Source organism: Anoplopoma fimbria, chromosome 2 (assembly GCF_027596085.1).
Source record: "Anoplopoma fimbria isolate UVic2021 breed Golden Eagle Sablefish chromosome 2, Afim_UVic_2022, whole genome shotgun sequence".
Taxonomy (NCBI): Eukaryota; Metazoa; Chordata; class Actinopteri; order Perciformes; family Anoplopomatidae; genus Anoplopoma; species Anoplopoma fimbria.
The window spans coordinates 27,610,879-27,755,057 of record NC_072450.1 but is presented as its reverse complement, the minus strand read 5'-3'; the positions used below and the strand labels follow the sequence as shown (position 1 = coordinate 27,755,057).

Genomic DNA, 144,179 nt, shown 5'->3' with positions numbered 1-144,179 from the left:
GGTAAAGAAATGAGATTACAAACATGGCACTTATAGGTCCTCCCTTTTAATGTTGACCTCTGATCTGATCAAATTACTAGGACAGGCTGAACCCTATTAAATGGCTGAATGGGTAGGCCTGGCAAATGCCTGAAGGAGTAGAAAACGTGGGCAGGGTAGGTCTGTTGATTCAAGATGGAGAGATGTAAAGGCTTCCTTGATAGGGAATTTCTTTGAGGTGTTAGAGGGAGATGAGATGTTGAAGGTGACCTTATTACCTTCAAGCGTTTCAGTCTAGGGGACAGTTCGCAGAACAAAAGATACTCTGCCACCCCATCCAACTGAAGGTAGGAACCAGCAGTGGAGATCATTGTCCTTTGGGTGCCGTCATCACAGATGCCGTAGATCTTTGTACCTTTGTAGCTTTGTACCTTTGTAGCTTAAGAGCACTCTAAGAACTTTGAGTGAACACTCAGCTTCGGCATCCAACCAGGTGGCAAAGTCAATAAGGTTATATGACTTTCCAGTCTGGGTGGATCTTGCACAGTCTGCATTATTGGCAACTTGGATGGCACTGATTTCACTTGATACCAAATGATGGGGTTGACCATAACACAGGACAGTTGAAGGACAGCGAGTGCAAAGGAGTAAGGATAGGGGCTATTGGCATGAGGGCGTGCAAGGTGACGGTCGGTATCCAGCTTCAGGTGGTCAAGCAATATATGATATTTTAACTGCTCTGGTTCCTCTGGATATAGGAGGTTATGGAGGGCCATTTTGAGCATGGCAAATTCCTGCGGGTCATCACGAATGAAATGAGTGAATGTCGGGCCTTTGTGGTGTGACCTGGAAGCAGTAGGGTGGTAAACAGGCAATGTGGTAGGTGACAACACTGTCCTAGCCAAGGATGCAAGGCTGTGAACAGATGTCAGCTGCAGCTGGTATGTGCTGTAGGGAACAGCACTAGCAGCATGTAGTGGAGGAAGAGGATGGAACCCAGTAGCAGCTTGTAGAGGTTGAGGAAGGAGAATACCAGTGGGAGCTTGAGTGTGCTGGGAAAGAGGGTCCGCACCAGTGCCTTCCTTGGAAGTTAGGGAATGGAAAGGACACCAGGAGTAGTTGGTACAGTTTGAGCTAGAGGATATCAGGCCCTCAGGCAAGGAGGCCGCAGCAGGTTGGAGGGGTCCACCACAGGACGCTGTGCTTCCGGTTCAGGTGCTGCAGGGCTGCAACAAAGGATATTATGGTAGCAGGAGGAAAGGGACGGCTTGGCGCTGAAGTTGGAAAAGATGTAGCAACAAGGCCAAATCTGGTTGTGGTAAGGAGTTGGACTGTGCTTGGGGGTTGGCCATACATGCACGAGGAAGGGGCGCTCCCATCAATCTTGATAATTGTCTAGCTTGGGTTTCTAGTATTGCGGTATGTGCACTGTAGGGTAAATAGTAAATGGATATAATCATACACTGATGGCAGGGGCTATCATGCAAGGTGCTACCTGACTATCAGGACTTACTAACATTCATACCCAATCACACACCGAAGGTACAGCCTACGGGAGCAATTGGGGTTGTGTGTCTTTCCCAAGGTCTCAACATGCACATGCTGAGGTGGCACAATGGAGGCAGCAGGATACCCTAGCTGAGGAGGGAAAGGGTTTGTCTAGGTGACAGAGTGGAATCCAGGGGTTTAGGGAGCTGAGGTTTCTGGTGTAGGCAGCATGGATCTAGCTGGCTCCATGTAGCATATAGGATTGCCTTCAAAATTCTCAACTCTAACTTATAGAGCTCCTCTGTTCATTGCTGTAAAACTGGACAGTAATGCTACAAACATTCCCATGAATTAAATAAGTATTTAATAGTCATTCATGTAAGTGAATGAGCAAATGGACTATGGACAAAATACGGAGAAGCTAGCTAACTTATCTTTGAAGATTTTGAAGACCCTACCAGATCCAGATATTTTACCTCCTTCACCAAACACCAGCCTTTGTTTGTGTGGTGCGCATGCGCAAAATGTGCTAATTTAAAACAAAAATTGATTTAGTAAGCCCTCTGCTGCAGCTTATTAGTTGAGAAGAGGGGAAATATTTTAACTGGACGGGCAGAGGAGAAGGTGAGAAGCGATGATATTGGATGATATTGGATGATATATGGCGCAATGTCAGCAGCCAAGGTGTTTTCAATGGCATTCTGGCACGGCTTTGGGTTTCATGCGTCACCAAATAAAAAGTAGATAAACGAACAGCAATAACTTCCTAAACTGTGTTGTCTCTTCTTTTTTAGCTTATGGAGACTTGTGAGATTCATACACAGGTGTGGACTCAATAAGACTAGATTGGCCTGTTCTCTTTTGTTGAAAATATTCATCTTGCCTTGATTGTCTGTTATATAATCGCTGATAGCTTTTTGGAATGCAGGCAGTGGGGTGACTGCCACTCATAGGCAGGGAACAAAGAGTGCAGTGACAGCCAAGAAGTTTGGTGACAGTGCATTTGAGAAAAGCCGACTGCTTGGAAAGAGCGAAATCTACCACTTCAGGACAGGACTAAAGGTACTTGTATCAATTAGACAATTCTTAAGGGAAGGGTGGGGTCCGCTGTCTTCTGTCTCGTGTCTCTGCTTAAATGGAGACAAAGTAATCCGAAGGTACTTGAGGAATTATTTTGTTTGGTAATAAAATAGAAACAAAACTTGAGCATGTGTTGAATTCAAATCAAACCATTGTAGATGGAACCTACTGTCATTGTCGTTGAGTTACCTTCTAAAAAAACATTGTGGAAGCATGGTAGCATGCCCACCTAGCATACATTAAGGCTGTTTATATGTACCAAGTTCAGAACGGCACTCGACTAACTAGCGAGCGCTACACCAACAAACATTTCCCAGCAAACTCTATTCAGAAACCAGGTAACCAGGTTTAAATAAATAAAGGTAGATGTTGCTAAGCATTAACAATTCGTACAATTTGACTTGAGAATTGACAGCAGCCACGCCCTCATTCGAGGTACCCGCAGTGTAAAAGCATTACGAAATAAGAACAATAAAAATCTAGATTTGTTCAGACATAGAATTAAGAGTCATATTAAACTGAATGGAGTTAAACAGGTACACGTCAAAGTGAAACCAAATCTATTCTGACAGTCATGAGTGACAGGTGACTGAATGGAGTTAAACAGGTACATGTAAAAGTCAAACCAAATCTATTCTGACAGTCATAGGTTGGCTATTCCTAGTTTTTCAACATTCCAGGAGAAACAAAAGCATACTTTGTAGTTGTTAACTACCACATCACTGTAGGATTTTATGTGATGATTCTGAGCAATAGCATCCACAGGGCTCTGTTCCTTTTTGCTGTCAATGTCATTAAAAGTGCATGGTGTGTATTGTAAACTATTTTTATTTGAGATTAGGTTTGGTAGATACTGAACCGTCCTATCTGTGTGACTACCCAGCTCAGAACATTCATTCTGTGCTGCAACTGTAGGGCAAAATGTATTCTAAAGGTACAACGATGGATCTTTCTTATTTTTTAGGATACACCAAAGTAGAGTTGACTGTCCTCTTTTCTATCATGCCATTGTCTCAAAGCAGGGGATGGCTCCACGAATGGATGATGTTGTGCGTCTGTGCTGCGAAATATCAGCTCACGATCAGATCAAGGTGGCAGTGAAAAACTCCGCCAAAGGAGCGATTAAGGTAACAGGAACTGCGGTTGTAGGCGGGATGCTCGGTGGACCTCCAGGGTTAGCTGTCGGTAAGAATAAATACTTGAACAAAATCTACAGTTTCTTTTTCTGACCATTATATTTCTGAATTAGACATTACAGCTGCCTGACCCAAGGGTCCAAATGCAGCCCACACTGACAGGGAGCTTTAAGATTCTCTGTGTCTCTACTAGGTGCAGCAGTAGGCGGTCTCTTGAGCTGGCTAACCAGCGGAGAGTTTAGGCCTCTGCCTCAGATCCTGATGGAGTTGCCTCCTGCCCAGCGACAGAAGCTCTACGATCAAGTTGCGAGCGTCTTAGACAAACTGGACTGGATGGACGCGGCCCAGCTCATCGCCCTTGTGATGGGCAACCCCACTCTCCAGCAGCAGGTTAAAGCCGCGTTGCTGAACTACGTCACAAAGGAACTCCAAGCAGAGGTACGGTAATTGGTAAAACTAGGCATCATGGATGTTTCACTTTGACGTCAGTGCCAAATGGAGCAGTTAGTCTCTGCTATCTTCAAAGAGTCTATCCTAAAAGCTGTGGTGAAATGTAACTCACTAAATTTTCTCAACTGCTGTACTTAAATACAATTTTAAGGTACTTGTACTTTACTTGAGTATTTCCATTTTAAGCCACTTTATACTTCTACTCCACAATTGTTCAGAGGCAGATATTGTTACTCCACTACATGTATTCTCAGGTACAAATTATTAATACAAATTTAAATCAACTAATAAATTACGGATATTATTATGGATTAAGCTACCCAGCGGTATATAAATTAATTGAAATTGGCGCCACCTTTACCAGCTGCAACAATAGTTACACATTGATCTATCGCAAGTTATTATCTAGTGGTATTAGAAATATCATTCTGAAAATAAAGATCTGCTTGAAGGAGAATTTAAGATATACTATAATGTCAGTAGTACTTCATTACTTTTACTTAAAAGATCTGAGTACTTCATTAACCACCGCCTAACAAGAAAGCAATCACTGTATAAAAAGCTATCTGTGTTACTCAATAATGAATAAATAGTGACATGAGCACAAATAATGTTTTGTACCAGAGAACGACTTCAACGTCATCCTTCCCTTTGATTTTTAAACGCTACTTGAGATATTGTACATGAAGAGTCGTTTATTGTGGATTTGAATGTAATCTCTTAATTCCCCCACTCTGTATCGAGTTGTTTTTTATTACGTTTTTGGGGGGTTTCAAATAAAATAAACCTTTGAAGCTATTGTGCTTTTGATTGATTATTTGCATATTTAAAGTTCTGAGTTTTGAAAAATACACACATATCCTCAAACTATCCAGCCCATATTAATGAAAATGAATTTAGATCCTGCCCCACACATGAACTAAACTACCATTTCTGTCAAAAGTTTTAGAGAAGGTTGTGGCCGACCAACTCACTGCTGCACAGGAGAGGAACATAGACTATGTTAAGATCCAGTTCAGTTTTCAGAAACAGCACTATACTGACACCAGTCTTCTGACGGTTCCTAATGATATCCTAATGTCTTCTTTTGTAGGTGATTGATTTGTGTTAGTACTTCTGGACCTCAGCTCTGCGTTTAACACTCTAGACCATCATATACTTGATTGGATGGGCTTATCTATCAACCGTTTTGATGTAGACTTTGTGTCTGATACCTCTCCACCGTCTTGTGGTGTCTCGCAGGGCTTGGTCCTGGGGCCCCTGCTGTTCTCTTTATATGTAATACCCATCGGATAGAACATGAAAAGATTTAATAAGTAATATAATTTGGATGTCCAACTCTACCTTTTGTTCAAACCTCGGGAGGCTTTTAGGTTATCTAGGGTGCTATACTGTCCTAACACTATTAGGGCCTGGACGACACCCATGTTAAGCAGCTAACTAGATCGTGTTTTTTCCCCCTTGAGAAATACCAGTAAACTGAGATCTGTATTTCCAACTGCTGAACAAGTGATGCAATCCAGAAAGCTGCCGCCAGACTACTCACTAGGTAAAACAGAGGGTCTCACCTTACCCCCATAATCAGATCTCTTCACTGGCTCTGTGTAGCATATAAGGATCCACTTAAAAACTCTCACTGTTACTTAGAGAGCTTTGCACGGTCAGACTCTTGCAAATGTGGTTGAACTACTTCGCCCTTATTCATCAGCAGGTTCTTTTAGGAGATACAAATTTACTGTGTGCTCCACACACCCTTCTTCAAACTGGTGGTGATCCCGCGGTGAGGCTGTTATACCGAAACTTCACACTGAATTTGTAAATTATAAAAAAACAAAACATTATTGTACTTTTCAAACATATGGTAAGTGTGGTCATTTCATCTTCTATGATTCCTTCCTTGTATGTTATAAAGCCATGGTTAGGCACTTTGTGACTTAAGTCAGTGAAAAGCGCAATTTGAATCCATTTTATTTACTCAAGCAAGAATCGCAGCAACAATGTAGCTTCACACAATTTCCGTACAAAATGGCAAATTCGATTTTTGTTTTTGAAGATCAAGAGTCCACCGTTTGTTTGAGCTTTCGAACAAATTAGAGCTAAAAAAGAACTACGATCTTGTTACGCATACTTCTCCCGAAGGTCAGTAGTGAACTTCCACAACCTGTTTGTCTTGAGCCCATAACTATCTTCTTAGCCTTATTAGTTTAAATAACTTTATCATGTCCTATTAAGTTTTATTGAGTCCTTGTAGTAAAAGTGTTATGTTGACTTTATATTTATTATATAGCTCTTTACTGCTGTTACTGTTCTGCATTATAAAAATACTCACTGTCAGCCGATGTTATGATTGTATGTCATGATTATGATTTATTAGATAAAAATATAATGGTATTTCATAATTTATATTTCCTAACTTGAAGTTCCAAGGAATTCAAAGTAGATTTATTTGTAATCACACTAGTATTGCACTATGGTATTTAAGAGTTTGTCATTGATGAACCATCCTTCTCGGGGCTGTATACCAATTTAGGGTCCACTTTAAGGCTTTTTAATAAAGACATAACCCTACCATTGTGATGCATAAGCTCCATCGCCGAGATGAGCCTGCGTCTCTCTTTCACCAGCAGAACAGTCCGCTTAGGATTTTTGGCTCGTACATGAATAGCCACACTCCGAAAATGACTTTTTCATGGTCATCTTCTTCCTCCATTTCATCCCCATCCGATCCGTCAATGAAATCCGCTGACGTAGGCTATTGTGACAATAATCTCTGCATGCAAAATTTGATAAAAATATTAAGAGAGACTATATAGCAGTTTCCATGCTTTAACAAGGAACAACTATGACAGTGATAAACCACTGTATATTGGACAGCTGTTACAAGCTCTGTTACAGTAAAATGACAGGGTGGCAAAGGCAGTGGAAAAAAAACTAATCTGAGGTATTATTTTAACAAATAATTATTTTGTTAGTGTCCAACTGCTGACACAAAACACTGCTGAAAAATAGAAATTACTCCCGAATAAAAGTATAACTATCTCAGTTTGTAGCTCTGATTTAAACAAAAATATTTATTAAATACTCTAAAATTAAAAAATATCTGCTGTCACCACTTCACTTTCCCTGTGGTGTTGGAGCAGAGCATAAAAGGAAACTGATGGAGCGATCTTTGAATATTCCAAAGCAGAAATCCCTGCAGTCAACTGTACACAAGTTTCAAGTACAATGTGGGATTTTGTGAGTTGACTTATATTGAACATATTGTATAATGATACAGTATAATTAATCACACTTTTTTCCATTAAAAAGCAAGATATATAGGATTTAATTTGTTTACAAAAGCCAGCTTTCAGATGTTGAAATGACATTACATTTTAATAGCAACAAGATATCCAGCCATCTGGCACAGAGACAGAAACACTTGTTTAAAAAAAGGCAAAAAAAACATCAGCATTGTGACAATTTGTAAAGTTAAAATAGTACAGCAACTGATAGTAAGCACTGAGTGTGTGCTGGATGTAGTACCTAGGACTTAGGTCTTAGTGTCATAGTTTAGGCACAAATATCTAGAGTGTAGTTTAGCATAATCTTGTGCTCCACTTAAACACCGCTTTGTGTGTAGCTTTGAGTCCAGTGGAGCTTTTAAGTGGAGGTGAGCAATAAAAGTGAAATGGCAGAGACCATGAGGCTGGTAAGTGGACTTGATTAAATGGACTTGATGTATTTTGGTGGCCCCTTTTGGAACCTGGTATAAAGCTTAGCACCAAACCATAACGAGAGATTAATGGACTAAAATATGAAAACAAGTCCCAGGTTATAAACAGGACTGCCTTTACACCTGCGTTAATGAGCAAGTTAAACAAGCTGTAAACACAAAACTGACATATCACCTCATAAAAATGTGTTAACCAACAGCAGCTTAGTTACACATAGAGCAAATACTGAGCAATGTTAGCTTTTTAACTGGAGTGGTGTTTCCAGCAACCTAGCAAATAAAAGTTCAATATATTGTTTGGTTTGTCCCAGCGAGGAACAGCTCAGTCTTAATCACTTTTCATTGTACTGTATCCACAACAGGCTAGAAAGTACATCAGTGCTTAGTATCGAGTGGTCATTTACAGTTAGACTTTGTTGTATTTACCGAGATATGAACTTTCAGCCCTTGAAATTCATAAAAATGCACTGCTGCATTTTCTTCTTGAAAACGAGCTGCTGAACAATAGAAAGGCACAGCGGGATGCTGGGGAAGTTGGTCTTCTTGAACACTCCTTGGCCTGACAGAAGTAAACAGATCATCTCATGACTCCCAAAAGGACAGAGTCAACTTTACTTTAAATGAATATTATATCATACAAGAGTCAAGACATAAACTGATAACTGGATATGGGCCCATAGGCATCGTCAAAACATGGTAAACATCACAGCAAAGCTTCTCAGGTCCAGATTAAAGTACCCTTAATTGTATTCTATCTATTCTTACGTTCTTCTTAATAAATTTCATCAATAGTTCAAACAAAAGCACTTTAAAGAATAGTTTAACGTTTTGGTACATAAACGTATTTGCTTTCTTGATAAGGGATTAATCCTGTGTGGCTCAATCCAATTAAAAAAAATCCACCAACCTGTCTATGACCCGTTTGTTGAATACGTACCCCAAAAAAAGCTGCTTATAAGAGACAAGGTACCGTTGTATAGGGTTTATAACTATTTCTAATTGTCGGACACAATGACTTCCTGGAGTCTTGCTGTCGCAGATAAACCGCTGCTTGTCATTTGTACACCGCTATAGAGGTGGTGGGAGGACGAGCCCGTCTTTATGTGAAGCATCAAACACGCAAACAAGCATTATGATAAAAGTACATTTTATAAAACACAAAATACACCATACATTATTGAAATGTAGAAATATTACCAATTTGGCAGTGTTTTGTGAATAAATGTGTTTAGGTGAAAGTATATATATTTATATATATATTTATATATGAAATATGACTCTTTACTGTTTGAAGGCTTGTTCTGTTGTTGACAGAGTAACAAAAGTTCAGAGAATGGTCTGGTTGAACCCATATTCATTCTGCTATAGTGAAAAAAAACACTCTCGCCCTCACAAATAGAAAGCGCAGATAGCGGGAGGGGAGGAGAATGCTACGTGAAGTACGTGGCCAATGGCTGGCTTATAGCAAAAGCCTGCATCAGGTAAATCAGACTATATTCTGGACACAGAATCAGAAATTCATATCGGTTTGCTACCTAGCGTTCTATATTGATATTCTTTGCCATTTAATCGGAAGGCCTGAATTCTATGTGTAAACTATGTGCAGTGTAGCTCAAAAATCCCACCACCAAAATTTGTAGCATCCAAATACTCTTTTTTTTGTTGCAAAGCTTAGCTTTTTCTCCTGAGATGACAGACATGTAAAATTAGTGAAATAAGTGAGTATTCTGACACTGAAGAAAAGATGATCTCGTCTAAATCTATCTGTGCGAGGTAAGTGAGGGAAAAAAATATATCTGGTAATCGATTTTCCAATTCTCATCTAAAGAAAAATCTGGAATCCTTTAAGTTTCAATAGGCCGCTGATCAATCATTGCATCTTCACTTAGTACATTCATGTTTTCTTCCAGGTGAGTTGTAATTTTACGCAAAATAAAGCTCATGTAGAGTAAAACGGGAATGCTTTTAGTCCTATTTAGAACCTGGGTTAGTGGTGCACTTAAGCCTCATGAGACCAAAAAGAGAATTATAACAACAAACACTTGCTGTCAAATATTTTTTTTCAAACACAGGAGAGAAAACTATTCAGATCAGACTAAGAAAATCGAAATCGATTAAGGAAGAAAATGTTTTTCTTCCTTAATTGTCTCCGTAGTTCTACTTATGTGATACTTTTTTTTCAAGTGCAAAATGGTCGAGAAGTTGAGGAAAGCTTCTCAGTTCTGTGCATCTTTTTTAAACACACAAAAGTGTGATAGAAAGGCTATCAGAACCACTGATTTTACTGTTGAGATCACTGATAAGCCTACAATGCTAGTGAGATTTTCAACAAACTCAATCTCATCAATGCTTCCAAACAAACTCTTCAAAATGTTTGGATGATAAAGGCAGTACCCGAGCAATAAAACACACCATTTCAAAACTGTGGAGCGGCGGAACACTGCAGAAAAGCATTCAGAGCCTTTTTTTCACCTTCCGCAACATCTCGGCTAAGGTGCTCAGTGTGAGTATACAAGGCAGGCTTAAAGCAGTGATATATATTAGTAAAGCTATGTGCGAAAAATACATTTCACTTCATTTACATGCGGAGTAAGTAAAATAAGAATAAAAAAAGAATTTACACTGTACAATACATCAATTCTATCTAAAGAGAGACTAGGAGAGTAAAAGGTGTAGAAATACTGGTGCTGCGTTGAGTCTAAAACTGGTCAGAGAGGAGGTCACACAGTCGCTGAGACACAGACTCCCTGCTGGTCCGGAGGGTGAGACGGTACATCTGAATAGGAAACAAACATACACAGTTACAAAAGCATTATGAAGGTTCAATACAAGGACGTGTCTGTGTACACGAGTCTCTTTACCTGTGCTTGTGTGTTGGGCTCCAGTCTGAGGAGGCAGCCCACCTGAGTGTTCTTAGTGTGAATGACTCCAGCTCCAACAAAGTTTGCAGGATTGGGATCAACCCCATCCAGCAGAGCGACACCAAAACCTAAAATCTACGAAATGAGTTACAAAAGTGAATAAAAATGGAAAAATGACATTATGATTATATATAAGACCTGCTGTTTCTAAAGCATAAAGTAGAGTATAAAAGTATAAATTGCGCTTAAAGTGCTAAAATAGTGAAACGTTTCATGTCAACTGAGCAAACCCCACCTGCTAATATGGGCTGCAGATATGGTTGAAGGTGTGAGGTAACAGTAGAAATACTGCATTCATGTTACAAAGTGATCTAGCAGTGATACGGGTAGATCACTAAGTACACTTTATCTTGTAACACCGGTGCTGTCTCAAGTTTATTAACCCATGGGAAAATTCCCTAACCATGGCATCTCTCATTCTGGCTGAGTTAGGGTGAGAAAGTAAATGATATAAAACTAGAGAATGTATTCGTCCCACTGTGTTTAAAAAAACTACAGTAGAGTGCAAAATAACTATAAAAAACTGTCAAAAACAACATCACCATTTTTCTGAAAAGTTGTTACAAATTCTGCATTATAAACCATGTAACCCTTCATGCAGATTTCCCTCAATGAATGAATGAAGCTAAGCAGCTTCCCTTAAAGTTTGTTTTTTTTACCTTGGCATTGGTAACGTCTGTGTCCATCGGGTGTCTGGCTTTGAAGATTGTCTGGACCTCTTGCTGAGGACTGAGGACACGGAAAAGAGAGAGAGAAGAGAATCGCTTAACTTAATCGCTTGACTTTTTTGTTTTAGTGCACATTACACGTGCATTACAGGGGCACTATTTTCTTACTACCGACCTACACCAGTCATGCTGCATCAGGCTTGCATCTACTCATGGACGAGAGGCTCGTGTTTATAGTTTAACGCTCGCAGAACTGAGCCAGCTAGCTGAAGTTACGGTTCATCCAAGGAGGAGGATGCCATTACTGTTTCCATCTCTTGCTGTCATCAGCACACCAAAACTATCCAAGATTGATAAATAGCACTAAAGTTAAGAGGAAAAATATGTGTTTTTGATTTTGGGGTGAACCACTTCTGACATACTGTATGACATAACGAACTAGAAGACCATTGAGCCATAAAACACTGAATATAAAGTGACTTTCAGATCATTGCTGGTCCAACGAATTTGATCAACATTTCAAACGATTAAAGAAATCTGCCTTTTTTTTCAAATTCTGATAGGAACAAGTAGACAGTGGTGCATTGATAATCTAAAGTGAGACTTACACTCCAAGCTGTTTCCAGCGCTGGAAGAAGTCTTGGGATGTCATCTCCGTGGGCTGAAAAAACTTGTTCAGCATCACGGGGAGCTTCACGGCAATGTTCTGAAGAGCTCCGCCGTATCTGTTGGCACACACATACGGTCGCAAATTAGCTCGTGGAACTAAACTGAACATGTGAAGCATAAAGTGTGCATCCAGACACCGACCTGAACTGGATGTCGAGCACCGGTGCGTCTGTGAAATCGGACACACACTCGATGTTGAGGATCTGCTGGAGCTGAGCCCCGCCTTCTACCGTGGGGTCGACCGCCTTGGTCTGGATATTCAGCTGTGGAGACGGTGGTCAAGGATTCCACAGAAACCTATATGACACTAGCATTCATCTCAGCCTACAGACAACAGCTTTTACTTTGTTGATTTAGTTGTTTAGTAAACTGCAGGGCTTTCCTGTGGGCTGGAAAAGGGACGATCAAGTCTGTGGCAAGAAGCTGCCAAGCAGTGTTAAGGATATGAGTCTTGAGAGCGTCACTACTGGTAACCGATGAGGAGAAGCTGAGGAACTGGCTGGAGGTCTTGTTGCCGAAGAACACGTACATGCGACCTGTGGGACGACACAAGGTAAACTATCTTTGAGCTCAATTCTTGAAGTGACCACATCTGACCAGCATCCCGGACATTTAAAGTAAGTTACATAAATACTAATCCCATTCTGCATTATATTATTTTCATTTCCAATATTAGCAGAAGTATCCTTTAACATTATCTTTGAAACTGATGAGGTCTGATGAGATTGCTCAAACACTAAATAATAAAGCTGCTCACCCAGGTTCTGCCTGTACTCAGACTTCAGTCCGATCTGCAGCAGCTGGTTCTCATAGATAACACCGTTATTCTTACAAACGAACCTGAAATTCACAAGCACACAATTACAAATTTACAAAAAAACCAAGACATTTTTAGCGCATCTCCTACAGTAGATGGCGGTTGGCACGAACCTAGTTTGGGAGAAACAGACAGGAGTACCAGCACAGGAGCAAAGCAATATACTGCTGAGGACGGGGCAGCAAAACTTATCTTAGACATCTAAAAAAAAAAAAATCAGCCTAACTGTATATTTAGAATGTTTCACGTGTTTACTTTGCTGTCAGACAGCCCTTTCCAATGGGGGATTGAAGTTGTTGTATCCATCTATGCTGCATATAAGCAGTTAGGAGAGCACATATACCAGCTTCAGTTTTCTCCAACAGGAAGGTAAAGCAGTGAAAACATTCTAAATGTAGTGTACACAACTGATATTGATTGTTTTAGGTGTCCACCGTCCTCAGCAGCACATTGCTTTGCTCCTAATGCTGCTAATCCTCTCTGTTCCTTAGTGTAATGTGGATTACACAAAACTATCTGTAACCAAACCATCACAATTTCATCAACTAAGCTCACAGTATGGTCCCACCTGGAAAAGTTTTCCTCAGACACGTCTAGGATTGCAGGGGTGGATATGTCGGACAAGACATCAACTAGCACGCTGGCTCCTGCTGAAGGGGTGGAGTTTAGATTTAGCAGGTCTGTGAAGGGGTGGGCGGAACCCTGGGAGGGAAACATCAAGAAAATATCCACTTTAACATACAGCATTTACATACAAAGCCCATCAACATCTGAACAGAGGTGTATAGTTCTTGATGTATATTAAATATGAGTCCAAAGTGCCAGGCTCAGTGCATTCCCAAAATATTCTTTATAATTCTCTGCTTTCTAAAGCTCGAAAGTTTAAGTTAAACTTAAGCTTGAATTCACTTTTTGTGTAATAAAATATGTACTATAAGGACATTACAGCTATTTTGTGTTTAGGCATTTCCCCATGTGGTTGGTTGACTGAGAGATGGCGTGGATAGTAGACGCACTGCCAACTTCTTTGAGGCGCTATTGGCTGAAAAACGTCATAAGGGATGTTAATCAGGGGTGTAGTTCTCCGGAAAAAAAACCCCAAGAAAACCTTAGGTATGAACCGAACCGTGGCTTGGGAGAATCGTTACATAATGTTGATAACTCTCACACAGTTGGCTATCTACCGCATATAAAACCGTCTGTCAAACATGTAAAACATTCAACGTTGTGCTGTGAAGTTTGTATTCGGCTAAAAGAGCTAGTCGATCAGCACTGTTTCAGCTCCTGCTGAGTGATGGGCAGAGTCAGCACAGTCATGTGTTGGTCCCACATTATGGAGATGAGAAGGTTTATAGGTGATGGCTAGAAGAGTAGTCCTGTGACCTCAGCCCTCTGTAGTTGTAAAATTTGACTTTAATGCAGTGTAACGTGCGGTGATTTTGTAGAAACCTAAATAAGATTTGTCAAAACGTTATAAAAGCAAGCAAACGAAAACCCAAACCTCTTCAGTGCTAGTTTGTGTAAAAAGCACACAGCAGATATAGAGAACACTGACGACTAACATAGTGTGGGATATACAAGAGAAAAAAGAGTCCGCCTGCCACTCCACTGATAATGAATAATCATGCAACTTATCACACAACGTGTCTTTTCTAGCTATCAATGTACCATGGTACCAGCAGATAACATGGTGGGACTAGAGGAGGCAGGGCGGGGTCTGTTGGTGGGGAGAAGGTCTGCCATCAGTGAAGGAGAAAACTGATGGAGAAAGAAAAGACAAGAAAGGAAGGACAGAGGGGGGAAGACAGGAAAGGAAGGAGAGAAGACAAGTAAAGATAAAGAACAAAGAAATGCTTAAAATAGAAGGAAATAAAGGTAAAGCAGTAATGAACAATACATACGCAGAATACAGCTTTAAGAATACTGTTGGTGTGATGCAGGCTCGTTTTAGTCGATCACATTCAGAAATCCTTAAACGTGCTAATTTTTGGGAGAAACTGGTGACATTTCTTTACTTTTTAGGATGGAACGTTTGCTGGGTGGGTTTAAAAAAATAAATAAAACTCTCCGGTGAAAAGCTCTACTAGCCAGATTTCACAGCTACCTATCACAGCTCCACTGCGGGGGTTTACCTTGTTTGTGCTTTCAGTGGTCTCGCTGTGCTCGGCGTTGCCGTTGACGCTCCACCGGGCATCATCGATGTCGGGCAGGTTGCCTGGGCCCTTCTTCCTCTTCAGCTTTGCCAGGATCGACGACTCTCTCTCTGGGAACGGAGGCATCTCTTCTAAGACTGTTGCCTGTGGAGACGGAGGTGGGGAGGGAGACAATACTGTAAAGCTTTAAAGACAGCCACTACACCACTGTAGAAATTGCAATGGTGATTCAAGGGTCTAGAGAAATCGCATAAAAATCTTTGCCATATGGCACCACACCATATGCTACAAAGAGTGGTTCTCTCAACTCACAAGTGTGACTTACAAGCCACTTATACGTTTTTAGAACTTGCTAAGTAGTACATCGCAGTGCAGCGGGTGCAGTATTAAGGATGTGCAGGGTGTAAATGTTTTTCTACTACCCTGTTGATGCTCTAAACAACGTGTCGCGTGACCCCGTCTGAGGGCAAAAATGTTTATGGCTGTTCCGAATGGCTGCAGTCGAAGGAAGGAAAAGCATGCCGGAGGAGGGGGAGACGCAAGAATGGCTCAAATGTCCTTGAGGGCATTTCAGGTTTCAGACACCTCGGTCGGTCAGAGCATACCTGTGCTTTTTGGGCATTTGTAAAAGGACTGCCAAGGAAATTGTAAAGAAAACAATAAACATTATTATCGGACGATGGATAAAAAGATTGATTGATGGGCTCTATAAAGGCCGATCAGTTGATATGTTGGGAAACAGCAGGGAGGCTCAAAATAATTTTTATCTCCAATCAGTATTTCAATCATAACAGACTAACCAATATGTCGGTGCTGGCGATGCAGCTGAGCCTCAGGTACTCGATGGCTCTCTGCTGAAGCTCCACGTCAGCGTTGCGGAGCTGGCTGTCTGAGCGCAGGACTTCTTGGATCGTGGCCTTGACTTCTGGAAACAAGTTGATGAACTTGATGTAGGCCGACAGCAGCAGAGCCCGAGTTGGCACAGAGCACAGGTGGAACTTGGAGTGGAGGAGGTCAAACTGGACCAGAGGGCTGAAGGAGAAGATGACACAAAACTGTGAAACCTCCAGACATTCAGATTCTGCTCCAGTCACAAAATGAAGTCAATATTTTCCTTGTATGCAGAGCTTCTTCTGCTCGTTTCCTGTGGTAAGCACAGCACCTAAAATACATATTTTATCACTTAAGGCTGGTCGTATCAAGCCATGCAGATGGTTTGGCTTCATAAAAACTACTTTCTACAGAAGATATAATCCTGGTGTAAACCTTGAAAACCAGGTCTCACAGTAACAGAGACAAGACACATTGCTATTGATTTGCTTAATGCTGTAAGCACCAAAAACGAAATTACATTAAAATATCTCAAAACCTGGAAAAGTTCAAACAAAACCATCTGCATGGTGGTATACCTCTTGCAGCTAGTAAGAATTCCTTTTTTTTTTGTAGATTTGCCGAACCAACCCTGAGCTGAAACATCAACTAAAGAAAAAATGATATAGTAATTATGATGATATGGATATTTCTATGTGGATGCTGTTTACCTGGAGCGTGAGTCACCAGCAATAAGGTTGCCAAACTCTCCCAGGATGTAACCCCCCACCTTGACCAGGTTCTCATGGCAGGCGGGAGCCTGCAGCGCCTACGAGTGTTGACAAAACATGACAGCATTAGGAATTTACACTGCTACCTACTGCAAGTACAGTTTAAAATGTGGAATAGGTGGTAACCAGGCCAACCAACATTGTCCATGTGGACCTTACATAGTCCAGGAAGTATAAAATCCCGAACCGGTTGCCCAATGGGAAGGCTCCTTGAGGATTTCTAAGTTTTATCGGTCTGAAGGTCTCTTGATTGCCACCAGTAAAAAAATTATGTTAGTCATCACTCTTTGGTTATTTTTACTCTTTAAAAGAAAATCAATGTAGTCAATCCACTACTATGGAGTATCTGCCAATACAGAGTCAGATTCAACACCTTATACATGTATGTTTATCAGGCTTTATCAGGTACACAGTGCACACTTTGTGCGAAGCAGGCTAATATTTGTAAAGCCATTTCCTGAACATCTCTGCACGAAGACAAAAATGCATCACATCTTGACTTCGATGGCTACCTGTCATATTCTATAATTACTCACTTATTCCTTGTGTGGTTCAAGTGTTTTTTTAAACAGAGCACCATGGGGCATTTGTGGCAGCTGGGGCATCCAGAGCAAACAAAGGATTGAAAATGGCCTTATTTAGCCAGACCCACACAGCTCAGGACATTCATAGTTCTTGCACTATAAAACAGGTTAGTCTGAGCATCCTGTGGAAGGGTTGGAAAATATAATTTCTGTTGTTAAATTTGCACCCAAAGGAGACGGCGGGGATGATGCTGCGGTTGGCTTGCCATATGGGACTGAACCCATTTATGGATCTCCACATAGTGTGAACAGTTGTAGCCCTTTCCCACTTAGCCCATATTTCCTCCTCTTGGGGCCTCATGGACACGATTGTAAAGAAAAGTGGCCTTTTAACACTGAGGAGCCAGATGAGTGTGCACACCGTGACGGCATAGATTTTCACCTCAAAGACGGTCTTGGCTGCGTAGCCTTGGACGTCATCTCGGTTTATGACGATCTGGATGACGCGGTACCACACCTCCTCGCTGACGTAGTCGCCGGCCATGCGGATGAGGTTGAGAATGGTGTCCACGTACCAGGTGTAGTCCACGGCGTATTTCTCTGCCAGGATCGCCACCTTGAGCACCTGAGGGAAGAAAACAAAAAGGCAACTGGCTGAGGGCGGGAGCCGCACACAGAGAGGGACTGAATGGTGAACAGGACTGCTCCGGTGACCCACTATCTCCTCTCTGATCGAGTAGTCGGCGTTCTCCAGGTAGCTCAGCATCTCTGCCACGATCTGCTTGGAGTTGCTGCGGTCGCACATGGCATAGAGCAGATCCACGGCCCGCTGGCGAACGCTCACATCTCGCTCCGTCTGGATGGAAAACACACATGAACAGAGTGTATGACAAATGTCTCTGGCAGACTTTCAAAAGTAGTTTTTTTTTAATGGAATGAGGGTGAGCTGGTGGTGCCACATTTCTACTGAGGAATACATCTACAGTACCAATGATACATCTGTATAAAGAAGGTGTATTTATGGGATTTATTAATTAATCAGCTTGGTCATAAGGTTAAAGAGAATTCCTGGAAACAATTACAAAAAGAAGTTTGAGTAACATCTCGGTTCATTAGTGTCACAGACAACCACATTGTGAAACTGTTAGGGCAGAGCGATCTGGGAAAATATTTTGGAAAACGGCTACGGTTGTAACGGCTTAAGATTTTCGCGGTACGATAACCATCTCAGAAAATTCGACAATTTCCTGGTATCTGATATTACACTAATATTTATATTATCATTATTATTATCATCAGTTACAATCACCCTTAACGCAGTGAGAACAGACTTGTAATTCTAAACAGAACTAAAGCTGCAACTTATCTTAGACACTATTTTAGTGCTAAAAGGCTCTATGAGTCCTTCATAGACCCAAACAAAAAAAACATTCAATATTTCTTTTCAGCAGCAAATTTCAATTGAGCGATCATAAAAAACATTGAAAAAGTGCATTACAATTCCAGTGGCACTTTTAAAACTCCATGGCTCCCCACTGATCAGATGTATGAAAACAACAACAACCAAGCAACCATCGGTTTTATCATTTTCACATTAACCTGCAAGAGTTCATCAAAAGGCCCAGCTAAAGGAGGACTCACCTTCAGAGCGTTGATCACGGTATCTATGTGCGTCTTCACTGCCTCGTGAGAGAACTCGGAGCTGGCCAGTGTGCACATGCTCTCCAAAGCCAGATAACGGAGATTGGTTTCCCTGTGCTGCAGAAACTGGCCCAGCTGGTTGCAGGCTCGTACCAACAGGGTGGGCTCACTGCAACAGGCAACACACAACGACTAGCTGCTGGGTCTGAATGCCAACACACATTTCAATTTCCCCCCCAAAAAACACCCAGTTTTAAAAAGGTAAAGCTTAGTGTTCTGCTCTCTGTGTTCTTAATGCAGTTTTACAGTCCAGTGTCGACAGAAGGACTCAAAACATAAAATGCAACATGTCAGATGCTAACACGGTTTGCTGAAAGCCCAACCAGTGACCCAACGTTGAAAAATCCCTGAATAATAATCAGAATTTCCTGCTTTTTTCTTGTTAAGAACACAGCTCTGCTATTCCTTGATATTCCGGCTTGTCTTGGTGAATGATGACCAACCTGTCGTAGTGGATGATGAGGGCGATGGCTTCAAACAGAACAGCGTTCTTCGCGTTGGAGTGCTGGACCTTCTTGGACTTGGGCGGTTCCTGGGCTTTGTTGAGGATGGTCTCCAGACACTCTGTCAGGCGGCTTCGCAGCGCCGCATCCTCTGCAACAACAAAGACCTTGTTCTCAACAACTCATAGCCTTGACTCGGTCTCATCACATAATAATGTCCACAAACTCTTAGTATGAAGGCGCCATTTTTTTTCAATAAATCGAATCACTCTATGTAATGACACATTACAAAGAGGGACATTACAGAGGTCAATGCCCATGTTGCTGGTTTTCTGCTGGATGCCTCACTAAACTCAGGCGATGTTTCCTCCCACCTCATTATCCAAAATAATTAGATAAACTGATATTTTTTATCTGAAAGCTCACGGCATTCTTTTTTTTTTTTCATTTGACTGTTTCTACTCAGGTACCATGTAGTGTCAACATAATGCAACTGTTTTCTACACTTGATGACAACCATTTCAAGCATTCTTGTTTCAGGGGTAGGAGGGAGGGGTACATACAGAGGCTCTTGTCCAAAGTGAAAAAGATACGCTGCATACACCTCTAACGCAGGCCTTACTTAATATGTATTTTGTTCATTCGACCTGTGCATGAACAGAAATGTAAAAAATTTTTGGGGAATCTTTAGTGAATTGGGGTGGATTTATCTTATCCATCTGCACAGTACTTCTGTCCAGCGTTAACGCCCAGTGAGCACGGGTGAAAAGCATTCCAAAATCAGCATTGAGAAAAAGGAGACTAAAAAATGAATAATAGATACCATCATGGATCATAGAAGTGCTCCAAAAAAATTGTGACAATGAGTTAAAGAGATGTTTCACAGATTTCCATCTATCCAAACCGTGGCTTTAAGTAGATCACACAACTGATGCTGGTGGCACAACTTTCTTATGCATGATAAAATACATTTTCCAAAATGTTAAATTATACCTTCAATTGCTCAGGAAAAATGTTATTAGTCTCATATTACTGGGAAACAATATAAATAAAACTGTATTTATGCACATGGACAGGACTGTACTGTACTGTACCGGGTGGAGTGTAGCACTGTAGCAGGCGCAGCAATTTGACGGACAACCATGGCGCGGCAACAAAGTAGTACGTATAGTCCTGTAGGTCGATGGACGCCGAAGTCACAATCTGGACAAGAAAGAACAACATAGCACATCAATGTATGTTGATATCAGATTTTCTCTTTCTGTGGGATGAAGTGTATTATGCAATGTAACAGAAAGACACCCACCCTACTGAGCCTGGCCACAGCCAGTGAGATGGATGTTTTGAAGTCCTCGGGGCTCTTCTGGGCTAGAGTGGTGATGAGGCTGGCGGCTGCTGTCACGACTCCCTAACAACAAACAGACACACCTTTATATAGAAATTACAGATCAACAGACACAGTATTTCATCACCCTGGGGAACTGTGTTTCCCGTTCGCAGAGATTAGAGAGAGTCAGACAAAAACAAACAAGACGCTGCCTCACAAATCCATACTCCATACTTGTACTATACAGTATTTACCACATACTAATTGTCATAGCTTGATGTTTTAGCAGTTAGTACCCTTATATCTTATACTAACAGGAAATTATATACTGCGTGTATGGTGTTTCCAGCTGTGAGCAACAGTATTTCTTTTGTGCATTGGATTGGGGGACAATAGTGTGGATCAACAGCACACTCAGAAAACGTATTAATTATGCATACGGTCTGCTTTGAGTATACTTTATTTATTCACATCCCTAGGGTGAATTCTAGGACTGTAACGGTTCATTCATTCGCACCAAACCGGTCATTCAGCGATGGAGAGAGACTTATGAAGAAGACAAAGACAGTGTGTAGGCTCAGCTGCACTGATGTACTCACCCAGATGTACTCATTGGGACTCAATTTCAAAGCATAAGAGATGCTATTTATGTTTAAGAGCATTTTAGCGTATTCAAATCTTTTGGGATTGTTTCAAATGTACCTTATTTTTATAATGAAATAGTTTACACACTCAAAACTGGCTTAGAATCAGTATGTAGTATGGAGTTGGGCCACAGGTATGTAAAGTCTTACCAGGTGCTGATCATTTAGCAGATGGACCACTCGTGCTGTCCATTCGCCCATGGGGACCAGGTCAGGGGACGTCCTGTTGAGCCGTAGCAGACACAGTGCTGCACTCTGCTTCACGCTGTCCATCGTGTCCCTGATAAAGGCGAGCACAAGACAACTTGATTCATCATAATCTAATACGAATGGTCACTGTCACAATTTCAAGTTATAATCGTTACGATTTCAGTCTAGTAATCTTCATCTTATCAACAGTCCTGGTGAGTCCAAAGTGTTTTAAATAGCGAGGTTTAAGCGAATACGCAAGTGTTTGGGAAGCACTGAGCATACAGGAGGATAAATGAGACTTGGATAATACTGCACTAGTTGTGTGGGAGTTTGATTTGATATTGGTCTGCTGTAAAATGCAGCCCCCCTCTAAAAACAAAGTTTTATGAAGAATTCAAAGTAACACAGGGTGAGTAATTGGTATTCAAATGATAATGATTTAAATCCCGCACAGAAATGGCAAACTGCACCCTCTTACAGAGAAAACCACAAAATACAAGAGACCAGTACAGAATATAAATACAGTGAATAGCTATAGACACATTTTTTTTGACAATAAACAGAAGTTTTGTTTGAAATAATGGAAATCTTAAACATCAGAACTTAAAGGGATAATTCAGATTTGTTTTAAAGTGGGGTTGTGGGAGGTACATATCCATAGTCAGTGTATTACCTGCTGTCTATAGTTGGCTTTGGTGAATTTGAACCCTTTAAAACACCAAACTGTTTTTGTCAAAGGAGTGTCTTGTGTCTTTGAAGATAGCAATAATAAATTAACGTTTATGTACAAACCCTGCCACCAAGATGCTGGGGATTTGAGAAGCAAAAGCCTCGGCCATTTCTCTGCTGCCCACATTAGCAATGCAGTGCAGGGCCAGGTTCATGAAGGTCGGGTTGCGGCTGGCCAGGTCATTCTTGATGCCGTTGTTGATCAGACGGATCAGGTCGCTGTTGGAGTTCACCAGCACGGAGATGAACAGGTAGCCCTAGAAAGTAAGAAATAGATTTTTAAAAGCGCAATTCCACCATATACAGGAGAAACAATACGTGCAGGGTTATTTGTATAGCCTTTAGTCCCCGCCCCTTTGCAAAAACATATTTGCATTACAACTTCAGACAATGGATGAACATGGGACAAACTTACAATTTGTTTCTCTGTGTACTTGTTGGAGCTGAGGAGGTTGACAGCCTCCATGTGTCCAAAGTCGATGTCATGGCCCAGAAGGAAGATAAAGAGCAGCTTGCAGACATACTTTTTTTTACTGTAGCCGTCTAGAGCCTTGTCTCCTATCCACACACAGGCAAATACACACACACACACACACACACACACACACACACACACACGCACAAACACACACAGAAATATGGATATGAATGTCTACATGAAGTTACAAACGCAGGGATTTCAATGGTCTGACATTGCAATATCAGTACAACGGGCATTCAGTCATTTTACACCAAAACAGTGAGTAATGGAAGAAAAGGCATGGGGGAATTTTCTATAATTTCTTATGGTCAAATAATCCATTTTAATCCATCTCATTTTAATTATACACCTCAGCTACTATTATTAGAATGTGAATACTATTAATGGCTGCTGCAGAGCCGCTGCCCGACACTCAACTCCTGTAACAGCCTACAACAGTCTCATGTTTAACCTGTAAGATATATTCTAATGCCTTTGTTTGTCATCTGTGATTTGAAAACATCCAAATTCGACTTGGTAAAATTGGAAAGCCTAATATTATTTGTGCTCATTTCTGACTGTACGCTCAGGGACCTCTTGTGATTGCGGGGATTCACACTTTTTGAAAAACCATATCTTGATGGCAACATGTTTTATTAACTGTTTTATACCATTTTTGAATGCTGTCTCTAACATAAGTTACAGTCAGAAAGTGAGGAACATCTGATGAAAATATATACATCAGCAAGCACCCAATAGTATGTACTGTTACTTGGGTCTGAAAAAAAGTCGGTGCATCTGAAAATCTATGTATAACTATCGCTCAGCAAATAACTGAAACGAGCACTGACTACAAAAGAGCGCATCTACTCATTTTGATTGGAGAACCAGCTGGCTGTTAGCAGCCGGTGAGCAGCAGAGTCCTGCGGTGTGTTTGGCCAACACAGCTAACAGCTAACAGGCTAATACAGCTAACAGAGCAAACAAGTAACGGAACTATACACACCGCAGGACTGATCAGAGGAAGAGTTGAACAATCAATATGAAGCATTACAGAGTCAACTGCAGTTTAGCTGCATGGAGCTGGTGCAGATAGCTGCATATATTAAAATCAGAGTGTATCTGTGCAAGTAAATAAATACATCTGATGTGTTTGCAGTTTTTTTTTATCATATCCTGGTTGCATGTCATCAGAGACTGTAGTAGCTGTAGATACTGTTGCTCTTTATAATGATATCAGACCCTGAACCACACTTAAACTGTTCAGCCCGAGGGCACTAAAACGCAGTAGTGACAGTTTCAGTAAAAGTGTCAGCATGTATGAAAGTATGTGCTTGATGGGATAGTCAAACAATATTTGGAACCCCTTTCCTCCAGAGCTTTCCAGCACTGGATCTGGTTTGGCCCAGGGATAATCAGTTTTACAGCTTTTTAGCACATAGGAAAAACAATCACTGCCAGAGTTACCGGGTCAAACCTTGGCATAATACGGGGGGCAGGAGAGGTTACATAGAGAATATGCTAGAATGAGCATAGGCCAGAATGAGTGGGCACCATGAGGCAGAGGAGGCAGCTTCATTCCGGAGCAAACTAATTATAGGCAGCGTGAAACAGGTGGCATGAGAAACAACAACCGAACGTTAAGGCAGACATAGACAGTGAGTTGCTTAAACATAAAAAGTGCAGACACAGCAAAAGTAAAAAAAAAGACTATGAAGCAACTTAAAAAGTGGCAAAGCCGATCTGGCTCTACTCATTTCTCCATTTTTGTGCCTCCTCTTCGCCTCGCTCCCATGGTGGGACTCTACAAATGCCTTCACCATTGCGCCTCAGAAGATTCTGTCCGAACTGCATTCATAAATAACATTTCACGTTGATATTACTTATGTCTTTATCTTGATCCAATTCAACTGCTATGATCGTGACCTGCCAGTCAAAAATGATTATACAAATAACAACAATCTCTTGCATTTAGCACTAATTTGTTGCATTTCACGTTGACATACAGACATGAGTGCAATGTTCTTGTCACACTATGCCACTTATGCTCATCTGACAGAGATCATAAAATACAGTGTTATAACTGTTTAACAATAAACAGCCGATGCAGCTGTGACACACGTCATATTTAACTGGTATTGCTTTAAAAGGAACGGCTCTGAGGGGAGGAAGGAAATCGAGGATGTACAAACTGGGAAGTGAGAAAGTCCTTCAGTCACAAGATGAGTTACCAAAGCAGATTAAACAGCAACTGGAAAAGGCAATAGTTTTTTTTACAATCAACAACAAAAAACACATCAGCTACAACGAAGCAGTCTTTGGATAGAAGAAGAACCAATAACCATCCATGTCGTACACTGAAGTTTAGCACCGTTTGTCGCGATTGTTCACCTACCTTTAAATTTGGAACGGATATTGGCCAGTTCTTTGTTTATCCTCTTTATCTCTGCCTCTTTACTTTTACCTGCAAACAGATCAAGATATTTTGCAAGTTAAGTATTGCTGTGATCACACATTATGAATATCATACTTCTTCCTTGTTTTTTTTGCTGCTTTGCTTCTTTTTGTCGAGCTGAGAGAAATAAACTTTACTTGCTGTGTTCATCATAATGAAAGAATGTGTCACTCAATATAATGTTACGGCTCTTTAATGTGGTTTTGTAGAGTGATGCAGGAATGAGTCCTTAAACCCTGAAAGGAGTCAGCCATTTTGCACTACCAGTTCCCTGGTCTGGAAGTCAATGGATTTTGAGGTTAGATGATTAGAGGATACTACTGAACGTCATCACGGCGACTGGTCCGCCCTTTGCTTGCGTTGGCGACGTAAAGTCACATGACCGTAATGTAGTCTGATAGTAGCCTAAATGTTAGCTTTTTCTTCTTGTGATTGCATTTACACTTGAAAAAAATCCTATGTGAAGTATATCCTGCGGAACAAAATGTGTAAGTATTATTAATGTTTGTTTGCCACAGAGTTTATTTTCTGGAAAAATCCCATTGTCTTTTTGTTGAGGTAACCAGGGCAATGCTAACTTCCTGATTGACCAAAAAAAAAAACTGTCATCCTTGCAGCACTCTATAAAGAACAGTGGAGCTCCATGATATACAGACATATGCACTACACTCAGTGGCCACTTTATAAAGGTACACCTTGCCAGCGCTGGTTAGGTAGGACACCCTGTTTTCTCCTAGAACAGCCTGAATTCTTGGTGCCATGGGTTTTAACAAGGCGCCGAAAACATTACTTAAGAGATTATGGTCCATGTTGACATGATAGCATCACACAGTTGCTCAAATGCACCAAAGCGTACACCAACTGTACCTTGCAATTATGAGATCAGTATCTCATTACTTTAAGATTTTTATCTCATAGTAAATAATACAAAAACTCTCATTACTACGAGATCTGCATGAGAATATTGTCTCAGAATTACGAGAAAAGGATCGCTATTATGAATGTAGGCGTGGGAACTGGGGTTATGGGTTTTTTTTTCCCATTCAGGAAAGGGAAAGATGTTTTTGGAAAAATGTTATCAACTATGTTTCGGTGTGGATTGATGTGAGCAGATCCAAAGAGTCTGTCCTCTACGAGAGTGAGCCTACATGCACCGACCTCTTCGGCACAGAGGCTGCATCAGCATCAAGTGATCGTTAACGCCTCTGGTGGCTCGGCTACACGCTGGAGCAGTTCTACTGGGATTGCATGGATGGAAACCGTTTTGTTTCGGCTGCTGACAGAAAAAACTTCTGCTCAAAACTGTGAAAGGATGACTGGTTACTGACAAGACAACAAGTGGATCGGTGCAGCACTAATCTTTGTGCTGTGACGGGACATGCCTGAGCAACACTGACGTACAAGTAATTCACACCAGTCAAAAGTTTGGACACACCTTCTCATTCAACTACTCTGAAGAATGTAAAATATAAAACATATTCTGGTTTGTTGAGCATTTGTTTGTTTACCACATAATTCCATATGTGTTCCTTCATAGTTTGGATGTCTTCAATATTGATATACAATGTAGAAAAAAATACAAATAAAGAAAACCATTGAATGAGAAGGTGTTTCTAAACTTTTGACTGGTACTGTGTGTCACTGACATCTTCTAAAAACATCAAACCAGGGAATGAATAAAAGGCAAATTGGTCCTATTTTCTCATTGTCCCTAAATCAGGTAAAGATGTCCTCATAACAAAAACAACATAGCTTGTATAGGGCCTAGATGTTAAAGTGCAGGCCTAATAACATGTGAACATGTGTTATCATGTGAACATGTGTTATCATATGAACATGTGAATCATGTGAACATGTGTTATCATGTGAACATGTGTTATCATATGAACATGTGAACATGTGTTATCATGTGAACATGTGTTATCACATGTGTTATCATATGAACATGTGAACATGTGTTATCATATGAACATGTGAACATGTTATCATGTGAACATGTGTTATCATGTGAACATGTGTTATCATATGAACATGTGATCATGTTATCATGTGTTATCATGTGAACATGTGTTATCATGTGAACATGTGAACATGTGTTATCATGTGAACATGTGTTATCATGTGTTATCATGTGAACATGTGTTATCATGTGAAATCATGCTTCATAGACACTCTGGGTGGAGGGACCTGTACCAGCACACTCTAATAAGTGCGTGTATCTGCTGTGCAGACTTCTGGACAGGAAACTAAAACGTCATGTTTATCTCCAGCTAGCCGCGCGCGGTCCACGCCCTTCCACATGACGTCAGCATCCGGGTGCTCGCGGCTAGCGTGGACTAGCTCGTGCAGGCTAGCCAGCGGAGCGGTGGTCTCGGGGTACCGGGTACCGGGTACCGGTGGTGAGTGGGCAACGGGCGAAGAACGCACCTTTGCTGACGTGTTCTCGTCGCCAAGCAACGTTTCACGAGCTGGCGCGGGCGCGTAACTAAGGCCAACCGCGAGCGAGCGAGCGAGCGTTCCGTGAAGGTGACAAACACTCACAGTTCCTGATGTCGGAGATGAACACGGCCAGGCCCCGCATCCCATCCCCTTTAGAAACCGCAGGCATGTCGTCCGCTGCCTCGTCAACGCCAAGCGTCCTCTCCTCTAATAAAACCGCTCCAAACCACACAGAGGGCTTTAGCTGCAGAGTGTGCGAGCTGTGTCCGACAGGGAGCCCCGGGGTGTGACGTAGACAGGAACCCGACGGGCTGCGTGCCGCTCCGCTCAGCGCGGCCCCTCCTCCGACCGGGCCCGGGGCCGCGTTCCAAACAGGTGGCGGCCAACGACCTTGTGCACATAAATAGTGGGACGTCTTTAAGGTGAAGAAGCAGACAAGGGCAACTGGGTACATTTGAACAATATTCAGAGTCGGATTATTGATCATCTGTGATTGAGATATCAGATGCTGCACCTTGAGATTGCGTTGTATTTTAAAGTGTGCTATAGACCACATGACAATAATAACATGACAATAAAAACCTGTGCAATACATTACACATTACACTGTGCAATAATAGTTAAAATAGTTGGGGGGTTTTTCTGTCTGTAAATATAATATTTCAGTTATTGTTGTTTTTTCTACTGTTTTCTTTTTTTATTGCTTATTTATAATACTTGTTTTATTTTTTATTTTTCATTTTTTATTTTTTTATCTTGTCTTCTTCTACTATGTCTCTTGTGTGCACTTTACTCTACGCTGCTGTAAGCCTGCAAATTTCCCCGCTGCGGGACTAATAAAGGATTATCTTATCTTATCTTATCTAAATAAAATCCATTATTATTATTATTATTATTATTATTAGATTCATCCAGAGGGTTGTCCAATTTTGGCTGCATCTGAATGGACGTTATAAACATTGTATTTTGTCATTTTTCTTGGATGAAGTGACTTCGAGGTCCCTTTATTGACACTTGAGACCCCCTTGAAAGCCTCAGCAGCAAAAAAAATAGATATTTTTGGGCTGCTGGACTATTTTTTGTCTGGAAAAATCTTTTTTTAAAAAGAATGTCACTTGCCAAAAAAAATGTGTTCTTTTAAAACTCATTATGTCCAGCATTATTCATAATTCAAATAGCAAAACACTCATTATTCAATAACATATTGTTCTGGTGTTTCCTCTTTTGGCTGAGTGTCCCCAGCGCCCTACCAGCGCTTTTCTGCCAGAGAAAAACCTTAACGTTATATGGACACTCAGCCTTTTAATGTAAATGAATACTATTGATATTACTGGTGGTCTTCTTTAACGTTGTCTAGTTTAGAAAACCTAACGTGACCTAGCACAGTCTGAGAAGCAGTGTGTGTGTGTGTGTGTGACAGACCTATGTGGTTTTCTCTTGAAATATAATATGTTTTTCTATTTCCAGCCTATGCTTGCTGTGACTACATTATCATAAACATGCTGTGCATAATGTGAAAAATGTTCAGTGTGTGTGTGCGCGGCCAAACTGACGGACAAAACATGATCTGTCAAAGACAAAGCTGCAATGATTCAAACCGGTCGCCACAGTAGAGCACAATGCCGCAAGGCATACTTAAAATTAGAAAGGGTTCATCCTCAATCCCTTTTTAATGATTCATGTCATGTTTCATGTGTAAAAAGGAAAATATATTTCTAGAGGCCACCCAGTCGGGCTTAAATCATCCTGAGATGGAGTATTCAGATCCTTTACTTAAGTAGAAGTTACAATGTCCTGCATTTTAATAAAAAACCTGTGTGGGAATGATTGGCATCATCTAATCTATAAGAATGCATCATCTTTTATATTTCATAAGCACATTTTATATGTTAAATAAAAGTGATTAGTAAATATTCCTTTCAAATTAATGTAGTGGACTGCAAGGTAAGATGTTTGCCTTTGATATGTTCTGAAGAGGGAGTAAAAAGCAGCATAAATTGGTTTAAAAAAACTCATGTTAAGTACAATTACTTCCAAATCTTACTGAAGTACCCTACTTAAGTAAATGTACTTAGTTACATTCCACCACTTGACACATGTCCATGTACTGTTTAAAACGTTCCACAGTGAATAAATGAGTCTCTGGATGATGTGATGGTGATGATAATGATTTGGTCTGTTAAAGAGAACTTTGAACAAATATATTGGACTTTTATTTGGAAATTACAGTTTGGGACCAACTCCTGAGGCAAGAGCTGAACTGCATGCATCGGCAATTTAGCAGCACCTAGTGGTGGAGAAGGACAACTACACCCAAAGCTAAGATAAAGAAAACCTCTTTTAGCAACCTTTTAAACTTGTTTCCTAAAACAGCTGGGAGGTTATTATCAACCGTTTTTTTCTTTATTTAGTAGTACATCAGTCTTTATTAGAAAAGACACATGCAGACGGTTTTACCAATGTTTTAATGCCACGAGAAGGCAGTCGACCATTCAAAGATATTTGAATGCAGTGAAGTGGGCAGAAGGATGCATGGTCAAGTCTGTGGGAGAATAAGTGATGCTGCTAGATGAGACACACAGCATACCTGCATCTGGTTCTAAGTGACTGTAAGTATTCTAGCTTGGTTACTGTGATACTGACTGTCTGTTCAGCAGAGTCCTCTTTGTTCTGCAGCTCCTGTAAAGCTTGATTTACTTGTTTTTCTTTCTGTCTATGGCCAAACAAACAAAGCAGATTTTCTAGCATACTTTATTGAACAGGGACAAATGTCCTCGGAGGCTACTAGTTAAAAACTTTAAGTGGTGTTCCTCCTTCCAAAATGTCGCTGTCACAAATGGGCGTTTGACGAAGGAAATCTGTGTCCTTTTCCAAGATGTTGTGACATCAACGGGGCCAAAGCTATCAGTATGGCATCACTGGCTTAAGCAGGGAAGAAATCCAGAGGGAAACAAGAAAATGATGTATTATAAAATACATTATTATATACTTATACACACAATTAGCTGAAACTAAACAGCAACGAGTAAGAAGTAGGTAATCAGAGCTTAACCTGTAATTTTAGCTGTGGTTATACATTTTGGTCGCCACCACTCCGGTACTTTGCCATCCCAGCATGCATTGTGCAAGACACAGGATCCAGCATGGATTGGTTACCGGGCTATCACAGAGACAACGATGCAGTGAGAGATTGCCAATAATCACTTGCTCTAAGCATGGTACAAATCCGAGTGTAACTTCAACCACAGTTGTTTATGTTCCCGGATTCTTATTCCCTTCCATTCACATCTTTGGGGAAATGAGGAGTTCTTCCCTCTCTGCCTTTATCTGAAGCTATGTCACTTTCTGACGACAGCAGCTCAGATGAACTGCAAAACGAGCATCTGCACTATACACAACTGTTAACCTGCATTCAGACTGTTTTACAGACGGGCCAGTCTCTGTTTGAGTTTCACACAAGGAGGAGCCTTCCTATTACATTACATTTACATTACAGTCATTTAGCAGACGCTTTTATCCAAAGCGACTTACAATAAGTGTATTCAACATAGGTATTCAAGAGAACTACTAGTCACCAGAAGTCATAAGTGCATCTCCTTTCTTAAACAAGCATCTAAAAGCATAAACCAGAGCAAAAGTATAGTGCAGAAGCAAATTACTACGAAAACAATAATTGCAAGAAACTAATATGAATACAATAAGTGCTACAAACTAATACGACTAGGATAAGTGCAATAAACGAATACGGATACAATAAGTGCTACGAGGAAGGCTCAGGGTAGTACTTCTTGAAGAGGTGAGTTTTCAGCCTGCGCCGAAAGATGGGCAGCGACTCTGCTGTCCTGACGTCAGTGGGGAGTTCATTCCACCACTGAGGGGCTGCTACATGGGTCATCCATGTGAATTACTTCTAAATCCACAATCACAGAGGGCCTGGGTTCTCTAATTGTGTAAACAGAGAGCAGATGGATTGCACTCTGATTGGTTTTCATTAAGCTTCTCAAAGGGAGCAGAGCTGCACCGGTGGTCAGATATACCTCTCAGGACAAAAAAAACTCCTGGCTGCAGATAACTTGCTACTATAGTGAACAAACCTCACCAGTGATTCTCTTCTCAGGGGGCTGCTGGAGGTCACATCCGGCTATAAACGTGTTTAAATACGCCAGGTCTCGTATGGAGGCCAAAATTAAAGAACCAGATGGAGACTTCTTGTCTCTTGCTGTAATTACAATTACTCATCATATAGATGGATAACTGCGTGGGCAAAGTGGGCATGTGTCAGGGCCCTAGAGTGAGGGGGGTTCCTCTAGGACCTTTTACATATATTTCTAACCACCTAGAGTCTAGGTGGTTAGAAATATATGTAAAAGGACTCAGTTTATATGGGAGTAGGCCTCAATAACAATGTGTGTATGAGCAATGCAAAGTAGCTGATTCAATCATTTTCTGAGTGGAAAATATGCCTCAACTGTGATTTCAACATGGAAAACATACTTGTTTGTCAGCCAAGCAAAATAAACAACTACAACTTGACCCACAAGCCTTCTTTGCTATGGCAACTTTGGCGCATGTACATGCTTTGGCCGGTAGCTTCAATGAATATTGCTACATTTTTGTCTTTATTTTTTGTTTTCTTTGTTTTTATCACTTATGGCCATGTGACAGAATAAGATAAGATACGATAAGATAAGATAATCCTTTATTAGTCCCGCAGCGGGGAAATTTGCAGGCTTACATACATTCATCAACACCTGAGAAGGAAGCGTGGGGGATTGATCATGCCCACGGTCGACCAGCCACAAACGCCACCAAACTGCCCCAGTGAGGAGAGGGAGGAGAGCGGAGATGGAAGCTAAACTAACCCAGCTAGGACCTAATGCTACTCCAATAGCCAGCCTGCTCCTGGCTGTGTGATGTCCGGTCCCAGAACAATAAGATGTATAAAAGCAGCAGGAGGTCGGTGACTATCGAGCCCACTTCTTCACAGAGACCTGACTCCATTGTTCATCCCGGATCAAGCTGCTCTTGACGGGCAGGACAGAGAGCAGGACTCCTGTGGGACTAGATGAGGTGGACTCTGTGTTTACATTATGATGCTTTGTGCTCAAACACAGTCAAAATTGATGGACAATGTGTTTTTTTCTCATGTTCAATTATTAATGTTAAGATGTCGGCCTTATTATCTGCCCCAGAGAATTGTTTTTGTTGTTGCCGTTTACATTCGTTGTGATGCAAATTCTAAAGATGCAATACAGGAATTTACTACAGTTTTTTGTTTTGTTTTGTCATCTGTTTATTGTGTTACAAATGAGCTATAACAAGATTTCGCTGTGCATCCCTGTGTTGCATAATGACAATATATGATCCTTGAATCCCTTGAATTCTTGAAGCATGGTCCAAGCACCCGACTCAACAAAAGGTCCGTCATCTCAGGGCCACCAGGAGGATGAGACCACCTCTGAATAAGACTTAGCTGGTCATTGTGTTCATTTGTTCGAAGTTTAGGTACTACCTAAAATATGTATTTATTAAGTTTTTTTTCCCATTCCCTGATTTGTTATTCACTATATACAGAAACTTCTGAACCAACCAGAGCATGATGTACGAGTGTATCTATTGTCTCCACACTAGGATATACAAAGTTATGTGCAGAAGGAGATTATGAAATAATATGACCAGGAATTACAAAAAAGTCACAAGTGTTGTGTGTTAAATAAAATGACGGAATAAGTACACATTTCTGAAAGTTGAGTAACAACAACAGCAGAATATTAAAAGGGTCCCTGTGGAGTGTTTGATGACTAGTAGCACTATGGAGCAGTTCTTTAATGAGTGAGTAGTAGGAACGAAATTGTAAACTACGAACTTTATTGTAAGGTCAGTCCATTTTGTAAAATCAAGGTATGAAAATCATAAAAAAAACGTTCCAGATTAAATCCTTAACGACTATGTGCAATTTTGTGTACCTGTTTATATGCATTACAGACTGAAGGTTAGGATTCAAATTCATAGAGGTTGATTTTTTTTTTGTTGTTGCAGAAACGGTCATAAAAGAAAGCAAAAGCGCAGAAAGAAGTTCTACTGTGTTTGTGCTAAACCCTCTAACTGGCATCGCCATAGGTTGAGCCAGTCCAGGCTCCACTTCAGCACACTGAGAACGATCTTTGCACTCACCGCCCATAAAGAGGTAGCAATCACACAGTATATATAACCCATCTACCTAACTTCAGTCACTCTCCCTGTTAATGATGTTTGCTGTGTCCCATGCTTCTGCTGTCACCGCAGGGAAGAATAAACTTAGCTTCATTCCTTTTAGTAATTCTGACCAAATAAGTACAAAAGTCAAAACAAACAATCAAGGATAAATACAATTTATTTCAGTTGGACTTTAAATGTAAAAAATAAGAGCATTCATAATGCATATTGTGACTATAGAGCGGTGCAGGGATATTTTTTTTAAGACCAACCCATAAATTAGTGACGTACTGGTTCCCTTGACAATAAGCCAGTGAGATACTTCCATTGGATTTTGGATCATTGAAGAAAATTTGCTGAATGCGAACGCCACGAGTAAAAAGCTAAAGTAAGTGAAACGAGCTACAGCACGGTGGCTTTATTTTACATCACCACCACTAAGGATGTTCACTGACGTTTAATATTATTAATAAAACCTTAAGCTTGTGTAAACCACAGACATCAGTTCAAGCATCTTCCCAAAAACCCATTAAGAAAACCCCTTGACTTCGAGATGATGATGAACCAGAGGTGCATATGTGCTGACTCATTTCAGCATCACTCTATTCAACAAGTAAATCTGTGTGGCCTACCTTCAGAAACCCACATTCATCGCGTGCGAGCAAATCACAAAGCCACATCCTCAGTCTTACCCATGTTCCCAACACTGCTGGGAATTATTTTTGCAAGCAAGCACATGGCTTTACTTGTCTCGTGAATGTTGGGAATCAACGCCCCATTTGATTTAAATTATAAAATGTAGTTTATCAGCAGGTCTGACGTGTGAAGGCAGTACATGACTGGGCCACAAACAAGATTCTCTTCAGTGAGAATGTCTGAGTCACTCATTAGTCCGTTTTTTTTTTTTCCAAAGGGGAGACCTCATTAATTTCACCCCTAATGTGGCGACTGATGGTGAGAGCTTGTAAACAAGTCATCCATTAAAGCTGTTACAGTTACCTTGGTTACAGTAAGTATATAAACAACTACTGATTCACCGATTGCAATTTTCTTGGCCCATTCCGATATACAATCTTTTAAAAGTCTGACTTAAAGAGTCCGATTTTCTTTCTACAAACTATTATTGACATAAAGGCTCAAGACTAACCGTTTCTTTACCGGAAGCGTCCCAAAAAATTATTTTAATTATTTTGAAAGTCTAATGGTTATTCTTTAATTTTGTTGTCTGTCATCTTCAGTAATTAATTACATAAAAACACAATTCAAATCATTAGGAAATACATTATTGAATTTTGATTTAAAAACTTACTTTGATTTAAAAAAAAAAAAATGCAATATCAGTTTTATTGAAGTGTTATAAGCTGCTTATAGCTAGTGTTAGGAAGTTAAACAGGTCATTATTCCCTCTCCAATATCTATTTGAAAATGACAATGCAACTATAAATGACAATGTGCAAGTAAGGTTCGGTCTCTCAGCCTTCCAGCCTGGTTCATCAAGAAATTATGCCACATATAGAAAAATAAATTGGGCCAATAACAACAATGTTTGGAACAACTGTCTAATAGGTTAGACAGTTATACTTTACACAGGGCCCATATGTTCCATCTGATGGTTTCAGGGGGGCTGGAGCTGATCCCATCTGTCACTGGGCGAAGGCAGGGTAAACCCTGGACAGGTCACCAGACTATCGCAGGGCCAACATATAGAGACGGAGAACCATCCATGCTCACATCCACTATTTAGAGTCTCCAGTTAACCTTAGCTGCATGTCTTTGGAATGTTGAAGGAAGCCGGAGAAACCCTAACAAAACGCTGACACAGGATTAACATGCAGACACCACCCAATCGTTTGTGAACTGCAGTTTTGAAGCATTGAGTTTGGCATTTAGGCCGTCGCCATCTTGGATTTTTGGAAAGTTACCATATTCAGGACTGTCGAGTGACGCCGTGGTATAAACGCCGTATATGGGTCTGGTAGCAACCTGTCAATCACATGTTAGCCTCGCCCAAAATCATTCCCTGCTTTATGGTCTATTTGACCCTACATGGGAGCATAATTTACTAAATGAACATCATGCTGTATTGAGGAAGTTTTGAAACTAGCGATTGAGACCATAAACTCATGTTTACAATGTTTACTGAGGGAATAAATCAAGTGAAAAGTAGAGTCATTTTCTCATTGACCTCTGTACAATCAACCTGAGGCTTCGCCCCCTGATGGCCATTTGAAAGAATGTTAGTTTCGGACACTTCGGCATTGGGTTCACTTTTTAGAACTGGAGGTGGCTGGCTTGGAGCCAGTAGCTTCATTGTGGTGTTCCTCTGCGGTGTATGTGTGCGTCAGGCCATGAGATGTGTCCGCCCCCAACTCAATAAAGACCTGTACTAATCTCCCTCCTGCTTAAATAAACTGATGCTCCATCTTTCCATGCACCCTCCCCTCAACTACAGCCTCATAAACACCACAGCATTTTGCTCTGTTTGACAGTGCAGCTGCCAACTCTACTGGAGCTGACCGCGAAAAGTCTTCTACTGCTGAGTGAGCCGTCTTACTTTTTGGAGAACTGTGATCCAGTTTCAAGATCAGCTGTAGCTTGTGCAGAATATACAAATTTACTGAGTAACAATTGCAGTTCTAGGACTGATCTAGAGACAGGCATGTACACCAAGAAGTCTGAAGAACACGGGCCATGCAGAGAAGGGTTGGTAAACCCTGCTTATGAGGGGAAGCAGCTCAACAATGAAGTAAGTTGTCCTGATATTACTTTTAATCAGATTTGACTTTGGGTATCTCCTGATTGGTTAGTTGACTACTAGAGCTGGTGAGTCTCTGTCCTGGCCCATCAGAACTGTCAAACTATTTATCATTGGTATAAGCTAAGTTAAAAAAAACATTATTTTAAGTCTGAACTGAAACTGAACTGAAAACAGAAATTAGGTCGCTGTGTTTTTTATGTTTTTTAATGTTGTGTTAATAGCTTTTGATTATTAAAAGGAAGAAAGAAGGTATTTGGGGAAATTAAGATCAACTTAATATCTGTGTTTGATTGACAGCCAGACATAGTTGCCGCTGTTACATCGTAGTGAAAGAGAGACGGATGAAAAAAAGTTGCTAGTGGTATTAGAGAGTTAGGACCACAGCAGCATCTAACTGGACTCAAATTTGCAAACCTCATTTGCAGGTATGTTCACATGCTGTTTGAAGTGTGGCAGCTGAGCACCTAGCTCTAAGGTATAGGACAACTCGTGTGTTTATGTTTGTCAAATAGTTAAAAAGGAGACTTGTCCAGGAGCAGGAGAGCTAATGTGTTGTTGTTGTTTAAATCTATTAAGATCTTTAAGATGTATGCCTCAAGACAATATGGCATACATCTACTATGACGATACCTAACATAATCCTTCAAATCACTGCAGTACTAGGGTGTTCATCATGAAACCACAAAATATAAAATTCTCTCTTTCTGCTTATGAATCTGTTTTTCTCATAGTGAGTTGCAGAGCAGATATGTATGCTGTAGCAGACAAAACTTGCTATTAAAAGATGCTATATACGAGATTCGGAGGACGACCATTGCCTCTTAATAGCTGTCAACATTGCGACTGGTGAGCCAGCGGCTTGCAGCTAACGGTGCTAACAGTGCAAACAAAAACGCCGACAGAGCTAGCAGTGTTTACCTGAAAGGAACCGGCGGTAGGGTACTATGCTTCTGCGACCATGCCGTCGGTAAGAGTGGCGTTATCAGCTGTAACCGCTGTATGAGAGCTGTGCATAGCGGCGGCCGTGAGCTCACCAGTGGTGCACGCTCATAAGCACAAACATGCACCAAAACGCAAGTTTGGCCAGGTCCAGCTATGTGTACCAAGCACTAAGACGCTTTAAATATCAAATAGATATTTAATGCTATATTAATGCTCTGTATCCTGTATATTGTACCATTAAATTAAGTTAGACTTTAAGTGGTCATATCAGCCATTTTTTTTCTGTGTTTATTCATTTCACTGAAACTTACAACAAAGCCAATCAAGACATAGTCATAGATTATATATACTGTATAAGAAGTGGACATAGTAACCATGAAGACAACTATAGGTTTGCTTACTAGGGTTTTGAAGTCTTGAGTTTGGCGTCTCGGCGTTTGGCCGTCACAATCTTGGTTTTCCGAAAACACAATACTCTGAAGAGTGTCCCATTGGACCGAACGACAATTTGTCCTACATCCTGTTATCCCCAAAGTTAACAAACCTCCATTGTTCCGTAGGCCCGATGCTACAAAAAAAGCACATGGCTAGTTATTATACAAAATTATGTTGCAGTGGCAATATTTGTTTTCCTACAACCATGGCAAAGACATGCACCGCCCTACTCTGCCTCTGTTTGGCTTACTAAGCTAAGTTGCTCAGTAAGCATTGAAGAATATGTTTTTCATTTTATTTTAGGCTGTAGGAAAATCACTGATTCACACATTATGTATATTTTCTTTGAGGTAACATTCAGTAAATTTGGTGAGAAGCAGGACAACAGGAGCATCTCCACTGGAAGGCCCACCAGCTCTGAGAAAGGTGTCGCAACCATAATATTCTCGCTGAAAAATGAAGTCGGTGGTCTCATCAAGGCACTTCGGCTTTTCCAGGTGGGTGTTTTATTTTAAAAGGTTTTGAAAACATGTGCTAGCTGTCAACTTAAATTGCTTAATCTTTTTTTGTTTAAATGATCTCATGCGGATGAGTTTGATCATGTGTGGGAGCTTTTCTCCACATATTAAGATCATCTTGCATGTTATGTATGTGCAGGAAAAACACGTCAACCTGATTCACATCGAGTCCCGCAAGTCAAAACGGAGAAATTCAGACTTTGAGATCTTCGTGGATTGTGACACTGACCATGAACAGCTCAAGGAGCTGACTCAGCTGCTAAGGACGCACACCGATGTTGTTGAGATTACTCCATTTGAGAACTACTCTCAACCCGATGACGGTAGGCCAACTGATTTACAACAAGACAATGTATCTTTTCATGCTTAAATAGCAGTAAATACCACAATCAAGGCCTGTCAATCACCAACATTAATGTTATCAGACGCAAGCAGATGTCTAATTGGACTGAATCTGATTTGTGTTACAGGTATTGCTGGTGTGCCCTGGTTCCCTAAGAAGATCTCTGATTTGGATCAGTCTGCGAACAGGGTTTTGATGTATGGCTCTGAATTAGACGCCGACCATCCGGTAAGTAGGACGGACATAGCCTTTACAGAACAGCTTGAATACTTTCTTTACTTTAATAATAAGGAAATTGTGAAAACTGAGATTATGAGTCATTTTGTTTTTCAGGGATTCAAAGACAACATGTACCGTAAAAGAAGAAAATATTTTGCTGATTTGGCTATGAGCTATAAACTGTGAGTTCCACTGTTTCTTTTTCTTTGACATATAAAATGGATTAAGGTGACATGTTTTAAAAATGTAAGGGTGAAACCCTTAAGAATGCGCCATCTCATCTTGGAGGGGCTAATAGACAATAGCAGTCGATAAAATATCAAAAACACACTTAAGCAAACCAAATCTAATATACATATATTTTATAAGCATCATCTGAACAAGACTAACAAGAAATAAAATGAATTAGCAAATGCAAGACCAAATAAAAAATGTCAAAAATATTTGGGTAAACAAGTAAGTCAGGATAATAAGAAGGCTAATGATAATGTGTGATTTTTGAAGGTTATTCCTGTCTGATGGAGCTTTTAATTTAAAGGCTTTTCCCCAATTCCTTTAGAAATTTGAAAGAAAGTGCATTAATGTGTCTGAGTATAATAAGCTAAATGGAATTAAATAATGTTTTAAATGTAAAAAAAAAACAACAAAATGAAACAAAAAGCAACCCATGTAAATGTCTCAGAGTTAAGTGGGAACCAGTTAAATGCATCATACAGTTGCTGCTGCTGGAGGTCAGTTAAAAGATTGCCCCGGTTACAGCCCTGATTGTGAACTACGTCTGAAGAAAGAAGATGTGTTTTAGAGTTGCTTTCTTATGACTTACTGTAATCGATGATCAGAAATAACTCTGTGAGACAACTGGTTTTCTCACTGTCAAAGATCAAATGGTAAAAACCTAAATAAGTAATGGTGTTGGTACAACCTTCTCAACAGTTCCTCCAGTCAACTACAATAAAAGAGACAGACTCTTGATGGTTAAGAAGTTAAGATATAATCAAAGTAATGTTTGTTGAGATACGCCAATACTATAAAAATGACAAGTTGTAATTGGATTCAGAACATTGTTACATTTGTCCTCACATTTTTATGCTTGGTCTCTCAAAGTTGTATTTTATGACCTCAATAAGCTAACTAACTCTGTTCGTCAGTGGCGATCCTATTCTCCATATAGACTTCACGACAGAGGAGGTGCGTACCTGGGGAGTGGTGTTCAGGGAGCTCAACAAGCTGTACCCCAGCCACGCCTGCAAGGAGTACCTGAAGAACCTTCCCCTGCTGACCAAGTACTGTAACTACAGCGAAGACAACATCCCCCAGCTGGAGGACGTCTCGCACTTCCTCAAGGGTAACTGTTGTAAATCTAAGGCAGCGGTCGCACTCTTCCTCTCAACGCGACCTTTGTCATTTGATCACACCTAGGGAGCATTAATTGTCAAGTCTGTTCGCTCAGTAAGACCACATTCTGAGGTGGTCCAGCTCGCAGTGAGTTGGGATCTGAGAGAGGTGTGGAGAGCATGTGGGAACAATGGGGACAATTTATCAAACGTGGGTCTCAAATCATCCCTCCTCCCACACAAGGAGAGCAAAGGGAAGAGTGGAGGCCAGGAGCCCAGCTGAGACCTGCTGTCATAGTCCTGTTAAGTTACTGCTGATTAAAACTCAACATTTCCCAATTGTGTTAATACAAAATAAAACCTTTTAAATAACAAAATAACAAAAAACTTTTATTGGGAAGAATTTACAGGACAAAAACAATTAGTGGAGCTTTGTTAGGGACTATTCCTCAATGAAACAAGTCTGCAAATGCTGCAGCAAGGAAGAGTAAGCAGCTAAAATAATCACAGTTTTATTTCAGAGAATTCACGGGAAATAAAAAGTGTTTATTCAGCGTTTTACAGCCGCTTCTTATTTCCGATCAGGCAAGTGTCGAGCGTGGAAAGACATATGCGGACAAAACTGAGTGCTTCCGATCACAGAGGTCACATTGAAAAGACAAGTGTAACCGCGGCCTAAGCCGACTAATTCTAATGCTCTACTGCTTAAGAAATATAGAATTTGCTGCCAAACTTTTCCGAGGAAAAGTCTAAAGTTTCTTACCTTACTGATGTTGCAGTATCTAACCTCAATAATAAGTTATGCTTCTGCACCTTTACAATGGTGGTGGATGGACTTTTGATTGTGGTGAAATTTAAACTTCAACAACAACTGAGAAAGGTGTCGCAACCATAATATTCTATTTTGGTGTCGGAGTGTAAACATTTCAGCTAAATTGAGTATGTAAGTTGTAATACTAACACCAATACAATCTAAAAAAAGAAACAGCACGCACAACACTGAACCATTTCCTTTTTTTGTTTACTGCTTGTACACATCCTGAAGTTTTCTTAAAAGGTGCTATTGATAACATTTAACCGCTAGATGGCGCACTCTCCCTCCCCCGACCGGTGCCATATCTGTCATGGAAGTACGTAGTGAGCGTGTATCTGGACTTATAGTACAGCTATGTTCAGATTCAGAACGTTAACAGAGACTTGAAGAGGGTACAAATGGTGTATTCTGCATTGTTCCTGGTTATCAAGGTGATTCACTGACTTTGCTGTCGACAGTTTTCAGAGGAACTTCTCTCTACCAAAGAAACTAACAGGCAGTGTGTGTGTGTGTGTGTGTGTGTGTGTAGAGCGCTCAGGCTTCATCATTCGGCCCGTGGCGGGGTACCTCTCCCCCAGGGACTTCTTAGCGGGCCTGGCCTTCAGAGTGTTCCACTGCACGCAGTATGTCCGCCACAGCTCCGACCCTTTGTACACACCTGAACCGTGAGTACACACTTGTTCGCATAACAGGTGTTCAAATGATACTGTTTTTTTGTTTTTTTTTTTAAAGTGCTTCAATGCACTACCTGCATTTTTCTTCTCATGTTTGGATGTAGAGACACATGCCACGAGCTGCTGGGTCACGTTCCTCTACTCGCTGAGCCCAGCTTCGCCCAGTTCTCTCAAGAAATTGGTTTAGCATCGCTAGGAGCTTCAGATGACGCTGTACAGAAACTGGCCACAGTGAGAAAATACACACCAAATACACGAACAGACCAGTCAAATATGTGTTTATATTTTGTATATATGTTTTAACATCCCTACCATATGCAAAAACTCACAAATAACTTGTTTTTTTTACCTATTATCATCGATTAACATCCCTACATTCTCATACTGTGTGTGAAAAGGATGATGTCAAATTTAAAACCCGTTTTGTTCTAGTGTTATTTCTTCACAGTGGAGTTTGGCCTATGTAAGCAGGATGGCAGTCTAAAGGCCTATGGAGCTGGACTCCTCTCCTCCATCAGTGAACTCAAGGTAACACTCGGACGGCTGCATAGCTTTATACAGAAAAACTTAATCTGCTGAGTTGTTGCTTGAATTGTGAACTTCCGTGTGAGTAGCTCCCAATTGATCCTACTCAGGTTTTCCTACTTATGCCTTAAAAAATTTTTTATATTTCAATGGTTTGGTGAAAAAGTTGCCATTTATAAATTACTTGAGATTTTGGATCACATGGAAACATTTTCTGTTCCCATTACAGTTCCTGTGTTTACTGCAAACCCATTGATTGTTAATGTAGCAACAGCAATTGCACATCTGATCTTTTTATCTAATGATCAAGATTTAAATGAATGAACCAATACTGACATTACTTATCACATTTATTTAGCATCCGCTCATCTGCAGTAAAAGATGTTCAGAAGAAATTCTTATCTAGCTTTTACTTCCTTTTATGAGAATTTTTAGTAGTACGACAAAACACAAGTTTTTCCTACGTGGTAATCCACATTACTTTAATCCTGTAATGCAAAGCAGTAACCACGTTATTTGGCTAACCAGGTCAAGAGGTGCATTCTCTCAGTATGTAAATGTAACCGCAACCCGTCTCTTTCTTCTATTAGCATGCTCTGTCTGGCAAGTCCCATATCCTACCGTTTGACCCTGTGGTGACCTGTAATCAGGAGTGCATGATAACTACGTTCCAAGAAGTTTACTTCGTTTCCGAGAGTTTTGAGGACGCCAAGAACAAAATGAGGTCAGTGGAATTCTGCTCTAAAAATGCAGTCCTCCCTAAATAATGTAGCTCTGATCAATTTGCTGACTTCTTCTAGTCCTGCCCTAGAACGCGGATTGGCAAATCATAGCCCAGCATTGGCCAGCTCCGACCAAGGACGGGAAACTATCCGACACTGCTCCATAGATTCTCATGCAATCTTTTTAGATTTGCTTCATTTTCAGGCTAGTTTTGTGGATTTGGAGCTAGTCATGGTTTAACGTTGTGTATTAGTGATACTTGTTACCTGGAGAGGTTGGAAAGATACGTTTCTACAACATCAGTTTTCTACATAAAAACCTGCAGAGCTAACATTAGCATAGTACGTCAGTACATCATTAACTAGCGTTAGCATATATATGCTACACAAGCTAGTAAAGGTATACTAATTACTTAAGGTATACTGAATGTATAAAAATCCTGCTTTCGCTTTTTAATGATTGTGAATAAAAACCAGCCCATTTCTCTATGAAATCGCTTATTTGCAGATCATACTGTATATATGCAGGGTGTGCAGTTAGTGACAGTGTGGGCTCCATGATAGCTTGATAGAGTGGTAGCGGGGGCGGGGCTTAGCAAAGGGTCACTTCTGTCATTACAACAGCACTGTAGTGATATTATCTCTATGATGATATCCTTCTGCTTTCAGTCTTGATGCTAAGTTAGGCTAATCACCTCCTGGCTCTAGATCCATACTTGGTGCTCAGACATGGAATGTGTTATCAATCTTCTCGGGTCACACAAATAAGTGAATTCCCTGAAAAAGTTGAACTTTTACTGAACCAGCAGCATCTACCGTATCAGGAAAGGTTGGCAAAATTAGTTTTTAGTCTCCATCGGTGACAGTTAGCAAACCCAAGCATCTGGACCTTAGCTTAGCTGTAATCATGTTTTCCCAAGGCAGTAACTCACAGTTTTGTTGTTAATGTTGATATATTCCAGTCAATGAAACCTCTGAGTATTTTAAAGTTCTCCCTTTGTTGGGAATTTACACTGCGGTGATGGATCCCGGAATTGAACTTTGCATTTTTTAAGATCTTGTTCATAAATTGTTTTTAAATGACCCCACAAAAAACTTTGTTTGAATGCTTTTGTAGCTACAATGTTATAGAGATGTCAAAGGTTGAACTGGCCTATTGAGGTAACTGACTCTTTGTGTGTCTGCAGGGAGTTTGCTAAGACCATTTGGCGTCCATTCACAGTACGCTACGACCCTTACACCCAGAGTGTGGACGTCCTGAAGGACACCAACAGCATCAATAGCATGGTGAAAGACATCCGGCATGAGCTGGACATTGTGGAAGACGCCCTGAACCGACTCAACAAACACCTGAGAGTCTGAATTTGTATAAATGTATAATAAAGTTACTAAAATATACATTTTTAAACTATAAATATAACACCAAAATCCTAAATTTGTTGCCACAATGTGAAGGTTATGGTCTAATGCTACCAATTCAGGCTGTAAAAATAGATCCTGAGCGTTTCTGCTGGCCACTGCTTATTTCTTTGTACCTTTCCTCTGTTAATGGAGAACTATGAGGTGTTGTTGACAGGAATGGATTACACTGTCTTTTGTTATATGGGTGTGGAACAGGCTTAGTGGAGTGGAGATCAATCCAATAATAAATATCACCTCAAGACGCGTCCAAGCACATTGTTTTTGACATGTGTGTGTGCATGAAACAACTTTTAAAGCATGAGTGTATCAACAGAGTTCAGTTAAGAGAAACGGGAGGATTCAGACAAAAGTCTAAAGTTTCTTACCTTACTGATGTTACAGTATCTAACCTCAATAATAAGTTATGCTTCTGCACCTTTACAATGGAGGTGGATGGACTTTTGATTGTGGTGAAATTTAAACTTCAACAACAACTGAGAAAGGTGTCGCAAGCATAATATTCTATTTTGGTGTCGGAGTGTAAACATTTCAGCTGAATTGAGTTTATACAATCTAAAAAAAGAAACAGCACGCACAACACTGAATCATTTCCTTTTTTTGTTTACTGCTTGTACACATCCTGAAGTTTCCTGAAGTCCAGACAACACACCGAGTCTTCAGAGCTGCATTCAAACCGGTGACCTTGCAGTCACACATGGTGTGTGTTAAAGGGCACGGCATACAATCCAAAACCAAAGAACTAGCGGTGACGAAGGAAGACAGTTGCGTCCCCTCACTTTTCCTGTGTTTTGGCTAAAATGTTGCACTTGAACGCACCACGAAGACTGCAGCCAGCGGCAAACTAACAAGTACATTCTGAACCGTGCAAGAGAAAATAACCAAGAGGTGGTGGTATTCTGTATTCGTCATCCAAAAATGGAAACCATATATAGCCTAGGACTGCTTTGCCACGAGGTAGAACCGTTACACCACTATGGTGCCAACTAGCCACACTCAATTATCCGTTTGACAGCTGAAGAGCAAAGCAACCACTCATTTAGCAAAGTAGTTGACAATAAAGATCCGTGCCTTTGGTATGTGTATCAAGCAGAAATTAATTAAATACAATAACTATAAACAGGGAAAGGCACAGTGACTGCTGTAAGCATTAACAAACTTATAGAAAATGAAACGAGAAATGATTAAAAGAAGGCCCATTGAATGTATGTTACCAACATCAAGCACATTCTCTAAATAGGTCTTAAGGGGTGAATATACATGAAATTATATTAATATATGACTAAAAGTAATTACTTAATTGGACACAAACATCAGTAGTAATCAATATGGGTTTCGGAACTTAATTGGTCCCACATTGGGGAAGTCAAAATATTTACCAAACAATTCAAATTTACAGATAATACCCTGTATAGAAATCCCAAATGTGTTCTGATATCTCCCATTTGATAAGTGAGGACATGTTTGACAGGACGCATTATGCTAAGGCATTGACACTTATTATCGCTTAATACTTGTGATGTAACTTCTAAAGTATTTGGAGGTGTGACTTTCCAAAAGCTTGATGTTAGATGTGTTTTACACAGCAGACATTTTGATTTATTATTAGTCATGAAACTGAAACAGTCATAGTTATGAAACTGAAACAGCTGTTTTGTTTTTTTATTTACACCTGTGCTTCTCCTACTCTAATATGTGAGAATGTCTTCTGTGGAAAAGCCTATTTTCCAATTTCCCTCCTTCCCCTTTAACAATATAAATAAATCTGTATGTCCAGTAGAGTGCTTTTATCAACCTGACCTAAAATAATATTGCTGCAAAGTAACAACATTGTAGCCATGCGTCTGATTAACAATGTATATATAAATATATGGGAAATATAATGTTAATATACTTTGTTATCATATTTTAAAATGATCTCAACTCACTATCTCTACATATCTATCTATATATGAAAGTTATAATCTACATTCCAACAATTAAACAACACACCCTGAAGTGGTATAGAAAGTAAAACTAGTTTTCAAACTGAAACTTAAATAACTTGGAGAGTTTGCAAAGTTTTGTTCTGAGTCAAAATGTCCATGTGGGTATCATATGGGCTGCTCTCTGTGGGATGTCGGGGTTAAAGCACTTCTTGACTGTATAGCTTGCATCATTATAATGAGGAGAAAATAAATTCCATGTAGAAATCTATGAGCAGACAGGGCTCAGAGCTCAGCGTTTGGTGAGTGAGCCATTGTTCAAATGTAAACCAATGCAATAAGATGATTTATTATTGCTTTTGTTAGTGAGATGGCCCCTTATGGACCGGATTGATGGTAATGATTGCTAAAATGCACAATAAACTGTAGGACAGACGCTTAACAAACCTCAACCAATAAGACTGTATGTGTGAAACATATTACTAAATTAGCTGGAATTTATGACATGGTTGGTTCAAGGTCATGAAGCAGCCATCCTGAAAGACATTCTGTAGTTGCAATGTGGCTCCAGAAAAATGCTTATAGAATGTGATTGATTTTGAACCTGGGATGATGTAAAGGGAGTAGGAGATGTCAGAGAAAATGGTATACAGTCTGTCTGTTGGCCTGCCAACAAGCGGTAAGAGGGCGTTTGATGGGTTTTGGTAGAGCAGCATGGTTCTAATTGAGGTGTTGATATATGATAGATCTTTCAGTAATGGGTACGATCTCTATGTTTCAAACATATGATGTATATGGTTACATTTTCCCAGTGTCTTATCCATAATATAGGAAGAAAATAATTGTCGCTCTCTACTCTACTTTTCTTCATTTTTCCTATAGAATTATGTTAAGACATTGTTTAGTTTATTGAACAACTGTGCTGGTAGTGAAACTGGATTCATATCAAACAGTGTCAAGGATATTTGAGAGTATTTCAACTTTTACAGTTGAGATGCGGCCAAGATTGACCAGAAGTGGTTATTCGCACCATGTATCTGGGTCCTCTTGAAAGGCTGTCATAATGGTGTAAAGTTAAAAAGTGAAGACAATGTCTATGTCTTTTGAAATCACTTTATGTTTGATGCAAGTTTTCTGAAGGCACTTTGCGTAATTCTTGCAAATTTGTGACTTATGAAATTATACTTCATAGGATGGTGCCGGCGGAACCGCCTCCAGATCAACTCTGGTAAAACCAAAGAGCTGGTGGTGGACTTCCGCCGGGGAAAACACTGTCCTCCGGAACCAGTGAACATCCAGGGACAGGACATTGAGATTGTGCAATCTTATAAGTACCTGGGTGTTCACTTGAACAATAAACTGGACTGGACTAATCATACAAATTCACTGTATAAAAAGGGTCAGAGCAGACTGTATCTGCTGAGGAGACTGAGGTCTTTTGGAGTGCAGGGAGCACTCCTGAAGACCTTTTTCAACTCCGTGGTGGCATCAGCCATCTTTTATGCAGTGGTCTGCTGGAGCAGCAGCATCTCAGCAGCTGACAAGAAGAGACTGAACAAGCTTGTCAGGAAGGCCAGCAGTGTGCTGGGGTGTCCACTGGATACGGTGGAGGTGGTGGGAGACAGGAGGGTGATGGCCAAGCTGTCATCCCTGATGAACAACACCTCCCACCCCATGCAGGACGCCCTGGCAGCTCTGTGCAGCTCCTTCAGCCACCGGCTGCTTCACCCCCGGTGTGTGAAGGAGAGGTACCGCAGGTCCTTCCTTCCTGCTGCTGTCAGGCTGCACAACCAGCTCTGCTCCCAGCAGACCACATGACCACATGACAATAATAACCTGTGCAATACACTACACTGTGCAATAATAGTTAAGAAAGTTAAAAATAGTTAAAATAGTTGTTGTTTTTTTCTCTGTCTGTAAATATAATATTTCAGTTATTGTTGTTTTTTTCTACTGTTTTTTATTGCTTATTTATAATACTTGTTTTATTTTATTTTTTATTTCTTTATTTTTTATTCTTAGCTTGTCTTCTCCTACTATGTCTCTTGTGTGCACTTTACCCTAAGCTGTTGTAAGTCTGCAAATTTCCCCGCTGCGGGACTAATAAAGGATTATCTTATCTTATCTTATCTTATACAGTTTGCAAGTTGTTCAATAAAAACAGGTATAAAGTATTTAATATTAAATCATAAATGTGCTTAGTATTATAGTGCAGTGAGTGTTCATCAACGTGTAGGTCTGGGTCCATGTATGAGATATTGATTGATATATAGATACTCCTCCCTCTGTTCTTGTTTGTCTTGTTTGTATGGGAACCAACATTTACCATCAACCTTAATTATTGTCGTGGAAGGCCCTGTTATGAATACAATGCCAATAAGTTTACATCCTGTGTTAGATCTTAGTGTAAAAAAAAAAAACCCAACAACATTCAGATCATTATTCTTTTCCATACTAACCTGCCTGACTGGTAAAACAACAGTTTTTTTAATGTATTTTTTTTAACAGTGTGATATTCTAAATGCAGACACCCATCCTCCCTCCCCAAAATGTAAATGTTTTAATTTGAAGGCGTTCACCGGATGTCCTTCGTGTTATAGCCTGGATTGTGCGTGTTTGTGGGTGGTGGTGGTGGTGGGGTGGGGGTTCAGACCGTGAGGGAGGGAGGAGTTGGGTGTTGCCTCGGTCTCAGAGCTGAAGACAGGATTCCCATTCCAGACTCAGTCCCCGTTACGCACGCAGCGACGCCGCCGTCCCTCTCGCACTCTGCTCCGAACACACTCGACTAACGGGCCACCATGGGAGTCGAAGGCTGCACCAAATGTATCAAGTACCTGCTTTTCTTCTTGAACTTCATCTTCTGGGTGAGCAGAAAGCCGTGGTTTCTTTTATGCATTGTGCTTTCACTTGGCTGCGCACCGCACCGCACCGCACCGCACCGCACCGCCGCCTCTCTGCGCCCAGCGGTGCATCGGGTTGTTTATCCCGTTATGAATGAACGACGCCAAACATGCGACATCCACGTTTACACCACCCTTATAATAACCGCGGGAGGGCTCGTCTTCCACCGCTAGGGGAGATTATTAACCACGTAAATATGTAGAAAAAGGTATGCGTGTGGTTAATTAATTTACATAAGTAATACACGGTCACGAGGTGATGAATATTGTTGTTTATGCAGCAAAATAAATAAATAATAATAATCAAGGTGCCGGAGGGGAGTCGCTTAATGAGATAAATCAGCATTAAAACTATCGTACTAAAATGTCGTGACATGATAAGTTCATTCGATAGTTTCGGTGTGTTGTGCCGTAACACTCGCGGTTCATCCGTTTTTAATGACCCACGAGAGGCTCAGACACCATGTGCTGGTTGTAAATTGGTCAAATATTCAGATTATGGGGTCTGCTGTGGAGCCTTAGATGTTGGGCGGGCGGTGGAGACTGGCTTTGTTTGGATTACATCCTCCACCCAATTTCTGTTTGTGGTTGGGAGGGGGTGGGGGCGGGGGGGTCTCGTGGTGGTTTTCATTTGTTGAGTCAAGGCCTTGTGTTGGGTGATGGATCATGGAAAAAAAAAATGTGCATGTGTTTAGCTTTTACTCTTGCTGTGTAAGAGCTGCTGTAGTGTTTCTTCTCCTCATCCCCAGTCACTCTGCCACTTTTTATATATATATATTTTTTTGTGGCCCTAAAATCCAAGAGTGGCACTACATTTTTATTTTGTGTCAAGCAACCTGATTGGTTGAGCCAAATCATGTCAAGAGGACAGGCCGAGAAGAAAAGCAAGGTTTTGGACAGAAAACGGTCTAAGACAATAAAGTATGATCACGGATCTCCAGGTGGAGTAGCAGATTAGTGCATTTAAAGGCCAACACGTTGAAGTACTGCTTAACCGTTTATCCTACCCTGACAGAGGATGTTTACGGCAGCTATGTTTCTGTTGCTATAGCTGCACTGTAAACAGTAGAAATACGTGGTACACATTCATGATCTACCAGGAATGTGGGCCAGGCACCACGTTGTGGGCGGCGGGCCTGACGGGTCTAAGTCCGCCCACTTGTACAAATGGTCCATCTCAAAAGGACTGGGAGAACATAAGTTTTCTAAACTTTTAATTTTAATAATAATTAGAATTAACATTTAAGATATACAATAGAGACTAAAACACTGATGTGAGCATGCATGTATTTGATTGGCTAACGCAGTGACTTGCTGGATGGTGTCGCATTGCATTGCAAGTTGCAAGATTAGATCGTAGTTCAGCTTTTTTTCCAGCCTCACGCAGGGCTACTGCTGCTCTAAACGTGGCCTAAGAGTCCATTGACCTAATCTCGAGATAAAAAAATGGAGGAATCAAAGATACTATGACGATAAAACAATTCATCCTGAAGGGGACAAGAATGTATGTACCATATTTCGTGTTATAAAGCTCGACTTAAATTCAAAAATGTAACGGTGGTGCTTTTGGAAAAGTCAGAGGATCACCAAAATAAGTAGGGTTCATCCCCCGGGGGCCATGAATGTCTGAACGAAATTTCATGTCAATCCACTAGAGCCATGACAACCATATAACAAGAATTTCAGGGAGGAAAAGAGAAAGTAATCGATGTTTAAGACAAGTTGAAATAGGTGGGTTAAGAGTTGGTTTTAAACCGAGAGACTTGCCCACTCATCAATCACGGAGATAAAGGTCACACTTCCAGCCTCTTTGCAGAGAGAGTCAAGACACATTAGAGGATGTTAGTAGGTGCAGTAAAGGCTGACAGGTCCCTCCGTTTTAAAGCAGCTTCGTCAGCTAATAAGAAAGCTTATGGTGAGAGTTGTAAAGCGTTGCGGTCAACATTTGTTCCACGTAAAAAACACAATTGTAACCCCTTGTATTCCTTCTGGAGAAATAGTGATTCTTTGTCCCGGTGTTGTCCAGTTAGACGTGCATAACATGTGTATCAGACAGTAGACACTGTCAGATACAGTATTCATTTACCATGTAAATAAGGGAAGAGTCACAAGTTTGGATATCCATCGGGTCACTTCTACAGAGCTTGTGTTTTGTCCCAGCAACAGTCCAAAACTCTAACAGTATCAAATTGAAAGGCAGAGTTTCGTCACATAGTAATTATTGATTCATTGGTGTTTGCTTTTGTCAAATGTCACATTTATTTGTTTTGTGTCTTACTTATTTATTTGTTTAAAGTCTCCACTTTTACATGGCCCTTTCAGATTAAAATAAGATTTAAAAACTTTAAAACTTATTTTACTAAAATAGTTTAAACTAAATTGGTCTATAAAGGAATTTTAATACCATAAAACACTCCAAAACAACACGTGTTATAATATGTATTATTTGCAATGTTTAAGTACATATTTAAGTTTTTAATTCTGGTATATCCAACGTGCACATGAAGGCAACATACCTCCACTATGTTGTAATTTACTGTCATGGTTGGCTCAGTACGGCGAAATATTGTTGAGATGTGGGAAGTTTAAAACATTTAGCTTGAACCACAGTTGGTTTTTTCATACTGGAGTTGGTGGACACGGTTTGAGTCCAGGAAACCCAGACTGGAAATGCCATCATCCATTATGAGTGACAACTAAAGTGCTGGTGTTGAACAGTGAGCAATGGACCACACTTTATCTCAGTGTAACTGTTCAGGGAGCAGAGAGTTAATGATTAAGCCCCAGTTCCACACTATCTCACACAGATAACAGGCACCCAGTCAGCCGCTTCAGTGCCCCGTCTGTGTCTACACACGATGCGTTCAGGTATCCATGTTAGAAGAACAATGTCCCTTTCAAAGACAAATTTTCTTTTATTTCTATTCACATTTGGACTTAAATCCTTAATTTCTGTTATACAAGCTGGTGTAAAGTGCCAGTGACAATTACAGATACAAGTTTTATCCTCTTGTTTCTGTTAGATAGAGTGTTCCCCATTTGCTAATCTGATATGTTAGTAGGGTTATAAAAACGAGCGTCCTTTGAAACTATGGTTGGGCGATAAGGCAAAATTATCATGTCATGTTTTTTTTAAGGCAGGCTCTTATTCCAATTCTTATTTACGTTGTTTTTTAAGACTCATTTGCAGGTTACTTAACAGTACAACCAAGCTTGAAAACGCAAATGTTGTTCTCAAATTGAACATCTTGGAGTTTCACTTTTCAAAATTGGCACGAACTGCTCCTCACGTGGGCGTAAACCAGAGCCATCACACAGCAATTATTTAAAAATAATATTAGTCACTTATAAAGCTCCGGTTTCTCCCTTTTCCAAGACGGTGGTGAAGAACAGCATCAGCAAATGCCAGTAGTTGAGGTTTTGATTAAAACAAATATATATCTGGTGTGTAAACTGCATGCCAAATAAATCAGTTAACGCAAGTCCTTTTAAAAGCACACAGAAAGAAACAAAGAACCCACTGTATTTTTCATCGATGACTTTTGATGAGCAAGGGGTCCCCCGATTCTATACGTGTGAATGTTTATAGTGGAGCTTGTTAAAAGTATACCATCCACAAAGACTCAGTACTGCTCATGATGCTATCTAGCTGCACCAATCAGCCAAATGTACACACACGGAATAATGGTTTTACGTCCGCACACACAGTGGAAAAGACAGTAATGTCACAGCCACACACACACACACACACACACACACACACACACACACACACACTAACGCACACCAAGTCGTCAGTGTTGAAGTTCTTCAGCGGGAGTTTAGAAGACAGAGTTTGCAATTTGCAACATAAGTCCAAGTCCTGACTCGATGTGCAAACTAGTCACTGATAAGTAGTCTTAGCAATACTCCAGAGGATTTTAACTTGATTGTTAATGCACCAAAGCATTCCTCCTTCTTTCTTTTCAACACGCTCTCCACTTTAACCCTTTTAGTTTTTATTGGCTGCTTCTAAAGAGCTCTTGAGAGAGGATCCGTCAGAGCGGGCTAGTCCGGTGGACGTGAAGAAACACTTTAAACAGAGACGTGTGGTCGCTGAGTGGCCGGCCTGTGGAGGCTGTGTCTTTAAAAAAAAAAGGAGAGACCTCCTGTTTCCATAAATCACACAGATAGCTGAGAGGGTTAGAGGGTTAAGAGGTTACAGGGGGGGAGAGGGGGTGCGGGCCCCAAGACTGGTGGTATAGGAGGCTTATGGGAACAGCAGACAGCGCCCCCCGCCCCGCACCCTCCAGCATGCCCAACATTCTACAACCCCCTGTACTCGGGGGCAGCAGGCAGAAATAGCAACCGGAGGGGGAACCGTGTGCTGATCTCACACCGGCTGATATCTCGAGCAATTTCAGAGTTTCTCTTTCGGGTTGAGAGTCATTAAGTGTGAGGATTCTGTCACAGCTGTGAGAACTTTTTCCTGTGTCAGACACAGAAGTTAAACTGGCTTAACGTTAGTCTCAGGTTTTGCTCAGAAGGAGCCACTCTCTTCGGTGAAAGCAGGCCGGCTGTAGGAGACACGCGACCCCCTTGTGTTTTGATATCTGTCTCAGTGTGGAATGTGTGACAATAAAATGCGTAGCTGAGTGAGCAGCAGGCGGTTAGATAATGCCAGAAAATGGCGTTGAACACGGAGCCGGTATCCTATCTGCTGTGCCATTTTTACGTATGCCCTAATGTCATTACCTACTTAGGACATAATGGCAGCACGTCGTCTTCCCTCTCAGTTTAGATGTTTCTGACAAAAGGCTCTTTCACGTCAGACATTTTGACTTGCTGTAATTGGAAAAGCTCCCCAACAACATCACTGATAGGTCTGTTCTTTTGAAAAGTCCTAGACAGCCATGCCCGGGTTCTGTTACTGAACCACTTACATTGGAAACAGTCATTATTAAATGGTAGGGGAGATATAGCGGTATTGACGATAACCATGATATGAAAAAAATGAAATATTGCTCTCATGTTTGTAATACGCTAAAACAAAACTGAAAACCTAAAGGTATTCAGTCTACTATTAAAAAGAAAATCACAAATACTCACATTTGGGAAACCGTAACCACTGTGTTTCTGCCTAAATAAACAAAAAAAAGTGCTAGATACTATATTAGGAGCATCAATATAGCATCAAACACCTGTTGTCTATGTAAAGATATAGAGGAGAAGTAGCCGTTCGGCCGTCTTTTTAGCGCATGTTAGCGTGCACCAATGGTTAGCTAGTTTCGGGAGTCAGTCAACAGTGGCCACCCTCCCTGTTTGGCACTGTTAGCTCTGTCGGCCATGTTGCTTTCATTTACACTGTTGGTTGGCACCGTTAGCTGCGAAGCAATCCGTCTGCTCACAATACTGAATAATGGAGAAATCCGACTGGTTAATTCCCAAACTGTTTCCGCTCTACTTAACCACTCAATCATAAATGGCCGGTAGTAGACCTTTTTGGCTACTCTTTTGAAATCTTGAGTCTTCTAACTACTCCCACCGAATATCATTCAAGCTTCTGCAATCTCTACAATTGGTCTAAAACAGTTTAAGATCTGTGGTTGAACTTTTCAAAAAGCCGCCACTTTCCTTTTTCTTTTTGGCCCAAAGGCCGTCTCATGGAATACTTTATTACTACAGCTGGTAGATGTGTTACTGAGTCACACCCCTCAGCGTGTCCTTTCGGTGGTAGCTGACCTGGGACCAGGACTGTTCCTGACCTCAGTTACCGGGGGTTGTAGCTCGGTAACCTCGGCCACACCTCAGGCAAAGCATACGAACCATTGTATCAAACATGTTCTGTCTGGATTCTCCCTCCACTCATCATTCAGATAAACGCTGGGAATTAAAGCCTCCTTTGAAATCTGTTTAAATGTGGTTCAACCTCCAGGCATTTCAGTGACGCGTAATTCGCTGGTAAGGGGGGTTTGTTCTCTTGAAGTTAGTGAGTCATTCTGTGGGGTTCCTATAGCTGTGTGTGTGTGTGTGTGTGTGTGTGTTGAATTTCTGCACTCTTCCCAGTTATGGTGTTGATCTGGTTGCTGGGCAGCAGCTGGCCTTCGCTCTGGAATGGACCTCACTAAGAGAGGAGGAGGAGGAGGAGAAGGAGGGGAGGGGAGGGCAGCTGAGGCTGTTTTGGTTCAAATCTATTCACAGAGACTAGTTTAATTTAGATATTCTCTTTGGCCACATCCTCTATTTTGAAAGTATCGAATTATGACATTTATAGAAATCCATGTCATTCGGGGGGGTGCTTGTTCCTGTGTGACTGCTGAGGTGTATGTTAAATCTAGTTATATTTAGGATATCTTTGTCCCGGGCCAAACAAGGGCTCAGGCCGGCTTCTGTCAATGTAAACCAGCCTGGAGAACAATTCTTTTCAGTTAAACAGTTACACATTGCAGTATGTGCAGGGCTTCCCCCAGGAAATCTGTTAGAAGAGGAAGTACGAAAAACAAATTGAACAAAGGGTCTCACTGGGGCAAATATGAGGTCATTGTGAAAGGTTGATTCCCACCCTGTCCCCTGCCAAAGCTTCGAACATTCACTGTTTTTTTTACTACCAGACGGCAACTTCCCGTTCTAACAAGTGAAGCCAATGCGAAAGTGTCTTAAAACTTACACTCTCTACTGACCAGCAGGGGGCGACTCCTCTGGTTGCAAAAATAAGTCTGGTTGTATTTAAGTCAATGAGAAAATGACTCTACTTATCATTTGATTTATTCCCTCAGTAAACATTGTAAACATGAGTTTATGATCTCAATCTCTAGTTTCAAGTCTTCTTCAATACAGCATGATGTTCATTTAGTAAATTATGGTCACATTTAGTCAGATAGACCATAAAGTGGAGTATTCTTTAGGGCGGGCTTACTGTGATTGACAGGTTGCTGCCGCTACCAGAGCCATTTCCCCTTCACTATGTCACTCCTCCGCATTCCAAATATGTTACCTTACGTTTAGCGATTGCAAAAAAGCTAGGATGATGACTGCCATAATCCAAGATGGCGACGGCGAAATCACAAACTAATGGCTGACTACGATCATTTCTTATATACAGTTTATGATTACCACTACCAAATCCACGGAGCCCCAAAAAAACTAATTGGTGTTTGGGACAGTATAACGAGAGTGAGACAACAAGAGGCTCCGGCTCAGGCTGAGAAAGTTGGTCATACCAGTGCTACCAGCCTAAATGATAGACTGGAGCTCTGGGCCTTACAGAAGTTAGCTGCTGTAGTGTTTGCCCGGTTGCCTGAAATAAGCACAGAAAATATAATTACTACACAACACCTCAATAACTTTAAGGAATACTCCGGCATTTTGAGGAGGCCGATTTGGTTATGTTTTTGCTGAATCCGAAAAGCCCCCCCCCCGGTTCCAGTGCTTGTGCTATGCAAAGTTAGCCAGCTGCTGGCGGTAACTTCCTGTTTAGCGTACAGACATGAGAGTGGTAACCAGTTCCAATCTCTTATTCAACTTTCAGCGAGGAAAGTGAATGAACATTTTTCCTAAAGTGTCTTTTCCTTCAGGCATCAAACATGTATGCCAATGTGAAAAACCTATTCAAAACTGATTCTAACAATGTAAGCAGCACAATGTCCTGTGATGTACTGAACTAAAGGAAGTGCCTGTGTTGTGTTGTGTATGTTGCAGCTCGCTGGAGGTGTCATCCTGGGCGTGGCCCTGTGGTTGAGGCACGATCCCAAGACCAGCAACCTCCTGGAGCTTGAGTTAGATGGAGCCCACGCACCCAGCACCTTCTACATCAGTACGTATCTCAGCTGTCTATGTCTTCACACCTTCTTTATCTGGTGGAAAATCTCTTGCTCAAACCATTGGACACAGGTTTAAAAAAAATTATAATGTCACAATTCTGTGAAAATGTCCTGTTTCTGCCATTTCCGCTCATTCTGGGTATTTCCACATTACATTACATTACATTACAGTCATTTAGCAAGTCGCTTTTATCCAAAGCGACTTACAATCAGTAGTATATTACATATCATTCACCCATTCACACACTGATGACAGGCTACCATGCAAGGTGCCACCATCAGACTCTAATTAACATTCATGCAACATCCAGTCCACACCGATGGCAAGCCTTCAGGAGCAACTTGGGGTTAAGTGTCTTGCCCAAGGACACATCGACTGCCGAAGCCGGGTATTGAACCTTGCTCTCCACTACGCCACAGCCGCCCCCACATGACGACACGTCCTTTGTCCACCAACCAGGCAAAGTTAGATGTTACTCATTCAAATGGAAACGCTCTCCTATGGCATTTAGTCTGTTAATTATTGCCATTAGACTCATTATGCTTAGGTTGTGCAAAGACCGCTTTATGGGCTCAAAGAAAAAAGCCCTTAATCCGAATGATCTAATCTGTAAAAAAAACAAAAACAAACCTGCATGGATTCACGAGGCAGTCTGAAAACAAAAAACTCACTTTGTACGTACAACCCATTCTATGTCTATGTCTTTCTGTTTTACTGATAAGATAAAACCATTGGAGCTTTGCTCAAAATAGCACAAAATAAAGTACTTTAACATATAAATGAATAAGGCTACTGACTAATTTCTTATTGATTCATCCATCAACTATTTTAGCGATTAGGTGATAAAACAATAAGAAAATCACCATTTCATTTAAATTTGTAGTTTTATTTAGACAAACTATAGGCTATCATTTAATAATGCAGCACAACATAAAAAATGTCTGTGCCTTTTTACAATGTTTTCTTTATGCGCGGTGGAAAGTGGGCAATGATGGAAAAAAATTGCTTGTTTCTAGTGAGTTTTATTTTACATTTATGTTATGAATATAAGTTAGTAGTTTTCGACCCACAAAATGTAGGATCACAAATCTAAGAATTTCCAGCAAACATTGAGCCGTCTGAACTGAACAGAAGGGCTGCATTTAACGAATTATCAAATAATTTATCAATTTTATTCCTAATTCAGCATTCTACTGCTTCGTCTCCAAGTTTTCTGTGCTATAAAAATTCTCGCATTTGAGAAATATGTTCTGTTGATTAATCGTCTTATTGTTCCAGCTGAACAGAGTCCAGTCAATCAAGGCGTCGTTTTGGGCACCCGCACATACAGTGCAGTACAGGACGCTCAAAGCGGCCCCTCATTATTAAACTGGTGTTAAATGCGTTAGGACCAAAAGGCGCCGCCCCGCCCAGTTCACCAGCGACTTGTGACCAGGACACGCAGCTAATCACCTGACTCGGTTAAAAGCTCGCTCTCCCACATGAAGCTGGGCCAAACGAACAGCAATCTGCCTTGCGAGTGGAGAGATGAAAGGGGAGGATGATGGGGAAAAACGGTATAATTATAAAATAATATGAGAGCTCTCCCGTCTCCTTCTGTAACACAGCTACAGAACAAAACAAATGGAGGGTGTGTTTGAGTCAATGTTTTCTCCGTCCTCTGAGGCCGCATAGCTGTGGTTGTTCAATGCCAAAAAAAAATAAAAAAAGGCTCACCAGTCAGAGGAACTAACTACGTTAGGGACTTTCTCTTTTCAGCCTCAACGATCGCATCCTCCCCGTTACATAAAGCCTCCCTCTCATTCCCGCGGACGGGAGAAAAAGCCTCGTCGGTATAGGAAAAAATTCCTCACCGGCCCTCCCTTCTTCTCCTCCTCCTCACCGGCCCCACCCTCTTCCTCCCTCCTCTGTGAAAGTTTTCCTCTCCCTCACTCCGCCTGGTTTCTTTCCACCCCCCCCTCACTAGCCCATCTGGTTGTGGTTAGTGTTCCAAGTGGCGCTGTCTCACTTCTCCTTATTTTTTCCTTTAGTCCTTCCCTCCCTCCCTCCCTCCCTCTATCTCTGTCTGCCCTTTTTTTCTCCCCCTCCCCTCTTCATCCCCTGCTGCCAGGAACGTTTCAATATGGAGTCCCACATCTGCTTCTCTCCTTTCTCTCGCCCATACCCGCTCGCAGACACAATAACCCTTTGGTGGGGGGTTGCCTCTCGCCTTCCTACAGAACTAAACACACAGTGTGTTCGTCGGTTAATAGACGGATCCCAAGTCTGTTCTCTAAACTATCTCAACTTAACAGAAAACGAGCTGAAATACTGCTGAATGATCAGTTAAAAGTGAAGAAATTGTAATGTTCCTCACGCTTGATGTCTCAGTTCCTGTTAAGTCATGTTGTTTTCCAACGACATCAATTCTCTAAGTAGCCGAGGAGTTGAAGCGTCAGTTTCCTCGCAGGTTACGTAATCATTGCAGCTTTTGTGTAATAGTGAGCCACCGTCATGAGATCTGGAGTATGACCAGACTAATCCTGAATGAATGTGGTTAGAAACACTTCGTTATTTTTATCAGAGTGCAGACCTATGACTTTCTGTTATGAGTCTGAAAAACACAAACCAAGCACTATTTTTCAAACTTCAATGATGTGGTTAACGGATGACGATGATACCCAACAATCTGAGACCAAATGTGTGGAAACATTTTTGAAGTCACCGATAGAAAATGAGGAATAACAGTAAATGTCTTACAACATATTTTAGATCAGTCAGTGGGTTTGTGTTCAGATTAAATAGTTAGATTTTTTTATTTTATTGTTTTATTTACAGCTGACAGACTATCTTCCTATTTTCTTGGTTTTACTTGGGCCCACCATACTGCTGTGCTAGCGTGCTGCTTTATCAACTCATTCAACACATACAAGTTATTTAACTTAATAATCTAGATAAGTCACAAGACTGGAGCTTGTAATTCTTAGTTCTAATGTGGTTATAACTGTTTTCAAAGTTGAAGTTGATTTGAATTAAAACTGACAAAAACATACATTGAGTATATGATGGAAGATCAAGATGATCACATCTGATTAAGGACTCTGGACTCACATACTGGGCAGTAAACGGCAGAGGATAGTGGATCGACAGGAAGTAATTACTTCAACTCCTTGACTCACTTTCCTATTCGGCAGCAAACAGCTTAGACCTGCCAATATGTTTTTATGTTGCTGGGACAACTGAGGTGATTCTCAGAACATGAAACCAACAAGAAACCACTGTTGGGAAGTCCCACAGCTGCACCAGACTTACAGGGATTTTACACATATTCAGTGGTCGGTACCCAAATAGAATCTGAGTCAGAGGAGCTTCCCCTCTTCACATGTATATTTTACTGTAAATTCTTCTTTCTGGGTAAAACGAGAACAAATGGTCTATTTATAATGTGAGGAGAAAAAAGAGAACTAAGCACAGATGTGATTATTGATGAGCAAAAGGTACAAACTTTGATGTATATTGTTGGACTCTAAAGCTGTAGTGTAGCTGTGTTTTACAGTGTTACGTTTAAAGTTCCACTGTATTTTAATCTCAGATGGAGCGGTACATAGAGCGTCAACTACCGAAGCCCGCTGCTACAAACAAACCACCATATCTGTCACCACAGACGTGTGACTGCATGTCTGTGTGGGCCTCTGGAAGACAGAGGGGAAAGTTTTTGAGTCGCTAATCATCTAAATGAAGCGGGGAAAATGAAAAACCAAAGACAGATTACAACTCAAAACTGAATAAAACAAAGTAAACGCGTGCTGTGTTCACAGTTTAGTCTGCGGGTTGAGAAGTCTCTCGGTGTCCCCCGTTAAATTCCATCATAAAAAGTATTTTCCACTGCGTTAACAGAAGGGGGCGGCTGGCCAGATGTGTTGTGAACGCCATCACATAATGAATGTTAGGTGCACATCAATAGCGATACCAGACATCTCACTTAGCCCACATCCACACTGATTGGTTTTCAAAACTCGTAACGTTTAGAACGTTTTGTTTGGGCGAAAACTCTTGGAGCCTCGTTGCCCGACGACATATCCTGACCTTAATCATTCGAGGTCAATGCCTAACCTCAACCAATCTCGCAAAATTCGCAACCTGTTGGTAACTTCCCAGACTTGACCTTTTAGAACCCCCATAACGGAGACGTTTAACAACGCTGCTTTACTGTTTTTAGCTTAACATCTCTGAAAGATGGGAGGTGCTGGATTATTTTACATTGGATGAGATCGTGTCTAGAGCATAGGGATGATTTAGGCACTCCTTTTAGTATTGCCTTTGGGAACCATTTCTTGTTACTACTTGTTAGCAAATCATGCGGTCTTTATTTTTTTTGTAGCCTTAAAACCTCTTGACACATCTCATTGCAATGCTGCAACACTAAGAGTCACGTAATCCAGCAGCTCTTCTACAAACTGAAGAGTGTGGATGGTGAATGGAAGCAGATAGAGAGCATAATGGGAGAGGATCCATGGGAAGATTAAATCAAGGCTGACAGGAAAAGACATTTTAAGTAAATGGAATTATTGAGAGCATGATTTCGAACGAGCAGATGCATTAAGTAGAAAGGACAGATGGGCGGTGGCAAAGAGAGGGAGCGGCCCAGAGGGACGAACGGCATCCAAGGAGGGGAAGGACTGTGTCAGACTGGAAAGTCACAATGTAAGAGATGGAGGGAGCACTTGGTCGGTCTCCAAGATATCGATTTACAAATTAGCCTTCGTGTGTGTGTGTGTGTGTGTGTGTGTGTGTGTGTGTGTGTGTGTGTGTGTGTGTGTGTGTGTGTGAGAGTGGCTCTGTGGATAGAGAAAGAGGTGGGGGATTGGGCGGGGGATGTGGTACGGGACCAGTTAGTGGTCCATAATTGAATTATGTGTGAGAGCTGACAAGCAGGAGTAATGATGCTTTGGTCTGAACACACAAAGAGCTGCACTCTCTCCAATACGTCCGATACGAGCATGATATGCCTGGTGCTCAGCTCACCGGCATCTATACGTGAATGATGGAAAACGGTTTGGTTGGGGAAAAAAAAATTGTGTTATTTACCGGGCAGCAATGTAATAATCAAAAAGTCATGATGAATTTTATTTTTATTTTTAATTTAAACATTATTTAACGCCACAATTAATTATGAAATGCTCTTTTATCATTCTTACTTTGAATTCTTATTATAGCCTCTTTTTTTTTTTTTTTTTTTTTTGCAATGTCTTGTGACAGTGAAGTTGTGACTGGCAAAAAGGTGTGTGTGTGTGTGTGTGTGTGTGTGTGTGTGTGTGTGTGTGTGTGTGTGTGTGTGTGTGTGTGTGTGTGTGTGTGTCAAAACAGTGAAAGCCAAAAAGTAAACCCTACAATTAACCAGCCAGTTGCTACTTTTAACACTGGCTCTCGAGTTCAATGTGGAATAATTATCCGAGGTCATAAGCCAACTGAGCATGTGCAGCCTCGTTACGTGAAATCAAATGTGTGGCTGGTTATTGTGTCAGTGTACTGTGTTGATAGCAGCAGCCTCTAGCTGGCTGAGGTAATTAGGACTTAACAGGATTCATTAGGTAGCAGTTATTGCCTGTTTAAAAGAGGCAGGAGGCGTGTGATGTGGTGATGACTGTCGTGAAAAGTGACATGCAGTTATTAGATAAAAGGTATTTTTGAAAAATGTCATAAAAATTAAAGAAAATATTAGAGTTGGCTGTTGGCATTTTAAAACAAGGAGCTCTCAAATTAATTTTCCTTCTCACCATGATTATGTTTGCTTTCTTTGGTCTGTGAAAGCATCCACTACTGCTTATATCCGACCTTTCCGAGCCATTCATCTACAAGCGAACACACCACCAATTAGCAGTTGACTTCTAAAATGCGTCCGCACTTCCAGCAGCATTACCACACGGTTAAAACCAGATGTAATCACCGTAATAAATGACCTCACTCAAAACAAATCTCTGCCTGAGCGTTTTTTTTTTTCTTCATGTTAACCACAGTGAATGGAAACTAAAACTACTGTATGGAAAAACACATTTTACCATGTACAACAGAGGAAAGTCTTGAACAGTCATTTATATTTATTGGAATGAAACTTGGAGATTGCTATTTTAGGGAGAAACAAGACCAGCAGATTTAAAGTGATGGGTTTTTCAAAACAATTAATTAGGAAGAAATTCAGTAAGAATACATATTTGTATGACTATGTCAAATATTAACTTGTTAGCATCTGACAGCCTTACACAGGAAACATACTCTGGGTGAGGAGAGGAAAAAAGAAACGTGCAGCACCTGTTTTATGTCCAGGATGAATAAAATAACGGGTTGAATTATGGAGGCGGCGATAAACAACTTCCTGTGAACATAACTGGAACATGACTCACTTTGTTCTACTGGCACGAAAACAAAATTGTGCCATCTGCTGTCCGCAAGATGCTATTGCATGCACAGGGGTATTAAAAAAAATGGGATGGGAGGACTCCCACAACTTTAAAACCACAGTGGTTTAAGAGCCTTTTAGTGGTTTCCATTATTGTAATAGCTGTCTGCGTTAACTTGTTTGTCTCTAGGAAGCATTTCAAGTATTCTGGCTGTCCCTGCAGCATTCTTGCCAGTCCTCTTATTTCTACCTGTTAATGTATGTGTGATGTCAATAAATATTAATCAATCAATGTGTTCTGTTTTCTGTCCAGGTGTCCACATCCTGATCGCTGTCGGCGCAGTGATGATGGTGGTCGGCTTCCTCGGATGCTATGGCGCCATCCAAGAGTCCCAGTGTCTTTTGGGAACTGTGAGTCACGTTTAAAGGTTTCCCCCGTGGAGTACTTTAGTATGGACCAGACCTGGTCTAGACCGGCTCTTCATAAGAAAGTGTCAAAAGGAAACCTCTGTTATGATTTGGCCCTATGAAAATAAAATTTCCCCATTTTGTTGTTGACTCGCATGTACACCTGTGCGAATGCGATCGATTCCTACTAATGGTTTCACACTATTCCACTGATCAACAGGTGGCGGTAACATGCCAAGATAAGCTGCATTGTGTTAGCAAAAGCAGGGAAGAAGAAGACTGCAAGCTAGTTAACATAACAGTAAACAATGCTGGATTTTAAAATATAAAAAAATAATAATCTGTGAGGCCGGAAATGCACTCAACATATTTATTTAGACCTGAATGAGTCACACAATTTTTTCTGATGAGTAACGCTGATTGTGTTCTTTTGTTTGATTACAAGAAACTTATTTTTTCTAAATCCTTCCGTTAATCTGACGTTTCTATTCCGTCCCGCAGTTCTTCGCCTGCCTGGTCATCCTGTTCGCCTGCGAAGTTGCAGCCGGAATCTGGGGCTTCATGCACAAAGACACTGTAAGACTACAAACACACACTTCGAGGTTGAAATATGTAGAACTGTACCGGATACCTTTTATTTTTACATGCAAAGCTTCTATTGAGGTTTTCGTATTACGCTTTTATTTACGTCATCAACCTAAAAAAAGTCCTTGAATTTGAAACAAGCGATTCCTCCCATTGAATGATTCTCTTTTTTATAAAATAAACTTACTTTAATAAATATAACTGGCCAGTTTGGTACAAGTGAGGGCCTTTCTTTGTGTACGACAGCAAGGACAAAAGCAGCAGCTTTTTGTGCATTGGGAAAATGTTGTTTTTTGAAAGGCTAAACGCCAACGAATCTCGTTAGATAAACACGTGTTGTGAATTTTGGAAATGACAACATCTCTTTTCCAAATATGATTTAACATTTAGAGGGAGGCACGCTCTAGCAGCAATCTGACAGCACCTTAAATTACATTCATATAATCACAATAACGCAAAATCCATTTTTTCTTGTTCCTTTAGGGTGACGGTGCATAGAATATGACAAACAGATATTCAAAGCTCATTTTCAAAACCTGATTCGAAGCTAAAATAAATAACGTTTTGAAGCCTCTAGTTTGGCATTTTGGCTGTCACCATCTTGGTTTGTTGCAAACAGAAGTGACAGGAGAGGGTGGATCTTACTTAAATAAGACATTCTTAGGCGACCAAAATGTCACAATTATCTTTCATGAATTGAAAACACACGGTGAAAGGGTCAAAGTTGTAAGACAAAAACACAGACAACTACCAGACCGAACAAAACTGTGGTAGCGACCTGTCAAACACAAGATGGCCACGCCTTAAAGCAAACCCTGCTTTATATTCAATTTTTCTCTAAATGGGACCATAATTTACGAAATGAACATCATGCTGTAATGAGGAAGATTTTAAAGTAGTTATCAAGACCATAATCTCTTGTCTACAATGTTTACTGAGGTAAAATCAAGTGAGAAGTAGGGTCGTTTTCTCATAGACTTCTATGTAAAAACTATAATCAGAGATGTCGAGGGGCGGCTGTGGCGTAGTGGAGAGCAAGGTAGTTCTCCAATCAGAGGGTCGGTGGTTCGATACCCGGCTTCAGCAGTCGATGTGTCCTTGGGCAAGACACTTAACCCCAAGTTGTGGACTGGATGATGAATGTTAGTTCGAGTCTGATGGTGGCACCTTGCATGGTAGCCTTTCATCAGTGTGTGAATGGGTGAATGATATGCAATATATACTACTGACTGTAAGTCGCTTTGGATAAAAGCGTCTGCTAAATGACTGTAATGTAAGGTAATGTAATGTCGACCTTGATGGCCAGGAAAAAGAATGTATGTTTAAGACACTTTCACATAAGCTTCACTTTTCAGACCCAGCGGATGCCGCCTGCTTTAAAACGCAGTTGTTTTCAGTACAAATGCCCTTTCATGTCACTCGGTGCTTAATGTTTTTAGTATCTCTGTCCTATAAAACTGAATTATGGGAACACCTTTTACAAGTTTGAGCCTGAGCCAAAAGAAATGTCTTTGTTCCTGTTTTAGGTGTCGACGGAGATGACCAACTTCTATGACACTGTGTACGATAAGGGTATGACCCAAAGCATCACTGACCCGGAAAAGAAACATGCTACCGCCACTGTGCTCAAGGTCTTCCATGAGACGGTATGGATACACTCTCACATGTATCATTTGTGCTATAATTGTGTTAAAATGGTTTATGTGTATTTTCATATATATATATGACTGCCTTAAACTAGGCGAAACGTAAGATGTACTTGTCCTAACAAAGGACATCAGATTTGGAAAATTATTTCTAGGCTTTAAAACTAGAGATAAGGTTTTGGCATTTCCATCCAACCTAGATCACAAATCGAATTTAATTTCAATCCTTTCCACCAGCATTTTGAATTAGCTGGAGACGGATTGGATTGGCTAACAGACAGAAGCATGTGGGTAATGTAGTATTTGAGCCATTGGCCACTCCACATGACTCGAGCTGGTTATTGTTTAAAAAATGACAATACCAGTGAACTAAAAGAGATCTTTATACCAATAAAGTGCTTTATTATACCTGGTTTGACTGGAGAAGGTTCTCTACTACTTGATTCTGGGTTATTTCAGTTGTATGGAATACCGATATCAGGCCCTACTTCTAATAAACAAAGCTGAACTAACTTAAACCTATAGCATTGGTACATTATCTGGGATACTTAGTTATATCTCACAAGAAATATTTGAAATAGGAACTGATAATAGGAAATACTTCAACAGAGCAGCTTTGCCCACTGAAGAACTCCTTAGAGAAAAATAACGACAGGGTAGCAAGTTCCAACAGATGTTATATGATGAATACGGAATATAAGTTATTAAAAGGAAACCTGTTTATAGACATGTATAATAAATTAGAAGAGAGGAGTGAGGGCTGAAGATCATGAATCTTTAACAATTTAAACTCTGCAAGCTGCTGTCTGTTCCACTATGAACACTTTTACAGACGGGGGTACTGTGTAAACGACAGGGATCATCACTGTGTTGGTGTTTGTGTTTCAGCTGAACTGCTGCGGTAAAGGCCATGGGACCAGCTTCCTGACAAAGGTTACGGACACGCTTGGCATGACTGACATCTGCCCACAATCTGGAGTTTCAACTGTAAGTGTGATCATCCATCTTAACAGTCCCATCACCACTTTCATGAGCCAACAGCTCGGACCGGACTGAGAGCTTGTTGTGTTCGTAATGTTTCTATAATGAATTATAAATCACTGTTATAATGCATTATAATGTGAAAACAACTCTTGGTGGTAAGGGTTTGCTATAAGCAACGTAACAATGTATTACACTACAATTTGAGAAATAGATTTCACTTTTTTTTATTAAAGCAAACAATGACCCTTATAGTAACTTGTAATCACATTATAATGCATCACTGCAGTGATTATAGTGCATAATGAAAAATATTATAATGTATTACAACTATGAGAGTTATAATACACTATGATCCTTTCAAAAACTATGTCAGTGAGTGGCAGTGACACTTGACCTCATAAGTCACTCAAATGCCATTTTATGTGTTGCGAATATTGTTATGAAACATTCTGAATATTTGTGAGCACTTATTTCTATAACTATACAGTGCTATAAGCAGATTGTAAGGCATTGTAAGTATGTTCATAATTCATTGTAGACATGGGCGTCACAAAAAGTCCTTGCATGAACCGGTTTATTGAATCACACAAAAAGAAGTGCCAGGGAAACAAAGTGTCATGGTAAAAACAGCTTCTTCTTCTCCAGTTCCATTCACACACACCCAACAGAGCTACGTCACCAACAGGAATGCTCTCCACTCACTGCTAAAACAGATCTCCAAACAGTAAAGGGTCGCTACAATATTTAAAGAGAACAGACTTTGAAGATACTTCAATTTAGTGTATTATATATTGTTCTGGCTCCGGCTCCATACGCACATATCAGAGTGTCTCATTCACTTTCTGGCAGAGAGTTAGATGATAAGATTGAGAGTACTTGCCATAATGTCAAACTTTTTCTTTCATGCCACCAGTTAAACTGCAAAAAATAAAGTTCCATGGGGTCAGAGGCCTGGAAAGGTTGAGAAACACTGATGTGAAGCAGTCTTTGGATGGGGAAATGAACGGAGTTTAGTATTCCAACAAAAATCTGTGTTGCAGAGAATTACCGAGGGCTGGGTTAAAGGCTGGAGACATGAAACAGCTGCTGAGTGCAAAGTCTTCAGGGAAAGATATTCAAGGAAAGTTATCTGTATTCACGACTCGTGCTGCTCGTGGGCCTAAACTTGATTTCTTGGCAGCACATTGACATTACTGAAATGACCGAGTCCAATCCAGGTCTGCTGGGGTTGTCTTGTGTTCGGTTTTATGGAACTGGTGTTTTTTCCAGTGTATGTAGCCAATATCTTTAACAAGAAGCTCTGGCTTTTACCCCCAAAGCGATCAGGGGATAGAAAACGTGGACTAATAAATAAAAAAACAGCATTTTTGACTATGGGTGTAATGGTAATCAACTAAATGCAAGGGACATGGTAAACACTAATATGAAATAACATTTAAAACCAATTTGATTGGTAAATGAATGAGTGCAAATTAGCACTAAATACAAAGTATGTCTGTGGCTCAAAGTAACATTGCAGAGTATTATTTTTATTTATTATTAATTAGTTTATAAGTATTAGTTAGATGACCAACCACCCCCAGAGCCACAGCGCTAGCTAATTCTGATTTGAAAAGTAGAAACAAATAGTAGAGAATTTCTTGTATACTGTTTGACAAAGTATATAATTATAATCAAAGATGGACAGCAGACCAAAAAACCCCATAAATGTGTCAGTATAGTAGTGTGATATCCTGAGGAGGAGGGCGGCTCCTTCAAACTGGTCACGGGCACAACTATGAAATAGTTCTAAAATATTAATAAGCTAAAGTAAAATCTACCACTTTTTTCTTTTCCCCTTGACCTCAAATTCAGTACACAGGGCAATGAATAAATGATTGCCGTTTTGAAGCGTTTATAAATGATATGTTTTCATGGTTCTCCTTTGCAGAGCTGCCACTCGAGGATCGAGGAATTGTTCACGGATAAGATCTACCTGATTGGTATCGCCGCCCTGGTGGTCGCAGTTATTATGGTGAGGACATGAAGCTGCACCTCACGGATGTCAAACCTTTCACTGACATGGTGTACTTATTCCATGAACTTACCCAAAAGTATACAAGAGGTGCCGTAACATAACCACCATAACACACGTTTAGTAACTGTAGCTACATAGAGGATTTATTTCAATTAAGTAGGCTTTTATGGCTGCTAGTGTTTGGACTTTTAACACGTTTATATTCCTAAATGTATGGTAAGTTTTGTTTTGGTGTTGGTACCGTTCCTCTGTTTCTTCTGTCTATTGGACATTTTAAGTAATTGGTCTGTATTAAAGGATGAGATTTATTCTCTCTCTTATTCTAAATCTATACTGCTGTCAACAAATCCCACAAAAAGAATAGAACCAACAAAGTCCTTTCCTTAATACTCTCTGACTTCCCTACGCTGCTAAAGAGCCTCTGGCCAATTGGCTCCTATTAAAATGGGTCAAAAATATATTGTTCCAAGTTTGAAAAAAAAAAGGCTCAGTAATTTCTTATATGTGAATATATTTTGCTTCCCCCTTGAGGACAAGAATTTCTAATCCACACTTGTGTTCGTGTTTCATCGCCCTAGATCTTCGAGATGATCTTCAGCATGGTGTTGTGCTGCGGGATCCGCAACAGCCCGGTGTACTAAAGCGACGGGCTGCCCGCCGATGAAGGAGGGACAACCGCTCCGTCTCCCGTCTCGTTCTTTTTCATTTTCTTTTATAAAGCAGAAAAACGTCACATATATTGCTTGCTGGATTTAGTCAGCTCTTTGAGAAGACAACGTAGACCATCCTCCATTGAGCATTTAAATTACACTGTCAACTATTATTATATATTTTTTTTTTTTGTTCGTCACAGATGCTGTTATGCATATTTGACCAATGCTATCCTAACCCCGATATGTAGATATTATACCACACTGTCACACATGAATGACGTCCACCAGGTCCTGGTGCTCTAATCCTTTAGTGACGCATTAGTGGCTTTACTGCTTCCTCGCCTATGAACATGCTCTTATATTCTTGGTTTTAATGGATGTTTTTTCACTGTTTTATGTATAAACTGTACATAAATATATATATTAACAGTGCTTTATGACTGCCTAAGCATGGAAACTGCATTACAGTAGATCCTTCTCCTGTATCCTTCCTGCACTCTCTGCTTGTCTGTCTTGCTCTAGACTGAACCAGATGATGGTGTACATGACCGGCGCTAGTGAAGCACTAGTGTTGGCCTCACCACACCACATAAGAGGAGAACACACGCGAACACACCATAGTCCCTGTCCTACAACACCATTGTCCTGGTTCACACCCACGCCGCTGTGTGATGTCGGCAGGAACTGACTAAAGAAGGAATCTCAGTTATTCTTGGAAGCTGGAACCAAAGCCAAAGTGACCCGATGTCTGTCATTAAGGGCCCGTGGAGTTACTTGTCCATTTGTCTTTGGCTGTTTGTTGTTCATTATGTGTCCAAAATTATCTTGAGTGCTCAGTTGTATAAAATCCTCTAAGGAAAGTTTGGCCTAGAATGGTTCCGGACTTTTGAAATCATCACGAATGTAGTGTTTGCTAAACAAAAGGCCATTAATTCAAAATATTGTGCAAAGTCTGATTATCTTTTTGTACAATTTTCTGCAGACATCAACAGGAGTAGCAGGAATTTAACTTTACCATTATTTTGGAGGACTCAGAAATATTTCTGGAAGCAATCTTTATTAAACTAAGATTAATCTTAAAGAGAAATGACTTAAAAGGTTTTATACAACTGTGCCCTCATTTGTGAAGACAACTTTTTTTTTTTAAATGATAATCTCTTAAATCAGAGGACTCAAATTGAAATACGACCCGTAACATCAACACTGAAAGCAGGTTGGCTGATATCTAGTTGCGCTCCTGTTGCATCCATGCGTAGGTCGTGTGTTTGTTTTTTCCCAACAAACTTGACCCTCAGGACATCAGCCATCCGTCCATGGTGGTCCAGCTCTGTAGGAACTTAATTAACGACTTGCTCGTAGAGGAAATAGGCTGTAAAAACTCCAGCCCATAGCCAGCGTACCCGCAGAAAGAGCCTTGGCTTGGTTTCTGCAGTCGGGTTTTGCCTTGTCTGGTTGAGTCTAGTCCCGCCTCACCTGGTTGTGTCATTGTTACGATCCCTCCGGCTTCGCAGCCTGTACTCACCCTGCTCAGTGTCACCATTTGCTGATTGCATTGGTAATATTTGTACCAGCACAGGGCAGCGCAGTCACATTAACAGCTACAGTGTTGACCAACAGTCAGTCTTACCTGCTTGTTGATGTTCGGCCAATCAGATCACCTGGTGGCACCGAACGTGCTGTTTATTTTGTCCAGTAGGACTTTTTTTTTTTAACTCCACCGCAAAAAAACTTTTGTCCTGAGGTCTGTTCCTACGCATAGCTGCTTAACTCTGCACCACTCTGAGCGTCACAAACACTCACCTTAGATCATATCGTCACATGTAACCTTCCATATTATCACAGCTTTTGTCGGCCGATTAAAAGAAAACAACCTTGTCTTGGTAAAATCTCATACTTAAAACGAGAAACAGTAAATAAGAAGTGTCTTGTAATATTTACAGCTCTGAAGTACTAACACAAATCATGAAGGCTGTAGAAAGACAATATATGCCTTTCTTCTTTTTTTTTTTCTTGTATTGTGATATCAGTGTTTGGTACGTTGTCAAAGGAGTCAAGAAGGAAAGGGTGATAGTTTGTGGCAGTGGCGACTGAGAAATAGTCAAACCTTTCAACACATCAGCTAGTTTCTTCCCCAGCAATCTATATTAAAAAAGAGTTACGACAACAGTCACCGGTCCGATATATTCCCCAATGACGAGGCCACTAGCTGTGTTTCTCTGACAGTGCTGTCCGTGTTCCGCCCTTTTTTTAAATTTGGGAACTGACACTCAGGACCCACTGCCACTTCAATCTCAGCCCCTCTCTACTCTTGTAGACTTCGGTTTGCCCAAATATAAAGGGATTAAATGTATTTTACAAATAATACAGTCAGGTGGTCTTGTCTTTTGTTTAAGGCTTCCTCATACGAAAAAGTAGGAACTGTGACCAAAAACTACAAGGATGAAAACCAAGGAAATGGAAACCGGCCACCCGTACTGAGAAATGCCTAAGTCTCAACTAACAAGGCCTTTTGTTGCATCCTAGTGTGACTACGAGAAGAATGAGTTATAAATATCCTTAGATTTTGTTTAATTTATTACTAGGGATATAACTAAATTCAAAAGTGGACATTTTAGTTGTCAGTATAGTTGTCACCATAGACAAAAGCCCTATAAGCTTCAGACTGGTATTACCAGAGGACCTCATGTCATTTAGAAATGACCCCCATGTCTGTGTTTCATGTGATGGGATAAATGGCATCTGTAAATTTACTGACATGATATTAAGGCTGTGCGTTATATCCTCTTATATAACAAATATTATGCTTTATTTTATTTAAATGTATTCTTACAATTATTATTATCTTTTATAGGACTATTACTGTTTATATCATACTCACAAAGGACCTCCGGTGGGAATGGTTCCCCATGTTGTGTGGCCAGATGAGCCGTCTGAATCTGCACCAAAAATGGCGTCAATACATTTATTAGGCAGAAAAAAACGTGGAGAAATTCAGACACCTTGCAATTTTATTTATTTTTTATAAATAAATGAAATATGACCCCAAATCAAAGAGAGGCCAAAGATGTTTTTTTACTATGTCATACCATGTCATCCATACAAAGTAGAGCCCTTTTTTTTTTAGAAAATGAATACAAAACATTGCTTGCTTCATCAATCTGTTAAAGTGATGGCATTTAGTCATTCAGACTTGAGTGACTTTTACATTAATGCTACACACAGCTACATTCAGCCATAACAAAAAATGTATCTGAGATTATGATCATGACAAAAGATTTTAAAGAGCACAAAACAAGGTCGTTAAATCCACCTGTATGAGTGCAGAGGCAGGGTTACAGTGTATTTGTGTAACAGGACAGAGCTGTGAGCAGATATGATGATTTCATCAGCAAGAGGAATCATGTAACTTCATTTGAGCGGTCTGAGTCCCCTGAGCACAAATTTCAACTGAGAGCTGGGTCACCTGTTCAATTTAATCAGGAAGTGAAGGGTCATCCTTTAAAGTCTTGGACTTTCAAAATAAAAGCGGGGGCATTTGCATTTTTCTAACCACCAGATGGAGACAAAGAGCAGTATTTGGGAGACGTTTTATCTTACAGAACAGTACAGATTCACACTCGAATGTAGACCAGCACAACAAGTGGTGCTCAGAATTTGCTCTCAAATCTTTTGTCATAATTCTTCACTTAAGCCTTAATTAATGACCATTGTGGCCAAATGGCGGCACTAGCCAACACTTCAAACAGTGAAACTATTTATGCTTTTATCATGATTAAACTGATTCTGTGCAAAAGAGATATTGGTTGAGATTAAATGTTTCGTATAATTTCTTTTTTTAAATAGGTCAAAAAATGTGCCCTAAAGCTTACAAATTAACAAGTTATATCTCGTTTGTTGATCTTTGTACTGATCCAGGCTAACTGTTTCCCGTTTCCAGTCTTTATGCTAAGCTAACTGTCACCCAGCTGACTTAATATTCTGCCTACAGACTTGTAGGTGCTATCAATCTTTTCCCAAAATGTAGAATGATTCCTGTAGCTACACCTGACATCACCAAACATTTTCTATATGTGATCTTTTCCATAATTCAGAGGTAAATGAAGTAACATATTCTTGATGGAGCATGACATCATACCATTGAATGATCAGATAAAACAGTGGGCTTTCTGTCTGACTCTCGTGACCAGCCTCAGCTTTTTAGAGCCATGGACAATAGGATCCAGGTGTGCTTCTACAACACATCTGGTGCTAGGAATGCCTTAAAAGCTACACACCCTGGAAACCGTTTTGTTTGTTGACTCCAACAGTACATTTCAAGAGACTTATACAAGTACAATCTGAACTAGGACTTCTGATGCAGCTTTCATTTTTAAATTGACATTTTCATGCAACAGATAGATGCAGATGTGGCAGGGTTAGTGAAATAAAGTTGTACTTAACAGACATGTGGCATGTGATGGGTGTTTGACGGAGATCAGAACCAGCACTATGTTCATTTTGTACATGCCGGGTTGAGAGTAAAACATGAATAAGGTGAACGTAAATCAAAGTACATTTGCGTTACACATGCATCCTACATCATGCTTATTATAAATAGAACGGCCTGCTTTGTTCCTCAATAAACTTCTGCTAATTCTGAATCTCTGGCAACTAGCATATTACATTAAAGCTAAACTATTCAATATTTGTATGTGAAAGGTGCTAAATGCAATATTCAGAGCATTAATATAGCAGCATTGCTCAAATGTTCTATTGAAGGAAATGTACTGAAGAGAAATACCCTTCAAATGAGGGAATAGCCCTTGTTGACAATACCATTTAACAGTGTGAACCCACTGAACTGAGACACACTTGTAAAAAAAAGCACTTAAAAGCACTATTTAAAGGACAATTTGCTTTTAAATGCTTTAGAAACAGGTGGTCTTAAAAATGTCATTTGAGTAAATATTTTGCAGCCAAATCAAAATGCATTTAATAGTTGACTTCTTTCTTTACAAAGGCAATAAAGTAGTCCATGAATATGATATATGAGTTTACATATAAATACAATCCCTTCTCTGTTTTTTGGAGGTTAATTAACTGCTTTTGTTAAAGTTACACCTACAGTCCATGGGCACGTCCCTGGGTTACACTTGTTGTCTTTTTGATTTTTCACAGAACAGTTTGTTTGTACGCCCTCTGGCACGCGCACGCACTGCGGTGCCAAGCGCGAGCATTTAACAAAGCTTTACACGTGACCCGAGCACTGTGCGAGCAAACACGAAAAGACCTTTATACAAATGTGTAGCGCTACACATACCTCATGTTGAGTGGGAATGGCTCCTCTATTGACATCCGGGTGTCCTGGCAGATGACCCTGATCCAAACGCTCACAGATACCTGCTGACCACGCCCTCAAACCGCGTCAATGGACGTTGCTGAACGTTGTGCTTCTTTAACGTGTGACAAGAGTCTGAAATGATTGTCCATAAATCACCCTACAGTTGAACTTTCACAGTTACAATAAAAAAAGAGAAAAAAAACACAGTTAACGCCATCTAGCGTAGCGTGGCGGTCAAAACAAACTATTGGTGCTCCTCCGGGCAACAGCTGTCACCTGAGTGAAAGGTCCTACCTCCATTGACCGTGACTCCAAGCTCAAAGGCGACACCTACTGGACCAATTGTGTGCAACATACGCTTTATTACAGAAATGGCTCCTACAGCCCAGTTTTGAAAACAGATATGGAAAACGACTGCTTTATAACCTCCAAACTAAATACTCTTTTAGTAAAAAAGGACCATCCGACTATTCTATACTAAAATGTGAAGCCTGGAAAAGAGATGCACTTGAGGCTGAGGAAACCTAAGTTGTCCTTTAATAGTGCTATCTCAGATCTGTGTCTTTTTTTTTTTTTGTATCTGTGTCTGGATTTTTTTTCATTGTGTTTGGAAATGTAATAAAGTGAGATCTAGAGGGAGATCATACACCGGAGAAAAATATTGTTTGGCAAATTGGGTTAAATAACTGGACTAGAACTGTTCATTACTCCACATCTGGAATAGATACCTACATTGTTAAAGGTAAACAACTGCTCATTGCAAACATTTAGGGCTCTTTTATACAACATATGGAGAGTGTCAATTAAGAAATGTGATGAGTGTGGCAGGTGATATGTTAATGTGAATGTTCCTCTGCAGTTGCCTGAACTGTTTTTTAAATAGGCTTCCTGATTTTTCTGTTTTATGTGAACTATGTCTTTAAGTTTGACACAATGTACAAATAATAAAAGTGTTAAATAAATATAACAATTTGGGAACCATTTAGGAAAACAGAGAAACCTTATTTTTTTTCTTCATCAATTTATGTCTTATTATTTCATATTATTGTTGTTGGCAATTTTTTTATTATCTTTAAAAATGCCTGCCATATGAAGGAAGGTCTCATTTTAATGTCATCTCTGTGCCTTTGCTGTTATTCTGGCTGAGGATGCATTTGCTTCTTTGTTAGTGGGAGTCATTTGAAAAATGAATAAAGATATAGCTAGGGGAAAAAAACATTGCTGCATTTGGTTAATGTTTCACAACTTCTGGGAAATACACCCAACCTAATTGGACGCACGACAAGAACACAACATAAGAGCACAGCCGTGTATTGAAGCTGCAATTCTGTGGGATACTGATGATTAAAATACAGTCTGAATAGCCTGTAATTAACCCCCAAATTATACAATTTGGGAGAAATTCAGCTGGAATGAATTAACTTTTACATTTTTTTCATGCATAGCTTTTGTGTGTCTACTGTTCCTACAAACACCACCTCACTGCAACCACACTGGGGGTCAGTGGTTGTCTCTGTAGGTTTGTGTGGAAGCCCCGGGGTCCCAGGAATGTTTCTGAGGCAGGCTGCAGGAACCCCCCCCGTCCAGAGCCTCTCTTCCCCCTGATTTATTGCTGCTCCTCAGACTCAGACTTTAGCTTCTCAGACCTCCCCCAACAACTCTCAGGTCAGCTTTCTAGTGATGAGGTTATTTCCACATTCCTGAGCCCTTAAACAACCCTCCCATCAACAAAGATAGCTGTGCTTATTTCCCAATATTGTACCTCTTTTGAAACGTTTGTAAAAAGGACATGATGTAGGAGTTGGACCCACAGGTGAATAACAACCTAACCTCACCAGTGGTATTTGTGTTTACATGGAAACTTGTACCTCTGCTTCTCATGAGCATTGTGTGCAATATTATTATCCGAAACGTCACATCAGCTGAGCGTGATGTAGCTGAACTTCACTCCACCCTGTCCCTCCCGACAGCTCCAGTCATTATTTAGGTTGGGATAAGAATGATTATTTTTGAGATGTTGCGCAACATACACACACATGACGTAATATCTAGGTCCACTAATATTTGTTGACCAATCTGTTACATTTCTTCCCAGTGAGCACAGCTTTCAGCCGTGTGTTTCGCCTGAGATCACTGGAGGATCAAACAGGAGTTCTGTGGAGTTTGCAAAGCACACTCTTGCTCACCCTTTCCATTTGAATACACTCCTCTTGCACTCTTCATGATCCCCTGACTTTTATGTCACCTCAGAGAATCTTTGAGCGTGAAACTCTGTGTGCGTGTGAAAGTTGTGCATCCACACCATGGACCGTCTCCACATGAGTTTTAGGCTCTCATTGTCCGACTGAATCATCAGAAATAGACCCGACAACAGAACGGCAATGTCTGCTTCTTTGTGTTCCTTGATTACACCACTGGGAGTCACCAAAGTCACACATCCTACACAGAAGGGCTTTGTGGCACCGGTCAGCTTAGGGCTGACAGATGATTACAAACAAAAAACAAGTCAGGCCAGGACACCAGGACCATCTACTCCCGGTCATCTGGATTTCATCAGACCTGCCTGATAGCTATACCCACCATGCACTGCTGCAACAGCCCTCCTCTCTGAGCCAGCTTAGAGTATGTTTACTTTACCAATAACTGTAGTTTACATTAGGTGTTTTTTCTCACTGTAGCCTACACACATTGGCTTTTCATCCATGGCCAGCGTCAACACACTAGTTATAAACTGGGACACGGTTTTAAAAGAGAAAAAAGATTTTTTTTTTTAGAATGGTTCCATTATTTAAAACATCTTTCAGACTGATATGCTGTGACAAATGATCAATAACCTCCTGCGGCCACCTACAAGCAGACAGTATGCTGCAAGAAACTACATAAAATACCAACATAATCACAGAACATTTTATAGTTCGGTCTCAACATTTTTGCAACTTGCCACCAGGAATATTATCTGCCTATTTGTTGCATGTGATAATAAACAACATTTCATCGGTAGACTGTGTTAATTGGAAAAACGTAATGCGGGCGTCGTGACATTTCATCTGCTGTCGCGAGGTTGTAAACGTCACAGACGGTCACTAGGTGGATCGCGGTTACCCCCCCCACCTAAACGTCAAAACCCCACCTAAACGTCCCGCCTCCACACAGTTAAGGTCGTTGACCAGTCTCCATTTCGCAGCAGACGCGCGCACAGAGCGGAGCCTCTCATTACACACACACACCACACACACACACACACACACACACACACACCTTTACTTTTCTTTTTTTAGCTTGTTTTTATTCTACTGTGATGATGAGTGTGGCGGTGGCGGAGGGCTGCTTTCTGTCAGCTCTGCAGCCCAGAACTTCCTGCACCACCTACGTGGTTCCCTCGGACGGGCCGTCCCCGGACCCGGTGGCTAGAGCCAGGAGGGTGCGGGAGCAGGTCCGGATGCGTCTGGCTGAGAAGAGGTCCTCCTCTCTGCCCAGACTGGACGACGCGCTGATCGGACCCACAGGTGAGCCACCGCACCGCTTTAAAGAAAGTTGGTTTTTCTGTACATGGGATACTGATGATTAAAATACAGTCTGAATAGCCTGTAATTAACCCCCAAATTATACAATTTGGGAAAAATTCAGCTGGAATGAATTAACTTTTACATTTTCTTCATGCATAGCTTTTGTGTGTCTACTGTTCCTACAAACACCACCTCACTGCAACCACACTGGGGGTCAGTGGTTGTCTCTGTAGGTTTGTGTGGAAGCCCCGGGGTCCCAGGAATGTATGCATGCTGTTTTCCTGTCAATATACAGCAGGATGAGGCACCTACTGCTGCCAGACCATTCAATAAATATAATGCATAACATGGACAGGATGACCAGTGAAAAAAAACACTGATAAGGAATTAAAAGTAGCTTCACTACTGGAATGACAGCTTAAAGTTGCAAACCATTTTTTTTTTGTGTAAACATAACAGTCGCTTATTATGATCCAATGAAGTCGTTGTGGTAAAAGTTGCCTATTGAGAACCCCTCAGATACAGAACATTAGTTTTTAGGAATCGTCTGGCCTCCTGACGGATGTTAAGTCTAACATTCAGGCTTCTTTTTTGCTCAGTTTTAGTCTCCACCATCTCCCAGAGATGTTGGTAGTGTGCAGTGGGTTTTATCACAGCTTTGTGCTTGGAACCGCCGCCTGCTGCTTAAGGGCTGGCCCAAATCTAAACCTCAATAATGATACAAATAACAGGATATTACGTGTTTCCTGGCAGTTCAATAAATAAACAGTCTTTTTTAAATAAACACATGGTAAAGCTATTGTTGAAGACACTTGTGTGAATTAAATAATCACATGAGCGGTTGTGAATATAAAACATATTGAAGTGCAATATTTGTTACTGTTGTTGGCTCTATAACACTGGTTTATGATACTGTATTGACCACAATGCTGATATAAATATCCCCATAATGCATTTCTTGCTTACACGACACCTGAGTTTATTGTAACCTTATCATACTTGGAATGCTTGTTTCATACTCTGGCTGTTGATCCCATTAATTAATTAAACTAATTAAATATTAAGAGCATACCTTATTACAGTGTCTGTGACGTGGTAACAACACACACCTTTATTCTACAGGGACTTTAAAGTGTCCATGTGCTCCATGATGGTTTACAGTTTTTTACATTATAGCTTTACTTCACGATGTTGTCTTTTTTTAATCATACTTTTATTTTCATGTTTTACAATCTTACCCTATTCAAAAAGTGTAATAACCATGTATCCTCACCATTACCCCCCCTCCCATTGTTCATGAAGATACTAAACATCCTGTCTCAGGGGTCATCTTGGTAGTTTGGCATTCATTCACCAAGCAGCTTATTAAACATTAAACTTGTGCAGTTTAATGTGACTTTCTGTGTAAGTTAGAGACAAAAACAGCAGGATATCAGTTTTAGGCCAGTGTATAATATTTGCTATTTTTCTTTTTCTGAAAATAGTTCTATGAGTTTTAACCATATCCCTTTCCCTGATGCAACTGTACACCCTTTCAACACAGAGGAGGGGGCCTCCAGAAGTGGAAGGATTTTGGGAGTAAATGTAACCTTTAAACCGTTCTTACTCTAATAGATAAGCCACAGAAGTGTTGTCCTCCGGTCGATAGCGTAGAAAGTAAGAAAAAGTCAATAAGTCAGCAATTTTCAATTGTTACTACTGGAAGCGCTCTAAGTTTTCCAAAGTTTGAAAAACAACCCAGATGATGTCATCGGGGTCAACTCTGCTAGTGTTTGGCAGAAGATCTGTGTTCCACACTGGAGGTGAAAGAAAGCGTGAAAGGAGTGGGCATTTAGGATGCAGGGAGGGTCAAATAAGGGATGCTATACAGTTGCATTATGGGAAATGTAACACTTCTGTTGCTTCCATTTGACCCGTTCTTTGTTTTTTAAAGAATTGTATCTCCTGAATTTTCTAAAATGTAGACCTCATTGGATCGAAATTAAGCTAATTTACCAGTAATTATTTTGTTCTGAGGCCACACAGAGCAGCATAACAAAATCAAATGTCATGTACCAAACTGTCTGAACTGAATATACTCGCACCGTTGCAACATTATTATTCATACAGTCACGTACGATCTCATGAGGATGTGGAATTTAGAACTAAATAGAGACCTCTGTCTGGCTGATAATACACACCATGATAGGGACGCAGTAAGAGTGCTGTTAGCATCCCTGTGTCGAAGCTCAGCATGCACATGCTTGTTATTGTGTTCTAGTTTATCCCAAAGCTCTACAGAGGAGGGATGTTACAGGACTTTAGTGGAAAGACCACTCAGTTTATTCTTGGATGATTACTTTGTCATTTTGCTTAACAAAGCCATTTTGCAGTTTTTTTATAGGTGATGACGTATTCAAATGTTTTATAAAATATAACAACGTGTGAATCCCTTAAAACTTTACTAGGAATGTATGAGAATGAGGGCAGAATAGTTGTTTTTTCTGGTGTATTGTTCACCCGCTACACAGGTTGGTATTTGTGCACTGAGTACCACACCATGAGTGTGTTACTTCCTGGTCATTTCCTGGTTTTTTTTCCTAACTATGGAAACTTATTTGATGACATCACAGGTTCAGTCAGGATGGTCTCTGTCCTGACTTATGATAGTCTCTACAGTCAGCCTGGGAAATTCAGATGATACACATCTGTCTCGTCAATGGGCCGAGTCGTGACCTCGCATTAGTCTTTTTAAAAGGAAAGTGAAAGGGAGAGGAAAGGGAGATCGACCTCTACTCCTTCTCCTGTCTGATAAGACGACCACACCTCAGTTTGACCCGACATGGGAGTCAGGATGTTGTTTGAGAGCTGCATGTAAGCTTGTGTGAGATGTCCTTTCATTAGTGAAATGCATATCTCCAAGCCAACAGGGATCCCTTTTCATTAGAACTTACTATTATGCATTCACAGTTTTAGATAGAAAAAAATGAATAACCAGAATATTTCACAGTTTTACAATTGGATATTTTTTGCTATTTACCATTTACCACTCAGTTAAACACAGGTGATAATCTGATTGGGCCACATAGCAAAACCATTATAAAACTACTACTAATCCAGCCACTGGATAACCACCGCAAACTGTAGAATAATGATCAATAAAAGCCCAGCATGTCTTTTGTCATGCATTAATTCAGAATTATATTATTTTATAAATAACTGAGTAACACTAAAACCAAGTTTTTATCTGTAAAGAAGAGCTTTTCCCCGAATTCCCTGTTGCCTCTACACACATAGCTATAGATGTTCAAAGCACAGCACCAGTAACGACAAAACATGTATAACTTTTATTTTTGCCGACCATTTTCAAAGGCATCCAATATACGTTTGGATTTATGAATGTGTCTCTCCACTCTAGCTAACCAGGGGTTATTGGTCATATCTGGAATTAATTTAAAAGGCTGCACTTCATTACCTCACAACAATAATAAACATAATTTATTGGGGAATTGATTAGCTGTGATTGATGACACAATTCAAGCTCCAATTTTCTGCCAGGAGTCTGCTACATTTACATAAAGAAGAGATCTGATAAAACAATACTTTTTTTGAATTGAAAAAAACTCACATTTAACTTTTAAATTAACTTGTCAAAATGAATGGTTTGCTCATTATCGACAATTCTTTGCATTACAAAGATTAATGCATCCCTCTGGTGCATTTGGAAAGCTAAATTCAGAGGATAGATTTTTGCGCTTTTGTAAACAACTTGTGCGCTAGTACACAATGCAATTATAAACATATTGGATAGATATGAATGGTGCTGACACGGCAAAAAGTCACACCCACAAAGCATGGTAAACGAGACGATGAAACTGCGAAGATGAAACTGTGGCGGGCAAAATAACTGAAGTATTATTACAGTTAAGATCTCCTTCACAAAAAGTGTTCAAATTTTAGTTTGATTTTAAATGGGTTTTACGGTACATAGGTGTGGTGTTTAAAGTAAGGTAAGAATGTTTTAGTTTATGGCTCTAATTTCCATTTAGCTCAAAGTCAGGGCATTACCTGCTGTGACCTTAGTTAGGAATTTGTTTGGTGTGACATTTTAAGTTGGTTGCAAGTGAAAGAGAAACAAATTTGGATGGAGTTGACACATTGTGGTCTGGATGCAGTCCAGCCAGAAAAAAAAATTAAAACGAAGGAAACAGATGGAGAGGGAGAGCTGTGCAAAATAATAAAAACATAGATGGAAATCAGTGCAGTCACAAGAGACTCTTGTGTGGGTGAGTGTGAATGAACTCTTTAAATTGTAATGCAAAAAAAAAAAAGAAGAAATGTTGAAAGGGAAATGCGAGTTAGCTGATGTCTGGTTGGACACCCCTCCTGAGCTCATTGACCATCGAGTGGGTGGAACATTCCTCTCCAATCTCCTTCACAGCACGTTATCAGAGTCTATTTTAGACTGGTGTGCACTACGGCCGGTGGGGTCAGGCCTGCTGTCATTGTCTCATAATTTTCACTGGGTCACACTCAAGGGCTTAACATTGGCTAAATTATACTTTACTTGATAACATTTGACAGTGTAGAGAATGATATTTCCCCTCAGTTAAAGCACCGCTGGCCTTTTATTATCCTGAGACCTAAAATAAAGATGGTGGATATACTGTGAGAAACTCAGAGTCTTGTCTTTTAACCTAGATTTTTCTTGTAACCATATCCAAAAGATAGTGAAACACTTCTCAGAAGATTTTATTTTGCTACCTGAGGGAATAAAAACTACCAAGTTTGACAGGTTGTGAAAACATCCACATTCACAACTGTTGTGAATAAAGTTAGACTCGTAGTAAGGTGAGATAACAAGCAAAGGGCAGCTTATTGTAACCGTCCTAACCACCAAGGCCAAGGTCCAACTTTCAATGACAAGAGTCGATTCTATACACAACCCTGTCTCTATTGTTTTACTTGAAAGAACAATTCGACATTCAGAGAATTAATTTAAGAGCAAAAAACAAACTATTTAATAAGTAAAGATATAGTGGAGTAAGTCCCTCTGTGAGTGTTGATGTTGTGCGGTTACAGCTGATAACACTGCTCCGTCAGCATGTTCGCCGTAGTTTGTAAGGCCCTGTTAGCATCCTTAGCTACAAGCCGCCAACTCAAGCGTTTCCATGTTGAGAGCCATTGAGGGACAATCCCAATGCTCCCAATCTTGTATCTTGCACATTTAAAGGTCTGCTCCATTTGCATTCATTTTTCCAATGGAATCGCCAACTGAGCCATAGGCGAGGTAGGTTACCAAAGTAGGATAATTTAATAGATAAGGCTGTGAATAATGTGAACGCCAGCACTGGCTGAGTCAACACACATTTTGCTAAATGGTATTGTTTGTATTCGTCTTGCGGTTTCAATTGTTGTGGCTTACTAGAATGCCAGGAAGTTTACCGCAAATTAATTTCCCCAAGAGGACGAACCATCCCCATTTTGGCTTTCTTCCACACTGCACTCGCAATGTAAAAGCAACAGTTCGACCTTTTTGGGGAAATATGCTTGTTCACTCTCTTACAAAGGGTTAGATGAGAAGGTCTTTACCACTTTCATGTCTGTACACTTATTATAAAGCTACAGCCAGCAGCCTGTGTGGCCACAAAAGTTCCCTGTTGCATGAATCTCTATTTAAATCATATGATCTTCTTTAAGCGCAATCCTTTAAGGCCTTTTAGCCTAAAGGATTGTCAGTACGTTGCTTGTTTCACCCAACGCTTTTGCATTGTGGAGAGTCATAAATGTTGCGTATAGTTATAAGACTCTGGTTATTTTGTATGGAGTGTAGACAAGTTTTGGAGTCCAATGTGTTGGAGGACAGGTTGTTTTTTTGGGACAAGGACCGGAGCTGTAGCAGGACTGAGTTTGCAACGCAGGATGGATTGAGAGAACATGTGGTTGAGAAAAGCTCAGCTGGGTTCTATGACCCAATAATAGCGAATGAGAGGAGCTGCACACATTCCATACGCAATACATACATAAATCACTGAGAGGCTTCTTGTTTTGCAGAAGCCATCTGGGCTTAATCAGCGTCATAAAACTTTGAGAGGAGTTGATTAAAAACATACTTCAGATAGCAGCACTCCCATATTCTGGATTTCTCATGGCATGCGAGTATGGTTTTGTTTGCATAGTAACAATGTAGCTAAGTATTAGCCTACCAAGCCTACTACCTAACCATTTGACTTAGTTGTACTTCTCTGATTCCCAAACCTTCAGTGAAGAGCTAAAAGACACACCAGACTCCCTGTTAGAGAAGTCTGCTGATTTGCTGGGAGGTCCAACAGATCCACCTCTGGAGACACTCCCAATCTCCTGGACCATGACCAAGAAAGATAGCAAGCTCACAAACATACACAGTAACATTCATGTTATGCCTGATCAGAGTTTGTATGGTGTGTTGTCAGACCACGTCTGAAATCAGAAGTGTTCATAGTTTTTCCAGACAGCCAAGTCTGAAGGGAAATTGAAAAGGTGACCGTCGTAGTGTGGGGGATATCACATCATTTCCTTTTTGAAAGCTTTCACAGTGTTGCACTTGGTTGTTCACATGCAATGGGACAGAACTAGTTGTGTCAAGAATGAAAAGAGAGAGCTAGAGAAGGCTTTCTGACGGAGTATGATGGCCATTTAAGTAGTCAGCTGAGGAGTTGAAGCCCTGTTAGTGATGTTACCACTGACTCCCAACTACAGAGTTAAGAGTTTGGTTGTCTGATTGCTCTTCCATGAGATCCTTGGTTGTTCCATCTACTGGTACTGATGATTAACCGGTTAGCTTAGCCAGTGAGGAAGGTTTAAATATAAACTCATCCTATATTTGTAACCTAATGCTAAGGCTAAGTAGGTGGGCATTTCAACAAGCTCAGGAACTACTCTCCCACTTTTTAAATTCACATATAACAACTTCAATGAACCTTTAATGCAATTAGCTGCCAATTGACTATACACAAAAATGGGATACACCTGGGTAATTAGAGGTGCATGATACAAGAAGATGGAAGCGCTTCGGTTGCCTCTTAGCGGCTCTCAACATTTTCGAAGCCTGTGCCAGCCGGCAAACAGTGCTAACAGCGCTAACGGTACAAACTACTGCAAACATGCTGACAGAGCTAACAGTGTTTACCTGAGGGGGAACCGGAGGGTTGGTGTCACACTGTCGGCCGAGACCGCGTTATCAGCTGTGACTGCCATATGAGAGCAGTGCAGAGCGGAGGCCGTGAGCTAACCAGTTGGGCACGCTCACATGCACTAACATGCACTCAACGCATGCTCGGCCGGCCTGGCCTTGGCAACAAAGAAAGGTGAAGCTCTGATTACAACACAAGCAGAGGGAGAGTGACTTCATTCTCTGCTCAGGTAGACATTACTCCACTATATCTTTACATAGCAAATTGTTATTTGCTGCTATATCAATGCTCTGAATGTCATCTATTGCAGTATATTGCATGTATGAAGTATTTCCAATATGTGGAATCTGAAATTTTATGTATTTTCTTTTTCAACTTGACACACAGTTTTCTTTGTAGTCATATCACATCAACGAGATCAACTTAACGTTAGAAATTGAGACTTCCACGTGAAGACACTTGATCTGTCCGCAATCATCATGCATGTCCCTGCATGATGATTGCCTGTCTAGCAGGGTTGCCAGATTAGATGGAAAGTTTTTCCCCCAATCACAAAATCCGTTAATTAACGACCCTTCCCGGAAACTGCTAACTTTAAGCATTATAGTAGCGGACTGAGACAAGTTGTGAGCAGCACTGGTGCTGATCCTGCTGCTGGAAGCAGCTACAACCAGGGAGCTGTCCAGAGTGTGTGTGTGTGTGTGTGTGTGTGTGTGTGTGTGTGTGTGTGTGTGTGTGTGTGTGTTTGAAAGAGAGTGACAGAGAGAAATGAAGAGAAGTTGGACTATTGCACCCAATGTTTCTCACTTACTCGGAGCGCTGCTTTGTCCTTTTTTGACCTGCCCTATAAAACAAGTGGTATTTTTTTTGTGTCCTCGAACCAGCTGGTCGACCCGCGCATCACCACTAGCTACATAAAAAATAACGGGTCCCATAGCTCTTGGGAGGTCTGAGGATAAAGTTAAAAAAATGGAGGCACGTTCCATTAAATATTGTTGTATTGAATCTGATAAATTGGCTTATTTTGTGCAAGAAAAATCAGCATAATATGTAAAGGTGTTTGCCGTACCTGTGGTTCTGTTGCTGTGTAATAAGAGCTCTGCATTACACAAACTGTGTGTATTGTCCTTATTGCGGTGGTCGTGTCTGAGCTTCCTTCACCCCTGACCTGGTTATGCTTATGTTCAGGCATGCAGGGCCCCCTCCCAACAGCATCTCCTCCCTCCTTTCCTTCCGTCCTGCTGGACTGGAGTACGTGCGTTGTCCATTTGCTTCAGGCAACGCTCCCCTTTCCTCTCTCTGCTCAACTCCTAGCAGCTCACTCGTGTATATTGTTTTACAGTATAATGTGCTCATGAGTTTGAGAGCGTCCACACATGTGGTTACAGTCTACAATCTATATAAAGCTCCTTCATGTCTGTGTACATTATTTTGATCCGTGAAAGGAAGGGAATTCATTTGTTTTACAGTAGTTCTGCTCAATCATTTTCATATATAAAGACTTAAATGTGGCCCCTTCCCTGTTTACATGATGATTTCTGTCTAGTGATACTTACGGCATGTTAATATGCTAACGAATAACCTTTATTTGTTTGTCTTGATACAATAGAGAACATTTGGGAGACGGGTTTGGATATCATACAACTTTTCTGTGTTTGTGCACCTAATTTTAAACCGTTATGGCCCAAAATAAATGAATTCAGAAGCCACAAAGTTGGTTCCCAGCTGGTACCAAAAAATAGCAAATTCTCCTTCCCACTGGCGACATCAGCGGGCGTCTCCTATTCTACAGGTTGGAATGAGAGTATGGAGTCTTGCACCTAATAGTTTTCTATGTCTTCTCATCATGAACAGTTGGTCTGTGCTTGTTTTTGGTATAAAACCAAATATCTGTAAAAACAGAACAAAAGCTTGCAGGTAATCAGTGCAATCCGATCTTGCTATTACTGTTAACATAAAGGGTTGTACGTAGAACCATGAGTAACCATGTGTTCATGGATGAAAAGGATTCTTAATGGAACCCTTGAAAAACCCTTTCTGCAAACAAGTGTTCCTCAGAAGCAAATGGTTCTTGGTAGAACCTCAGCCCTTAAGAAAAAAAACATTTTTTCCTAAGAGTGTATGTATGTAACAATGTTCTATGTTTTGTCACTGTGTGTTAAATCTGTTTTGTTAACGCTTCAAAAATCAACATTGCACCATTGAGGGTTAAGTCCAAGCATCTTTTGAATTTTATTTCTCATCTGCACTGTACTCTGCAACTGAAGACTATAAATGAATATAAAATCTGTTTTGACACAGTGGAATGTTGATCAAAAACATTAATATTTTATCTTTCTTCTTTGTCTAGATTACAGCTGTCCCGATGCCAAGAGCATTTCCCACACCCTTGGTTTCAGTTCCAGATCCATGATACACACACCCAGCCGCATCATGTCTGTGAGTACCGCCTGCCAGTACCGAATTATTAATACATGCAAGAAAATATTTGAAGAGCCTTCCAGTTCTTATCAGTGCAAAAATACAGTGGGTTTGGGGATACATTTACTGTAGCTTAGGTCAAAGATAGACATTTACGGTGTCCCTTAACATTTGGTTCTTTGATATTTCTACAAGAACTGGTTGGTTGGTTTAGGTATTATATACTGTGTATATCCCAGCCAGAAACTTAATGTAAGTTTGACTGATAGTTTTCTTTGTGGAGTTTATCTTGCAGTCCAAAGATACAGAACACAAGCAATCTGGTTTTGAGATTGTATTTACCAAGTTAATTGCTGAGATCTGGTCCGCAGCCAGGATTTTTAGAAAATAGTACCCCCAATGCCCTCAGCTTAATTGTTCGTTTTTTTTAGAATTGGGTATCGTAAAATGTCAACTACTGGATGCATGGCGAGATAGCCAAACCTATATCCAATTTGACCACAAAAGTGAAGCCATCCTAATTCATGAAGTGAAGGTTAATTAGTTGTTCTATTGCAACATCAGCGCGCAGCAGCAGAGCCATGCCTCCACCATTTGGCATGGAAAGAAACTACCATATTATCAAAGTACGTTAGTAAAATATCAGCTCAAATATTATAAACACCAATACTATTGTAACTATTAACTTACTGAGGTGTTAATTAGGTATTCCTTAACTTTTTGTCTCGCTTACCAGAGGAGCATAAAGTAAGCAATGGACAAAGATAAAAGTAAAAACATTTTTTTTCATATAATACTCAAACTTTTTCATGTCAAGTACCTTCAAAATAGATATAGGTACAAGAATCAACAGACCAAATATATCCAACAATCAATGTTGTGCTACTAGCGTTACTAGCTTCTCGCCGATAGCCGGTTGTTTGGGAACAGAGATGTTATTACATACACCATGGCACAGGCTTTACAGCATACAGCCCATGAATGTATTATAAGATAATATAGGTGATGAATTACAGCAAATATACTCATTATTACAGCCGCAGACAGCTAGCAGAGCCAGATATGTTATATGAGCCTGCTGGGCAGCGCAGTCAGGTGCAGTCCTGTGGGTCTGCTGCACGTTCCTTGTGCCAAAGAAAATAACCCTGGTATGGTTTTTAGGGAATTTTTACAACTTTTAGGAAAAAATAATGAAATTGAGGGGTAATCAAATAATTCATCATGGGAAGTTGGTCAGCCTAAAAAAAATCGGATTCTACAGACGTCTCTGCAAACATCTATGGCGGCAGACTCATTGGTGCGGTCAGTCAAAAATGTCCGCAACACAACTGCAGCGCCACCTAGTGGCAGTTGCGGGGAAAAAAAGAAGAGTTTCTTCTCCTTGCTTCTGTACTCTTCTGTACTCTGACCTTGCAAAACTGTTACAAGTAGATCGTGTAAATGGAGGAGAATTCCGTCTGAAAGTGGCAGCCAATGGCGGGTTTATATCCACAGTCTACATCCGTTGAGTCCGACTATCCTGACATGTCCTCAGTGTCCTCAGTTATGAGTGCAGCTACATCGCTAAGTCTGACCGGACAGCTAAATGAGTGAGAAGAGAAAATGAAGACAAATGATTAACTAAGTTGTCTGCTGCAAACATCATCCAACAGTTTACAGACTGGTTGGAGGTTTTGAACTACAATCTAAAATATGTTATTTCTCTAAAAGAACAGGGTATTCATTACAAACACACCCACACACACACACCCACACACACTGGAAAACAATGCTGCAGTAATGTGTGAGTTTCCTCTCTGTTCTAATTGTCTATCCCAGCTGACCAAATTCAGAACAATGTAGACAGAAGACAGAAGAAAAATATAAACAGGATGCTGGTCTGTCCGGTCCCACAATGCAAAGCAGCAGTGAGCTTCCTGCAGCTTACAGTAGCCAGGCTTTGATTAAGGAGAGAAGGAAGAGCTGTTTACTGTGGAATCTCTTACAACACCTTTGGGCTGTTTTGGACAGTTTCATTAGGCTCAAACATGGTTTCTTGTAAAACTAGTAATAGGTATATCAGAAATATCATATCCGGTAATTGTCTTTCCCTTCTGCAGTGTGTCTGCTAACCTTTTATTTCTTCCCACACCATCCACCTTTCAGATGCCCACAGCTCCCCTTCGCTCCTCTGGGTTCTCCTCTCGCTCTGCTGCTGAAACCAGTTCCAAGGCGAACCATAAAGCAACCAGCTTGGTCCAGAGCAGCTTCCAGTCCTCCCACCAGTCACACAGCAGAAACATTCGCTCTAAGTCACTGTGCCAAGCAGACCAGGAGGCAACCCCCCTTACTGTGCTGCCTCCTCAAGAGAAAACCTCCTACTTGATCACTGTGCCTCCCCTCGGCACCTTAAGGCGCAGCCTCAGCGGGACACTGGCCCAGGAGAGAGGCTACTGGCAGGAGGAGGAGCTGCCATGTCAGTACACCTACAAGGGCCCCTCCCACCGCACCATCAGCCGCATCACCAACCGACAGCAGCAGTACCAGCAGCAGCAACAGCAGCAGCAGCAGCAGAGCTCTGCCTTCGGTCAGGAGGGCTGGGTGGGGACGGGCCGGGGGGTCCCCATGGCAGGGGACGGCTGGGGGACACAGTGGCAGCAGCACATGTCAAGGGCCAGCCACGGTATGGGGACAGTCCAGAACCAAGCCTCCCTCCACCGGGCCGCCTCGCTCCGCAGTGTGAGGAGCGTCGGGAAAGGAGTGGATATCTTGGATGGAGCATCGATACACAGCAATGACCCACTGGAAGAGTGAGACATTATTATTATCCATTCATTCACCTGGGTAAACATCTGGGCCACATCTGGCTCCGGTCGGCTTCAATTGTAGCCCTGAAAAATACATTTATGTTGTTACCACGCAGAGGTGGATGGAGAGTCACTCCATTATGACTGTGTGTGACAGACATTTTGAGAAACTTTGTTCATGATTATCTGATTGATTTTATGGATGAAATTATGAGTTGATAAATGGAAAAATATAATCAACAGATTAATAAATGTTGAAAAGGATCACACAACTTATTACATGTGTTTGTGTGTGTGTTTGTGCAGTATGCAGAGTCTGGACATGGGTACCGCTGTCAGATATCTGTCTGAGTCAGATGCTGCCTTGCAAATTCTGGGAGCTGCATACATACAACACAAGTGTTACCATAGCAACGAAGCCAAAAACCAGGTAATGCGCTTGCATGTTGACTTGTTTGGTCATTTGGTCATTGTCCGATTGTTTTTTTTCAGTTAGTCTGCCTGGTGTTCATTACCAGCACCTCATCTCCATATGTGTGTATCTCTCTCTCTCTCTCTCTCTCTCTCTCAGGTCCGAGTTCTGCATGGCGTTCCAGCTCTAGTTGAGCTTTTCTCCAGTGACAACCTAGAAGTGCAGCGTTTTGCCACCGGCGCCACGCGGAACCTCATCTACGAGAACGCTGACAACAAGGTGGCACTCATAGACGCCGGCGGAGTGATGCGCCTCGTCAGCATCCTCGGCAAACCTGATGAGGAACTTCGGAAGACCATCACAGGTAGTACTGGTCTCTGCTCTCAGACTGGTTTGAACCCTGATATGAGCTTATATTTATCCGTAATCTAGGCGTCGCATCTGATCCATCTTTATCTATATATTACTGGTTTGAAATACTAAGTTATTCAGACACTAGAATTTAAAACCTGTCTGTTGTGGCTGCAGGTGTCCTGTGGAATCTGTCCTCCCGGGACAACCTGAAGGAGAAGCTGTCCAAAGAAGCTTTGTCGGAGCTGACGGAGAAAGTACTGGTTCCTCTGTGCAGCAGCCTCCCACTGAGCCCGTCGGAGAGAGACATCTTCTACAACACCAGCGGCTGCCTCAGGTGACTCCACAGGAGAGCCTGTCCAACCCAGTACTAGGGGTCTAACACCTGCTTAGACAGTGTCATCTTAACAAAAGTTTCAATTTGTCAAATTAGCAAATTAGCACTGTACGCAAAGTACATCTGAAGCTCAGAGATGCACTGGGACTTTGAGATGGGGAGGCTTTTTATGCGAGCCAAGTATGATTTGGTATGTATAACACTGATACAGTTTTTGTGGTCGAATGAAAATGTGATGATGCTGAAAACCTTCAAGACATTCTAGAATGTATAAACACGTCACCACAGCACTGAATCAAAACAAAGCTGGTTGGACAAACTGAGGCGAGCCGGAAAACTAGTAGTCACTGTTTGTCACGTTTACGATGAAAACGACAAAAAGTAAATTTGATTCCAACAAAAACGAGGATCCATCTAAATTGGGAGATGCCAAAAATATCTCCCCTAAATGCTAAAAGTATTAGATTGGCCCAGTATGACAGGCTCTGCAGCTACAAGGACCAGACAGTAACAAAAAAATAAATACTCTATGACCACCGGCCGGTTCGGCCTGGAATGGATCTGACTTTCGAGAGTCTTCCCCATCCTCCCGATGACGGTGTTTGCCCCTTCTGAGGCTGATGGGAAAGTCTTGTTCAGCAGTTATTTGTCATCAATCAAAGTATTGAGGAATCAATATCTTGACATGGTGACGGTGCTAGATGAAAAGTCTGAGGATCTGCTAGTGCGGATTGAAGAGTAACAATTATACTCCTAAACCAATGTTCTAATGTTCCTCCACCTTGTTTCCCTCAAGTTGGTCTGCTGAATGGCACTAAATACTAGCATCCATGAACCTTGTCTGCTGTTACTATGGAGATGCCGGCAAGGCAGAGGCACAAATCAGAGTTGAGAATAGGGGCAGCACTTGGTTGTTTCTACTGAAAACAAAACAGCTTAATTTATTGGACCAGTCCTTTGTTCATTTACCGCCTCCCCTAAATGTACATTTGAATAGAGGATCTCTTTGTGCTGACTTTACAGAATGCGGTCTCTGAATTTCCGGACAGAGATAAAATGACATGCAAGTGCAGTAAGATCCAAACAGTACCTTGTTTTTCCAAAGTGGTGAAGGTGCTACTGCAGGGGTCTTAGGAGAGATTCATAAAGTCTAGCTAAAATTACCAAGATGAATTCCAGTGAGACAGCTTTACTGTCCTACGTTGTGATAGCCCAGATGATTTATGTCTCTATCTGTGTGTTTGTGTGCGTAGGAACTTGAGCTCAGTGAACGAGAGGACGAGGCAGAAGATGAGAGACATGCGTGGCCTGGTGGACTCCCTGGTGTCCTACATTCAACAAGAGGAGGGGGTAGACGACAAGGTAACCCCAACCTGCAGCTTTATAGCCTGTGATATTTTCATACGCTGTAAAAATCAATGATTTGGTCGTTACGGCTACAGCACCCTTCAAAACATCAGTAGCTATGAGCACCAGCCACCAGCTGAAGATCAAAAGACCTTCGTGGCATCTTAGGTTATTTAATTATAGAATAATAAATATTCAACGTATTTAAGTTAAAGAATAAGGCTTGTGATTTTCTTTACTTTTCTTATTCTCAACAAATCACCCAAGATAAAAACCAAACAATGTGATGTTAATCCTGCTGTCAATACTTTCTGACTTCCCTACCTTATCCATTTGACTCAACCCCGAGCCCATTGGTTCCTACAAGGGATCCAGATCCCGTTCCAAGTCCTTTATTATTGGCAACCTGCCGATAACATATGTTTCTGACACATTGAAATAATAGCTATAGCTAATAAATCTAGCAAACCTTACTTACTAGATCCAAACACAGAGCATCTGCCCAGTTGTTACAGTGGTGTTTCCCTCACAAACTGTCTTTGGCCAGGTACAGACTCCAGCTGCAGAGAGCACTTGAACCACAACAGACACTGGTTTCCTTTTTTCCCATCATCAAGTTACTCACAGAATCAATGTTGATTAGCGACAGCTGATATGACCTGACACCGGTGACAGAGGACAGAATAGCAGATTTCAGTAATGGAATCGACTTTATTTTAGCCGATACCGATCCATTAAAATATGCAGGGATCACCTTTATACTGATAAAATCATAAAATATATTGTCAGTAATTCTCAGTAATTTCCTAAAAACAGCTTGACAATGTTGTTTTTAGAAATCGTTTCTAAAACAGGATGGAAAAAGTGCATTTGCTGGGCACTACTTTCAGCGGCGTATTAGTCAACATTTGGAGCTGTAGTGAGTTATTTGTGGCTCACTGAATGTTTTTAATAAGGTTAGGACAACAATGGAGCTCCATAGCAAGGAGGATGTTACTTGAATGTGCACATGTACTTTGCCACTAAAGGTGACTCTGATTCTGACTACACAGTATGTCCTTGCATGACTTGTCACTGACTTTTCCAATTACATTCTTCCTCACTCATTGTGGTTTGGCACGTATCACCAAATGTTGCCTAAGGAGCGCTGTCAACAGGCAACAGACCCACACTGTCTTTGGAGACACTTGGATAAACCTTTAACCAATTAGCAGATGATTGATAAACGCACTGCCTCCATTAGACATCAACATTAACCCTTCCCTGCATCTGATTGGATGAACATGCCATGGGGGATGTCCTTGGTTTTAAACAGGATTATACGAGGTGGCTGTCCTGATAATGTCATACCTTTTTCCCCAAAATTTGTTCTGTATGTTGAGCAGCGGGTAAAGGCAATGTAATCTATTATCCACCAGTATCAGCCTTAGACTGTATATAATAAGTAGGAGTAGTCACAGTGAGGACACCCATTGGTTTGTGGACTACGGTTTCGGAGATCCCCATCTTGGTTTTTAGAACAAAACAATGAACTTTCATGAACTGAGAACAGGGTGAAACCCAATGTTTAATTTCCCCGTTGTAAACATAGACTGTATAGCTCTACTGTAGGTTTTACAGGAACTCATACAACCCCACTTCAAAACAGCTGAACTATCCCTTTGAAATGTACTCATAATACTACATTGGTTTGAGTTTTACAAATTGATAGCGAGAGCATGAAGATGTCTCTATGTCTCAGTAACATCAGAGGACATCAGGCATCAAATTTAGATTCTATATGATCAGAGTTTGAGTTTATCAACTTATTCCACCCTTTGTGCAGTTCTAACTCAGGTTATTTGGTTAATCTCTTTTCCACTTCTTGCCCCCATTTGTCTTCTCTCTCCGTCTGTCTTCATGTTTAGGGTTTGGAGAATTCATTGTGTGTGATGAGGAATCTGTCCTACCAGCTCTACACGGAGCTCCCTCCCTCAGTCCGACTCCGTCTGGAGGGCCCATCGAGAGCCTCTGCCTCCAGAAAAAGCGAGGCCATCGGCTGCTTTACTATGTATAACAAAAAGAACTCAGAGGTAAAAATTCATCACACGTCATGAAATTACACACAGGAAACACGACTCCAATGCTAATGATGCTCTGTGACTGAAAGAAAGGGTCAATTATAGACTAGTCAATGTTGTGTTAACAGCTTCTACTGTTTCCCTCTGTGGCCCAAAAAATCCATTAATACTGCACTAGAAGTCTAATAAGGTCTTTAGTAATCAATTGAAAGGTATAAAAGCATATAGTTAATGGCAATTTAAGCATCAGTATGGTTAAATTCAGTCAGTGACATTAAAGCAGTTAAATGCATGCAAATCCAACATTTTACCAAAAGAGTTGTCTTGCTTCCCTTTTATACATTTTATATATTTATGTATTGTAAGTCCACTTTTAAGGTCCAAAGCTGATATAATCAGAAATGTGTTGGATATTATGTCAGCCTACTAGCTTGTCTACCACAGCCACACCCACCACATCCCTCTAAGTGATGTCACTGCTATTCCTGCTGCTTGGCAAAAGTCTGTCTGCTTGTGATTGGCCAATGCTTTCCATCTAAATGGTCCGCGAGCAACAAACTCCACTTATACATCTTGAAGAAGGCTGTATTTATCAATAAGAGGTATTAAAAAACATCTTTATGACTGCTCTAATGTTTTCTGCTGATTTTTTCTCCATCTCATTATCTTTTGGTGTCTTAAAGACAACATCCACACAATTATTTTTTATCTTGCACGCTCAATAACATACCCATTGTTTAGATGTCAGACTAGCTGCCTGTCTTGTGCAAATGATGTAGCCAGATTCAGACCACACTACTCGTGAACATGCATCTTACCTCTCATCAAGCGCTCTTTGTCAGATGCACCTTCATTATCAGACATTTGAAAACATGTTGTGTGCTTGAATCATTTTGGTACTTGGAAGTGATTTTAAGGATATTCAACTTATTGAGCCTCAAAAAGTCAAGCTCTTAGGTCAAGCCGTTGACATCCAGCAGTTCAGGGCTCTCTCAGGTGTTTCAGTATTAGCCAGATAATGAGTGGCCCCGCAGATAGAAACTCTAGAAGTTACCATGGGTCCTCGGGGAGGATCGGTTTCCAATATGACAAACACAATCGGCAGATCACATTACTCATTCCTACAGCAAGCAGCGGAGACTTACGGAGAGTATGTATGGAGTATGGATAGGCCCACTGTAACAAACCTGTTCCCATAGTCTCCCTTAGAGTGGGAAAAGAACCTGTTTGACTATATAGCCTGCTTTCCCATGTTGCTTAGAGCAGATCATTAGCCATTAGTTACTTAGAGGCTGAACAGGGAGGATTTCTATCTTGCTTTAGCGGGGCCTGAGGATAGTGATCTGTATGGAGGCAGATATTTTAACAGCTCCTGACTAGACTGCTGTGAAACCTGCCTTTGGTCCAAGACGGAATATCATGAAACCCAACGGCCCTATTGACTGTGTGCTAAGCCCCTCCCTGGAGCAGTGATGGTCCTATCATAGCTTAGCAACGGGAACTGGCACTGCAGGCCTGTTAAGCTTTCCCCACACACTGACGCAATGCAAATGGGGATGTACTGAGAGTGATTCTCTGCATTTAAAGAGTTTGGAGGGTGTTGTCCTATTAAGCTCTTCCAAAAGCAAAAGCAAAAGAGCAGACGCTTTTATCCAAAGCGACTCACAATAAGTGTATTCAACATAGGTATTCAAGAGAACTACTAGTCACCAGAAGTCATAAGTGCATCTCCTTTCTTAAACAAGCATCTAAAAGCATAAACCAGAGCAAAAGTATAGTGCAGAAACAAACTAATACGAATACAATAAGTGCAACGAACTGATACGAATACAATAAGTGCAACAAACTAATACAAATACAATAAGTGCTAAGAGGAAAGCTCAGAGTATGTTTGTCTGCTCATCTGCTAACGCTCTAAGTGAAACGTGATAAAGAAATAACCAGCCCAACAGGGTTATGGTATGGTGCCTAATCACACTTAATATACAAGGACTTACTAGTTTAACACTACAATACAAGAACAGTGCTCTTACTTTATTACAATGTCTTCTACATGAGTCAGTCATTGGTGAGCATGGGGACTTTTTGCCTGGCCCTTTAGCACAATGTCCCGTTTGAGCCATTAAGTCCATATTTTAGACCCCTTTTACAAGACTCTCATGTTAAAATGAGCCAATTGAGAATGAAAAAACATTGTGTACGTCATCAGTGGTCACCGCTGTATGAGCACTGTGCAGTGCAGTGATTAGCTAGCAAGTGGAACACACACAGAGCTTCCATTCACATGATGAATTCATTTTAAGTATCATTTTGATATGTTGGTGCTGGTATAAAAAAAACCCATTAAATTCAACATTTATTTTGATTGATCAATGTCAATGTTGTTGCTGATCACTGACATTAAACAGACCCTGAAAAGAAAAATCCCACTAGCATTCTTGGTACTGTTGGGGTTTTTTGTCATAAAAAATAACTGTGGTTTGATCTAAACAAACTGTAGAATTCTGAAAATGTATGAATATTTGGTTGTGATGAACAGGACTGTTTGTTGGTTAAGTTAACTGAAAGTGGAAAATAATATTGATATATAATATTTAATGGTATATAATGTTTTCTAAGGCGGACACCTTTGTGAAAAACTGGTACTTCAGTAAACTGACATGAGTAAAACGTCATAAAATAAACCCAGGTGTGTGCCTTCAACAGAATGTACTGAATGTTACTGTACAATAATGGACATTTTCTCTCCCTTTCACCTCCTCCACGACAGCATAACCACAATCTGTCCATACTGTCTGAGGTGTCCCGACAGCCTAAGGGAGCCGAGTGGCTGTGGCACCCTAATGTGGTGGCGCTGTACAAGCTTGTTCTGCAGAACAGTGACAACAGCTCCAACAGCCGCGAGGCAGCCATAGGAGCCCTGCAAAATATCACTGCAGGAGAGGCCCGGGTAAGATCTCACACACCATAGAAATATGAACTACGCATGTATATTCACATATTCACATTTGAAAATTGTCAATGATATCTAAATGACAGCAAACACTCAACAGAATTCAATACAGATGTGATATTTGCCCCTCTCTGCTAGTGGTCATCAGTGCTGAGTGGTGTAGTGGTGGAGCAGGAGAGGATGTTGCCCATCCTGCTGGATCTGTTAGACACCAACAGTGACATGGAACTGAGGCCTCTGACCGGCCTGCTGAGAAATCTGGCAAGACACTCGTCCAGCAAAGACCACATGGGTAAGACACAACCAAGGATTACTGAAAGTTTTTCCAACTTCTTTGGGCTGGAAACTCTGTCTCTGTGTGTGGCAGAAGTTAATAATTACACTTAAGTCAATGGAGTCAGAAAACGTATGTATTTCGTGATTATTGAATATACAGTATTTAAACTGGTGAGGGCTGCTGAGCAAAACTCAGAGGAGCGGATTGTCACCAAAATAGGAAAAGCTGGTGCACGTCAGAGGTCACACCACCTTAACTGAGCCTCGGTCAAGGTTGAAGCTAACTTTAAGGCTAACTTTACTTTAATCAGCAGGTGGCACGCAAGAAACAGGAAGTTGGCTTGAGGAGTCGTAGAATTTTTGGCCCACAAATAAACTTTATACTGTACTGCTACGTTCACATTTATGACGTTAGTAACGCGTACAACATACGCACCTACGAGTTAATACTTTGGATTTTGCTACTTGTATAACACACTGCTTTTTAAAAGCAGCAAAAGCAAAAATACTAGGGAGTCAACTTAAGCCCTGCTGGGAGTCAATTTAGGATCGGTGGCTGGACTCATCAAAGGAACACAGCTAATACTAGTTAGAACTCCTTCGTATAATGTGGAACAAACACAGTACTGAGTGTGTTTGTGCTAGGTTTTGAAATGATAATTTCCCTAGTGGAATACAACCGTGACAGCATATGGGTTGTCCACATGTTAAATGTTATAAAGAAAAGAGGGCTGTTAAAAGAGTGCCATATGAACGAACCGACAGAGGTGGACCTTTCAAAGGTCACAGCTTTTATATTAAAAACATCCTTTGAGACAACCCCTCCTCGATATTTGTCTTCACAGCTAAGACCATGGTGAACATTCTGGTGTCCAAGCTGCCCAGTGATGGCCTTCAAAAAACGCCGTCCTACGAGGTGGTGGTCAACATCTGTGGAGCCCTCAATCACCTGGTCACCTGCAGTTCCTTGGCAGCCCGCGACATCTCATACTTCAATGGCCTGCAGAAATTGATCGGCATCAAGACCATCCATGATAATAGGTACCACTGACTTCTGCTCTAAACCTCAAATATCATCGTTGAGCAGTGAGAAAACAGATCGTAAATTGTGACCTCTATTTGCTCTCAATGACTTTCCACATTCTGGAGCTGTCACTGCTCTCCCCTCTGGCCAGTGGCCACGCAAAAATATGACCTTTTTGCTCGTTTGCAGGTCATTTTAGAGTGTTTATCACTCCCCCCCCTGCTTCTGCTTTGGTATTTCCTCCTTGTTTCTAACCGTCTTTCTAACTGTGTCTTTTTTTAGCTCTGGGGGTCTAAAAGCTGCAAGAGCGGCCTCAACTGTCCTCTGCAACATGTTCCAGTACAACAAACTGCACAGAGACTACAAACTGGTGAGATCCACAGCTGCCGATGCCAAGATATATTGTACAAAATCATCCAAATATTGAACACTTAACGGCAAACCTGTCAGAGAGAGGTACATGGCCGCGGCAAAAACAAGAACTTGTATCTTGGTTCAGGCCAAAAGAGAGAAAACGATTAGAACGTTTTTTGATTATTGGTTTATTCAATAAAATGCTCTCCATAATTTCCAAGAGCCCAAGGTGATGTCAGACCAGAACTCGAATCTACTTTGGTCTTGTCTAAAGAACAGAGCCAAGCTTCGAAAAGGGAAAAAGACTCCTTAGATCCATCACAATTAAAGGTTGGAAGCAGAAGATTGACACATTTTAACTTGACATTATAAACTGAGATGTCAGCTTGCATTTGGAGAGAGGGCTCCATACCATAGAGCACCTACAGATCCATGTGACCTCACATCGTCGTTCATGTTTTGTACAGGAAGTGAGTGTTTTATCTCTTTCTGACAGCACAGCTACTACAGGATCGGACCACACCAGAGTTAAACTCAGTAATGCACCAGAGTTTGTTTGAACTGCAACAGCTGAAGAGTTCCTGTTGGGCAGCAGCAGCGAGGGCTGTTATTTCTCTCGGTGCTTCTGGTTACTCGCACCGGTGATTTCACTGTGGTCTGCTCTTCTACAGTGTTTTGAGAAGAGGACCACATTCTTAAGTACATCCATCATAAGAAAAGACAGATTACAGTAACTGAAAGGCCTTTGGCTTTGGTCCTGAGCACTGGAGGCAGCCACTAATTGCTTTCAGTCAGCTCCACAGTGCTGTCACCTCCCTGTGACCTGACGGCCACCTCATTGAGTGGCTCTGGGTAAACATCAGTTAAGGCTCAGAAACCAGATCACAAAAGTCTTCATTAAAATAGTTGACCCATAGTGTTGTTGACAGGCTTAAAGGACATTCACCCATTATGGCTCAGGTAGTGGTCCTGTTTATGCTTGGATGGGTGATAAGACGAAGACATGGGCGATTGGCTGAGAACATCGTCGGTTAGGTTTTTGGGGCGATTTTTTTGGGGAAACGTTTTCATTTTAATCTAATGGTCTGCAGCTGAAGAATGAGAGCTGCTCAGCCGTTGCTCAGTGGGAAGAGAGAGAGACAGCGGGAAAAATGGTGTGTAGAGCCAGCATATTTCACATCTAACTCAGTGTTAAAAGAGTTTATTTCGACCAAACCAGAGTTGGTGTTTGTTAGAAAGAAGAGAAACTGTGAAGAGTAATTTTTTTGTCATTCTGTCAACAATGGTTATTCCGTATCGGTTGATATGAGCCGTGTTTCCATTCACATAGTTTTTTGCGCATTTTGAAGAATCGCATTAGAAAAACTGTATAGAAATGGCAGAATTCAGTTAAACTTCCAAAAAGGTGGTTTTTGAGTCGATGCGCTAAAGGGGTTTGGAAACAGCTTTTCTGAATAATTTCTGACGTAGCGAACATTTAACGCACATGACCGACCACATGTTTCTGCTGTTGCCCTCTTCTCGGATATATATATTTATGTTGTCCTGGTCCCTTGACAGCATGAAATATGGCCAACACTAGCTGTCATAAAAAAAACAATTTAAACTTGCCCCCCAGGACAAAAAATCCTGAAGACCTCTCTCTATTTTTCTCCCAACACAGGTTAGATGGTCATTGCGACTTGTTTTGTCTCAGGTTCACCTTTACTTCTTCTTCTACTTTGTTAAGCTTAACAACAGTTTTGTGTAGTCTATAGCAACAACCTCTGAAACCACGCAGCCTACTTTATTTGTTCCAAATCAGTTGATGGAAATAGGCCTAATTAGCATATTTTTTTGCAACTTGAGCTTTTGATATAAATAATGTGATTAATGAAAGCATAAAGTAATGTTACGGTTCTGGGTCTATGTGCTGGTATTTGAGAGTGTAAACACTTGAAATTAGTAATTAGAGAAATTAGGTTATGTTTTAACACAATCTTCATGGGGAAAATAGGTCATGCAATCACTTAACAGGAGTCTAGTGGAATTCATACATTTGCGGAGGTTAGTCTACATTTAAAACACATATTTAAGTGTATTAAATTGTAAATTAATAGATTACATTTATTTCAATACAAATATGTAGCGTATACATATATATATGGATTATGGCTGTTGTGTAAAATGGTTATTGTTCCCGACAACTCTGCTCAACCCCCGCATATTTACTGAGCTCTGTCTGCAGTGGGACGGAGCCCTCAGAAAGTGTTACATTTCAGTCTGAGTAACAAAAAATATTTTGTTACGCTGCTGTTTGTGAATGAATCCGTAAGGGTGAAGTTAAAATGGAGATCATAATGTGTGGGTGTTGGCTGACATTGTGCTCTAAACCTTTGTCTCCACCAGATGGTTTTCTCGTCTACGTCTGCACACATCTGTTTTATATCCCATTTGACCTCCGCTCCTTTCTTCCCATAGGCCCTCTTCTTCCCTCCTTTGCTCTGTGCTGAAAGCCTGTTTTTAGCCTTTGGCCGTGCCTTATCTAGGGATGCTTGGCTCTGCATATACAAATATTTTCTCGGTAGCTGTCTGTAATTAAATTGTGGAGTTACTAAAGTTCTTCTCTAGATCGGGGTGGCTCTCAGTCTGCCCTCCCACACATTGGGAAATCAGTGGTGACTGGTGATGCATCTTTTTTACTCTGAACATCCGGTTTTAAATTCCTTGATTCATCATTTCTGCTGAAAATACACTGCAGGATTCAGAGAAGTCAGTGATAACCCTACTGCATTAACGGCAGATCAAAAGAGACAGTAGACAGACATTAATTGAGTCAGGATATTTGGAGAGAAGAAGATGTTGTCTTGTTGTTTTGAAAACAATAAACTACAAATTTGACAGATGCAAAAGTTTTCTCTAACCCTGAGATTTCATATAAATTAACAGATTTATTTGGCAGCACAAGCTGTCAATGCTTGACATATTAACATCTTATGAGGTTAATACGACATATATAAATATATATATATATATGTGTGCGTGTGTGTGTAAGCAAAGAGTGGCTTATTTAAATATTCAGATGCATAATCATTAATTTGTTTTTGTCCACCTGATGAAAGTCCAACAATCACTCTCCTTTAAATTCCGTTTTGGTCTCCACCAACTCCTGAGACAAAAATATCGGACTCCTATGCAGCTAAATTCTACGCAATACACACAAGCAAGTAGCTAACATTTCCGTCAGTCTGTCGTTTGGTGTAGGGCGTACGGTGGGTTTTCAAAGTTACAGTGAAACAGCAGTTAAAGCCACTTCACTTTCCATAATCTGAAATACTTCAATTTAATCAGAATATGAGTGGGCTGCATTTACAAGTAGGATTCAATCAAATTCTTCAGATAGATCTAAATTAAAAATCTCAGATTTTGATTTGAGAAAATACCTTTTTTTGTAGACCTTTAGAGTTAGTTGATAATTCTCCCAGAGTTCATCACCAGCAGCGCAGCCCCTTTGCACTCCCAAGTCGTAAAATATGGCAGCTTGGGCACCCTGGTTCCTCTATTGGGGTTTGCCTGACTCCTTGTCGCAGCGATCAAAATAAAGCAGAAATAGAAAAATATATACAGCCCAGTGGCCCTTCATATCCAACTGACGCTCCATGTGGCCATGGTTATGGCCGTTGTAAAGGAGGAAGTCAGCTGACGTAGTATAAGTCCGTTAAGGTAGGAGCTTGAGATGGATGGATCAAAAAACACAGGACTTTCACCCAGGAGGCCACTGTTCCTGTCCCGTGTGAAAGCTATAGGCAACCGTTGACTTATCTCAAGTTGTGTATGCAAGATGAGTTACTTTATGTAACGTTAGGTAACAATATGTGGTTTACCTAAAGTTAGGTAACTAGCAAAGTTTACGTAGCTTAATTAACTTAAAACGCACACCTAACCTAGTATAACAAATGTTCTTATTTCAACAGAAACCTCAACCTTTTCCTAAACCGTACCATGGACTTTTGTTGCTAACACCAAACCAAGATGTTTCTTGTGAACATGGAAGTTAATTTTGAAGGACAGTGTATGAATGTAACAAGCAGCATTGACAAGCTTAAAAAAAATTACAAAACGTCAAAACTGATGGCAAAGTGGTACATAGAGTGTCATAGTTAGAAGCGTAGGGCCACTGATCAAGCTGCCGTATTTGACTAGTTGGGAGTGAGAACGCAATGACCAGCATAATTGAGTTCAGTCTCAATATGAAAATATTGATTAAAGCAGCTTTAAAGTTGATTCCGGGTTGCAAATTATGTTGCTTTTCCAAAAACTGTGCTGGGAAAGGAACAGAGTTTACGGATCAGTTGTTCTGTTAATGAAGAAGGAAAACCCCAGTCAATGATTGCAGTTATTTATTTAAATCTGGAATGAACTCAGAAATCAGAAAAAATGCTACAACTAAGCACTAGCTGGTTTTCACGAGTTTATGAAGTTGATAAAGATCTGAAGTGAGTGGCTAACAGGATTAGAGCAGCCCTGGCATGAACAAGAGAAGCGGCCCCTTTTATGGAAGGATGTTTTACCAATCTGCCGAGGAATGCCACGCTGATTATTTTAGATTATACTTTATTCCTCTAATGCCTGCTGATAAGGGTTTGTATTTTGTAGATGGTGATAACTGACTATATCAAAACTACACTTACATCATTTTAAAGATGTAAGCCCCTTTATTTGTTTTCTAACATAGTGAAGCCACTCCTTCGCTCTACATTCTTGTGAGGATCCCTGCTTTATCTCCCTGCTTTATCAACTGCCGCTGGGTTTTGTAGAGTTTTAGTTTCTGAGTGACCACTCACAGCAGGAATGCAGAGGATCTGGCCAGATATATTTGGCTTATGTCTCTTTTGTGCCTTCTGGGATGAATAAAAGGAGAGTTTCGTTATGTGGACTTGGCAGTCTCTAACACTGTTGTGTTTTCTCCCTGACTAACCTCCCTCCCACACACCTTCCCCTCCACACACACTGAATCTGACACAGCAAAACAAAAGCCATGTTTATCTGACAGCTGTGTGACCATGGTGAAGTTATTACATTTAATAGATATGTGTGTGTCTTTCCTCAACCCAGTCATGCAGTTCTCACAAAAGTTGCCGCTCACTCCGGGCTGTCTTCACAAGTCACAGTGCAAACAAACCGGTCCGAAGACAAATATCTGGTTAATCTACTGGACAGACATGCAACGGAAGCAGCTGCTTTTTGTGGCTATTCATTGACCCCAGAGGGCGAATCCTGTCCCCTTCCTGACAAAAGTATTTCCTCATCCAAAAGAAAGGCAGACATGTAAATGAGCTACCCTGAGAGATAGAACGTTAAGGTCAAGTGGGACAGGTACTGGCTGTTGTACAAGGCATTTAGTCTCCACTGAACGGCCTCGCACAAAATGATTTTCTGCCCAGTTACTCTTTTAAGTTTCAGTTAGCAATATACTCATAAAATAACAATTCATCAGACTACTATGTCTAACAGAATTAGCACCAGACTGTTCCCTTCAGCTCTACGAAGCATTTAAGTATATTTTAGCTCACTGTTTTGGTTTTACGGGCCACAACGTCACAGTTTTTATTCGATCTCTGTGGTATTGTCAGAAGCAATATGCCGCTCTATTTCAATGAAGAGGTTCCGATAAACCCACTGTTCGCATCCTGCCGAGCACCAACCAGCCGAGAAACAAGCTTAGCGTCTAGCTGGTGAACATGGTGGAGCTTTCAGCAGCTAACAAGCCAGATATCTATATCAGGGGTTAGCGGTGACCAAAACAGAGCTAACAGGAGAGTGACTATGATGGCTACGATGGCTGGCCACTAACATCACTTCAAGCTAATCGCTAATGTTGCTATGTGTCAGAAGACGACTGTTTTCTAACAGGGTCTGCACACTGTAACAACTTTAAACAGGTGATAATGTGTGAGTGTTTTGTTTACAGCTTGTTCCATTTCCCTTTGTGGCCAAAAAACGTCAATGAATACTGCCGAAAAACGATTTTATTTTATTTTCTGCCAAATGCACACAGACTATAAATTATGTTTTAGATTGTTAGTTTCTGAAAGTTATTCACTACTCCAAGAAAAAAAAACCTTTAACCAACAATACTTTGCCATCCTGTGAACAGCTGAAAAGTAGTATTTTTTTTTCATACTTGACCCATTTTCAGTTTATTTCCCCCCACAAGTTATATCTTGAAAATATAACATTGCACATCATTTCTTGATAAGTATCGGCCGATTAATTGGCTTTTTCTTGCTTCAAACTATTGTTATTAAATCTGCCTTTAAAGGTCACAATCGGTCAACTTCTGGTAAAAACGTAGCAAGCCAAACCAAAAAAAAGGCCTGTGAATTAAACAGTAGGTTAACAAGAAACACTGTGTGATATGAAAAAGAAATTGGGTGGCAGACAAGCCATTTATTTGGCTTTCCCTGAAACCAAACCAATGATCTCTGTGATTCCTAACCCTAACCCGAACCTAAGACCTTACCCCAACCACAGAGGGCAATGCTACTGGACTAGTCAAAGGGGGCGGTAAAGTTTGGGGCAGGACTGATGCAAGTCATTAAACTACAATCAATTATATGGTAAGGTGTTGCAGGGCTTTTACACTTGAATTAGGTTTATTTTGTGGTAACATTTCAAGGCATTGTGAAGGAAAGTATGGTCTACCGGTGTAATGAAGTTTAAATCAAAGCAACGTGGCAGCAGAGTTTTTAACAAGCTGCGGGTGATTAAAGACTCAAATATGCAGGTGAAAAGCACTTTACAATACCTGTCACCAGCAGGTTAGAAATGTCACTATCTTATCTTGTTTGTATTGTGTTTTTTTGTTTTTCAGAAAGGATTTACCAGACGAGACTTCACTGATGTCACCGTCTAGGCTGCAGCACAAGACGTGATTCATTCCGAGCTGTTGGCCTCAGCGTCACGGTTGCTGTGAGGAAAAGACGAGGAACAATAGTTGGATTTAATGAGCAGAGAGGATTTAGATGGACCTACGGGAAGAGAAAAAAATGGACCAGAGTCAATGGAACGATGGACTTTAAAGTCTGTCCTCTTTCCGGGAGGCTGTGTGTTTAACTTGGCTTAGCTTGCAGCAGATGCAGCCTGTGATGACTTATGTTGTCCACACATACAGTGGACTTTACCCCCCAAACTACTACGTACTCTACTTGTATTAGGATTTGACTAATATGTTTGTTTGACACTGACACTTATTCCAATTACTTTGAATGAATGTTGCTGATAGCTGATATGATGTCCACATTAGAGAGAGAGTGTGAGAGGGAGACAGTAGTGCCTATTAACCATTTTTACATGGTCAGAGAAGGCTAGCGGATATCAGGGATGGTGTCTTTCTAGATACTGGCTCTAGAGATAGCAATGCTGGTCTATTGGCAGGTCAGTCAGTCCACCTGTTTGGTCCAGAACAGAATGTCTCAACAATTATTGATTAGATTACTGGATTCTTGGCCCTGAACCACTTTGGTGATGATCAGGTCCACATTTCAACTTGTATCATACCGGCGTTTATCACCAAATACCCACAAAACTATGTCCCATCTCACAACTGTACTTTGGCGCTAATTAGCGAATGGTAGCATACTAACTCGCTTAACTAAGATTATGAACATTGTAAAAACAAATTCTGCTAAACATCTACATGTTATCATTGTCACTGTGAGCATGTTTGCATACTGAGGATTGCATTTAGCTCAAAGCACTAATTTACCTAAATACAGCTTCACAGAGAAGCTAGCTTGACTGTCCGTGAGTCTTTTATTTTACCGAACAAGTTCAGACGTTAAAGTTATGATGTAGCCATTTTCATTCAAAAAGAAACAGGAAGCAGCTCCAGGTTTCAATTAAAAGGTGCTAAATCCATTAATTCAAATCCATCAATTAAGAGTACATCTCTTACCTCCACACAACACTCTCAACGAGGCAACAGCTGAGCCGGCGGCTCGCAGCTGACGGTTCTAACAGTGCAAACGACGACAACAGTGCTGACAGAGCTTACAGTGTTTACCTTATGTTGAACCGGGAATATGGGTGACACGCTTCTTAAACTTCTGTCATCCGGGACGGCGCTACCGCTTGTAACTACCGCTTGTAACTACCGCTTGTAACTACCACATGAGCCCAGTGCAGAGCTGCGGCAATGAGCTAGCCAGGTAGCCATGCTAACATGCACTAATATGCACTAAAATGCAAGCGTGGCTGGACCGGCTATGAGCACAGAGACGCTCTGATAACAACACACACAGAGGGAGATTGACTTCATCTTCATCTGAGTATCTACTCAGGTAGACATTAGTACACTATACCTTCACACAGCAAATCATTGTTTGATGCTTTATTAATGATCTGAATATTGTGGGGAAAACATTTAAGTTTAGATGTCAGCTTCACATCTTGTTCATTCGAGGTTTAGCATTTTGTTTATCTGCTTATTTGTTACTTCTAGCTTTCCTGAAAATGCTCATATGCACAGGAACTAATGCATTTGATTATCATTTGATAAAAGAATAACTGGGAACACAGCATGAGGGGCCACCATGGCAGTCTAAGAAGGAAGCGTCAACAACACTTCACCAGACATTCAATTATTGGTCAAACAACTCCTTAATTTGCATTTGACCACAGAGGAGCAGTGCAGAAATACCACCAAAGCATTTAAGTGGAGTCAAAACTCAAATGAACTAAAACACGGCAATTAGCCTGTCTTCACAGTAAAGTATCTTATGCTCATAATGAGTTAAATCATAACCTAGAAAAACAAGCTGTATATGCATTGGAATATGATCAAAGAAAATAGTGTTATTTGAGAAAATAAATCAGACAATCTTCCTCTGTCATGTACAATCCATCTAGTCAAACAATGTTTGATTAAAAGGAAAAGCCTCACGATAATGTCTGCTGAGAGGCCAGTAGGAGCCAACAAGGGGATTTCTCTAAAAGGACGTGTGGGGGAGAGCGCTGTAACCTTCGGGCCTGCTGGAGGAAACTGCACACCAGCAGCGGCCTCACAGCACTTTTCTAGCAGATGGAGGAAGGGAGGGGCACAGCCTGACCGGGGAATGACAGGCCTTGATATGTAGTGGGCAAAACTGGAGAGGGGGGGCTTCAACCAAGAGGCATGACTCTACTTCTGACTTTATTTATTACCTCAGTAAACATTGTGAACATGAGTTTATGGTCTCAATCTATAGTTTCAAGTCTTCTTCAATACAGCATGAAAATTGTATTAGGGTCCATTTAGAGTCAAATAGACCATAAGGCAGAGTATGCTTTAGGGCGGGCTTACTGTGATTGACAGGTTGCTGCCAGAGCCGTATACGGCTTCTCTACATCACTCCTCCGCATTCCAAATATGGTATCTTCTGTTCATTGGTTGGAGAAAAAAACCACATGGTGTTCCACCGTATTCCAAAACTCAGAACTTGAGGCTTCATAGCGGAAGTCCACAACTCAATGGGTGACGTCGTGATGACTACGTCTTCTTATAGACAGTCTATGGCTTCAACACACAGACCACCCACCCTTGAAACAGAGAATCCCTTTTCTATCACCTATCATTTGTATCCATTGAAAATGTTGACCACACGTGTCAGCTAACGTTAGCTTACTGGTCATATGCTATTGTGATGCGATATTGACTGTACGCGGTGATGTCGTGTACGACAGCAAACCACTCTTAGTTATTTTTTTAGAACATGTCATTGAACGCTGCGGTGGAGACACTCTCTTTAAATGTTGTAGCTTTCCAAGCTAGGGCTCCGGTTCGATACTGTGTCCCTTTCAGAAGCTTTGTTTTCCAGCATTGACCAACAGTGTTTTTTTAAAGACCTTATAAAACTCATAAATAAACAATTAATGTTTTTCTGTGACTAGCTATCGAATTTATCAGTGTTAAAAGGAGTCGTTGTCGTCATTAGCTGTTAGCTAGAGCCTATTGAGGGCACGGTGTATCCCATGATGCACAGGGGGCTCAGCTCACAATGGAATAACAGGACAATCTCCCCGTCCTAGGAACTTGTAGATCTGTTCTGTTGGGCGGCAACCGAAATAAAGAGTAGACTACCCAGAGTGTAGTAAATAAGGTGTAGATTATCCATTGGACACCTTAATAGTATTGTTCGGCATTCAGCCTTTTTTTATAGTTAGCTATAAGAATAAACAAACAATCAATCATACCATTTCTATTGACAAAGTAAGATCAAAAACAGATCTATGTGATGGGAAATATAAAGAAAACAACTTATAATAATAAAGTAAGACAAATAAAATAAATAAATACATTGTTTTGGGCTACTTGAGAAGTGGGCAGGAAGTGACATCAGCGGAGGAGCCTTATATCCCTGAATAAATAATTGTGGCCTTGTATGGAGCTGCGTACATTTCTAGACATAAACAAAACAGATAAAAACCCTCTAAAGAAACAATAGTTGCCTGAAAGATTTGTAAATAGTTTTTGATCTGTGTTTAGCTACAGTGCTTATTCCCCCACTGACCATCAAAGCCTACATGGACAACTTTCTAAAAGCTTAAAGGTCTTGATTAATATTGTTTCATGAGTGATATGAATAAAAATCTGACATTCAATTTATTTGTAATCTGTTTTTTTTTTTGTATTTGTATTTAGACTTCAATGGGCAAAGTGTGATGTTTTACAACAAATCCCTGACCGTTATGTTCTGCCATGTGTAGACGCAGTTTGATGTGAGCGTTTTAGCAGTGTTACCCTCCGAGATGACCAACAGTAACCTGTAGGTACCCACTGTGGAGGTAAGCTGTGCTGGCAACAACCCATCCTCCCCTCAGGGAGCTTTAAACACATGGGTTTCAGAGCAGCCTGTAAAATTCGTCTTACCCCCACCCCCCGACCTCAGAAACCCTCCGTCTCAGACCGAGCATTCCTGACCTCAGTCACACATACCAGCAAAAAAATCTCAAACCTGATCACGCCCACTAAGGCTCTGACTGACAATCCAATAAACACAGTCCTTAAGTGTATATTACTAGAATCTATACGGCACCAAAATATTACTTCACTGGGTGCATCATCCTGAACGAATCAAAGAATTCATTTTTTTCTACTTTTCTAGTGATTTTTTTTACATAACTCAATTATCCATAAATGTGGACAGAACCACCCGTTGCAGAGGTTTATTTAAATAAACCTTTCAGGATAAATTTTGCCTTTATTTAACACTTGACAGACTGGCAATTAAGTTTAAATTTATTTCAGAATAAATTTGATGGATCTTCCCTGCCCTCTTGTGGCAGCACTACTGACCCTACAGTCAAGGATGTTTCACATGGTTGTCTCTGGGTTTAAATATTTATCTATATTATGTTATCTATTTTGTTTTTTTATGTTTTGTTTTTTCCAATTTTGAGGCTGCGTTCAAAGTATGTCTTTAATGTATTTATTCCCCCTTAAAATCACTCTCTTACTGGTAAGGATAAAATAATAATGAAATATGGTTCTGGGATCCGATCAAAAACAACTCCATGGTTCCCTCAGAATGATCTGACCACCGGGACTGTCTTGCCATCGGGTTCACGCATCATGTAGAGTACCTTCGCTGCACAGATCAGTCAGTCAACATAAACGCTTCTCTTTTCCCCTAATGAGATCTAATGCATCCTATAACTAACTGTTACATAACCTTGGCGTTTAAAGGAATCATTTTCACTTTTTTGACGCAAGTTTTGAAACTCCATTTACTCTACTATATTACTAGTGCATTGCTCGTGTTTAATGCATCTGTGTCCTGCTATTTCACAGCCATGGTGTCTGCAGGTACCTCAAATGTCTTACAGCATCTGATACTGATTTTCAAAATTGAAGGTAATCAGTGGTCTAAAAAAGATTCCTTTCTTATTATTTCAGGTCTTACATTTTGTGATGCTGCTTAGATCGATTAGAAATCATATAAACATGACATTTTTAAAGCTATGTATTTAATTAAAATTACATTTTTTAACTACATTATTTAATTTTATTTCCCAGTTCTTCACATGTAAAACACTACACTTGCAAGTTTCTCTGAAGGTTAAAGGATTGAGGCATTAAGATGATTTACTGATGATGCTAAACTAAAGACAGTCCCTCAGGGGTCTCTGGGGGAGACAGTTTACAGTCTTCTAGGAGCCTTTAGGGAACCTTCCCTGAATGTTACCAGTTTGCTGGGAAGACACCTCTGTCAAAGAAAATTTTGATTTTATTCAAAGAAATACCTCGATCAACATCTTTAACCTGGGGAGTTTACAACCCGGTAAACATAACTGCCATGTTAGTGAAAAAATACATCCTTAGTTTAAGTCTTTTAACCCACGATGACCTCAGAACATTCACACTGACAGCGATGAGTGGTATAACACAATTTCTCATTTATTCACAGAAAATGGGAGTCCAATTAGTTCATATTTCTAACAACAAAATAATCATCAAGTCACATTAAAATTAAAATAAGAAAAACACCATGAAACAAGCAGATAAATAGTGTGATACCCCTCTCAAAAGTGCACAATAAATTTGGTAGCAAAAACACCTGAGAAAAGCTTGCATGGCACTAGATTATAGCATGAGGTTCCCTTCAGCCACCGACTGTCCCCAAATAAATCATCCATCACATCAACTGACCCGACACATCTGAAAAAACCTAAAGGCATTTATCTATGAACCACAGAGAACTCTTTCTCGAACACTTAAAAGTCTGGTCTTTCTGCTGGAGAATCTAAATGAAGATAATTGCAAGTTTAGAAACCAAAGGACATGTTTTTTTCCCCCTTTTGCTAGCAGTTGTAGAGGTTTTACAGGTTTAAAAATCGACCAGTATCTGTTTATTACAAAAATACATTGGAGAAGTGAGCGTGTGAAGATGAAGTTGAAATACTGCAGGGAGCAACCGGGCTGGAACATGAGAACTATGCTGTGATGTTGGGTGTGTAGGCCTATTCTGCACACACTGTATGTCTGAAATGTAGGAACAGCTAACCATCTTAATCTGAGGGATCAGCTCAGGTACGGATGAAATCACTAAACTACTGCGATGATAAAAAAAAAATCCACATCATCTTTTCCAATTGTACTAAAAGATTACCATTCACAGTGGAAGATATATGGAAAAGAAAGATGGGTAAAAAAGTGTCTCTCGTGAAAAGTGTGACTGGAACAACTATTTTGACAAATGGCTGCTGAAGGCTGTTGCCGTTTGTCATCAGCAGGTTAAAGTTTGAATGTTTGTTCTTCAGGACTTTGACTCAAGAGACCACTGTTTGGGTCAACGGTTTAGTTATTTAAACACAACATTTACTTTTAAGTCACGCATGTCACTTAAGATACGGAGTGTCGTACTTATTATAACCGTAATTCTGAGTCATTTTCTCATAGACCTCTATACAATCAGACGAGTTGCCCCCTGCTGGTCAGTAGAGAGAATGCAAATTGTAAGACACTTCCACATCGGTTTCACTTGGCAGAACAGGAGGATTCTGCCAGGTCACATCACTATCTTATGCAGGTGTCTGACGACTGAAAACATTTGTCTCATGTATCAATGTGACCGACCACAGGGAGATCCCAGAAAGACAGAGGCAAAAGAAATTAGTTTCTGAACACTGCTGGCGCGTAGAGTTACACGACCTCTTCTGTGAATGCGACGTCAGAGTTTTTGTAAGATACCTGAGCCAGCGTGCAATTCACATTACATTGATGGTCAGCTGACCGTAGTTGTTTAGCCCATAATAATAATCTCTGTAAACACAGTCTTACGCTCAAACATCCCACACCTACAGAGCCGTGTGGTGGGAGAGTCCAGGATTTTGCAAGTAAAAAGTCCCATTCATGTCTTCATAGACAACAATAGATGTTTAAACATTGGTCGAGAAAAAAAATCTCTGGTTGAATTATCAGTATAAACTGCAAAGCGTTAGAAAATATGCACTTTTTTTTCCTAAATAGTCAACGGTAGATAAAAACTTGAGTTAATTCAACAATAATTTGAAAAGGCATTTCTGTAGAGAAAAGTCCAATAATCCAGTTTACATTTAAGATTCTCTTTGTAGAAGTCTTAAATTACAATGACCACTTTCAAAAAATTCAACTTCAGATTCAGATTCAACTCAACAAACTTGTGTTTTGTTGGCAATATAACTTTTTCAAAAGCAGACACTTTGACTCAGAACATTGTGTAATTCATTACATTAACAACAGGGCTTTTTGTACGATGACATGCCAAATGGCCTGCTGGAAAAAAAAGTGATTGAAAGTGGGAATTATTATACTTCGTCAAAACGTTAAAATTACCAGCATAAGCCAACATGATGAAGCTACAATACAGGAATTTAGTTGAATTTTGATTGGCTGCTGTTGTTGTTTTCATCAGACTCTTTTCTCATGTCCTCTCAGGTCTATAGCTCCAAATTTTTGCTAAGATAACTATATAAATACATACACATAGTAGAGAAATCTACGTTGGACCCCACCCAGAACCGATGTGGACCAGAGACCTGGTTCCGGTAGGGTCTGGTCCCTGGTCTGTTTGAAGTCATCTACAGCTACGTCCAATGTTCATGAACACCTTCATCCTCTTAAAGCCTTCAATTTGGCGGCTAGAAGGTGTGTTGCAGCAGCTCTTGTGCTTCCATATGGTTGCTGCTGAAGGATGATGGAGATGCCCAGTGCACTTTTTTTTGTTTTGTTCTTAGAATCCTAAGAGAGGAGGCCCCCCTCCCCTTCTTAGTACAGTACATATCCTCCAGTGGATGAATAGATGGAGGTTGAGGAGTGGTTGTAATTAATAGTCTTTATTATCGAGCTGCGTTTATCCAGGTGATTGGACTGCAGCCCTGATTGCGGTTGTGAGGTCTGATGTGCTCAGCGTGTTTTCCTGTAGTAAACAATGGCTGCCACCAATGCTACTGATGCTACTATGGCTACCGTCCTCCACCGAGAAAAACCATGTATCACCCCAGCCTGGAGAGATGGAGACAGCGAGATTAAGGGTTAAGATCCCAAGGATGTATCCATAGAGCCTTAAAGCAACATTTTTTAATGAATATTACACAAGGCTGACCCAATCTTTGTGGACAACGTGACACTCACCCAGCCTCCCTGCTGTACGAGCCAGCGGTAGAGTTGCTCTCTGATGAACCGGAGAACCCAGCTGATGATTATTCGGATGTTCTCTAGATGGTTGCTGGTCAGTGCCTTGGAAACAAAAAACAAGACACCAGTCAGAACTGCTCTGCAGTTGTCAGCTACTTAAGCTAGATTTCTGTGTATAATGTTATAATAAAAACTGAAAGTGGCCAATACCTTAATTTAATTCAATTAAGTCAAATGTCTTTTTGCACAATGTGTAAATTGGCAAACGGAAAATGTTTTGAATCAAAAAGAAACAAAGATGATAGCTGCTACATAAGTTGTCTTGAGTCACGTCTGTCTGTCTTTAAACATTTATAATGAGAACACCTACCGCTGTTAACGGGACGGTCATGACACTAAGGGGCTAGCTGCTGTGGCTATGTCGTAGCGTATTTAACAAGGGGGACAGACTGAAGTTCAGCCTGCCCTTATGTGGCTAACCCAAGCTAGCTGAGGTCCGCAGCTATCAGACTGATGTCAAATAGCAAAAAAACAGGAGGAGCAGATGCTCAAACTGATTGTTGAAGTGGATGTCTGTGCTCTGTGTAGTTGAAAAATGTGGGACAGAGTAGAATAAATTGTAGTTCTGTACTGGCAGAATTGCGGGGCCTGATTTTGACTTTGAAAGTCAAAATTTAAAGCGGATTTCAATCGACTTTCGTTTTAGAATCGAAATCGTGACACAGTCTAATAACCATGCATGTCGTGGCATTACAGTGAGATACTTTTCTATGAACAAAACAAAAAGTTCTGTTCACTTTTGAACTGCAGGTTTTGACTCAGAGTGCTCATGTGAGGGAGCTCTGCAGCATGGATTTGGTCACGGGGGGGCGCAGGGTATAAATGGTTGAAAATAGTTCTTCTTATGAAAACATGCAGTGATGATCAGCAGTCATAACTGGGCAAACCACTTCTACATCTAGAACAACTGTGGCCCTGTTCTGTGACTCATGTGTTTCTGGGTGTTACCTTGTATATGAGTCTGTAGGCCAGATGGAAGAGAGCCACCACTCGACCCCAGTTGATGCCATCAGCGAAGATGTTCCTGGCCACCTTCATGAAGATGTCCTGAGCACAGTTGCCCTGAACCTGGTTGATCAGTCTGACGGGAAGAAATGGAGACATTCAAACTCGGTCAATGACTTCTACTTCCATCATTACCATTAACTACCACCGCTTTTAGAACACAGCAGCGCTCCTGCCTTTTTAGTGCTGCATGAGTCACACGAGGACTACAGCGGCAGCACCCAATGAGCAACGACTGACATACTTTGCTAAAGTTAACAACTACAGTGACAGAGTTTGGGAGAAGACTAGATTGACCGAAATGTGCAATATAATCTGACGATTTAACTAGAGTTACGGCCTCAGGTCGCATGCCTTAGCCCAGTGGTTCTCAAATGGGGGTACGTGTACCCCTGGGGTCCAAAGTGCAGGAGGTTCCCCTGGGGGAATGTGACGTGAAGGCACTCCAGGGGGTACGTGAGATTTAAAAAATATATATTTAAATTAGCATCCATTCAAAAATCCTTTAAAAATAGTTATTTAATAAATATTCAATAAAATATAAGTGTAAGTTCATAAACTGAATTCAATGCAACAATGCAATCTTCAGTGTTGACAGTTTAATAAATCTTTTTTTCAACCAAAAATGCTTTGCGCTGGTTAGGGGGTACTTCGCTGAAAAAATATTTCACAGGGGGTACATCACTGAAAAAAGGTTGAGAACCACTGCCTTAGCCTACTGGTCTAGTTGCATTTCACATCAATGACGTGATCCCATCACCATTTTAACCTGGTGGATGTTTGTGCCAAAGTTCCCAACTGGTGTTCCTGATAGTGGTGTAACGGATCACTGTCAATCTGTAAGAATCGCCCCTTGCGGCACGGTACACATGTGAACTGCGGATTAATTACACAGTTAAACATTAACCATCACAGTGTTAAAAAAACCTTTTGATCGTTATCTGCCGATATTCAGTTAAATATGTGATCAGGACATCGGCATTTATGCTTTTCTAGTTGCCGATCTCTGATGATATTACATTGTAAACAACCAATCCATGTTGAAAATGACAGGAAGATAACATCAGCGCTAACAGCTAACAAGCAAAGGTTCTGTTCAGTTACATTTTAATGCTTTCAGGCTCTCTTCAGTGAAAATGAGAATTTGGCAAAAGTAAATTATAGCAATACCATAATGTGTTCACGTGTAATCTCGTAAAATGTATTAATTGTAGTGTTCACAACAACATAAATAGATATTAGAGAGGGACTTATAAGCTGTTAACACTAGCTCTAAACAGCTTACAATACATAAATAATATAATTCAGAAAAACTACTTATAAGATTTGTTTTTAGCCATAGAAATACAATCTTTTATATCCTTATCATTTGAGTTGTGTGTTTTATGATGAATACACTATAGATGACCACATCTAGGATAACATTTAGAATTTTTGACGGTTTACTACAGAGCACTTTTTTGGATGGTGACAAATAAAAAATAGTCTAGATCCTTGTTGATTAGCTGCTATAATCAAACAAGAAAGGGATTTATTTCTGCGAATATGGATCATCAATGATCTCTAATTGGTATCTGCAGAAAAAAAATGTGATCAGGAATCTCTAAAAGTCATATTTGCCCCCTTTTATCTTTTGTGCTGATCCCATCTCTGATCCCATCTGTGATCTGATCCCAACCAGTTTTATGATCCGTTGCACCACTAGTTCTGAGATGTGGCATCCACGAGAATGGACCGGGTGGACAACCCCAAAACCTAATGCCTCCGTCTAAGGCCAGTGTGAAGGCATAAAAAGACAAAATGTCTTCCGTTTTCAGTTATTAAAAACTATAGCGTACTGTTGGAGCTCGGCGTTCCGGTTCATCTCGTCTGCGATCTTGAGCAGCTGCGCCACCACTTCTTTGATCTGTGGATCCTGGTTTTCATTAGGCCTTCCTCCCAGTTGCTCAGGGGACAGGTGTCGACTGGGCTCCTCTTCGTTTATAAGTGCGACCACATACCTGGGACAGAGAAAACGGCTTCATCAAGGAAATACCACATATTCAAACGGGAAGTTCATACTTCAAAAGACCATCAAAGGTACCCACTTGATTTATATATATAGCTCTGTTTACGCTTTCACTTTCACATTGTGTTTAACTGACATACCCACTAATTGAGAAAACTCAAATCAACTCAAATCAAAACAAAACTTCAAATAAGTCTCTTCTTTATCTGAATGAAGTTTCGTTATGCCGGTGAACTATACAGTATATTACCTTTCTAATCCAGACTGCAGCCGCAACATTTAGGAAAGGTCTTCACAGACTACAGCTGCAGGGCACGCATGCAGCATCATGAAAACTCCCTAAATCCCATAAAGTCGAAATATTTGGATTACCTCCTGGTGGCTGGCTGTTTAGTTTAGGAAGCGCAGCAGTTTATCCTACGAGTATGTAATGTACTTTTATAATTCATAAATACATTTAACAAACCAGCTGCACCAAAAACAGCCTCACTTTGAAAGATGTTGCAACAATACATGTAACCAGTGCTTCGGAATCCTAGAATATAAAAAATAATAGGCTTTCAGTTGTAGAAGTAGCGATAGGTGTCTGTTTGACAGAACCTGGAGCTCGGGGGAACCCCAGAGTTACAAACTAGAGGCACAGCGGGGATTTCTGCAGGATCAGAATGTAGCAAAACATGGGAGTGAACGCACTGTTTCTTTAAATGCTAAGGTGCAATAAATAATATATTGTGTTAGATTAATCGTGATAACCTTTGCACTGGGGAAACTATAGCTAAAAAGTATATGATCGTCATGAGCTCAAAGACATGTAATTCATGTATTTAATTCAGAATTCAAATATGTGTATCACAATGGACTGCCCACTGACGATCCATTCAGATCTGCCTCAGATACAACTGGATCAAATCAATAAATACACCAGATGAAGAATCAATACTGACTGTAAAACTGTTACGTGTTGGGGCCCATTCCTTGATGGACAACGCATCTCGAGCAAGGTTTTCACGCTGTGCAAAATTGCTGTATTCAATGTTTATACCTGGTTCAACAGCACTTTGTAACTTTCTTTTAAAAAGTGCTGTAGAAATCAGGATCTTTTATTATTATTAATATTCAAGTTGTAATGATAAGACTTACCCTCTGAGGACCACTGCTCCCTGCTCCATGATGGGATCATCGACCACATCTGAAACAGTGAGAAAACGTATTAAGGACCATAACAATGACGCATAGATAAACATAGAGAACAGATGTGTCATTTATCAAATAAAAATAACAGCTTAACAGCACATGCAAACGTGGGAAAAGTTTCTTGTTTTAACAAGATATGTTGATTTACGTTTGCCGTTATCTTTCCAGTACATTTTCCAACATATAACAATATATCAGCAAAACAAGGTTCAACATCAATAAGACATTGAACTTTGACCAAAGGAGAGGAATGATTTATATTTTCCCAGCAAGGACACAATGACTCATGTCTTTTGATTTGGTATCAAATGTTATTCAATATTAAAAAAAATAATCTGTTAGACTTTTTCTTCAAATATGTCTGGTGTCTACATCACAACTCTATCAAAAGGTGGCTTTCAGAAGTTTGCTTCTTTCTTATCCTTGGATTTAAAAGTGGAACTTTTACGCAAGACTTCGTGCCATCATCAGTCCCGTCTTTGATAGAGAATGAATAAATCGTCTCGTGTGATAGACTCAGGGGCGCCGCTAGGGATTTTGGGCCCCATGAAAAGAATCTTTACAGGGCCCCCAACACAGCGGCAAAATTTCTGCCTGCAGGGGTTGATGCTTCCAAAACAAATAAAGGAATTGTTACCAGGACATGGAAAATAAAACATGTGTGATTATATGTTAGTTAATAACTTAGTGTCATTATTTTTTCTGTATTATAATTTCATCATCATTAGGGGCCTCTCTGGGCCCCCTCCATCATGGGCCCCTAGAATCCGTCTCCTTTACCCCCCTTTTCGGCGCCCCTGGATAGACCCGTGGGTTTTTCCCAGATGTTTGTCTCATATTTATTCATGATTTGTTCCAATTGTTTATCAAACTAAAGTGTGAAACCAGCCTCAGCAGACCTAACGCAGCGGCCCTTTTTATTACCTTGTTTGTCACCAGCAGCACTCAGATCAGCGGGTAGAGCAGACATGACGGGTTTGTATAGTGCACACAGGGGCGCCGAAAAGGGGGGTAAAGGAGACGGATTCTAGGGGCCCATGATGGAGCCCAGAGAGGCCCCTAATGATGATGAAATTATAATACAGAAAAAATAATGACACTAAGTTGATGATGTCAAATGATAGTCAAAAATACCATTAAAATGCATAATTGTATGTAAAATAGCATCAAAAAATTTTGCCGCTGTGTTGGGGGCCCTGTAAAGATTCTTTTCATGGGGCCCAAAATCCCTAGCGGCGCCCCTGAGTGCACACATTCAATCTGCACATATCCAATAATAGTCTAGATTCAACCCTTTGGCCCCCGGTAACCAGTTAACCCATGCAGCATCCCACCAGCTCTGACAACATCCTGCTGATATTAAAGTCTTTTCTTTTCTTTTTTTTTTTTTGAATGAATGAATGAACCGCGGGACAGAGGAAGCCAATATCACTGCAACACTAACAATATGAACCCTGGCTAAAAGGTTCATTTCCGAAATATCCCTCCTGAGCTGTCCGGTGAGCACCGTGTCTCCCACACCGACACCGCCACCCCTCCGCCGGTGGGGTTGGAGCGGAGGTTTGGCTCGGGTAAAGCACCGCTACGGACGCACTTCTGTCCATTTCACAGCAAAGAAAGGGCCGCCAAGTGTGTGTGTGTGTGTGTGTGTGTGTGTGTGTGTGTGTGTGTGTGTGTGTGTGTGAGAGAGAGTACACCTGACATGGCTCCACATACCTTCCCCACCCTCTGCGCCCTGAGGTTCCTGCTCTCCGTCTTCTCTCGTTCCTTCCCGGCTGTCAGCCATAACTTCTGGATTCTGCGTCAAAGCGCACGGAACGAGTTTGGAGAGATGGACGAGGGATTGTAGATGTCTGCTCCCAATGTCGACCACGACGTTAGATCGAAATGAAGTCACAAAAGTCCGGACGTGTTGGTTTCGTTGAAAGTTTTCGCCCTTCCACAGAGGAACAAGGAAGTGACACGGAAGCGCGCAGTGGCCACCGGGTGGCGCGCCTCAGTTAATTCCCTCTCCTCTCCTCCTCCTCCCTCCTCCTCCTCCTCTCCTCCTCCTCCTCCCCCAATCACGAGAGAGCTCACACACATTAATGGCACATATAACACGCCAATGAATTGTCGAGATTAGTACATGAACGTCTCTGTTGTAATCTAATCTGATTGAAGTAATAATAATAATAATAATTCATTTTATTTGAGGGCGCCTTTCAAAGCACCCAAGGTCACCTTACAGGGCAGTTTAAAAACAGAAAACATAATCAACAATCATAAAAAACACAAGAACAAGATACATTGAACAATTTACATAAGTGGGGTGAGATGGGTTGGATGGAATATGTCAGTTTAAAAAGATGTGTTTTGAGACGAGACTTAAAAGTGGAAAGAGTGTCGGAATTACGGATGTCAGGTGGGAGGGTAGTCCAGAAGTAGACTACTTCGTCCGGTAATGGATCTCCATGAGGGGCCCTTATGGTAAGAAGGGGGTGTGATGGAACATGAAAATACTGGATCTTCTGATTTCTGTCACGTCAATCAGTTAATAACATAAGAAAATGAATAACTCATTCTGATAATTTGGTATCTGACAACCCACTTATTCCAATAAAAGTGTAAATAGTTTTCAGAGCTTCTCTTCTCCGCTGTGTTTTTGGGCCCCAGACCTATTGAGCATTACACAACTTCTCTCTTCTAAGGCCGGTTGCTGTTTTTGTGCTGGCCCGACACAAAATAACTGATTCATGTGTATGTCACTATTTTCCTTTAATTGGATCTAATGTCTCAACGTTTAACAAAAAGAGCCACTGCATAGTGTTTCTGATGCAAAAGTTTGGAACAACCATCATGTCACATTTGGCTCCACATAGGGTACTGCGGATTAGTGATTACTGTCGACCCAAATGGGACCGATACACATGACATGTGTGTGGTTAGCGAAGCCACTGTGGGCAGACGCAGACCCCCCCCCCCCCTTTTTTTAAAATCAAAACATTTTCTGAGTAACGGTGAGGTTTTTCCTTACCTGCACCTGTTTGTATTTTGCTGATTTGTGCCGTAACAGGAGAGGCTTAAATGGCGAGTGTCACTAGCGGTTGTCACATTGCAATTTTAGTGTTTAGTTTCAAGGTTTGCAGCATCCGCAGCCAGGTCTGCACGCAATATTACGAATACCACCATGGTGAAAGCATGATATACGAGTAGAGCCAATCAGAGGCCGAGTAGGGTCATGTCTTCGCCGTAGCAGGGATCTGTAATTTAGCGGCCTGCACAGGCTTGGTCAAGAATGCACTATGTCAACACACACATGGTCTTTACTATCTCCACCCCTTCAATTTGTGGAGGCACGACCACACAGAGGCGCTAATGTCTCCTTTGCTTGTCTGTTCATTCTTCAAGCCAGCAGGCTGATTCTGAACTCGCATAATGGTGGCCCATGAGGGACATGAGGATGATTGCTTCTTCTTCTTCTGAGTGACATGCATGAGAAAACATACATGGGCCCTATGAGGAACCAATGGAGTGGCATTAGCATTCATTTGGGGTCATGGTTAATGAACTCAGGCCCAATATCCACTCTTCTTCCAGCTCTGTTGTGCTCTCCACTGACTCCTGAGGGAAATCAATCTCTGTTAACCAGCTACTGTAGTTGGTAATGTGGTCCCACTTCTGCTGGAAACAACCCTGATGAGGCAGTGAAACTGAACTAAGATCGTTGTGGGTTGGAAGACCAAAGCGGGAAGTGCAGAGTCAGTGATAGAATCTCTGTGGGTTCATCGCTGTGACTGACACCTTCACAACACACATAAACTATTACTAATGTAAAGAAATATATTATTGCAGATCCTAGGAGTGATGATGCAACACTGCGTGATTCATTACTGCTCATCCCTCTTTCCAAAAGGCCGAGCTATGACCAAAGCAGCTATGACCAAAGTATAGGCCAAAGTCTGCAGCGGCTGTGCCTGGCTGTGCTGGTTAAAGCTGTGGCTGTGGCTGTGGCTGTGGCTGTGGGTGTGGTTGTTGCTCGGCCTACAGCTGCACATGTTGTTGAACCTGAAATGCTTTGGATAAACAGTATCTGGAGTGTGGCTTCTTTATACTGCTCCTATTAACATTTGAAATGAAAGCATTGCTAAACCACATTTGATTTGACGATGATGGACTTGGATTTGCCTTTTTAAGGGTATATATAGCAAATAGCACCATGTCATTTAGTCAGGTCATTTTGGACCACAGTTGTATTTCTTACATGGATTTCTGAATCTTCATAATGGCCCATTCTTCACTCAACACATTTTTGAATGTAACCCTCGGGGGCTCAAAGCACCTCTATTTTCTCTGGAGGAGATATTATCACTTGACTATGAATATTGCTATAATATCTCAAATTCATTCTTCACTTCTTGAGGTTTTATTAGTTCATGTACTTTTGTCTTTCTCAGTTCAGTTGGCTTTTAACATGGCAATGTCATGACTTTGCTTAATCCTCGCTCTGGCATACATTGAGGCGGACAATGCCAAGGAGAAGGTACAATATCTCTCTCTCTGCTTTGCCCTTCCATTTATCTTCACTGTTCTGGGAAGGTGTTGGTATCAGAATTAGCGGCATTGAAAGCACCCCATGTTTAGGAGGAGGGATACTAAGTATCTCAAGAGGCCAAGGTTCAGAGATGAACCAAAACACATTTATTGAACACACACTTGCTTTACCCCTTGACATTTCTGTAGTGTCCACAAAGTGCCCTCTTTGGTGCCCTTCAAGAAGTGAAAACATGATGAAGTGCCCTTAAGTGTACTCTTCCAGTGGAGAAAACCAGATGCAGTATTGAATCAAGTGATATTTACAAGTTAAAGCACACTGGGAATATACATTTTATATTTGGTAGGTACAGTGCATGCTTAGAGTTATTGACAGTGTAGGACTGATTCAGCGTTGCCAGATGTACAATAATTAACGTATTTGTACAATACCTTTGCCCTCTGTATGATGTACAATCAATATAAATAGCAATAATTTACCCTCTGGGGCTCAAAGCACCTCTATTTTCTCTGGAGGAGATATTATCACTTGACTATGAATATTGCTATAATATCTCAAATTCATTCTTCACTTCTTGAGGTTTTATGAGTTCATGTACTTTTGTCTTTCTCAGCTCAGTTGGCTTTTAACATGGCAATGTCATGACTTTACTTAATCCTCGCTCTGGCATACATTGAGGCGGACAATGCCAAGGAGAAGGTACAATATCTCTCTCTCTGCTCTGTGTTAAGCTTTCACTTAGTAATCTGTTTTAGTCCGAGCTTTAGTTAATCTCCAGATGAATCCTAGGTCAGTGCTTACTCATGTCTTCTCACGTGACATACTTCCAGCCAATCATGCCTGGTAGAGGCTTTATATGATGTTAATAAATGTGACTCACAAGTACGGATGTCCCTCTCTCTACCACCGCACAACACTCATTTGTAGAGATTGAATGAGAGATAGAGCAGTAAGATCAGTTATTTATTTAATAAGCTTAGTGTAAGGCCTTAACTGTTTTCAAACAGAATATGAAAAGGTTTCCAGTCCTGTTGTCCTGTAGTTTAATCTTGTAATAGCTGACTAAAACGATGCAGGTAGATTTGTATGCTTGTCAAAAAGTAATTTAAATACGAATTTTTGTAAAAGTACACAATTAGTTTTGTTATGACTTGCATACGATTATTTCTAATCTATTTTTGATTAATAATCTCTGGTAGGATATCTTCAGTTTCCCCATCTGGCAACGCTGAACTAATTTGAACCTTCATCAGAGTGACGGTTGTTTCTGTGTTGGTTATTTTTGACATTTACAGAGGGGTTCAGGTTCCCTTAAAGGGGAACTATACCCATTTACAAAAGTCCTACTTATTTATTTTTATGGTCTTAGACAGTCCCGAACATTATAAATATATTATAATAAAACATAACATGAACAACTCTCTCCAAAAGTCTGCTGAAAGTCAGATTTGTAATGTCATCAAGTATTAAGTGTGGAACTGCTCCATGGACAATAAAATGGGAAAGATGTTTTAAATGATACTGAGAGCACCCAGGGGAGTATTTGTTACATTTTCTCCCATTCATTGTCTATGAAGCAGCTTCACACTATCCACCTGATGACATCACAAGTTTGAGATTTCCCTCTCTGGTTTCTGGCTTTAAGAGAGAGTAGCTCATGTTCACAAATACTGATTGAACTTGCCTGGACCGTGGAAATAACATATTGGAACTTATCTTATTAATACTTCTTAATTTAGGTGGCGTTTAAACCGTAGTGTTTTACTGTAGGACTGACTATGATATTTCTTGATATCTGGAGTTACGGTAATCTTTTTTTCCTCTTAAACCACAACGACATCCTCCATCATACCCCGACAGAAAATATAATATGATGTCATTAGAGTTCAAGCATAAAGCTCAGCTGATGTGACCAGAGGAACTTGTTGATCTCAGATAAAGACAAATTAGAGTAAAACTTATTTCGTGGGCTTAAATTGAACCTCTGCTTTACACCACACGGTGGCGACGATGAACCACATACAGAACTCTCTCTTGCTGTTGCCTCTGTGACCCGCAGACGGCAGAGACTTTGTTTTGACGGAATGAATAGCCAGGGGGCGAGTGGGTGGAGCAGCGAATGTTTTGATGATCCCTCTCCCCTCTCCCCTCTCCACACCCACCCACCACCACCACCACCACCACCACCACCACCTGCACCACACAACTGAAACCTGCCTGTCAGGTTTCTGTTCAGCCACGTCCCAGTGAATGGACTGAATAAAGAAGTGTTTGATCCTGACAGGCCGGTAGTTTTCCACTGACACCAGAATGAGCTGTCAGAGTCACAATGACTGCTTAATGTATATGTATGGCTGGGGGAAACCGGTGTATCATCAGTCATTACCATGTAAAATGCTAAATGTTTTGTTTGTTGAAAACATTCCACAGTGGTTCTAATGGGGCAAAATTATATTAGCATTAATGAAGTTCTCTTCCACTTGCAAAACACAAACTTATTCTACATCTGTCTGCATTTTAAATGAAAAATTCAACTTTCTTTCTGCTTGTGAATAAAGAGCGAAGCTGGTGTCGGGACATGTCGGGACAACCTAGCTTATCTCAAAGCCTGGAATGCAGGTAGGAACAGATAAACTAGCACTCCTAATTGAAACATAAATACCTACAAACAATGGTAAACTCACTGCTTTTTCTTAATTGTTTAATCCGCCAAACTTGTGATAAAGACAATTTGTGATTTAAGGGTGACTTCCTTTTTTCAAACTTGCCAGGTTTGGTGTCACTGTGCCTTTGGAGAGAATGTATCAGTCAACCCGTTCTATAGGCAGACACAGTGAACAGAAGTACTGGTTATATGGATAAACTAAAATAAAAAAAGCTTCCGCACATAACTGAAATTGTTATTCCAACAGTTGTAAAGTTGTTGTTTGTACATTCCCCTACATGTAAACATTTTATAAACTGTGTTTAGAGGTGTTTAAACATGTCTTAACTCCAGATCAATGTCCTGATCTCTCGCTAAGATAGCAAGTAAACATACTTTACCAAAGCAAAGGAACTATTCCTTTAAATCCCAGATTGTGCCTTACAGGTTCCCAATAAAAAGTGTGAGATTCTGCTCCATTGAGCTCTGAATAATGGGCAATGTTCACGTAAAAGATGATTGGTATAAATAATTGGATGTAGCTAACAGGTTGCTTGCAGCCTGGATTTGTTTTTTAGCTTTAACGGTAGTAAAAGCCGCTGCAAGGGTCGACTTTAAAGTGATTCTTACTTGATCCCAAACAGTTTTATTGTTGTTTTTGAGAGAAACACGCTCACAAGGTTGCCAAGTTGTATCCCATCCCTCCAGACCGCCACTGTCTGTCTCTTACAGTAAGACTGTGAGAAAATGCCCCTAATCTCACCGTCGGCTGTGGAGGGGTCCAAACTAACAGCCTGTTTTAATTTCAGCCTTGTCATGACAGGAAGTGTGTGTGCGTGTGTATGTGTGTGTATGTGTGTGTGTGTGTGTGTGTGTGCGTGTGTGAGTGTGTGTTGGAAGCGTGGGGGGACAACAGGAAGCGGGGAGGACGGTGCATGGGAAACAGTTAATGGAGTTATTTTTGCTGGGGACACTGGTGTGAGGAGGGCTGCTTGACCCAGGTCCTGTTCACACTGATGCTAAATATGGCAACCAGGACTAATATTAGTGTTACCAGTCATCTGTCACTGGATGTGCATAGTTCATGAAGATAAATGCAAGATAAAGACACAGATGCATTGTAAAAAGGAAATTAAATCATTAGGATTGATTACAAAAAGAAGTGATCACTATACACTATAAAATTAATGTTTCTATGGTGGACTTGCATGCAACAATACAATTAAACCAGGAACTAGGATTCAATAGAAAAATGCAGAGGAACTACCCCAAATATGCTGAACTAGACACAATGCACAAAAAGCCAAAGGGGAAACTGTGCAGTTCAAATAACAGCTCATGTGTGTCGCATACTTTTTTTTGCAGAGTCACTGCAGTTTGTTATTGATAATAAGGAAGACTGGAGCCGTGTGTTTTGCATGAAACAGAAGTTCAGTACGGACATGGAAAGAGCTTTTCTTCCTCCTCTATTATTGGCTCCATGCAACACTTTCATGTTGTTTGAGTTTTTTAGCTTTCATGAGATGAACACAGGGCAGAGTTTGTCACTCCCTCACTGCAAAAAGCCAGATCATTTTCATATCTTCAATGTGGTGTTTGATTAGTAAAATTACAGTACTTAAGTATAATTTTGAGGTACTTTCACTTTACTTGATTATTTTCATTTTATGACACATATACTAGCACCACTCTAAATCAGAAATTTAAAGCATTGTACTTTTTATTCCACTATACTATATTAATCTGACAGTATTTACAGCATTATAATCAATGTATACAATTGCAGCATATCATTGCTTTACAAAATTAAAATTTCACATACAAACCACATTATAAGCTAATAAAACAGCATGCATTGTCGAAGACTTAACTACCCAGCAGCATCTAGACTAGTTAATCCCATTCTAACTAAAACAGTAAAATGGAATTTCTGTATGTTGTAATAATCCTATGCTAGAATACACAACCATGTAACACTCACAGTAGCCGTTTGTCTCCATTGAGTGCTTTTACTTTGATACCTTAAAGCTGCACTGATCAATGTTATGATATTAACAGTGTTTGTCTAATTTGAAAGTGATTAGTTGTGGTCACGAAACCCACAGAGAATTATCGCCAGCTCTGCACATTTCAGAGTAAAAGCAAAAAAAAAAAAAAAAAAAAAAAAAGAAACACGATTTGCTACCTGCTCAGTACTAAACAGCAGAAAGACCCAATTAGAGATAAAAACAAAACAAAAACAAGAGTAAATATTGGACTTACATTCATTGGGTGGAAGAGCGATTGGGAAATGTGTTGGAAAAGACAATCTGCAATGAGAAAAACCACAACGACAGTGATTGATGTGCCCTAGAATTGCCTTTTCTTGCCTAACATAACCAAACTCTTACACCACACATGTAGACATGGCATATGCCCCACAACATTGCAACATCACTGGAAAAGCCAGCTTAATGCATACAGGCGATTTAGGCATGAACACACAGGACCACAGACAGACCGATGACCGATGTTGTTTCATGTGCAGTCAGTTTCATTTGCAATGTTGCAGCTTTAAGACTCTTTGGAGTCACAACAGGAAATGGTACTTTTCAATCATCAGGGTTAGGGGTCCCTGAATGTGGATGTTTTTGTATTTGGTAAAAGCAAGAGAAGTACTCCAACGGGCGTCTCGCAGGACAAATGACGTGGTATAACCGAGCAACTGTTATTTTGAAAGTAGCTTGGCAGTGGATGGGTCAAACAAACACAGGAGTTTCACCCAGGAGACTGCTGTTCATGTCCCGTGTCAGACCAAATGCAAACTTTGTCTTTGCGCTGGTTACGTAATGTTACGTAAGAACAAAAGTCTGCTAAAAGCGGATGTTATTTTTTCACGTAATTTACATTGTGACGGTTGTCACGTCATGTTGTTACGCTTGTTACATAACATTGTTGCGCTTTTTTGCGTAATACTACGTAAGAAAGTCTGCTATGGGTCGTTGTTATGTATTTGGGCTAATTACATTGTTACTGCTATTACCTTTTTGTTGTTATACTTGTTTCATTACTTTGTTATGCCTGATATGTAACGTTACAAAGAAAGTCCACAAAGGCCAGTTGTTATGCATTCCCGCTTTTTTTTGTTAAGGTTATAACGTTACGCTATGTAAAATTGTCCGCTAACAGTGGTTGTATGTATTCTCACTCCTTATATTGTTAAGATTATCACCTAACGTTAGGTAAGAAAGTCCGCAAAGGTCAGTTGTTAGTTATTTACATTATGTTGTTTCGGTTGGTACACACACCATGATCTTTTCTCTAACCTTAACCAAGTGGTTTTGCTGCCTAAACCTAACCGATTGTTTCACAACGTTAACCATGTGGTATTGTGTGTTTCTGCAAGCGTGATATGGGGCTGATATGGAACGTAAATTGTATTGTCTGTTTGGAAACTTCAACATCCAACGTACCCCGTGGTGTACAAAGCCAACATTTCTTCTGGCGACTAGGCTGCAAAGATCTATATGAAACCAGTGAGGAGTAGGGTCTCCAACACACAAATGTTTTTTGAATTCCATTACGTCATTTCAGTAATATTATATAACTGAAGATTCAACAGTTTGATTCTGAAACAGCATTTACACCGAGGCTTTGAATTAACACAGGCCTGCAGCAGGAACATGTTTATCTTGGTGTTATCCAAGTGCAAATGTCTATCTTGAACCTTTCAAGAGCCCCTGAGTGAAGGACCCAGCTTGATGTTTATTCATCTGTTTATGCAGAGCATGTCCATAAACATCTGCTTCACGATGATCAACAGAGTAATTTGAATTCAAAAGGCTGCAAATATATATATATAATATGTATATAATATATAAATATAATATATATATATACATATACATATATATACATATATATATATATATATATATATACATATATATATATATAATATACATATACTATATATATACATATATATATATCTAAGTCACAATCACAGAGGTCTGAGAGAATCATTGTGAGATATTCAGGCTTAAAGGACAAACATTATCTTTCTAACTTGGACTTTAATTTTTGTAGTTTGTTAAATTGTATACACCAAAGTTACTACAGTAGAACCTACATGGTTGGATAAAAACACTTGCTATGCTGTAGGTCAAGCAAGATCTTGACACAAAGGTTTAATTCAGGCTCAAAACATTATCACCCTAAAGATTTCAAAATTCCTGACAGTATCAGTGTCCATGTGTTTTCACAGTTTTAACAACCAGCACAAACAATGATCTTCTGTTGCACTGGGTTGCAGGAGGGAATCTCCAAACCACTGAGGTCAATAAAAGTAAAAATGAATGCACTCCACTGAAAAGCTCATTGAATAAAAGCTCTAAAAAAGGTACATCTCAGATTCAAAAGTCTCCCAAAGCACGTAGTCGAGGTCAGAAACACAATATTGCTGTGTTACTTGTCCAAATATTCCTCTTCACATTTCCACCAAAGTACATGAGCACAATTTGTTCTGCCGTGAGAAGATGTGAGCACACAGAGGTGAAAGACACTCACACCATTAGTCTGAGAGTCGGTCAACTCCTCAAGTATGTGTGAACAGTACGTTCCCTTCAAAAATGGCCAAATTTCTCTGCTTTTATCTTTGCACTCAATCCTCTTTCAGATATATAAATAAATGAAGACGGTGATGAAAATGAGGGTGTTTCCAACATAATTCTGAAAGATGTGACACCTTCTGTGTCAGCTTGGGGCATGGCTGATTCTATGGGTAATTACAGTTTCAGGAATTTCTGTATCCAGAGAAGGGGTGTTGCACATTCTGCAGTGGCCCCACTAGCACCAAAACAAATTCCAGTTGTGTGGTTCTTAGAATTGTTTCATGGCCCCATGTGCTGTTTACGTGCAATGTATTGCCGTACAATGGTTCGTTGGATATCGAAAAATTGTTCTGTTCATTTTTGTATCCAGCAACATAAGCGATCAATGTGCAACTCACCTACTCGGTTAGGGTTTGGGTTAGAATAGCCGCGAAAGTGGCGTTACTCAAGTACGGAAGTAACATGTCAAATAAGTCAACGTTGACTTCTGGTTTCACAATGAACACAAAAAGTGGTTTTCTGGGTGAAAGTTATGTGTTATCAGACCGACCCATCCACCAACTCTTCCCATGGTTTCTAGCTTGTGATGATGCCGCTGACAACGAGCAATTCTGTGGAAACTCCTTTTGTCATTTCAAGCTCTATTTACTTCCTCCCCCAGAACTGGTTAGAATGCTACAGCTCTTGGCTCAGTGTCCTCAGTGATTCACCATTATAGTATAACATGGAAGCAGCTATGACTCAAAGGCCTGTATGTGCTCTACTGACCTTTAGTGACAACAGCACCCAAGACCTTCCGTGAAATTATGCGTGTGTGTGGGACGATGTATACACTCACAGGTAAACCTGAGAGGGATTATGTGGGGTGAAGAGCTGTACGGGGCGGCAACCTACTCTAAGTGTAGCAGCGCTATACATAGACGTAGATTTAGGATTTTTTGAGAGTTTACTTCAACTTTCCTGCATTTTTTCTGCTGACTGTAAAGCTGAGCTCAATTCCTGAATAAACTGAAATATTTGAACCTGTTATTTTGCGTTGGTGTTAAGAGCTATGCAGACAAAAGTAAACTAAACGCTCTGTAGCCATTTAGTAATGGCAGCCCATTCTTGTGGTTGTGCATGAAGGTTTGGGTGTGACCTGTAAAACAACACCCAGGGCTATGGAAGTCTTGGCATTAGTGAGAGACACAATAGAGTACTAAGCTCATGTAAATGCATTATTCCCTTCCCTCAGAACATGTGCTGCACTGGCCCGTACCTGTATCTCTGGGGAGGCTTGAATTTCAGTCTCCCGCCAGTGTTGACACTGGCACCCATTTGGGAAATATTTAGCAAACAGCACACCCTGGTTTTAATTTCACCAGTGTGTTTGTGTGTGTGTGTGTGTGTGTGTGTGTGTGTGTGTGTGTGTGTGTGTGTGTGTGTGTGTGTGTGTGTGTGTGTGTGTAAAGAAGCAAGTGGAGTGAGTCACAAAACACACTTCCTTGACTGTCAATTTAAACCACGCAGGTAGCGTCAGTCAGGTTTGGTTACTTTCTGAAATGTACTGTTTCAGTGTTGAATTATGGATTGACCAAGAATGTATGGATGACTCTGGGTGAGTTTACCCTGAATGCAAGCAGCAGGGCACACCCATTCACACTCCTACAGGAACACCCTCCCAACACAATCCCTCAGCGCCTTGCAAGAAATAGTCTTTTTTTAAATTATTTGACTGAAAGCTCAAGAAAAATTCCACACCAGATCCTAACTGTAACTCCAACTGATAATGTCTTTAATGCCTTGACAACAGAAAATGATCGTGTCTTGGGCACCTTTGTGTACTCCATGAGGACAGTTCAACTTTCTATCAGCTTCTATCACTACTTGCGTTACCCAACATGGTAACCAGAATTTTTTTGACATTTGTACGTTTTGCAAACCACAGGATACGTTGAATGTCAACAATTCTGAATCTAAAATATGTTTCATAAATATGTTTCATATAAGCCCCGTAACACATTTGCCAAAACGCATAATGCCACACGGTTAATGTTGGGAAAAGGTTGGTTAGGTCAAGGCAACAAAGCTACCTGGTTAAAGTTAGAAAAAGGTTTAGGTTGAAATAATAAAGTTACATCAGTAAACATGGATTGTTCACCGAAGGGGCCTAATTGGCACCATCCCAGGTGCCCAAAGTGTTAGGGGCCCCTAGCCTTCACCTACAAAATGTCAAAGAGATATGTACCAACAAGGGTGAGACTTAAAATGACCAAAAAGAAACTACAAACAAACTAACAAACTACAAAAGGAAACAAAGAGACCATAATAGACACAGAATTACCACAATAAGACAGAATGACAACTAAAATAGGCTTAATAAATACTATTATACAATAAAATAAAAATAGAAAGAATACTTGCAGTGGGGGGGGGCTTCAGCATGATAGGCTTAACTATTAGAAAGTCTTGCTGCTTTGTAGGAGAGCTGGTGGGGCCTTTTGCATATCTATTCCCAGGGACTTTCCTATGTAACAACACAAGTATTATAAATCAATAACAACTACCCTTAGCGCACTTTCTTACATAACATAACAAGCAGAACAGCGTTACGCAAAAAACTTAAACTCAACATTCACTTTTGGTGTCACACTGGACACGCACAACGGTCTCCTGGGTGAAAGTTCTGTGTTTGTTTGGCCCAACCACCACCCCTCCTCCCACCTGAACTTAGGGATTCTTGCTTTTTATACTCATTTTTATACCACATAAATTCAATAACGGCTGTTGAATACTATACGTCACCTACTCTGAGCGTCATTCACTGTTACAAATACCAGATATACTGTGCTAAAACCGCTGTTACTACTGCTTTTTCTACTGCTTTTTCGACTGCTCCAGTATTACTGTTGTTATCAGTCTGAATCTCATGTCTGGTGGATCCAGATCGCTGCTCCCAGAGCAGCATGGTCACTTCACTTCTTTCCCACATTTCCATGTAGTAAAAGAGAAAAGGTGAGTCCCCAGATGACAGCCTGCAGACAGAGCCTCGCTTTGAATATGTAAATATGAGCGTTGCTCAAACGTTTGGAAGGAAAACACCCCAGGAGGGAGTCTTATTGTTGTTTGATTGGTTTTCTCAGGCAGATTCTGCTCTGCTTTGTATGCCAGAGGCAAATTGCTTACTTCCAATATATAATATCTGTCTGATTGTCAAAAAAGCTTGCATTCCTGCAAATTCTGTGTCACTTTTTGCCCTTCCTTTCTCCAGAGTGAGTTCAGAAGTGGGGGTGTGTGTGAAAGTGTCCTGGCAGTCTACTGCAAGTCCGGACACGTCTGTATGGGAATGTCCTTCTCATCTGAGGAGACTCCCTGTAAACATGGCTGAAATTATAGCACGTGTGTCCATTGACCTAACACAGAGAAAAGCAATAACTTAGCTCATCTACCAAAGTAAAAGACAGAGGGACCGGCCTGGCCCTGAAGGGACGTCTGTTGTACATTTTGTTATAGAATGTGTTGCCTTCGGGCTCCCGTCCAATCAGCAGTCCCACGTCTTCACTTTGTCACGTTGCATAACCCACCAATGACTTCTCATTCTCCTGGAGCTGCCGTGTGGGAGGAGAGACTTTACCTGAGGAGGCCAGAGGCACTTCCTCCTCCGCCCCATCTGCACACACACGCACAGGTGAGTAGGAAGTGTTACCTCAGCCAAGACCTGCACCTAATCCTCTCTGTCTTCTACTCAAACGGCTTCATTCTACCTCTGGAGAAAAAGGTAATTTATCCATTTACTATGCAAGTCATTGCGCTCATTTAAAACTAGTCCGAAACCTGCACTTGTTTGCTCCTCTTTTAATTCATTTGTTCTGCGTGTAGAATGCCACCTTTACAATTTGCTTACCCTTAAAGCTAGTATGCACTTTCCATTTAATTCAATATTTTTTTTGAATTTTGGGCTGCACTTCAACTTATACTGACACTGTGGTCTAATTGGACAGGATTTTGGGCTCCATTATAAATAATTTAAATTATTTGGGAGTTTCCTTTACGTGTGGTCTGATTGACGCGCTTTGTCTCGAGGCGAAGTTTGAGCGAGGAGGTTTCCCCGTGATGCTTCTGTTTGATTGATTCGTTTCTTCACACCAGTTGATCAATTAATAGGCTCAAATACGCGGGAAATAAAGCCAGATTTAATTAAATACATTTATTTGATGCCCAGCGAAGGTTGGTTTGTAATATGAATGCAAGGCGCTCTCCCAATATTTCCCGGCAAACTCCGGCTCTCTCATCCAGCAAGGAGCGCGTCCTCGCGACTCGACGCACGCGGACAGGCGGTGTAACAGATAGTTGTGCAGATAAAAGGGAAATGAAGCATTTACACATAAACAAAACGTTTCTTTTTTTTTTTTTTTTTTTTTTTGGTAGTTATGTTTTGGGACACGTAGTCGATATTTCGGACATTCTGTGGCTGTTCGTTCTCAGAGCAGACCGTCTCAATAAACCAGCTCCGTATTCACCTGTGTCGCTAAAGTCGTTCGCAGGTGTCCGTAAGTGTCTCTTTCTTCTCTCCTGGCCGCGAGACGCTTTTACGCGAGACACCGGCACGGCGTTTTGCTCGTGCGCCTCCGATCACCTCGCGCCTACTGGAGGGCTCTAACGCGAGTGGGCGTCACCAGCTGTCGCAGTGATGCTCGAGAACAATGCTGCGTTCACCTCCGTAGGAGATAACTAGACTCATAGTAACAGAAACTGGAAGAGTATGTTACACTGCTGATGTCCAGTTCAATTATGCATGAACAATGACGGATTAATGTCAAATCATCCAGGGCAGTTAATATCATGCAAGCCCCCACCACACACCACCACCACGCCTTTAGCCCCAGATTGTTCCTCTCATGTGTAACAAACATCTGATTTTCATAAAATAAACAACCAGTAGTCTTTGAATATCTACAGAAGGTCATTTAAAGGTTATATATATGACATTCAGAGCATCCATCTATTATGTAAACATGTACTGGAGGAATACCTACCTGAGCAGGTATAGGAAGTTTCCATGCGTTGTTGACACAGCGTGCCCCACTGGCTAGTTTATGGCCGCCAATGTTGTGGTTGGCTATGGTCTCGACCGACAGAGTAAAGTGTTACACTCAACCACAAGTTCCCTCCAAGGTTATCACTGCTAGCTATGTTGCCGCTGTTTCCACTGTTTGCACCGTTAGCTCCTAGCCGCCGGTTCAGCCGTCGCCACGTTAAGAGCCGGGTGAACGCAACGGATATGCTCTATGAGTTTCGAATTTGGCGACCTTTGACAAAACTTCCTGATGGTAGGTATCGCCAGGGCCTCTTCGGAGCCTCTTCTAGCTGACCTGGATGAAATTTTTTTTAAAAATGTCATATTGTGTTTTGTAAATAATCCAGAACAGAAAAGTCATCTTTGCTTTTTTGTTTTGGGTGAAACAGAAGCAGACTATGAGTGCATTACCTTTGTATGCTTTGCATGGTTTTCATATGTTATGAAACCATGGGACCATGGGACCATGGGATTTTTTCTTTTTTGTGAACGGTTAACTAAACGTGATCTTTAAGAAAATTGCAAACTCGATTGTCAGTACAGTAAGGATCCACTCCACAACTTTTGTGCCAGTAACTAATGCACAAGCTGAGGTGAACAGTATCAACGCATCCCCTGGAAACCTCAGGTGAGTCGTGGCCCAGTGAGGCAGGCAGCTTACATTTCCTTGTTTTCCCATGGGACTCGAATGCATCATCATTCTTGCCAGTTTTGGCACGATGTTCGCTCAGCTTCCCTGCGCGTTATCACTCTGCTGTCTTGTGCGCGAGTGCTTTAATCTCATTTAGGCAGAGAGCTCCCTCACGCGCGGACTAGATGCTTTAGTATAGTAGTAGTAGTCATTCTGACAGATGATGTCATTTACTCAGGATGTGTTCACACCTTCTGTAGTCATCTCATTGAGATAAATACTACAAACTACTAGTGTAAATACTTTTTATTTGGGAACAGTTCGGTCCCCCGGCTCCCTCTGAGGCATGAATAAGTGTTGGCTGCCCGGTGTTTCCATGCAACAGCGCAGGCGGCTGTGAAGCCACGGAGCTCACACACACACACACACACACACAGGGTGGTGGTGGTGGTGGTGGTGGGGGTAGATGCTGTAGCGGAGAGAGAGGCGGCTCAGTATAGACCTGGACCCGGAGCGGCTCTCTGAACCCCGATGGAGCGACAGGATGATGGAGACGGAGAGCTGGTCGGGAGCGTAAGTCACCATGATAGAGAGGAGCCCGGTAAGAGCGCTTCCATTGACACTTTTCCGGATTTTTTTTATGATGCAGATGATGATGATGATGATGATGATGGTGATGGTGATGGTGATTTGTGCGCGCGGGCAGAGAAGTAAAAAAAGAAAATACAGCTGTGCGTCTTTTTGCAATCAAATGTGATGATGTCCTGGAATCCCCTGCTGTTGCTCCAGGTGGGTTGTTGCTGCTGATAACGCACATGGGCGCACTGGTGCGGCTCCAGATGTTTGTTTGGAGGGAGACCCGTCTAATTAGCTGTTCACATTAAGATGCTGCTGATGATGGGTGACTGATGCTCGTTTTAAAACGTATGCTGCTACCGAAATGATTCCTTTGTTGTTCTCAACTTATCCCCTAAATCATACAGGGATACTTCAGATTTTATGATTGCAATTTGTGGATAAAAATCCAGCTGCTGCTGCTGGAAACACAATATATATGAGAGCGGTGAACCCGAAGCAGTAAAGTTGTGGGTCCTAAAAGTCAAACAAATACTAAAAAGCTCCAGGACTGAGGGGAGCCGAGCTAGACCGTTCTTTATTTGTTCGCCACCTCTTTAATGTTATGTGTTACTTGGTCATATTTGAACATATTTATCAGTGCAGCTTTGAACATCAAATATAACAATTTGAATCAATTTGAATGACAGGGCCGATCATAAGAGGGTAAAAAAGGGGAAAGCCAGGAGGGGCCCCCGAGAAAGCTTTCCCCTTTTTACCCCCTTATGAGCAATGGTAACCAAATCTTCACCATTACCAACTAAAATAAACATTGTATTTATTTGTAAAATGTAGCCTTTTTTCGCCCCCCGCATCTTAGTAAATGACAAAAAAATAAACTTGGGTGGCGATCCTCATGACGAAGAAATGTATTGATCTAAATAAACTATCAGCTGATGTTGGGACTGACTGGAGTGTGTTCAGTAGAACGAGAGCATATGCGTCGTGCATTGATATGAGAGAAGCAGATTTGAGGGATGGCCAATTCACTGGACCTTTCTCAGGGGTCTGGCTGGCCCTCTCTGTGGGTGGGCCTGTTTGGAGATAATGCTCTTCTGCAATTATCACATGTATCTATATTTCCCGCCCCTGCACTGCCCTGTGAGCTCATTGGATCTGACTCACCTGTTCTATATCATCTCTGTATGTATATGCCACTCGGATGATCTGCTGTTGATGCTGCGCCCTTGTCACACGTGAATATTTGTGGTCGACATTTACATGCTGGAGTTAATAGGTGTGCAAACAAACTCGACAGCTCATATCAGTGTCGACATGAGATGCAACTACTTCCTGTTAGATCATTATTCCATTCAGTTGAAGCCACTCCTCTGTAACAATGGGCTTAGCAGGTTGAACACTGGCTGAAATCAGCAGGTACCACTGCTGCATGTTCCCAGTACCAGTTCTCAAGGCAACAAGCAAATGAGTATTCCAGCTTTTTTTTTTCTTGCCTGGAGATATTACCCTCTCCACTGGATGTTTAAGCTCTGCTCTAATAGCTACTCAATACAAAATGCAGAATCAGATCTCAGACAGGTGGACTGTCTTGATTTACAGTGAAAACATCTCATGTTGCCAAAAGCAAACCGCAGACCCATGCTGGGTTTGCCACCTGTCTTGGCTTCCTGTCAAGATATTTGGCAGAAGCTATCAGGTCTTGGGCAGGGTTGTGTTGGAATGGTATACCTGTAACTACAAGAAATAAACCACAACCTGTAATGTGTTTTTCTATGTTGTATAATCAGACAAAAAGTTATGTTTGCTTGCTTGGGTTGATATAACATGCAGTGCCAGACATGTAACATCAAGTTCACCTCAGGTATTTAAATCTGCGGAAACTAAACAAGCCTGTTCTGTTCCTTCATGGGAACTGCACGTTTCACGTGTCTGAGTCAGTGGAGGTCAAGAACCCAATATATTCATTTCCATTCATGTATTTTTATGTGCATTTTGAAGTACTGCCTCGTTTGTAAAGCAAAAGCTGTCTGGAAACGGCAAAATTCAATAAAACTTCCTCGATTGTGAAGAAAATCGTTTTTAACGCTCCCTTGAGGAGGTTTTTGCCTCCTCAAGGGAGCGTGGGTGATGTGAGGGTTGATGTGATAAATGGGATATAGAAACGCCTGCGCCAAATCATTTCTGACGTAATGAACACTTAACTCACAACACTGTCGACATCTTCCTGGGTATGTATTTACATCACATTACATTACATTAGTCATTTAGCAGACTGTATTTATATTGTCCTCCTCTCTAGACAACATGAAACTTGGCCGATAAGAACAAAGGAACAATTAAAACCAATTGAAAAAAATTCCTGAAGACCCCTCTCCATTTTTCTCTTGTAGATGAGTTAGAACCTCTACGTCTTCTACTCTGTTTACTGGCGTCCAGCCATGCGTAGCTTATAGCGCCAACTTCTGACCGAACTAAGCTGTAGCTCATTTTATTTGCTCCAAAGCGGTTGATGGAAACGCTCCTAATTCACAAATCTTTTTTACAACATTTCAAAAGTTTTGCTTAAAATTCACTTGAGAATGAAATGGAAACATGGCTATAGATGTGGGTATAGTGGCCATAAAGAAATAGGGCTAACATATTCCATCTATATACAGCATCCCATTGCTTTCTAACATCCCCTCTCATTGGCAACTTTTGATGCAACAATTCCTCATACCTATGGGCGTGAACCGCACATACACTTTGTCCACCCGACCATCCACCTCAACCTTCTGCCCTAAGAGGTTCTGCAGCAGTAAAACAGCACCACGCTGCTTTTGCGTTTGCTTCTGAGGGACGACAGTCATTATGTGCTCCACCACAAAGAGCTTGTGGCCCTGAAGACTGAGACATGGTCATTTAAGTGCTTGAAGGAACAACTGGTTAAGTCCTTTTTCTTGTGCGGACAGTTTCTTTTGGTTTAATTGAAGGCTTTTGCCTCATCCACCACTCCGGAGCTCTAAAAGGCAACCGATGTAGCCTTCCCCCACTGTAAGGCCGTATCGAAGCCATTAGAGGACGAACTGTACATTCAGCTATGCTCTCAGTAGCCAGCTTTATCATAGAGACTGAACTACTGGGTTGGTCTGGATAAAAAACTTTTTGCTTGGCAGTTTAACAGGACAATTTAAAAATCCACTTGATAATTTCACAAAATCATTGTTGAAGGTATAATAAATTGTTAAACATTTTTATGGAAATCGCAATATGACCTTTTGCAATTGACGAATGGTAGGAGGAAGGCCAAATTCCATTCTAAATGAAGTATTGTTGCTCTGAAGATGTCCTGGCCTACACATCATATTCTACCGACTTAAGAAAACATCAGAATACCCCATAAAAAAATCACATATAATCATTTTAATATTCAATGAAAATGAGAATAAGAATTAAAAAATGATCCTTCCCTCTAATATCTCAGTCAAAATAGATTTTTTGGATATACTCAGATGTCAACATACTTGTATCATCTTGTTGTTATACTACCCAATAGTTGCTCATTGAGAGTGGCAATAAAGAAGGCACAATCCAAACAGCATGCCGCTGTAGTAAAGGGACAACGAGTGTAGACTTGAAGTAAGTCTGTGTGTGCAGCAAATAGATATAACTTCTTAGAACTTCAACATTCTTTATAAGACACCTCTTTGTAGCCACCAACATGTGAAGCTTTAAAGAACCATGCAGCACTGGTGGGGTTTTTGTGTTTGAGCCCATTAACTAGAAAATCACTTCACCAGCAACGTTTTCAAGGTTTTCTGAGATTCAGACAGTTCGCCACTCAGACATCTAGAACCACTGACATCAAGTCGTCTAGTGGCGCTTTAAAGGACCACAATGGTGGTTTTTGTGTGTTCGAGCCCATTAACTAAATAGCTTCTTATCGACACTACGACCACACTGTGTGGGTTTAGACAGACGTTTTTACCTTCAGACAGTATTTTCACTTATTCTCTTTACAACTACATTTCTATGAGGAATCATCTATATGCCGCAAGTTTCCAATGCCCTCAAGTTGATTTTCATCACTTACTAAAATGAAGTATTTGGGTTGAATTTAGATTTGTCACCCTTTTTTCATCACAAATAAAAAATGATGTATTTGGGCTTGGATGTTCTTCCATAGGACTGCAAAATATGGGAAAATGGAGTTGGGCTGTGCACAAATAACTGCTGAATAGGATGTATCATGGCTAAGTGACTGCAGCAGCATAATGTTCTGTGATTCATTAAGCAGGTGTAATGTTTTTGACACACTGGAGAGAGAATTTAATGACAGAAGCATAAGAATCAGAATAAATGCGTTTTACCGGAGCTTTCCCTTCAATGCTGCAAATGCCAAAACACCAGTGATGTCAATTTTTATTTATCTAGCCTGTTTGCCTCAGGGGGCTTTACTATCTGTGCAGCATGCATCACCCTCTGTTTTTAGACCCTCGAGTCGGATCAGGAAAAACACCAAAAAAAACATTTAACAAAGGAAACAAAGGAAAACACATCAGGAGGCGCAAGGTGGAGGGATCCCTCTCCCAGGACGGACTGATAGATAGATTGTAAACATATCAGATGCACACAAGGGAGAGAGACAAGAGGAGAGGCTGTATCTCCTGGAGGACGAAGATCCAGATCCAAACATCTGGAATGAAGAGAGAGAGAGGTCCCAGGATGGCCGATGGTCCGGCACAGAGAAGGAGTGAAAGAGAGGACAAGGAGACCAGGGAGAGAGGGAAGGCAACAAGAGAGAGAGACAGGCTCAACACTATGACACTCACGGTCTTGTGGGACTACAAATAAACTGAGGGCTTAAGAGATGAAGTGGGTTTTTTTTTAGAAACTTCACAGTATTCTTGTCAGCAGGACAAACGCAGACTTTAGTACTGAACTTAATAGATCCATTGAGACCAAGACTGATTGTCGAAAGGATAACGGTAACAAGTACAAGCCTTAAGTGATTGAAGAATAAGCAACTAAAAAAATGTGTTTTAAGTTTGGATTTGAAGGCCTCATTTCCATTGGTCTTTGCTCGTTATGTTGAGAAATCCTGGCGAAAGATGATGTTGCCTTGTCTGGAAGATCTTTCCCGGATACTCCATTATCCTTTTCCAGACAGCAGTAAGGTAGTAGTCTGTGGGAGGGGTCTTTTATGATCCTGGAGGCCCCGTCTGGTTGGTGTTTAGCATAATGGGTGGAGGGGTAGATCCCAATGATGGACTTGGCTGACTTCACTATACTCTGTACTCAAGGTCTTAGACTGTGGGCCTCTCCTCAGACACAACCTGGAAAAAGGCACCCCTTTGGTTTACTTGCTTTGTTTCCCTCAATAACTGGATGCCAATAAAATCCTGATTATGTTATTTGATCCCATAGACACTCATACGCCGCATGTGTCATCTGTGTCCGTGAGTTGCCGCTGGGTTTCTGTGAATACTGTACATGCGCTTTAATACCCTGATGGCCCTGGGAGGGGTTTGTCCTAGCTGATCTGAGGGCTGCTATGTCCCTGGATTCAAAGGCAGCATCAGCAGCACAAGGACCTCAGTGGACAGCCATGGCTTCAAGTTAGCATGTACTGTGATGTTCTTGAGACGGAGTTGACATCGGAAAAAGCGATTTACACTGCCACGATGATAATGGTGGTTCATTTCCTTGGTAGATAGAAAGAACGGCACATCAGATCACACCCATACGTTCCACCAATGGTGAACAGTCCCTGGAGACCACCGGGGCATTCGCATAACATTCACTCAGCGAAGGTAAGGGCGTCATAGTCTAGCTGAAGGGTCAAACAGAGATATTCCCATAGTTTTCAGTGAAAAAACCCCCCACCACAGTCCTTATTCCCCCACTGAAGGTGTTTGCAGGATTCCAGTTCACTGTCCAGGGAATAAACATCTGCTGAGATTAGCAAGTTGTGTCTTGCAGCGTGTAACGGGCAGTTATCCAGTGATACTGATACTAGAAACACCCAGAGGAACATCCAAATGTTTTCTTTATGATGGTTCCTCCTGGGCTTATATTAATTAACAATATCTGTCAGAGTTGTTAGGAAATGTGATTATCAGACTGAGGCCCATTGAAGGACCAGGTAGAAGCAGTTACTCAGATAATTACCTGTGTTTTCAGCTTATTGCTGTGTCTGTGACTGATGAGTTTTTTCTCTTTGGTCAGAGCTTCATTACAGAAAGGAAGCTGGAAGGTGTTCTTGTTGAAATGTGTCAGCCATTTGTGCTCCCTAAGGGTAATACTAACTACCAACCCTCCTGGGGGTTCCTGAGATAATACTCAGCTTCAATTGCACTGTAATGGCATCGCACCAATCACAGCTGGATCGTTGCACAAAAAGAACATGCTCGTTTTGGGTATATTGCAGAGGAGCAGCTTGTAATGTCACACGACAGTTGAGCAGGCAATGCGTCCATCAGTATCCATGGTGACAGCTGTTACCTGAAAATGGTGGAGGGGGGTAAGTGCATCCTGCAGTTTATCTGGGTTTCTTAATTTCTTTAGTGGTGAGAGCTTGCCACAGAGAGCCATCATGCTTTTACTGATATCTCCTCAAGTCCGCCAGGGCGCTGGGCTGCCAAGGGGATACATGTGCTAGAAGCTTAGATTCAAGAACAAAATTG

General features: G+C 40.9%; 7 protein-coding genes across 8 annotated transcripts in view; 5 read left to right on the top strand and 2 right to left on the bottom strand.

The window, feature by feature from the left end:
• Positions 1–3,560: 3,560 nt before the first annotated feature.
• LOC129098830 (protein C19orf12 homolog) lies at positions 3,561–5,429 on the top strand. The gene is made up of 3 exons (XM_054607946.1): positions 3,561–3,732; positions 3,877–4,121; positions 5,376–5,429. Exons 1-3 carry the CDS (start codon positions 3,573–3,575, stop codon positions 5,427–5,429), a joined length of 459 nt encoding a protein of 152 aa, XP_054463921.1. The 5' UTR covers positions 3,561–3,572.
• A 2,018-nt stretch (positions 5,430–7,447) lies between these two features.
• LOC129100686 (AP-2 complex subunit alpha-2-like) lies at positions 7,448–27,870 on the bottom strand. Of its 2 annotated transcripts, XM_054610129.1 has the most exons (23): positions 27,694–27,870; positions 25,093–25,161; positions 22,653–22,795; positions 22,301–22,494; positions 21,467–21,596; positions 20,652–20,753; positions 20,440–20,548; positions 19,346–19,496; positions 18,843–19,011; positions 17,920–18,057; positions 17,644–17,826; positions 16,618–16,715; positions 15,877–16,108; positions 15,056–15,220; positions 14,592–14,681; positions 13,492–13,625; positions 12,864–12,946; positions 12,554–12,642; positions 12,248–12,372; positions 12,046–12,162; positions 11,429–11,498; positions 10,710–10,844; positions 7,448–10,624 (listed from the first exon to the last, which is right to left on the bottom strand). In XM_054610129.1, exons 1-23 carry the CDS (start codon positions 27,758–27,760, stop codon positions 10,547–10,549), a joined length of 2,871 nt encoding a protein of 956 aa, XP_054466104.1. In that variant the 5' UTR covers positions 27,761–27,870; the 3' UTR covers positions 7,448–10,546. The 2 variants fall into 2 exon arrangements, with proteins under 2 accessions (XP_054466104.1, XP_054466112.1); XM_054610137.1 differs by lacking the exon at positions 14,592–14,681.
• A 9,632-nt stretch (positions 27,871–37,502) lies between these two features.
• On the top strand, positions 37,503–44,673 carry LOC129106351 (tryptophan 5-hydroxylase 1-like). Its single transcript, XM_054617743.1, has 11 exons — positions 37,503–37,511; positions 38,272–38,418; positions 38,579–38,762; positions 38,910–39,010; positions 39,116–39,183; positions 40,150–40,346; positions 41,679–41,814; positions 41,928–42,054; positions 42,256–42,351; positions 42,939–43,072; positions 44,258–44,673. Exons 1-11 carry the CDS (start codon positions 37,503–37,505, stop codon positions 44,430–44,432), a joined length of 1,374 nt encoding a protein of 457 aa, XP_054473718.1. The 3' UTR covers positions 44,433–44,673.
• Positions 44,674–49,087: 4,414 nt separating this feature from the next.
• On the top strand, positions 49,088–72,149 carry LOC129098598 (CD81 antigen-like). The gene is made up of 8 exons (XM_054607656.1): positions 49,088–49,278; positions 56,992–57,106; positions 63,804–63,901; positions 64,400–64,474; positions 66,010–66,129; positions 67,018–67,116; positions 69,044–69,127; positions 69,709–72,149. The coding sequence occupies exons 1-8, from the start codon at positions 49,213–49,215 to the stop codon at positions 69,769–69,771; spliced, it is 720 nt and encodes a 239-aa protein (XP_054463631.1). The 5' UTR covers positions 49,088–49,212; the 3' UTR covers positions 69,772–72,149.
• Positions 72,150–78,350: 6,201 nt separating this feature from the next.
• Positions 78,351–110,695, top strand: LOC129103895 (plakophilin-3-like). The gene is made up of 13 exons (XM_054614535.1): positions 78,351–78,609; positions 88,111–88,199; positions 90,327–90,970; positions 91,274–91,397; positions 91,539–91,743; positions 91,908–92,067; positions 93,321–93,429; positions 95,322–95,486; positions 98,245–98,424; positions 98,566–98,719; positions 99,549–99,744; positions 100,010–100,097; positions 106,935–110,695. The coding sequence occupies exons 1-13, from the start codon at positions 78,402–78,404 to the stop codon at positions 106,974–106,976; spliced, it is 2,364 nt and encodes a 787-aa protein (XP_054470510.1). The 5' UTR covers positions 78,351–78,401; the 3' UTR covers positions 106,977–110,695.
• A 1,778-nt stretch (positions 110,696–112,473) lies between these two features.
• On the bottom strand, positions 112,474–121,474 carry zgc:153993 (uncharacterized protein LOC767645 homolog). The gene is made up of 6 exons (XM_054613176.1): positions 121,198–121,474; positions 119,428–119,476; positions 118,118–118,279; positions 116,223–116,355; positions 115,212–115,316; positions 112,474–115,082 (listed from the first exon to the last, which is right to left on the bottom strand). Exons 1-6 carry the CDS (start codon positions 121,265–121,267, stop codon positions 114,984–114,986), a joined length of 618 nt encoding a protein of 205 aa, XP_054469151.1. The 5' UTR covers positions 121,268–121,474; the 3' UTR covers positions 112,474–114,983.
• Positions 121,475–137,500: 16,026 nt separating this feature from the next.
• The window catches only part of ano1a (anoctamin 1, calcium activated chloride channel a), a 57,236-nt gene continuing 50,557 nt past the window's right edge, over positions 137,501–144,179 (top strand). Inside the window, exon 1 of the mRNA XM_054609013.1 lies at positions 137,501–137,539. The gene's annotated coding sequence lies outside the window, so the exon portion shown is untranslated. The remainder of the gene's footprint in view (positions 137,540–144,179) is intronic.

Bases quoted from the DNA above. Each gene is read 5' to 3' on its own strand.
- LOC129098830 (XM_054607946.1), top strand. From the start codon at position 3,573: ATGGCTCCACGAATGGATGATGTTGTGCGTCTGTGCTGCGAAATATCA. The intron at 3,733-3,876 runs GTAAGAATAAAT...TGTCTCTACTAG, and splicing joins ACCTCCAGGGTTAGCTGTCG to GTGCAGCAGTAGGCGGTCTC. The intron at 4,122-5,375 runs GTACGGTAATTG...GGTGTCTCGCAG, and splicing joins CAAAGGAACTCCAAGCAGAG to GGCTTGGTCCTGGGGCCCCT.
- LOC129100686 (XM_054610129.1), bottom strand. From the start codon at position 27,760: ATGCCTGCGGTTTCTAAAGGGGATGGGATGCGGGGCCTGGCCGTGTTC. The intron at 19,497-20,439 runs GTACAGTACAGT...TTGTTGTTGCAG, and splicing joins ACAGTGCTACACTCCACCCG to AGGATGCGGCGCTGCGAAGC. The intron at 13,626-14,591 runs GTACATTGATAG...TTTCCCTCCCAG, and splicing joins TGTTATCTGCTGGTACCATG to GGTTCCGCCCACCCCTTCAC.
- LOC129106351 (XM_054617743.1), top strand. The intron at 38,419-38,578 runs GTGGGTGTTTTA...ATGTATGTGCAG, and splicing joins AGGCACTTCGGCTTTTCCAG to GAAAAACACGTCAACCTGAT. The intron at 42,352-42,938 runs GTAACACTCGGA...TTCTTCTATTAG, and splicing joins CCTCCATCAGTGAACTCAAG to CATGCTCTGTCTGGCAAGTC.
- LOC129098598 (XM_054607656.1), top strand. From the start codon at position 49,213: ATGGGAGTCGAAGGCTGCACCAAATGTATCAAGTACCTGCTTTTCTTC. The intron at 63,902-64,399 runs GTGAGTCACGTT...TCCGTCCCGCAG, and splicing joins CCCAGTGTCTTTTGGGAACT to TTCTTCGCCTGCCTGGTCAT. The intron at 67,117-69,043 runs GTAAGTGTGATC...TCTCCTTTGCAG, and splicing joins CACAATCTGGAGTTTCAACT to AGCTGCCACTCGAGGATCGA.
- LOC129103895 (XM_054614535.1), top strand. From the start codon at position 78,402: ATGATGAGTGTGGCGGTGGCGGAGGGCTGCTTTCTGTCAGCTCTGCAG. The intron at 88,200-90,326 runs GTGAGTACCGCC...TCCACCTTTCAG, and splicing joins CACCCAGCCGCATCATGTCT to ATGCCCACAGCTCCCCTTCG. The intron at 90,971-91,273 runs GTGAGACATTAT...GTGTTTGTGCAG, and splicing joins AGCAATGACCCACTGGAAGA to TATGCAGAGTCTGGACATGG.
- zgc:153993 (XM_054613176.1), bottom strand. From the start codon at position 121,267: ATGGCTGACAGCCGGGAAGGAACGAGAGAAGACGGAGAGCAGGAACCT. The intron at 115,317-116,222 runs GTAACACCCAGA...TTTGTTTCCAAG, and splicing joins CCTACAGACTCATATACAAG to GCACTGACCAGCAACCATCT. The intron at 115,083-115,211 runs GTGAGTGTCACG...CCATCTCTCCAG, and splicing joins TCGTACAGCAGGGAGGCTGG to GCTGGGGTGATACATGGTTT.